The sequence below is a fragment of the Budorcas taxicolor genome, chromosome 2 (assembly GCF_023091745.1).
Source record: "Budorcas taxicolor isolate Tak-1 chromosome 2, Takin1.1, whole genome shotgun sequence".
NCBI lineage: Eukaryota > Metazoa > Chordata > Mammalia > Artiodactyla > Bovidae > Budorcas > Budorcas taxicolor.
The window spans coordinates 170,047,093-170,182,141 of NC_068911.1; the positions used below are offsets into that span (position 1 = coordinate 170,047,093).

The 135,049-nt window shown below is 55.2% G+C and overlaps 2 protein-coding genes across 6 annotated transcripts; both read left to right on the forward strand.

Annotated features, from left to right (window-relative positions):
* The first annotated feature begins 11,829 nt into the window (after positions 1 to 11,829).
* FGR (FGR proto-oncogene, Src family tyrosine kinase) lies at positions 11,830 to 30,937 on the forward strand. The gene is made up of 13 exons (XM_052656584.1): positions 11,830 to 11,892; positions 19,530 to 19,599; positions 20,596 to 20,825; positions 21,297 to 21,399; positions 22,169 to 22,267; positions 25,934 to 26,037; positions 26,478 to 26,627; positions 27,309 to 27,464; positions 27,591 to 27,770; positions 28,532 to 28,608; positions 28,843 to 28,996; positions 29,769 to 29,900; positions 30,009 to 30,937. Exons 3-13 carry the CDS (start codon positions 20,606 to 20,608, stop codon positions 30,215 to 30,217), a joined length of 1,584 nt encoding a protein of 527 aa, XP_052512544.1. The 5' UTR covers positions 11,830 to 11,892; positions 19,530 to 19,599; positions 20,596 to 20,605; the 3' UTR covers positions 30,218 to 30,937.
* An 8,163-nt stretch (positions 30,938 to 39,100) lies between these two features.
* Positions 39,101 to 114,243, forward strand: AHDC1 (AT-hook DNA binding motif containing 1). Of its 5 annotated transcripts, XM_052657017.1 has the most exons (8): positions 39,101 to 39,119; positions 39,419 to 39,558; positions 39,803 to 39,900; positions 83,449 to 83,626; positions 88,952 to 89,063; positions 89,195 to 89,232; positions 89,612 to 94,522; positions 104,323 to 104,908. In XM_052657017.1, the coding sequence occupies exon 7, from the start codon at positions 89,686 to 89,688 to the stop codon at positions 94,477 to 94,479; it is 4,794 nt and encodes a 1,597-aa protein (XP_052512977.1). In that variant the 5' UTR covers positions 39,101 to 39,119; positions 39,419 to 39,558; positions 39,803 to 39,900; positions 83,449 to 83,626; positions 88,952 to 89,063; positions 89,195 to 89,232; positions 89,612 to 89,685; the 3' UTR covers positions 94,480 to 94,522; positions 104,323 to 104,908. The 5 variants fall into 5 exon arrangements, with proteins under 5 accessions (XP_052512977.1, XP_052512979.1, XP_052512978.1 ...); XM_052657019.1 differs by lacking the exons at positions 39,101 to 39,119; positions 104,323 to 104,908 and adding an exon at positions 114,176 to 114,243 and having other exon boundaries at positions 39,351 to 39,558; XM_052657018.1 differs by lacking the exon at positions 39,101 to 39,119 and having other exon boundaries at positions 39,351 to 39,558; positions 88,847 to 89,063.
* The last annotated feature ends 20,806 nt before the right edge of the window (positions 114,244 to 135,049 follow it).

Here is a 135,049-nt window from a genome sequence, read left to right on the forward strand (position 1 = left end):
GTCATCCCTACATTCAGTATGACTGGTATTCTTATAAGACGAAGAAAATTTGGACACAGAGGCAGGCACACAGATATGAAGACAGAGGCAGAGACTGGAGTGGTGCCTCTGCAAGCCACAGAATTCCGAGAATTGCTGGCAGCCACCTGAAACAAGGAGATGAGAGGCTTGGGACAGATTCTCCCCAGAGCCTCCAAGAAGGACTGAACCTTGCTGACCCCTCAGTTTTGGACTTTTAGCCTCCAGAATTGTGAAAGAATAGATTTCTATTGTTTTAAGCTACCCCGTTTTTGATAATTTCTTCTAGCAACCCTTGAAGCTGTAGTGGTAATACAGCTACTTAGAAGATGTGTCAACTTGGGCAATTTATTTAGCCAGCCTCTCTGTGCTCCAGTTTTCTCATTGGTTCTGGAACCAATCCCCCTAGATACCGAGGGACAACAGTCACCAAGTCTCTATATTCTTGGACAAGTAATTCAGCCTACCTGGGCCTCAGTTTCCCCATATGTAAAATAGGAACAATGAGATTGACCTTTCTGTACATTTACTGTGCACAGTAACCCAACAGGCACCTCACATGCATCATTTCACTTCATCACATAGCAGATTTTATTAATATACCCATTTTACAGATGAGGAGGTTTAAGGAGTTTAAGCAGCTTGTTCAAGGTCACATGGTCAGTAAATCAAGGAGTCAGGATTTGTCTAGAGGCCAGTGTCAGGGCTATGGAGAGAAGGCAAGTGTTAATCAGTTCAAGCAGACCCTGGGTCAGACCCCAGCTTGTTCACTCATTCACTAGTTGTGTGACCGTGGATAAGTCTCTGGAGCTTTTTGGCCTCCAACCTTATTAACTGGAAGAATGACTCTACTTTACAGGGAGATAATGCAGGTAGAATGTCTAGAAGAGGGCCTGGCACACAGTAGGTGCTCAATAAAAGAGGGTCCCTGCCCGCTTCCTTCTTTGCCTTCTCCCTTCCTTCTTCCCCTCGTCTGGTAGGGATTTCAGGCCTGTGGGCTAACCTGGCTGAATTGAGACACTGTTGGTGTTCCCTCCTCCCATACTGATGAAGATCGGAGGACTTCTGGGGGCATCCCCACTCCCAGGGTCTCTCCATTCCCAGGGAGCCTCAGCCTGCGGCCACCTGGGGGATGGCCTCCAGTCTGAGGTACACACAGCCCAAGCGGAAAGGGGCGATCCCAGCTCCAGGCCTGACACGGAAACCACAGCACTGTGCCACCTCATTGCACAGTGTGTGTGTGGCTGTGGTGTGCACACAGGAGATAGAAGCATTGGCACTCTAGCAGGGGGTGGGTGCGGGGAAGTGTCTGACCCTCTGCTCTATGTTGAGTGACCTGCTGGGGCCACAACCTGTTGGGAGGAGAGCACGTTGTGTGGACGTCTGTTGGCACGGTCCAGCTGGTACTTGTCAAAGTGACAGCCCAGTAGGTCGCTAAAGCTATGCGTGGTGGAGCAAACAGGAATTGTACCCCGAGGGCCTGAGTCACCCATACTGGCCCACTCTCTTCCGCCCACCACCCATTGACACTGCCTCAGTTAGCACCCTGGCCCCCAAGGGCCTTGGGTCTCACAGGCTACAGGAAATACCAGGGAGCACTGGGGCAGAGTAAGCTCCCCAACCCCAGCAGGGCTCCTATACTAAGGAAATAAGCAAGCCCCCCATAAAACAGGAGGGGCTGCAGGTAGACTGCAGAAACATCCTTGGAAGCAAGGGTCTGTACTCAGCAACGCTCCCCACTTCAACCGGGAGTCCCACACTTGAGAAAGGGTTGCTGAGGAAAGGAAAGGAGTCCTGCTCAGAGGCAGAGGGATGGCCAAGTTAACCTGACCCTTATCTGGAAGCTCCAGGGTGCCAATGGGATGCCACATCAGGACTGGCTTCTTCTTGGTGCCACTGACTTGGAGGCAACATTGGATATTGGACCCCAAGGCCCTGGCCACCAGCATCACCTTGGAGGCCATACTGAATGACTGTGTGTGGCTGAACTGGAGTTCGATAACCAGCCCTGAGGGGCGGGAGAGAGCGTGAGACTGGACTTCCAGGGACTCCAGAATCGCTGGGCTGCAGATCAGAGATGAAGGGGTTCTCGGGCAGCCTCCAAGGCCATACACCATTTCCACCACTACTCCCACTCACCTCTGAAATATCCCAGTCCACCCCATGAAGAGACTTCAGCTGCTTCTGAAGGACTCCTGATCCCTCTGAAAAAATCCAGCCTCCCCCAGAAGACTTCAACCTTCTCTCTAACATTCCAGCTTCTCTCCGAAATACTGTAGATCCTCCTCACTCCCCATAATACTCTAGCACAGAGGTCCCCGACCTTTTTGGCACCAGGAACTGGTTTCATGGAAGACGATTTTTCCACAGACCAGGGGTGGGAGGATGGTTTCACAGTGATTCAAGCACATTACACTTACTGTGCACTTTATTTCTATGATTATTTCTATAATTAGTTCATATTATTTCTATGACATTAGCTCAACCCTCAGATCATCAGGCATTAGATCCTAGAGGTTGGGGACCCCTGATCTAGCATCTTCTGAAATAACCTGGCCCTTGGTGAAGTCCTATAGCTCACCCACCCTGCATCAGACAATATTCCAGTCATCTCTGGAGTACTCCAGCCCTTGCTTTGATACTGCACTCCACTTTTAAACTGCAGCTCAACTTTAAATGTGTGCTCCAAGTTCAGCACTCTTGTTTTCTGTCTGCAACATGCCAACGTCCTTAATACTCCTCACCCAACTAGAGTACTCTAGTCCTCACTCTCATTATAATCTCCATCCCCAGTGAAGATCTTCCAGCCCCTTCAGTAACACTCCAAGCCCACTCTATAGCCCAAAACCTCTGGAATGTTCTGCCTGGCCCCAAAGATAGACTCCCAGGCCTGCCTAGGACACACTGCAAGGTAGTTCTTACCCTGGCACTCAGTCTGCTGGTTCCGATGCCCTCCTAGGCCTCATATAGCTGCTGGACGTCAGCATAGCGCACAGCGTCAGTATCCCTTCTGGGAGGAGGCCCCCACCAGCTTCCTCACAGTCCTCCAGCCAAACAGACTCTCCTTCTAGAAATCTTCCCCCAGCTCTGCCCAAGTTAAGAGCCCCACTGACCAAACATGATTGTAGTCCCCAAAGGTTAGGGGCACCCAGGGTCTGGGGGACAGTACACTGCTGACCTGCCTGGTTGACTGGTCAGGAGCTCCCTGCCTGGGTTAGCCACCCAGGGTAATCCTACAGGTTCATTCAGCCCCAGCACCTGGCCGGTTTCCCCCTTGCGCCGCTCTGAGACACCTGTCCTGTGGCTCTATAGGTCTAAGATAAGAAGGCAGTTAGGCTCAGGCCAAGTTGCCTCTGTTCAAAGAACACAGTGACCCACTATGGCCCCTGAGTTACCAGGGAGCAGAACTCGGCCCATGAGGAAGGTCTGGGGGGCCACCGGCCCTTTTCTGTGCTTATTTAAGTGTCACCCGCTGGGTCACCCTTATGTGAATGTAGCGAGAATCTAGCAAGCCCCTGACCACAAGGTGGCTCCATGGAAGGGGTATTAATTATGGGTTAGCAGATGGAAGGAATTAGGTTCCAAGCCCAGCTCTGTTGTGTTACTTTAGGTAAATCACTTACCTTCTCTGAGCTTCAGTGGCTTAGTGGAACAGGCAATAATCCCTTTAAAAAAAATATTTAGTTATTTGGCTGCGTTGGGTCTTAGTTGTGGCACTAGGGCTCAGTAGCTCCACGACATATGGGATATTAGTTCCCTGGCCAGGAATTAAACCGTGTCCTCTGCACTGAAAGGTAGATCCTTTTTTATTTTTTTAATATTTATTTATTTATTTGGTTGTGATGGGTCTTAGACCATGTGGGATCTATTCCCATGGCCAGGGATCAAACTCGGGCCCCCTGCATTGAAAGCACAGTCTTAGCCACTGGACCAACACAGAAGTCCCTGGAAGGCAGATTCTTAACCACTGGACTGCCAGGAGAGTCTCCAGATGATAACCCTTATCTTTCCCTGTACCAGTTTGCTTCAAGGCTCAAGTGAACTAGTATAGAATGAATCTTTCATTTAATAAACATTTATTGAGTGCCTACTATGTACCAGATCTGCATCAGACATAGACATAATATATTTATTATTTCTCCCTGCACCAACCAGTTTATGAGCATGAAGAAGGTAGAGTAAAGAGTGGTAGAGGAGAGATTCTAAAACTCCAGTTCAGACATCCCTCCCTGGCTCCTAACAGCTTGTTGTACGCCTGCTATGTACAAGGTACTTTCAAAGGCATCAAATCCTTTACTCCTCATCCTGGGAGATGAGGAGTTCTGGTTTTACTGATGTAAAACTAAAGCTTAGAGTTGTTAAGCCATGGTCTACGATAACATAGTAATTTATGGGGCCTAAACTTTGGGCCATCCTGCCTTTGACAAAGAAGAGGTCAGAGCAGCACCACACCCCGCTGCCCTCCATGAACCAGGTCTGTTCCTGGAGCCAGGACCACTTCTGTCCTCCGAGAGTCCCTGGTCCATACAAGACAAGAAGACTAGACTCCAAGCCAGACATCTGGAGGTTGAATAGCCCTCACAGGGCATCTTGTCCCACCCTGTCCTTGTACAGATCAGGAAACAGAGGCCCAGTGGTGGGTAGACACTTGTTCGAGGTCCCACAGCCCATGAGCGGCCCTGCCTCTTACCCCAGTGAAGACTTGCTGCATACTGGAGTGGGTTGCCATTGCCTTCTCCGCTGTAAAAGACAGAGCATGCCAATAGCCCTCCTTTCTAGGTGGTGCTTGTGGTAAAGAACCTGCCTGCCAATGCAGGAGACATAAGAGATATGGGTTTGATCCCTGGGTCAGGAAGATCCCCTGGAGGAGGGATGGCAACCCACTCCAGTATTCTTGCCTGGAGAATCCCATGAACAGAAGAGCCTGGCAGGCTTGGTAACCCACTCCAGGATCCTTGCCTGGGAAATCCCATGGACAGAGGAGCCTGGCTACAGTCCACAGGGTTGCAAAGAGTTGGATAGGACTGAAGCGACTTAGCACAGTACAGACCAGAAGTGATCAACAGCCAGAGAAAGGGGGGAAAAAAATGCTGCCTGCCTAGAAGACTGAGCCTGGACCAGAAAAGAGGAGAGAGAGGCTGCTGGTCAGGGGGACCGCTGGGCCAAGGGTTGGCAATCGGACTCATGTGCATCACCAGGGGGTCCATCCCCTGCCCATACACGAGGCCAGTCCACCAGGATGCCCTCTGTGGTCACCCTGGTGCCTCCTGAGACCAACCATTCTGCTGCTGAGCTATTCTGAGAACGTGGTTCTTCCTGTTCCTGAACTGAAACTCGGCCGCCCGAGGCTGCGCCCGCTGGTCAGTATTCTGTTGTCCGGGTCTCCAGAAGGAGCATCAACCCAGAGCCACTGGGGTAGGGGAGCGGCTCTATCAAAGTTCTTGCCAGTGAGCCATCTCCTACTTCTCCTTGAGAAACCATCAGACACTCCCTCCTCTGGGGAGTCATCCTTCTCCCTCAAGCAAGGCTCATTCCTTCCTTTATTCAACTTATTTTTATTGTTGGCTGTGCTGGGTCTTTGTTGCTTTGCCTAGATGCAGTAAGTGGGGTCTACTCTTCGTTGCAGTGTGCAGTGGCTTCTCCTGTTGCAGAGTATGGGCTTTAGGGCACATGGGCTTCAACAGTTGCAGCTACTAGCTCAGCAGTAGTTATGGTCCATGGGCTCTAGACCGAGAGTTCAACAGTTGTGGCACAGGGGCTTAGTACTCCAAGGCATGTGGGATCTTTCCAGACCAGGGATCAAACCTGTGTCTCCTGCATTAGCAGGCAGATTCCTATCCATTGCACCACCAGGGACATTCCTTTCATTCTTATTTTCAACCAACGTCTATCTACTGATGTGCTGGGAACTATTGATATGCTGGGAAGATCTAGGGACAAAACCCCTGCCCTAGTGGAGCCAAAAGCCTGAGAGGGAAAGAGGAAAACACGTTGACCAATACACACCATGATAGCTGTGTTTTTCCCAAGAACTCTCTAGCCAACTTTTATATGTTACATTTGGCAATGATGTTGTCTCTTTGGTCTCTTTTCATATAGCATAGTGACCCCCATCTTGCCTTTAAAAAAAAAAGACAACAAGTTTTTCAAATGACCAGGTCAGTGGTCTTCTAGAATGTTCCACATTATAGGTGAGTGTGAAGGTTCCCTCTAGTGTTGTTTATCTTCTTCCTCTAAATTCGGTATCGCTTGTAAGTGGAAGTTAGGTGGAGAGCACAGATTGGCAAACATTTTCTGTAAAGGAGCAGAAAGTAAATATTTGGGGCTTTGGAGCACATACAGTCTCTATTGCAAGCATTCAGCACCGCCATTGTAGCATGTACACAGCACACAAATGGAGCATGGCTACGTTCCAGTGCAACTTTATTTAAGGATGTTGAAACTGAAATTTAATGTAATTTTCATATGTCACGCAATATTATTCTTTGATTTGGGGGGAACCATTTAAAAATGTAAAAACTGGGACTTCCCTGGTAGTCCAGTGGTTAAGAATCTGCTTGCAATGCAGGGGACACCGGTTTGATCCCTGGTCCGGGAAGATCCCACAAGCTACAGGACAACTAAGCCCACATACCACAACTACTGAAGCCCCCACGCCTAAGAGCCTGTGCTCCTCAACAAGGGGCACCGCTGCAGTGAGAAGTCAGAGCACAGCAGTAAAGAGGAGCCCCGCTCGCCGCAACTAGAAAAAAGCTGGATGTAGCAACGAAGACCCAGCACAACCAAAAAAAAATTTTTTTTAATGTAAAAACCATTCACAGTTCATGGGCTACACAAAAACAGGCAGAGACCATCTTTGACCCATGGTTTGCTAAGCCCTAATTGGATTTAGGTTAAGCATCTGTAACAAGAATTCTTCATAGTGATGGTGATTATCTAACAGTTATCGAAAGAGGAGGCACAAGGGCCAACTTACACCAGTTATGGGTGAGTTACGGGATGTCCACTAAATCTCTCCATTGAAAAGAGAGAGCCTCTTTGCAAAAGCCCGGTCAGCTGTGCAGGACTCCTGCACCCTGTGAACACTGTATTCTTTACAACCTTTCACCTAGGGACTTCCCCGTGGTCAAGTGGTTAGAAATCTGCCTGGCAATGCAGGGGACACGGGTTCAATCCCTGGCTGGGGACGCTCCCACATGCTGCAGAGCAACTAAGCCCCGTGCACCACAACTCCTGAAGCCCACATAGCTTAGAACCTGTGCTCTAAGACAGGAGAAGCCACCACAACCAGATGCCCGAACACCGCCAGCTAGAGAGCAGACCTTACTCTCTCCAACTGCAGAAAGCCCACATGCAGCTATGAAGACCCAGCACAGCCAAAAAAAAAAAATTTTTTTTTAATTCATAAGAAATCCCTTTACCTAGTGTCTTTGGCACCTTCAATGCACTGAACTGTGGCCTCCGTTTAAATTCATAAGTCAAAGCCAGAACCCCAATGTAGCTATCTTTGAAGATAGGGCCCTTATGGAAATAATTAAGCTTAAATAAGCCATAAGGGGCTTCCCAGGTGGCAACCCACTTGCCAATGTAAGAGACACAGGAGACATGGGTTCGACCCCTGGGTTGGGAAGATCCCCTGGAGGAAGAAATGGCAACCCACTCCAGTATTCTTGCCTGGAGAATCCCATGGACAGAGAAACCTGGTGGGCTACAGTCCATGGGGTCGCAAAGAGTCATACACTGAGCATGCATTCATATACCCAAAGCTGTAAGGATGGGGCTGTAATCCAATGTGTATCCTTATAAGAAGAGACAGTGGAGAGTGCCTTTTCTCTCTGCCAGGTGAGGACACAGAGACGGTGGCCATCTGCAAGCCAGGAAGAGAGTTCTTACCTTGATCTGGAACTGCTAGCTTCCAGAACCATGACAAATAAATGCTTGCTGTTGGAGCCACACAATCTATGGCTTTGGTGTGGCAGACCGAGGTGACTAATGCAACATCATTGAGAGTTCTTGCCTAAATCGATTATCAGGTGAGGCTACAAGATGGAGTTTTTCTAGTTCTCACATTCCTTCTAGTATATTAGGTGACATTTTTCTACAAAGAAAAGCTTTCCTTCAAGTAGCAATGAACAGCAGCCTCTCCAAAGAAAGGCAGGATAAATGCTACATTTTCTAAGGGAAAGTTTTGAGGTTTTTGTGTTTTTTGAGGGAGTGGGAACTTCTAGAACCTGTTTGTATGCTGAGAGGTTAATTCTTTGGAGAGGGAGAGACATGGTGCAAGAGAGGAGGTCACAGAAGGTGTGAAGTCCTAAAAAGGTGGGAGGATGTGGAGTGCAAGTGGAGGAAGGAAGGGGAGGGCAGAAGAAACTATGTGAACTGGCCTTTTGGGTGGACGTACAGGGCCAGCTTACTAAGAAATGTGCCGGAGGATTGCTGGGCTTGGTTGCATGCATGCTAAGTCGCTTCAGTCATGTCTGACTCTATGCGATCCTGTGGACTGTAGCCCGCCAGGCCCCTCTGTCCAGAATTCAGAATTTCTCTGAATTCTCCAGGCAAGAATACTGGGGTGGGTTGTTATGCCCTCCTCCAGGAGATCTTCCTGACTCAAGGACTGACCCCACATCTCTTATGTCAGCAGCATGGGCCCGCAGGTTCTTTACCACGAGCACCACTCGGGAAGCCCGCTGGGCCTTGTTAGTGTTCTTGGAATCTGGGAGCTGTCACCCTGTCTGGCAGGTGCTTTTCTCTTCCACACCCAGAGAAGGTAGACAGTTAGATTGCTGCAGGTCTGGGGCTTTCCAGGCAAGCACCCTGGAGGGTGAGGGGTGTGGCACAGGGGCACCAGCACAACTGAGCACGGAATCCAATATGGCTGAAAACAGAAGTGAGAGCAAGAGTGATGGCTGGATGGGAAATGGATAGGAGTGCTCAGCTGCTTGCTGGCCCTTGGTGTTTAGTTTTGATTTCAGTTTTCAGAATTTATTTAAAGGAACATGCAAGCATGGGAACTGCAAGCACCGATGACAGTGGGAGAGGGTGTTCAACAGGCCCCTCCTATGGCCTCCTTGTCCTGCACCCATCGTGGGGAGCAAGGGCCACATGGAGGGCAAAGACTGGACCTGACTCCTGTTCGAGCCTCCACCACCCAGCCTGGCACAGGCTAGTGACAGGGAAAGTTGAGTTTGATTGACTGAATGAAAGAATGATAGCAAACACCTGATATAGCGCTTACTATGTACAGGTCACTAGTACATATGTACAAGTCACTTACTGTGTATGAGCACACTGATTTCTCCCAAGACTCCTGTAAGGTAGACTCCCCCATTTTACAGATGAAGACACAGAAGCACAGAAAGCTACAATAATTTGTCCAAAGTCATGGAGCTAGAAAGAGGCAGAGCTGATCTACAGACCAGGCAGTCTGGGCCCAGAGAGTCCGTATTCCTCATCACCAGGATATTCTGAATGGATGAATGAGAGTCCTAGAATCGGCTTATCTCTGTCCTGGGTGAAGCCAGGTATCTCTTGAGGTCAGAGCCCAGATCTGGTCAAGAGAGAGCCAAGTCAACCAACAATGAACTGAGAACTACTCTGTTCTAGATTGGGACACCTGCCATGAAGGAGACAAACTCAGCGCTAAGGGCAAGAATAAAGGGACCTCCTTAGCTGACGTGGTCAGGGAAGGCTTCTCTGAAGACGCGGCACTTAAGGTAAAGGACAGAAAGGAGCCAGTGCTGTGGAAAACAAGGGAAAGAGTGTTCTAGGAAGAGGAAACTGCATATGAGAAGATCTTGAGGCAAAAAGTTAATGTATTCTAGGAACTGAAAAAGATTGCAGTGTGGCTGAAGAGGAAGATGGCCCAAAAGGAACTTAAGAGGTGGGTAGGGGCCACGACTCTTCCGAAGCCACGAAAAGGGTTTGGATTTAGTTATTTTTCACTATTATTGAATTGTATTTTTGTTATTCCAAGCAGAATGGGAAGTAAGCCATTAGAGTTGGGTTTTTTAGGGTTTTTTTTTGTCATTAGCGTTTTAAGCAAGGAACTTATGTGGTCTGATCTGTATTTTAAAAGCAGAAACAGTTCTGTTCTTCCATTCATTTGGATAGTCAGTCATTGATTCTTGGATATTTTCATTCGTTCTTTAATTCTTACATCCATTTATTTTTTCACTGGACTTTCATCTGTTTGCCCGCTAGTTCCTTTGCTTCTTGATTGACTCATGCACTCCTGTACTCACAGAACCTGCCTCTCTGTGCCAAACCCTGCCCGGACTCCAGGGGCCTTGCCAACAGCCAGACACAGTCCTTGCCCTTGAGGAAAACATATTCCACACCCCACACCCCAGGAACCAGTGGTCACCAAGCAAATGATGCCGAGTGCTCTGCGGGAAATCAGAAGCCAGCCCTTGAAGGATGACAGAGCCGGATAGATTGGGGTGGGGGGTCCCCAGGGGCAGGGACCAGTGTCCTTCACGTCTGTGGTCCCTAAGCCTGACACCTGACCGGCAATGATAAATATCTGTTTGTTAATTGAACAGGTGGAACAATGGTCAGGCAGGAAGTACTTGATGGTGGGAGGTGATAGGGTCCAGCCAAGGTGAAGCCACCCTCCCCAAGTCCCTACACCTCCAGCTCCTCCCCTGTGCCTTCCTCTCCACTCTTCCTCCAATATGAAAGGCATTCTTACCTGTACCCGACTGTTCTCTGCAGCCCCGCAATCATATTGAGACAATTCACAGGCATCCCTGCTCACACACAGAAACACACATGCCTACATAATGCGTCCCTGTTGTTGATTCCAAAATTGCAGTCATCGTGTTCATTGCCTACAACCACACACTCACACATCTGTGCTTACGCCCCCTCCCGACCTCCCCACCATATCCCAACACATACACTTCTCCACCAAACAGCCCTCCCACACACATCTCATCCTCCCCTGACAAGAGAGATTCTGGTGGTCCTGGCTGAAGGCTGAAGAAGTAACAGTGGTGGAAACTGAACCCCAGGCTGAGGGGAGGGGCATCGAACCCTACTAGTTGGAAAGGCTAGAACTGTTGTGATAGAAATTGCTACACTTAGTTTTTCTAAAAGTTGGGGGTGGGGTGGGGGAGGCTGACACCTTCCTGCTTGCTCAGTGTAGCGGAATGACTGATTCCTCTGAAAAGCAGAGAAGGGTCTTCTGCGGCTCCTCGCTGTCCCAGAACCTTTCCAGTGCCCAGTCTCCAAGGATGGCAGAGCATGGTGACTGGAGACCAAGTGGCTCTGATAACAGCAGCCTTGGGTCAACTGGCTGTGAGAACTCGGGTTAAGGCCTGTCCCGGTGTGGTCCTCGAGTTTTCTCAGTTGCAAAGGCCAGAGAGCAGAGCAGTGGTGGAGAAATGCCCCCTCTTAACCTCAAATGCAATAATTCTAAATGAGCAGGTGCTTCTGGGTGTGAGGAATCTGCCCCTTTGAAGGGGGTCTCGGGGAAGTCTGTGCTAAGGGTTCAGATCTGGGGAGAGGAGCCGGGGTGGGGTCGGGGTTGCGGGGGGAGGCCTGGGAAAACCGAGCAGCGGTAACTCGGGGGAGGTGGGAAGCGGGGGCGGGAGGGCCTGGGATGTGAGGGCCCCTCCCCGCTGCCGCCGGGCAGCTGGCTTGGGGCTGGGGCGTGACTGCAAATTCTCCCCGTCGCCACCGCCACCGCGCGCCGCCGCGGCTGCAATAAGAGAAGTCCGAGGCGGCTTCCTCCTCCCTGACCAGAGGGGCCCGCGGTCAGAGGCGGGCAGCACCCCCGTTTGCTCGCCCCCACCCCTGTCGGCACTCGTGGCTGCTGGGAGCCCCGGCCGGCTAGCCCCGGGGTCAGTCAGAAGCGGTCTCGCCTGGGACCAGGTAGGAGCCGTCGGGGGAGCTGGAAGGGCCGGCGGTGCCCCGCCCCCAGTCCCTTCGTGGCTGGGAAGAAAGGGGGACGTGGGGTGCGGAGAGGAAGCCCTAAACCTGGGGAGGGGAGCTGAGGGCGTTGAAGGCCAAAGGGTCCTCACCCCGCAAAGGACATAAGAAGGAAAACGGAGGAACTCTGGAAAGTGAAAAACTGATACAGTCTGGGGAGAGGGCTGAGGGAAGGCCGGGAAAGTAGACTTAAAAGACGCTCCCAAAAAAGATCTGGTGGGAACCTGCAAAGACGAAGCTGGGAAGGGGCTGAGTCAGAAGAGGAAAACTGAGGGGATCCTCAAAAGGGTCTGGGTTGAGAAACTAAAAGAGACCTTGAAAGTGAGACTCTGGGGAGAAGCTGAGGGGTCTGGAAGAGAGGGACGACTTTTAGGTGGGCGGGGAGGGGGTCTGCCAAAAAGGAGTCAAGGAAAACCGTTTCTGGAGGACGCGGAATGTGGGTCGCAATCCCGAGGGTCCAGGAAGCCCCTCTATCCGAAATCGGCAGAAGTCGGAGGTGGGGTGAGGCCAGCGGCCGGGAGGGGAGGGGAGGCTGTCACAAGCGCCCCCCTAGACACTCCAGCCCCGCACAGGTGGGCGGGTCCGGGCTGGCGAGGGGACTCCTGCAACGCGCCGGAGGCGTGGGTCCTGGTTTCCTGGGGAAGTCCCCGCCCTCGGCAGGGATGGGCCTCTCTGGGTGCCCCCTCCCCTCCCGCAGCGGTGATCTCGGTCCACGTTCCTCTCGGGATCCGGGAATTGCTGGCCGCCCCGACGGAAATCCTGTCTTTGACCGCGATTGCCGGGAGGGGCTGTCTCCATGGTAACAAGAGGGCGGAGGGACCTAGCCCAGCGCTGGGCTGCCTCGGGGCTCAACGCCCGCGCTGCCCTCTGTGGTCTCCTCCCCGACCCCCATTTTGAGTCCTTAGTTCCGGGCGAGCTGCGGGGCCGAGGAGTAAGGCGAGGATGTGCAGGTGTTCAGGGATCGGGGCGGTGGGGGATCTGCAGTCTCAGGGTCTTAGCCAGACTGGAACCTGGATTGCTGTGTGACTTTAGGCAAATTATGGGGCCTCTCTGGGCCTTAATTTCCTCATTTGCATTGTGTAGGAAATTATCCCTGCCCCTACCCAGCTTCCATCCCCCAGCTTATCCCCAGTCGTGGGATTCGGGTGGACTAAGCTGTTTCCCCCACCCCCCACCCCACCCGGTGTCCTGGGGGTAGCCTCTTCAGTTTCTCATAAGCATAGAGCTGGACCAGAAAGCCTGACAGGGCCTCCAGGGACCAAAACACAGGTGACTTCTTATAAAATAAATATTTGTGGGTCTGTTGAGGCCCCATACTGGGAAAGTCAGCCAGTTTGAGACTGTCCTTGACCCTTCCCCTTATTTATTTTTATTTTTTTGGTGATTTGTGTGTGTGTGTGTTTATGATATAAACACTGGTTTGTCAGCAAGTTTTGCTCTTCTCAATTCCAAACAATGCAAAGTTCAAGAATATGGATTTTATTGAAACTTCATTTTCTTTTTTAAAATTGTTTTATTAAAAAAAAAAATGTTTGGTCATGCTGCGTGGCACATGGGATCTTAGTTCCCCAACCAAGGATCGAACCCATGCCTCCTGCATTGGAAGCGTGGAGTCTTAACCTCCAGACTGCCAGGGAAGTCCTGAAACTTCATTTTATTGAAACCAGTGATCTCTGAGTCTTTTGATATCCTCTCATCTGTGAGTGTGGTGGTGGGAGAGCGAGGCTCTGTTCCCACTTCTCAGATGGGAAGATGGAGGCTCGGGAGTGAATAACTGACAGGTCAGCAGTAGGGACCCAGAAGCCGGGCATCCTGTCCCTGATGTGGTGAAGGATGTAGACAGAACTGAAACCTACATTCCCTCCTCATCCCTACCAAATTCCGTTGCCCTCTGGAGAGGAGAGGGAAGCCGGGTTGGTGGCGGCGGTGGCGGGGGCGGTGGTCAGTGGTGAAAGAACATATGGGTTTTCTAGGCTGTGTGGCTGGTTCTTGCTTTCCAGTGGGTGTGAAGCTGTGAGTGAGGGTGGAGAGTGTTTGTGAGTATGGTTTGGGCTTTGAGTGAATGAGCTTGAGCATGTGAGCATGTGTGTGGGTGTTTGGGTGTTCTCTGCAGCCACCTGGGGCTGATGTGGCAAAGGAAGTGGCCAGACCTTGGGAGGATGGGTAGGGGGACCCCAGGGCTGGGAAAGAGGACTCAGAGCCCTTCCTGCACAGAGTCAACCAGGATGGCTTCTGACTGAACCTGGGGAAGGGGACTTCCTGTCTGGGCGCGCTGTGAAATTCAGACTCCTACTCCTTCAGTTCCCCCTGGACCAGCTCATGGCTTTCCATCCCCCAAGAATCTCAAGTCTCTCAAGATCTCTGTTTTAGAGGCTAGCGGGTAGGTTTTCAGCAACCGATGAGAAAACACTTATACCCACAAGAAGTGGAGAAAATTCAGCTGACACGGTGAGGACCCTGTGGAGGGGAAAGCTAGTGTGGCCCCTCCCTCACCCCCACACACTGGCTTTACCAAAGTGATAGAATCAGAGCTGGCTATGTCTTCTTAGCCCCTGGGTGTTAGGGGTGGGGGTGATAGGCCTGAGTGATGTGAGATGGTTGGAGGTTCTATGAGAGATGAAGGCCTCAGTGAGGGAGATGGAGGCTCAGGAAGGGCACTGGAGCCAAGGAGGGGTGGAAGGTCTCAGTGAGGAATGGAAGCCTTCATCAGAGGGTCAGGCCTTGGTGAGGGATGGGGTGCGGCGAGCCTGAGACTCGGGCCTGCCCACTGGGCCAGCCTGAAGCCCTGAGGAGAAGCCGGAACTCTTGCTGGATGGTGGTTTCCTGCCCCTGTTCAGTCCCAGTTCCCTTTTGGTGAAATCCCCCAGGCGGCTGGGCTGGCTCAGCCCTCCCACCTCACCCTGAGCACTTCTCTTTCTTCTCTGCCTCGTCACTTCTCCTCCCTCGGCCTTGGAGGGGGCTTCCTGAAGGGAAGGGGCCAGAAGTGAAAGTTCACCTAGCAACTACAGTTGCCCCGGGTGCTCTCGGGGGCTTGACCACAATTGAGGCTCAGGAGCAACCCCAGGAGGCAGGGATTGAGATTCCTATTTTTTAGGCGAAGAAACTGCAGCTCAGCGAGAAGTGAAGTGACCTGCCCAGTGGCTCAAGTCAGTTAGAATTTGAGCCGAAATCAGTCTCCAGATCCCACAGATACTTGGCAGAAATCAGGGGGAAACAGGACATCCTGTGTCTACATCAAAGCCCTGATGTGGTGTTGGCAAGTATAGACCGAAGAAAGGATGGGTGCATCTGGGGCTCCTGTGTCCAGGAGGAGGGGTGGGAGGCGGGCAGTTTCTCCACTTTATGGCCAGCTGCCATATATATGGCAGGGGTGGTATGAGCAGTTGTCCGGGGACTGGGTAGGAAATATGACATTCACCAATCAGGGAGAACATGACCCCCCTGCTCAGGCTTTGGAGAGCACAGCTGGGAACAGAACTCTGTACTTGAATTAATAGTCCTGGCTTTGAATCCCAGGTCTGGCTGTTTGACCTCCAGCAACTCACTTCCCCTCTCCACACAAGAGAGAGGTAGACTGATAAATCATCCCTGGGGGCCTTTCTAGCTTTGCTGCTTGTGATTCTCAGCCTCCCTTAACCACAGTGGCCAAGAGCCTTCCGAACAACTGCACGGAAGATACAGATGCAAAAACAGATGCTCAGAAGGCTGATGTCATTCAATCAAGGCCCCAAAACTTGGGAGGGCCACACAGAGGGAGAGATGCTGAAGGTGGGAACACCGTGGTCCAGGATTGGACCTCAGTTCTGACATCCACAACCTGATCTTGACCCAGATCAGACTTTGGAAGCCAACTCCTGTCAACCAGATGTCCAAGAGGCCTGTTTATTAACAGACTCAAGTCCCTGCAGTGACCAGAACACTTGTGGCGGGTCTCTGAGCCACTTCCTTTGTAAGCAGGCAACCTATATCAGCCCTGAGAAAAGAGAGAGACTTGGATTCAGATTCTAAGGGCTATTGAAAATCGGTGGTTGCTGAGAGACCCTGGGCAGGTCACTTCCCCCTCACTGGGCTGTAAGGAGGATTCAGGGTGTGTAGCACAGGGCTTGGCACTCTGGGGGGGCTCGTGAAGGTACATAACTGTATTGCTTTCACAAGGACTTCAAAATAAGCAGTGCTTAAGATGGACTTTGGAGCCAAATTGCTTGGGGTTGTGTTTTAGCTTCCCCTTATTCACTGTGTAGATAATCTTTGGGAAGTTATTTAACACTTTTGTGACTCGGTTTCCTTATCTGTAAAATAGGGGTAATAATAAAACCTACCTCATAGGGTCACTAAATGAGATCAATCATGGGATTTGCTTGGCACTGTGCCAGGCACAGAGTGACGTGAAGTGAAGAGAACTGAAAGTTGCTCAGTCGTGTCTGACTCTTTACAGTCCCATGGACTGTATCCTGCCAGGCTCCTCTGTCCATGGAATTGTCCAGGCCAGAATACTGTAGTGGGTGGCCATTCCCTTCTCCAGAGGAATCTTCCCAACCCAGGGATGGAACCCAGGTCTCTCGAATTGCAGGTCTTTACTGTCTGAGCCACCAGGGAAGCCCCAGGCACAGAGTAGGTGTTTAATACTTTAACGTTTTAAAACTAATAGTTATTTGCCTTCCCACCCGCTTCCCCAGACTTCTGGAAGTCAAATTATGCTCCTAGGCATTGGTGGCTTGTAGCTGAGTTGAGAGCTAGTGGAAGACAAAGATTCCTGGGGGCTGTTTCCATGCAGATGCTGAGCAGAGAGGCCCCTCCGTGTTCCCTTTCTCTTTTGTCTGTCTTTGCCTCTTTTAGTTCTCTCTGTCTCGACCCCTCTCTTTCTCAGTCTCTGTCTGTCTCTGTCTCGCTGCCTCTCATTTCAGTCTCTGTTTGTCTCTTTGTTTCTTTCCGGCAGCGGTATGCTGGAGCCAGCTACCTAGTACTGGCCCTGGGGAGCTGATTCTGCAAATCTTTTTCCAGCGCAGCGTTCAGCAAGTCACTTCAGTAACTTGAAATCGGCCATGGTGGGAATATTTACACCATGGAAATCAGCAAATGCTACAAATCTGGGCCTTTTTATTCCCCCGTTTCTTTTAAGAGTCAGTGTACCAGCATACCCTCACCCCTGCCCCCCCCCGCCCACACCATCAACCTTGCCAGGGCTCTCCCTCTGCCTCCTTCTTGGAGGGTCTCTGAACCCCCTCCCCATTCCAGGCTTGCAGAATTAGGGGATCCCCTTAGGCTGACTTTTAAAGATGGGGGTAACAGGTACCTGCGTATTGTTGGAAGTGGCAGCATCATGTCTAAGTGGGAACTCAAGAGATCGTATAAGTTTGAAACTTATCGAGAGGAGCTCTGTGTGGATCTGTGACTGGGCTAGGGGAGGACTACATATATCTCTGGGTTTCCCGGTGGAGGCTCAGTATACCAGTGTGTGCTTGAAGGAATGGCTGGAAGCCTCTGTGTCTGTGACCAGGCAATGGAGAGAAGTGGTTCAGATTCTGGAACCAAGTGCCAGGATACCTCATCTGTGTGGCCTTGGGCAAGTTTCTAAACCACTCTGTGCCTTGGGTGCCTTAGCATTAATCATAATCCTTAACCTTGTAGAGTTGTCGTGAGGATAAAATGAGGTAATATGTGTAAAGTGTTTAATGCAGTGGCTGACACAGAGGAAGGCTATAATGGCAGAGGCTCTGTGTGTGTGTGTAGATGGATGAAGGCTGAAGGTGTGTGTCTATTCATAGATGTCTATGTCTGTGAATCTGTACAGAGGAGCTCAGAGAGAGAGTCCATGTGAGGCACTGTTGTGTAGCTGAGGGGACGGGGTGTCAGTGTGCTGGGAGGGCTGTGTGCCATCTGAGATGTGTGTGTGTCTTCCTGTGAGAAGACCTCCATTCTCACCCTGTAGGTTGTGTTTTCCTCTTACCCCCATCTGTCCCCTGGGTGCCTGAAATCCCCTCCCTTGGCTCAAGATGCCCCTCCTCCACCTCTGCGTCTGTTCTCTCCCTGAGCCTAACCAGCCCTGTAGCCCTTGTAGCCCTTCAGACAGTGGCTTCACCCCAGGGGAGGGGTCCTAAGGTCCTGAGGTGAAGATCTCGGCAATGGCTTGGTGAACAGGGGCTATTTTGGAGCTCAAACCACAGCCCGCCTCATAATTCACCACATGGGTGTCACCCCCTACACATACACGGGAGAATGGTTGCAGCGGAGCATGAGACAGGCTGGTGGGTCTAAAGCGGGGATCACAAGGCACTGGTGTGACAGAGCCATCAGCCAAGCAGCTAGATCCAGTGATCCAGGAAGGTTTCCCAGAAGAGGTAGGTGGTGCAGGCTGGACAGGTGGGCAGGACCCATAGAGAGGAGAAGGGAACCAGACTCAGGAGTCGAGAAAGGCGAGGCGGGACACCTGTCCTGAGGGTCCTCTGGGAGAAATGAAGGCACACCGGATTGGCCCCACCCTAGAGCTCACATCCGGAGAAGGCAATGGCACCCCACTCCAGTACCCTTGCCTGGAAAATCCCATGGACGGAGGAGCCTGGTAGGCTGCAGTCCGTGGTGTCGCTAAGAGTCGGACACGACTGAGCGACTTCACTTTCACTTTTCACTTTCATGCATTGGAGAAGGACATGGCAACCCACTCCAGTGTTCTTGCCTGGAGAATCCCAGCCTGGTGGGCTGCCGAGTCAGACACAACTGAAGTGACTTAGCAGCAGCAGCAGCAGAGCTCACATCTGAGGAAGTCGAGCCCTTTCCCCAGCAGTTCCTCTCTGAGTGTTGCAATGGCAGAGTTTCTGGCAGGGTGTGGAGAGCCCTTGCTCAATGACCTGCCTGCCTTGTCACTCAGAAGACACAGCTACCGGGAAAGCCTTGGCTCCCTTGGGGGCTTCCCAAGGGACCTGGTGGTCCTGACTTCTGACCTGGGCCTTTCCGTGGTGTGGAACAAGCTCTGGAGGTAGGTGTCCATCTTCCCTCGACTATTCAATGTAGTCCTGGGGCTGCTGGGGTTTACCCAGACCAGGGAGGGGTGCCAAGGCAGAGCTCAGAGGGAGGGCTTGGGTTTAGGAGACAGTGACCAGAGGCCTAGAGGGAACTGAACAGGGCTGATAGAAATCCTGTTAGAGACCTGGGTCTAACCCAGAGATGTGCTTACATGAGTGTACGAGTCTGTGAGCCTGAGTGGGCAACCTGTGTGCACGTGCGTGTGCGCACGTTGCCGTGACGCGAGCTTGGGCTCGTGTGAGTTGGTTGTGTCGCTGTGTGCTGGTGCTGCTGAGCCCGCTCGGCAGGGGTGTGCTGTGAGTGTCGAGGGTGACTGTGCCGCTGTGTGTGCTGCTCGTGTGCTGATGTGTCAGGTGGAGATGAGTGTGAGAGGGCTGGTGTGGGTGGTGGGCCTTGTGTGAGGGTGGATGATTAAGTGAGCCATGGAGGCCAGGAGGAAAAGGAAGGAGGAGTCCTGTCGGGGCAGAGCCCAGGCCCCTGGCTTCCCTGGAGAGGACACGTGTGGGCATCTGGCCGCCAGAAGCCTGGCAGGGACTTCATCTTCTGTGTCCTCTGTCCAGCCCTCAGGTCTCCGGCCCCTCCCAAGGACCATGCCGCAGCCCTACTGACGCAGGAGTAGGGGCCTGAGGGGTGAGTGGGGGCTGAGGGCTCCCCGGGTCAGGAAATGGGGTGGCGGTGGCCTTTCTGGGCCCCACAATTCCTCACAGCCCCTTCCTCCTACAAGGGCCCTGTTGCTAGGTAACAGATGGGGGAGCGAGAGTGAGACAGCTTGAAAGGCCAGAGGCTGGACCCACGACAGGAAATGGCCTTGATCCCCCTCTGCAGGGACTCTCCAGGTGCAGGCACACAGGCCTCACACACACTCACACACAAACACGCATCGGCACACAGACATGCGCACATGCACAGACATGCACATACCCACACGGACTGACGCAGACCTGCACACACAGATACATGCAGGCAGGCAGGCACAAATACTCCCACACAGGGCTACATGCACGGTCATGACACGCAGACGCACTCACTCACACACACCTGCAAACACAGAGACACACACATACATGCTGACACAGAAACGCATACATATGGACACATTCCAGCAGATGAGCACACAGAGACGTTTCATACAAGAACACACTCACATACACACAGACATAGACATTCACAAAGAGCTGCCTAGATACACACAAAGACAAGCACCCATGAGCAAAGTCACAAATACTAAGAGACACATGAAAGACACACACACACACGCAAGCACTCTGAGGGGGGTCATCACACACACACACACATGCAAGCACTCTGAGGGGGATCATAGAAACCCAACACACTGAAGCAATAGGAGGCAAAAACATGTACATAAACACAGAAATATCTTGAAACAGAAAACCAGTCCTGTGGCGGAGATATATACTCTCCAGAAACACTAATGCAGCTGTGGGGGAGGACAAAATGGAGACCCTGCCCCCCTTTATCCCTCACTTAGGGAGAACTCCCCCCGCCAGGCCTGAGTGAGGCAGCTGCACGCCTCTGCACACTATATGTCAGTGTGCATGCAGGTGTGCCTAGGGTGGCATGTCTCACGTGGACCCCTGAGTGAACCATGCCCCCCTTCTGTAGCAGGGCACCTGGCATGGGCTGTGTGTTCTGCAAGAAGTTGGAGCCGGGGGCCAAAGAGGATGATGGTCTGGAAGGGGACTTCAAGAACTATGGGGCTGCAGACCGCTACGGCCCCGACCCCACTCAGAGCCGGCCTGCATCTTCCTTTTCCCACATCCCCAACTACAACAGCTTCTCCCCTCAGCCCGCCAGCCCCGCCTTCCTCGATGCGGGCACCATCCGGGGCATCTCAGGTGAGGCCAGGGGGCTGGAGGCAAGCACTGACTGGACCCTCACAGGACCTCAGGGGAGAAGAGACTTGGCCTTGTCCTTCAGAACCTCCAGGATGACTTGGGAGACACAGCCCTGCTTTTAGCGCAGTCTGAGGGAGCCCGTCCAGCCCTACCCTCAGAAACTCCCATCTGAGGGGCAGACAGAGCTCTGTTCCCCGTCTGACGAAAGGACCCTGAAGACAGTTACCAGTGGGATGTCTGCATGGTGGGGGAGAGCAGAAGGGACTCACAGGGAGCCCCCAGGGGAGGAGGGATGAGCTCGATGGTATCTGTCCTCAATCCATAGGGTCCAAATCAGAAATCCACTGGATTCCAAAGACCTTTGAGCTCCAGGGCACTGCCTCAGTGGAAAGGCAGAGAGCCTGTCTGAGGAACAGGACTCTGGGGGTGCAGCCTCAGGGAGCCCTCTGATGAGTAACCCTGACTCTGCAGGGATTGGGGTGACCATGTTCATCGCCCTTTATGACTATGAGGCCCGAACGGAGGATGATCTCACCTTCACCAAGGGCGAGAAGTTCCACATCCTGAACAACACGTAAGTGATCAGGCCCCCCCGGCTCAGGACCCAGAGAAGAATCTTACTGGTCCTTGTCCTCGGGAAATGCCAGTCTAACTGGAGAAAGAGACAGGACAATAACAATCTCTGGGTAACTGCTACTATGTAGGGGAAGCCTGAGGAACTATGCGCACGGAAAGAACACCAATCACGGCCTCTAGGGTAGTAGTGATCAGGGTAGGCTTTCTGGAGGAGATGATTTCTAAGCTGAGACCAGAAAAACGAAGAGACATTGAAAGAAGAGGTGACAAAAAAGGAAGAAAGTTAGAATGAAACTAAACGATGACTTCTGGAAACCACCAAGTGGTTCAGATTAGAAGGGTCATAAAGTCTGAAGTGCGGAACAGATCCTGGAGGACTGGGTGGGAACAGTGTCCGCAGGGCTTTTTAAGCCATCTTGAGGAGTCTGGATTTTATCAAGAAGGAAATGTAGCCATTGGAGGGGTTTTTAATGGGGAAGTGACCTAGTTAGCTGTTCACTGCCTGCCCAAACCCCAGCCCAGCTGAGGTGCCAGAAAAGAACGCCAGGAGGCCCAGATGTCCCCACACACACTCCTTCTGCAGGGAAGAGCTCCCAGGGCAGCTGCAGTGGCTGGGGGCAAAACAGGCAAAAGCCCTGGGGGTGGTATGTGCCGGGTGAGGGGTTGGCAGGGCCAGTGTTTGCCTGATCTTTGAATGTGACCCTGCCTGGCCCCATGGTGCCCCAGGGGCTAGGTTGCCAACGAAACCCTCTGTTCTGTGTCTCCAGCGAGGGTGACTGGTGGGAGGCTCGGTCCCTCAGCTCCGGACACACTGGCTACATTCCCAGCAACTACGTGGCCCCTGTGGACTCCATCCAGGCTGAAGAGTGAGTAAAGTAGGGGGACGCCTTAAGGGCAGGGCTCTGGAGTCCAGATTCAAGCCACTCTTGAGCAAGTCGCAGCTACACTTTGAGCCGGTCTCCTTATCTATAATCCAGTAAGGTCATCGTGAGGATACAAGAAGATAAGAGAGATGATACTAATAGTAGGTAATATTATCCAGCACGCACCATATTCTGAGCACTATTCAGAGTGCTTTCTGTGTACTAACAAAGTCGACTCTTTGTAGCCCACCAGGCTTATCCATCCATGGGATTCTCCGGGCAAGGATACTGGAGTGGGTTGCCATTTCCTTCTCCAGAGGATCTTTCCGACCCAGGGATTGAACCCGGGTCTCCCGCATTGCAGGCAGACACTTTAGCCTCTGAGCCACCAGAGAAGCCCAACTAATACTATACTGGTTTACAAATGAGGAAACTGAGGCAGAGAGAAATTAAATATCCTGCCCAAGTTCACATGGCTAGTAAGTACGTGGAGCTGGTATTTGAACCCAGCTAGTCTGGCTACATTTGCTAAGTGTTATATATTTATGAAAGTGAAAGTTAGTCACATAGTCATGTCCAACTCTTGGGCAATCCTGCGGACTGTAGCCTGCCCAGCTCCTCTGTCCATGGAATTCTCCAGGCAAGAGTACTGGAGTGGGTTGCCATTTCCTTCAACCCAGGGACTGAACTCGGGTCTCCTGCATTGCAGGCAGATTCTTTCCCAACTGAACCACTAAGGAAGCCATATATAGACATATATTCTCTCAGTGATAACAACTGTGTATGAGTTTTTAAAACACTGTGAAGTGCTAAACACATAGAAGGAGACATTACTTAGAATTAATTCTGTTAAGCAATCAGAGAAATATCATTTTTTAATACCCTGATGAAATTGAGATACTGTGACAGGTACTTTACATACCTTGATTCATTTAATTCTCTATGGATACTATTATTATCCCATTTTAAGGATGAGGAAACTGAGGCTCACAAACACTTTTTAATCTAGCTTCACATATACATCCATATATAGGAAAAGTAGAGATTGGAGAGACTGCAGAGTGGGAGTCACCAGGACTTGGTGACTGATTTGCTGCTGGGCTGTGGGAAGTGAGAAGGATCCAAAGTGACCCACAGGCTTCTTGTAGAGCCGAGTAGGTGCTGTTTACTAAAGTGGGGAACCCAGGAACAGGTACAGATACATGAGAAGGGGCTTGTGAGGTTGAATTCATGGAGAGGAACACCCACAATTAAGTCAGCAGTTAGATTAGGTGTGCTTTGCATGAGAGCTGCCCAGCCCATGCTAAGCCATGCGCCTGCATTAGCCCAGATGAAGGGGCATCCTTTTCTAACTAGTACTGAGATTCCTTAGTTTGTTGGCTGTGGCTCTTGCAGAGGTCACGCCTGGGCTGGGGTGGAAATTCAGGACTCTTCAGAGTAGAAAGAATCATCAGAGCTGCATAGAGGTGTGAAGGAAGAAAATGAAAGAGACTGGTCCTAGGACCCAACTCTGGAAAAAGCCGGGCATGAGGGAGCAGGAGCTGTTGGCAGACCAGGCCAGGCCAAGTCAGAACAACCAAGAAGGCAGAGGGAGGTTTCAGGAAACAAGAGAGGGAATGTCAGAAGCTGCCACGGGATTTGGCAACAGGGTTGACCTTGGTGAGACATCCCTCCACGTGAAGTGAGGGTGGAGGCCAGACAGCAGAGCCTGGGAGGGAGTGGGAGGTGAGGAAGCAGAGACCCAAGTGTGAAGGGCTTTTTCAAGTGAAGGAAGGTGAGAGATAGAGCAGAACGTTGGGGGTAAGATAGAACTTAGAATGGTTTCCTTTGGGGAAAGAAGAAGTGTGGCCCCATGTAGGGGCTGGTGGTGTGGAGAGGAGGCAGATGCAGGCTGGTCGGTGGGGGAGAGGTGTCCCTGAGCAGAGGCCAGTGGACAGGCTCCAGAGCTCAAATGGCAGGAGGCCTTCATCTGGAGAGGGTGATAGGAGGCTTCTTGGAGGAGAGGAGGTGATGAGGCAGGTGAGAGATGTGGGGGTCCACATCTCAGAGGCAGTGCTGTGAAGCTCTGAGAGGTGCTCCGTGCAGCGTCGTGGTTAAGAGCGCTGTCGTGGTTAAGAGTGCAGGCCCGAGACCAGACAGCTTGGGTTCCTATTCTGGCAGCACAGCTTAACAGCCGTGTAGCTGGGTAAGTTGCTTAACCACTAGGTATTTCAATTTCCTCATCTGTCTAATGGGGGTTAATAACAGTACTTATTTCACAATATTGTTATAAGAATGAAATGAATACACACATGTAAGACAGCAGAGCCTGACACAGAATAGGTGCTGTTATTGTTAAGTCAATAATTAAGGAAGTAGCTAATGTCAAGGTGTGAGGAGGGGGCAGAGCATTGAAAAAACTTGAGAATGTGATCTGTCTACACAGCTTCTCCTTTCCCCACTCTGCCTGCCCTCCTGGACACAACTCGCCAATGCCTTTCCTTGTTCCCCAGACTGTGCCTGGTAACCAGGTGTGGCTTGACGTCCCAGAGTTCACTGAGACTGCCACCTCCCTTAATTTGAAAACCGTGCTCCTTTTAATTCAGCCCAAGGTGATCACAAGCCAATTTAGTGATCGAATGACACCTGAGTCTTCTGTGGCACCTCTGGTCACTTTGGCTCTCCTCCCGCTGTAATCTCACCATTGGTTCAAGGCTACAGCTCAGTCCCAGGAAGTATATCCGAGAGACAGCAGGAATGCTTGAGGTCTGAGTTGAAGTTGAGACTTAGAACAACATCCAGGCTTTAGAGAGTGGAGGGAAAGAGGGAAAAGGGGACTTCCTGGTGGTCCAGTACTTAGGACTCAGCACTTTCACTGCCTTGGCCTGGGCTCAATCCTTGGGGCAGGGAACTAAGATCCTGCAAGTCATGCTCAATGGCCAAGGGGGTTAAAAAAAAGAAAGAAGAGTAGCAGAAAAGGGTGTTGTTCTGGATGCCAAATGAGGAAAGGGTTTGAGGAGTATGTGGAGAGAGGAATCTGAGTGACTGCGTGGGTTGGTGAGTAAAGAAGTAGGGTGGGAGGCAAAGGTTTTAGATAGAGCTCATCAGCTAGCCTTGTGGGCAGGTCAGTTCCCCTCTCTGAACCTCAAGTTCCTCATCTGTAAATGAGCCTATGGAAGGAGCTGTAGTGACTCCCTGATGAAGTCTAGCAATTTTAATTCAAGAGAAACTCAGAGAGGAGATTTCCCCAGTGGCCCAGTGATTAAGAATCCACTTTCCAATGCAGGGGACTGGGGTTCAACCCCTGGTCCAGGAGCTGAGATCCCACGTGCCACGGGGGCAACTAAGCCCATGCACGTAACTCTTGAGCCTGCCCTCTAGATTCTGTGAGCCCCAGCTAGGGAGAAGCCCTCCCAGCGAAAGGAAGATCCCTTGCCACCAAATAAATGAATAAGAGAGAAACCTGGAGAGTGAAGAGGAGAAAGCTAAGCTTCACTGGGCACCTCCTGTGTGCCAGGCATGCTCTGTGTCCCTGCTCTGGGATCCTCCTTGTCAGGCTGCAAAGCAGGTGTGTGACCCCCATTTCCTGGGTGAGGAAATCGAATCTTGGCTAGTGAGGTGACTTTTCCCGGGAGACTGAGTTGGGGGTTGAGCCAGGTGTATCTGATTCTTGCTGGCCTTTCCCAACAGGTGGTACTTCGGAAAGATCGGGAGGAAGGACGCTGAGAGGCAGCTGCTCTCCCCAGGGAACTCCCGCGGGGCCTTCCTCATTAGAGAGAGCGAGACCACCAAAGGTGAGGGCTCTGCCACTGCCCACCCAGTGGGGGCAGCCTAGCCATTTGGGTGGGGCTAGGAGCAGTGGTCTTCCCTTGTGGCTCAACTCGTGAGGAATCTGCCTGCAATTTGGGAGACCTGGGTTCGATCCCTGGGTTGGGAAGATCCCCCGGAGAAGGGAAAGGCTACCCACACCTGTATTCTAGCCTGGAGAATTCCTGTATAGTCCATGGGGTCGCAAAGAGTCGGACACGACTGAGCAACTTTCACTTTCCCTTCACTTTCAGGAGCACTGGGGTGGGGCTTGGGACAGGGTTGGAGGGACTGAGCTAAGATGGGGACTGGGTTCAAGGGGTGTGGCCATCCAACTTCAGAGTCCCCAGCCTTTTGGGCTTCCCCAGGCTTCCAGACTGGGGCTGGTGAGGAGGAAAGCAGACCCAAAGGTGACCCTTGCCCATAGGCGCCTACTCCCTGTCCATCCGGGATTGGGACCAGACCAGAGGCGATCATGTGAAGCATTACAAGATCCGCAAACTGGACACTGGTGGCTACTACATCACAACGAGGGCCCAGTTTGACTCCGTGCAGGAGCTGGTGCAGCACTACCTTGGTGAGGGCCGCCCTTCAGGCTGGCGTGCGTTTGAGATTCCTGAACCAATTGGCTGAGACTGAGGTGCCCAGGGAAGGGAAAGGGCTCCCAAAGCAATTGTGCCTGGACCAGAACTAGAACCCAAGTGTCTGGACGCCTGGCCCAGGATCCTGCTCTGTAAGTTTCCAGAGGAAACTGAGGCGTGAAGCTCTGCATGGCTGGAGAGCGCCCCCCTAATGTCTGAGCTGAGTAGGAGACTGAATGGACTTGACTCGGAGGATGGGCTCTAGGGTGGAGGAGAAGGTTAGCATCCAACCCTGGTTTTTGCTTTGGTTGGTTATGCTGAGCATAGCTGTGTGGAAGGGCGAAGGCTTCCTGTCCACACCTTTGTCTGGAATTCCCAAGTCCATTTCCACCTGTCAGAATCCCATCTTATCCTTGGAGGCCCAGCTGGAGGCCACCTCTTATGGGAAGGCCGTCAGTCCTTACAGGAATCATCTCTCCCTCCGGTGCCACCTCCTTCCCTGGGCACCAACATGTTCACCTACTCAGTGGGCTGGGTTGCCTTCTACCCTGGCCTGTGACCCTCAACTGTGCCCTAGTGCCTTTTAACTGGTCTTGGAGGCTGGGGTGGGGATGAGGAATATGTGGAGCATCCTGGCCAGCCTTTGACCTTCAACTTCCCAATGCCCCACTGCCCAGAGGTGAACGATGGGCTGTGCCATCTGCTCACGGCAGCCTGCACCACCATGAAGCCGCAGACGCTGGGCCTGGCCAAGGACGCCTGGGAAATCAGCCGCAGCTCCATCACGCTGGAGCGCCGACTGGGCACCGGCTGCTTTGGGGATGTGTGGCTGGGTACGGAGGTCCCGAGAGCGGGGGAGGGGCTGTGGGTGGGGTAGTGGTGTGGGGGATCGGCCCGAGGCCGGGGCTAGGGCTGGGGGCGGCGGGGAGCTGGTCCAGACAAGCCTTTCCACGCGACAGGCACGTGGAACGGCAGCACCAAGGTGGCGGTGAAGACGCTAAAGCCGGGCACCATGTCCCCGAAGGCCTTCCTGGCAGAGGCGCAGATCATGAAGCTGCTGCGCCACGACAAGCTGGTGCAGCTGTACGCGGTGGTGTCCGAGGAGCCCATCTACATCGTGACCGAGTTCATGTGCCACGGTGAGGAGCGGGGTCAAGGAGGCGGGGTCTGGGAAGGCGGGGTTTTCAGGGGGAGTCCCAGTTTAAGGTGGGTGCATCTGGGGGAGGAACCGGGGTGGCGATTTGTGAAGGGACGAGGAACGCTGGGCAGAGTCCGAGTGAGGGGCCCCGGAATGAGAACAAAAACACTGGAAGTTTGGGCGGGGGCCAAGTTAGACAGGGCGGGGTCTGTGCCCGGGGACGGAGCCTTGTGGGGCGGTCCAAGACATCTGGGCAGAATAAGGTTGTCGGTGGGAATACGGTCTGGCCGAAATCCGTGAGGGGTTGAGGCACCTGGCGGGATCCCGAGTGGGTGTGTGTTTGGGGTTGAGGGGACGCGGATCTAGGGTGAGAGGACTGGGAGCAGGGGGTGGGGCCAAGCGAGAGAAGGCGCGCCCAAGGCTGGGAGTAGGGTCTTAACTGCTGCTTTTCTTTTTTTTTTAATTAACTTATTTTATTTGGAGGATAATTACTTTACAATACTGCATTTTTGCCATGCATCAGTATGAATCGACCATAGGGATACATGTGTCCCCTCCACTCTGAAGGTCCCTCCAGCCTCCCTCCCCACCTGTATCCCTTCAGGTCGTTGCAGAGCACCAGCTTTGGGTGCCCTGCTTCCTGCATCAAACTCGCACTGGTTATCTCTTTTGCATATGGTAATACATATGTTTGGGTACTATTCTCTCAAATCATCCCACCCTCTGCTTCTTGCTGCTGATTTTCTGAGTTCTTCTCCCCAGGTAGCCTGCTGGAGTTCCTCAAGGACCGGCAGGGCCATGTTTTGAAGCTGCCCCACTTGGTGGACATGGCAGCACAGGTAAGCTGAGACAGCCGCCTTTATCTCTCAGAGCCCCTCTTATCGTCTTCCACAAACCCCTGGGTCCTCCAGCACCTAGCCTGCTCCTGGAAGTGCAGCCCCAACGCCTGGACCATCTGTGCGACCTGAGGCAGGACCCTGCCCCTCTCTTTGGGCCTCAGTCTGAAAAATAGGATTTTTCAAATGATCACTTACACAAATATGGTGTCCTCATCTCTGAACCTTTGCCCCCAGGTTGCTGAGGGCATGGCCTACATGGAGCGCATGAACTATATTCACCGTGACCTCAGGGCAGCCAACATCCTTGTCGGGGAGCGGCTGGTGTGCAAGATCGCTGACTTTGGGCTGGCCCGACTCATCGAGGATGACGAGTACAACCCCCAGCAAGGTGCCCTGCCTCACCCCTCCTTCCAAGAGCTCCCCAGTGCACCAAGGGGCTACCATGGGGCCCCGCCTCCTCCCAGACCATCCAGGACACTCCTACTCCGATATAATATAAAAGGCAACTCTGGGTTCAAACCCAGCTCCTCCACTTACCAGTCATGTGGCCTTGGGCAAGTCACTTAACCTCTCTGGGAGCTGTCTTTTCTCACAATGGGATTCTCAGTGAACAATCCCAATGAAAATACTCAAACAATAGATATTTATCAAGCACCTCCTATGTGCCAGGCACCTCTATAAATCTCAAGTGAAAGACCATAGAGTGTAATAGCAAAAACGCTGTAGCCAGAATGTCTGGGTCTGAATCTTAGCCACGTGGAAGTTGGTATGATTTGGGCAAGTTATTAACTACTTAGTGCCACCTTTTCTTCTTCTACACAACAAGGATAATAAAAAAAAATAGTAATAAAACTCACAGGGTTTTTTTTTCCTGAAGGTTAAAATGAGTTATTGCATGTAAATTGCTTAAAACAGTGCCTGGCACATGGTAGAGGCTATACAGGTGTTAGCTATAATTATGATGAGAATTATTACAATGTTTGCAAAGTGCCCAGCAGTATACTACACTCTTAGCAAGTTCTGGCTAGATACCAGGTCTTTCCTGTTATGCCCAGAGACCTCTGTGCTTAGGGTTACCGTTCCCAAAGATGCCATTCTCTTAATCTAGCTATTCCCAGGGATTTCCTCACTAACTTTCTCTTCTCCCTTAATCTCTCTAGGGACCAAGTTCCCCATCAAGTGGACAGCCCCTGAGGCTGCCCTCTTTTGCAGATTCACTATCAAGTCAGATGTGTGGTCCTTTGGGATTCTACTCACTGAACTCATCACCAAGGGCCGAGTCCCCTACCCAGGTTTGCTGGGGGATGGGGAGGTGGAATGGTGGTCATGGGAAGAGCTTCTTCCTAGTTGCTTCTTCAGGAGGGGCTAGGCCCTCTGACTGACAGAGCCCTACCTTCCAGGCATGAATAACCGCGAAGTGTTGGAACAAGTGGAGCATGGCTACCACATGCCGTGCCCCCCAGGCTGCCCAGCATCCCTGTACGAGGTCATGGAACAAACCTGGCGTCTGGACCCGGAGGAGAGACCCACCTTCGAGTACCTGCAGTCCTTCCTTGAGGACTATTTCACCTCCACAGAACCCCAGTACCAGCCTGGGGATGAGACATAGCCTGATTGGGCATCAACCACCTCTCTGGGGGTGCCCACCAACCCCTTCCTATTCCTAGGGCTCTGGTCCCAAAACCCCCAGGGCTAGAACCCTATAGAGTCCTAGCATGTCAGAGCAAGCAAGTTGCTTTGGGTTCATCTAGGGCAACCTGTTCATTTTAGAGATGGGACAAATCGAGTCTCAGAGATCATCCCTCAGCCACTCTGGCCCCAAGCTCTGTCTCTCCTCTTCCCACTTAAGCCCCTACATGCCTCTAGCTTTCCTGCCTGTGCTCCTTCCCCCCAAAAAAGAAATGCTGAGATTTTTTTCTAGTTATTTATAAAATTGTATATCCTCTCCCTCACTTATCACCTGTCCCTTCTTTCCTACCTGTCAACCCACCCTGGTCCAGACCCCCAGAATTCACCTGCTCAATTCTCTCATGTCTGTAAGTTACAAACACAGAGAAAGTCTCTGGCAGATCCCTTTCCCACTGGCTGGATGCTGTAGTACATGACCGGGGTCCAAGCCCAGGGCAAAGGAGAGGGTTGCTGAGGGCTCATCACCTCTCTGAATCATGTGTGTGTTTACTGATTTTGTAAATAAGAAGAGTGACCATATGAATCCTTGAGCCATGAAAATCTTTTCCTGTGGGAGGGACGGTGGTCAGTGGGAGGTGAATGGGCCCGTTTTAGCTGCTGGGAGGAGGAGGAGGTTAGAGAGAGCCCTAATGGCTGCTAATCACAGGGTACCCAAGGTGTGTTCTAGGACACCCCAAAGTCCTGAATCTCATCCTCATATGAGCTTAGGATGAACTGAGAGATGGATATAGAATCAAGTAACTGGAGATCAAAATATCCCCTTTATTACTGATGTGGCTTTCAGTCCGCATGCAGTGGTTTCACTAAGTCTTTACTTGATTTCAGCAGATTTACTGTTCATCACAGGCACCTCAGCAGAACCTCAGGCCTCCTCCACTGAGGCGGGGGGAGGACCACAGTGGATCCTCTGAAGCTCCCCAGAAGGGACAAGGGTAGGGCTGGGTGGGCAGAGGCCTGAGAGTCTAGCTCCTTGGATTTCACTTGGGACAACTCTGCCTCCAAGGGGCTTTTGGAGAGGTTTGGAGGCAGTTCTGTTAGTCACAGTGATGGGCCGGGAGTGGGGGTTGGGGGTGGGGGGAGAGGGGGGAGCAATGGACAGGAAGTGGGGTACTTAACATCCTGACATGTACCTGTGCAGTGAAGACTTGTCCTACCCCCTGGGTCCCCCTTTGAGAAACTCCTGCAGCTGATGTGACTCTGGGTGGAAACAAGAACAGGGAATAAGGATTCCCCCCTCTCCCATTAAGAAGTGTTGACCCTTAACTTACTAAAAGAATAGCCAGGGGAAAGAGTCTGGGAGCTGGGAATTACAGCTATGCTTGGCAAACAATGACTAAGTATTGGCTCTGTGAAGGGCCCTTTGCTAGGCAGGAGCCTGGGAACACAGACCTGAACAAGATCTGTCCCTGTCCTGAAGGAGTTCACAGTCAGGCTGGGGAGAAATAGTAGTAATAATAATAACTCATTTATTAAATGTCAGCTGAATGCCTGGTGTGTTTACGGTCATCTTTTCATTTAATAGAGTCCTGAATCTGGTTCTATGATTAGCACCCCCATTTACAGGTGAGGAAACTAAGGCCCAGGGATTACCTGATGCACCAAGTTCACATATATATATGAGACAGAGCTGGGATCTGAACCAAGGCCCCCTTGCTTCCTCTGGGTTTTGGGAAAGGATCCTGTCTGCCCCAGGGGATGCTTAGGGGATGCTACTGTCTCTAAATATTGGTAGAAGGATTCCCTGGAAACTCCCCAAATTGAGTGACTCCCCAAAGGAACAGGATGAGGTGGCCAGTGCAGATGGAGCTTTCCCTGCTCAGCCCTCTGCTAGGGATGGCTGAACCGGAGCAATAAGACGCAGAGAAGCCAAATGACTGCCTAGAGAAGTGGTCACAGCGCTGGGAGCCTTCGCTTTGCATACTCCAAGTCTCAGGGGCCAAGGCTTCCAGAAGGCCATGGTCTCTGGCCAACGAAATTCACAAGAACCTGATGTTTAAATCAGAGGCCCAGTGTTTCCACTTGCCGTGGAGTAAGCAAATAAGAGCACAGCTCTGGAACCGTCGTGTCATGTTGTGAATCCGGCCTCTACCACTTGCTGATTGTGTCATGTTGTGCAAGCTATTAATCGCTCCAAGCCTCAATTTCTTCTTCTGGGAAATGGCAATAAAATGCACAATACATGTTAGTTGTCGTTGTCGCTACCATTTACAGATCATTCACTCTGTGTGAGGCATCCTATACACGCATGCTGCCATTTAGTCCTCGGAAAGTCTTATGAGGAAATAGCTATTATATCTTCATTTTACCAATAAGAAGACTGAGGCAGAGTGAAGTAGTCTATAGGACATAAATGGCAGAGCAGGGGTCTGAACCAAGTCCTCTGACTCCAGAATCAGTGCTCTTAGTCTCTAGAGTCTTTTCTTGGGACCAGAATATTCCTGTCTGCCCCCAAGGGGCTCTGCCTGGTACCTGGATATCCATTTAGTTTAGAAGATGGCCCAGCAGGGCAGTGAGCCACCTGGAGTCCCCCAGGTCCCTGTGACTCCTCAGCGGAGACCAGAGCTGCCTGAGCCTGGAATCCCTCTGTCTACTGGTTCCCCGTCCCTCCCTCTGATGCAGCCGAATGAATTCTCCCTTGCACCCCCTTTTCTGTGCATCCTTCTGTTCCCGTCAGATAGAGCACAATGCAATTGATTAGGCCTCTGTTTTCTCAATTTCAATCACATCCTCACCCTGCCTCCCTGAGATTACAGGCGGGTCACCTTGATTGCGGTTTCCACCGTTCACAAAACTCTTCAGTCATTTACAAAACCATCTCTCGCCTCATTCACTCCCCCACCTGGCTCTTCTCCTCTGCGATGCATGATTTTACTGGCTTAAGACTCAGAGGGCAATTTTATTTCCAAGTTCATGGTGGGGGAGGAGGACACCTAATTGACTAATGCTGGGTGTTTCACATGCACCATCTAATTCCAGCCTCACCATGAGGCAGCGCAGAAGTAGGACTATTCTCGTTTTACCAAAGTGGAAACAAAGACTCTGAAAGGCCACAACGCTTGCTCAAGGTCACTCAGCTGGATGATAGAGTCAGGATTTGAAGCCAGATTTTTGTGACTTCAGAGTCTCGGGCATCCCTCTGTGTCTCATTCCCTTATTTGATGGAACAGCATGAGAAAGTGTGATACTAACCCAGAGTCAGGCCCAGGGAGGACATACTGCAGATTAGGGGTGGGGGTAGCCCCACATCTGCTGGACTGTTTTCATGAAAGAGCCGACTCATTTATTAATTTCACACATATCTACTGATGTCTCCTGTAGGCTGGTCCTGACCAGGAGGCAGAACAGTAAACAATTACAACACTTAGGGGCAAGGTCAGTCTGGAGGCCAAGGGAGACTTCTTGGAGGAAGTGACAGAAAAGTCTGCCTGGTGAAGCAGCCAGAGGGTGAGATCATCTCCCACTGAGGGAATAGCTTGTGCAAAGGTCCAGAGGTATTGTAGAGCAAGGTCAAGTCAGGCAAGTGCAAATAATTATATATGGGAGGGTTGAGGCAAAGGATGAGGTATGGAAGAAGGAGGCTGGAAGGCCGGAGACAAAAGATCCTGGAGGGTCAGGAAACCAAAGGTTATGGTCCCTGAGTTGAGAAACGTCAGAGAGAAAAAGTCTGGGTGGCTTAGGACATATTGGGATGAGTCTATTCTGGATTCATTCTATTCTGGATGAGCTGGGAGGACCCACTATCCACTCCAGGAGTTCTCTCCCAGGTACCATATCAAAGTCTCCCTCCCACTCCCAGAGATACACACCCCCACCCACCCACCCACCCCTGGATGGTCTTAAAGTGATGTCTGTACTCTCTCTAGTGGCCATTCTGGGCACTACATCCAATGCTGCAGGAAACTTTCTGGGATAGAAGAAACCTTCAGAACCATCCTGAGGATGGGAGAGACAGTCATTCAGTACAGTTCATGCTCTCAGAAAGCTCACAATTTACTGGTGGTGAGCATGAAGGGCACAGGCAAAGCAGATGTTGGAGATCAGGAGAGGGTCCTAACACAACTGGGAGGGGGACATCTTCTCACAGGAGGTGTTACCGGAGACTTGAAAAAGGAATAAGTTTGCTTGATAAAAGCAAGAGAGGGCCATCCAGACTTGATAGAATTAAGTAGCTCAGAGGCAGGAAATGGGACTGTGAAGAGAGTTAAAATTAAGTAGCTGTGATTGGAGTGATAATTCTGAGGGGGATCTGTGGCTAAAAATGAAGATGGCGAGGTCGGCAGGGGTTGTCTGCTGCGTACTCAAGCTAGGATTCCAAACCTTGGGTCACAGGAAGTCACTGAAGAGTTCTGAGCAGGGGAGTAAGAGAGTCAGATTCACTTTCCAAAAGGAACCCACTGGTGACCCACACGGAGGAAGGCCAGGCGGGGAAGAGGCGGGAGAACACCCTTCTTGGACACAAAGAATCACACCAGGTCACACTCATAGGACACAGAGCTCTGGGCAAGCCTGTGAACCAGACGTATCAGCACAGATGACGACACCTACAGACTCGTCAGTGGGACCCCAGGCTGAGCACCCGGACAAACACACACGTAATGACATACACGCAAACCCAGAACTCAGGACCTCGAACCAGAAGGAAGCCAAGGACACAGCTGACAGTGAGAACCGAGCACACTGATGGACACAGGAATTTACCCGCATGTACTGTGTGGCTGTCAAGGGCTCTATCCTGCCCCACCCCACCCCCACCCCCGGTCCCTCACCACCTCCGGCTGGAACAAAGCTGACCTTTGCCCCCTGGCCTCTGGCCTCTCCTCCCACACCCCCTGCCCAGAGGGAGGAGCTGTTTGAAGTCTGGGCTGCAGCTGGGGTTTCCTGTTGCCCGGAGGAATGTGGGAGGACTCTCAGGGAGGGGTGAGTGCGGGGAGGCCTGCACAGGAGGAGGGATAATGGGGACCTGGGGGCCTTGATTCCCACTGTACCACAGTGAAGGAGAGCTTCCTGCCTCCGTGGTCTCTGGGGCCCCAGCTCTGAGCTGTTCCCATCCAGAGGAGGGGAAAACCAAGGCTGTAATGGCTGCAGTCCAACGGGCCTCTTGTTCCCAGATCTGTAGCTCAGTGGTTCAGGACAGGCCCTCCACCTCTTTGGGCCTCAGTTTCTCCTTCTGGGGACTAGGTTGAACTCCTCTGAAACAATCCAGACCTTTCCTGGGGGTAGCTCCAAGAATGAGGCCAGCCCCAGAACTTCTGTAATCAGGGAGGGCAGTGCCCATTCCTACCCAAGGCTCACTTCACTCTGCCCTTTCCAGGAGCTCCAGGGACGTGGCTCCAGGCTGCTGTGACCTCTCAGTTACTGTTATTATTATTATTATATGGCTCAATAATCCCTCAGCATGCCTGTGCCAGTTTTTCAAACTGCTTTCATATCCATGTGTTCAGTAAATCTTCTCAACAGCCTTGCCTGTAATACAGAGAAGGGGTTACTCTTAGTTTTACACATGTGGAAATGGAGACTCGGAGAGTTAAGGACACGCAAGCAAAAGCAGAATCAGAACCAGGTCTGGAGAATTCCCTGGCTGTCCAGCGGTTAGAACTCCACGCTTCCAAGGCAGAGGGTCCAGGTTCAATCTTTGGGAAGGGAACCAAGATCCTGCAAACTGCTCAGCACAGCTGAAAAATAAAAAGAACCAGGTCTGCCTGCTTCCTATTCCACATGCCCTCCAAACCCTTAGGCCCCACAACTTTTAGCCCCTCTGGACTCTCACTTCTATTTCCTAGGTCTAGCTACATAACACCTTCTGCTTACATTGAGACAAAAGCGGTTGCAGTGAGCTGAACCTAGAAAGGGAAGATTTAGGTTCTTCCTCTCCTTCAAGTCTGCTCTCTCTGGGAGTTTATAGCTACCCTGCCCAGCCTGTGGCTACTCCAGATGCTGTTTTTAAAGACCAGGTAGCCCCCAGTCCATCCTAAAGGAAATCAGCCCTGGATATTCATTGAAAGGACTTATGCTGAGGCTGAAACTCCAATACTTTGGCCACCTGATGCAAAGAACTGACTCATTTGAAAAGACCCTGATGTTGGGAAAGATTGAAGGCAGGAGAAGGGGACAACAGAGGATGAGATGGTTGTATGGCATCACCGACTCAATAGACATGAGTTTGAGTAAACTCTGGGAGTAGGTGATGGACAGGGAAGCCTGGCGTGCTGCAGTCCTTGGGGTTGCATAGAGTCGGACATCGCTGAACGACTGAACTGAGACCCCTTCAGACTAGGCTGGTAAACAGATATAGCAGTTGGACACTAGGTGGCAGCAGCCACCCACAAGAAGACTTTGCTTGAGTTTGGGGAGGACTCCCCCCCCAACCCTCTCCAAAATACAATTTAAAGAGGCTCCAAGAGAAAGACCAGTCCCCAGATGACCGGGAAACCCTGTAGTGCTTGCTTTCCAGCAATGCCCAACACCTTGGGGGCTAAGAGCACTCAGCCTCCCTGGGAAGGTGGCTGCTCAAGCAGCCTGAGGTGGGAGGGATGTGCACGGACAATCCTACCTAACTTCTATTCCCCTCTCACTTACAGAGCCATGGGCCCTACTAATCTTGGCCCCTGTACCTCATCACCTAATCTCTCCTCTCCCTCATCCCACTCCACCTTGGGCTCCCTATCTCCCAGAAGCCATTCTGAATTGCCCCCCAGTTCCTGCCTCAAACTTGATTCAGCTTAGATGGGGTCTTTATGCCCTGGGGAAGAGCCTAATAGGTAAGGATGTTGTGAGGGTGTGAAAGAAAGGGGAACCTGGGCCTTTCCTAGCCTCCCCAGTGCTAAAGTCTCACCGGTGGGGGACCAGCTGGGGCAAGATGCCAAAGCCTCATCTATTTGTGTAACTTTAGGTCAGGCTGGGGCGCTGCAAAGGGCCCCTAACAACTTTAACTATTGCTTTCTTTCGTTAATATCTGATCTTACAATGGTTCCCATTCAACTGATAAATCCTTGAACCCAGGGCTTGCCTGCAAGGAGAAGCTACTCCCAAATGCGTGCCTCTGCGGCTGGTCAGCAGCCCGATGATGCCAGATCAATAGATGGAACTATTTAGAGTCCTAGACCTCTTCCATGGCTGTGGTGCCCCCACTCCCTGCAAAGGGCCAACAGAGTGTCCCCCAGATCCCCCCCACTTTTTTGTCTTAGAGGAGGGGCTTGCAGGTGGTGACAGGGAGCTGCTGTTGGCAAAACGACACCACCTGCCTTTTGTCACACGCTGGCCATCACCTCGTATCACCCTGCAGGGCCAAAGGAAGAGTCCAAAACGGGTGGGCCAAGGACAAAGGCACTGCTGAAGGGACTTCAGACACAGGGCAAGACAGAAAAAGCCAGCAGACATTGGACAAAGGAATGTCAGACACATAGATGAAGTGGGACTAGCACAGGAGCAGTCGGGGCTGGTGCTGGTAGACGCCGGGGACAGGACAGCCACCATGCATTATTCATCTCCGTGTCCCCTGTGAGCCCTGCACACCTCAGTTAACATTTGTCGAATTTAAGTGCCAAGGGAGGACACACAGACGCCGGGAGAGAAGGTCAGATGGAGAGCTTGGAAGTCGCAGCTCCCTGCTTGACCCAGAGGTTAAGCAGTGAGCTTTGGAATGGAACAGACCCTGGTCCAGCCGGGCTCTACCAACTTCTTCAGTAGGGGTCATGGGCCTCAGTGCGCTCATCTCTAAAATGGAAATGATAACAAAATCATTCTACCAGGTCTTTGCAGGACTCAAGAGCCCTGCGGTGTTCAGAAAGTGGCAGCAGGAGCAGTTCTCCTTCTTGCACTGTCCAAAGACCTCTCCTTGGTAACCAGGCCCTGGCAGTGCACAATCCCATCTGTGGGGATAGGCCAGGCAGGGGGCCGGAGCTAGGGGCTGGATAACAGATGTGACCTGCAGAGGAGGTAGGTGAAAGTGCTGACTGAGTCCAGCCCCCTGGGCCCAGCAGGAGCTCTGAACTGTTGAATCTGAATGCTGCTTCCTGACACCAGGAAGAAGCTCAGTCGAATTCAGGAAGGCAAGGTTGTGTGTGTGTGTGTGTGTGTGTGTGTGTGTGTGTGTGTGTGTGTGTGTGTGTGTGTGTGTGTGTGTGTGTGTGTGTGTGTGTGTGTGTGTGTGTGTGTGTGTGTGTGTGTGTCTGACAGAGAGAGAGATCTGTGGAGAATCCAGGACTTCATGCTCTTGTCTTCCTCGGACTTCTAGAAAAACTAGTCTTTGGTGGAGGTGGCTAAACCCAGAGCTCAGAACTTGAGATTTGGGGTCCCTGAGAGGAGGAGGAGGTGCGGGCGGGCTTTGAGTTTTCTGGAGCAGCCCTCTCTCCATCAACCCTTTCCTCAATAGGTAACCTTCTCATGAAGGGAGAACGCCTCCAGATTCAGGGAGCCGGCCGTCTCCTCTTACCGCTTCCTCTCTCATTTAATTGGGACGCCCCCAGAAAGTCTCAAGCCCTTTTAGCTAGTCCCTCGATTCCCCCATTCTACTCTTTCCATTCTCAGACCCCGCCCCTTCACTCCCACCCCCAACCTCTGCTCCGGCCAGAGACCCCCGCAGCGGGACGAGGAACGTGGGGAACGTTGGTGATCCTTAGGGAAGAACGCAATCCCCCTTTGGTAAAAGAGGACGCGCGCGAGGGCTCGGGCGCTGGGTGCCCCCGCGGGCTCCCGGCCGCGCCGTCGGAGCTGCCGGCGCCGCCCCGCCCGCCCCGCGCGCGGAGCGGCCGAGGCGGGGACTACAAGTCCCGGCGAGCCGCGCGCGCGCTCCCCCCTGGGGTTCCGGATGGTGAGCGGCGAAGGTAAGGCGAGCTCGCAGAGGCAGCGGCGGCGGCGGCGGAGACGGAGAGAGGCAGGCAGGCAGGGCGAGGGCGAGAGACGGCGAGGGGAGGGAGCGAGCGAGGCAGACCAGACAGACAGACAGGCGGGCGGGCGGGCAACGCGAGCCACCCGCCAGGCTGCGCTCAGCCCCGCTCGCCGCGGAGAGAGCAGAAGGCAGGAGGAGGGAGGGGAGGAGGGGGAGGGAGGGAGAGAGGGAATCCAGCTACCACCACCCAAAGCCAGCGTCTGCTTTCTGTCCTCATTTCCTTTTCCCACCCAGCTCTGAGAGCAGAGAAAGGCAGAGGGAGCGAGAGATTGAGACAGTCAGAGGGACAGACAGACAGCCAGAAGAGAGCGGGAGGGAGGAGGGCGGAGGAGGAGGAGCAGGAGGAGGACTACGCGGGGCGCGTTCCCTCCCAGGTTTGCAATTGGGGGGGGTGGGGGCGGGGGTGTCCAGGGCTGTGAGAGTGTGTGCGCGGTGGTGGTGGTGGGGGGAGCAAGGGGGCGCAGAGAGAGAACGAAGGAGTGATCGATGTGGGGGGCGCCGCGGGAGCTGGGGGGCCGGGTCCAGCGGAGTTAGCGGCGGAGAATGTGAGCCGAGGCGCGAGCCATGCTGTCAGCAACGGCGGGCGGCTCAGGGCTCCTCCACGACTCCTCTCCCCAGCTGCCGGGCTCCCGCGTCGCTGCCGCCGCCGGAAAACAGACGCCCCCCGAAGCCCCTCGCCTGGCTCGGACCCACGGAGCCGGCAGCCCAGCACTCCGGTGAGTGGCGCCTCCTCCCCAGCCCTAGACCCCCGCTGGGGACCGGCCGGCCGGGCTCTTTTGTGCAGCGCACCGGGGGGGCCCCGCGCCCCCTCCGCGCGCCCCGGTCCGGTCCGCCGGACCCCGTGGCTGCGGTGCCCGCGGTGCGATCGGTCTTTGTTTCCACCGGGGCCCGCGGCTCGGCTGGGCTCGGCTCGAAGCCTGGCAGGCAGCGCCGGGAAGGGGGAGGGGGAGGTGGACGAGAAGGGGGGGCGGGGAGGGGGGGTTCTCGGGTTTCCTGGCCGCCCCGCGGCTCCCCCGGCTCGGGGGCGAGGTGCGCGCCCAGCGCTGCCGCGCGCCCCCTCCTCCTTCCCCCTCCCTCCGTCTTTGGATTTAAAACTGCAATTTGCTCTCCAGCTTGCTGAGAATGTGGGGGGGGGGGGGTGGGTGAAGGGGGGGACCGTGGGAGCGGAGAACAAGGCTGGATTTTAGGAACGGCGCTGGGAAAGGGGGAGACTGCGGAGGGGAGGAGCCCCTCCCCTCCAACCCCCAAATCCCAAGGTTCCGCTTGTGCTCTGGGAGTTGAGGGGCGGGGACCTAATGACCCGGAGGGGGTGTGGGGCGGAGGAGGGATTTGGGGGCGGCCGGGGCCGGAGGGGTTGGGCCGCGTGCCCGGTTACCTGGCGAACAAAGTCGGCTCACTTTTGCATAAATAAATAAATAATCGCCCATCAATGCGTTTCCTCTGAGGCTCTGATTGAATCGGGGGCCCCCTCTTCCCCAGGGCTTGGGGTGGTGAGTGACAGCTGTCAGCCCCCTGGGCCAGTCGCTGGGGGGTGAATCGCTGAATCCCTCCGCTTTCTGGCTCCGGGCGCATTCCCCTGCTGGGTCTTGGTCCCCGGGCAGAGCCAGAGGGGCAGGGGGCTGGCTCCGAGTCTAGGAAATAACCTTGTTTCCTGTTCTACAGGAAAAGGGACGGCAACCCAGAGAGTTTGGGGGCTGGGGATGAAGACTGATGGGAGCCGGAGGGGTTCCCCAGCAGCCTGACCCCCCAGCCTCCTGCCAGGCGCAGGGGCCGGCCGAGGGAGGAAGGATGTGGGCCTTGCTGGCCCGAGGCGGGAGCTGGGGCTGTCCCCGAGGCGGGCAGCGGGCACCGAGCGGGAGGAGGGAGACGGAGAGCAGCGGGGGCGGGAATTCTCTACCGCAGACCCTGGGGGCCGGGGCCAGATGTGGAGGGGTGGGGAGTCCCCCCTCCCTGCTAGCTTGGGGGCCCCGGGGGCTGGGCTGGGAGGGGCTGAGCCTAGTGCCCTGGGTTCTGCACCAAGTGCCTGACTGGCAGGGCCAGCTGAATTTGGGCCCAGGCGTCACCCTGGGAGGCAGGGCCAGCCTGCACCAGCCTGGTCCCTGAGCACAAGGAGGGACCCTTGGGGGGCCTGTGCCTGTCTGGCTGGGCAGGCGTTTCCCGCCGGACCAGTTGGTGTCAGGCGGGACTTGGCCCCAGCTCCCTGGGCAGAGCTCAGGGTGTGAGGACAAGCTTTGCCTCTGGGTCAGGGTGGCCACATTTTGTCCGCTGCTGCTGCTGCTGCCGCCGCCGCCGCCGCCGCCGCCGCCAGCGGGGCGGGGGCATGTGCCCGGGCCTGGGCAGAGTCCTGCCAGGAGCATTTGGGGTGTTTCTATTGTTGGCTTGTTCCTGTTCCGTGTGGCCCGGTGTGTGTAGCTGTGTGAGCTGGGGCTGTAAGTGAAAGATTACCAGTCAGTCCACACCCCCAACCCACACCCCCACCCCCACCCCACCCCCTGCCTGTTGGGGGCAGGCTGGGTTGTGGTGGTTAGCTGTGGAAGACCCCCCTAGGTGGCATGTGCCTGCAGCTTGCCATCTCTCTCCTTTGAACAGATGTATATTTATTTTTATAGTAATGGAAAATCAAACTGGATAGTAAGTTGAATTCTTTTTTTTTTTCTCTTCTGCTGTGTCAATAGTTGGAATAACCCCCAGAGACAAATGAACTTCTTGCCCCAAAGCTCCTACCCTCCAGAGGTTGCAGAGATCAGTGAGGGCATGAGTTTTGGGGGGCCAGTGGGTACCAGTTCAAATTGGTGATTCTTGTCCCTCTCTGTCTGGGATTGGGGCAGGTGCCCAGGTGGGCAGGCACTGCCCCCTCCCCAGGCATCCCCCCCCCCCCCCACTCCCCCTAATCTGTCCTTTCAGCCACCTCCTTGGTCAGCGCCAAAGCTGTGCCCAAGCCCTCAGGGGATGTTCTCCTGGTGGGCTCTCTCCCCCTTCCTGGGCTCCTGGCCCACGTGCTGATATTTATTTTCTGTAGTAAAATCCATTTTTAATGCCGTTACTTTTGAAATAATATAGAGAGAAACAAATGTGATGTGTTTAAGTTGCCCTCTGTGAGTTTTTAATGTGATCTATGGCTGAGGTAGTGATGGAAGGAGCTGTTGGGCTTGGAGGAATTTGGTGTCATAAAGAAAAAGAGCTTGCTGTTTATTATGTTTGCTGGGCTGTGGGGTCTGGAACAGGGTCGTGGGGGCCCGGAGCCCCAGCACCCCCAGGTGCCGTGATGGACAGCAGTGCTTCTCAGTTTGGAGGTGTGTGGTTTCCAAGACTGTTGCCTTGCTCTCCAGCCTTCGATGGGGCCTTTGGTGAGGGGGCTTGGGAGCTGGGGGATTTGTTCCCCCCTCCACATTCCACCTGGTTAGATTTTGGCTGGGAGGCTTCTGGAACCCCCTGCTGAGCTAAGTGAAGGTGTGCTGTAGAGAGGATGGATTTGGACTCTCAAGGAGATTAAGAGATGGGATCTTGACCTGCTTGGTGTGCCTGTGCTGGAGGCTTGAGGGGCAGGACCCTTTTTCAAGGGAGGGGGGGATTTGCTGCTACGGACCCTGGCAGAGCCCCCAAGGGACATTGCTGGTTTTCAGGTCAGCCTGGAGCATTGGCTGGAGCCACTGCCTCCTGTCGCTTCTGTTCCTCATTGGACAGGGGCTTCCTCCAGGCAAACCTGATCCCCTCCACTTCCCCTCTTCTCCACTCTGCCCCACCCCAGGTCAACTTCTTTTTTTTTTTTTTGGTTTGTGGAATACAGAGCTCTGTGTCTCATGCCAGCCACCCAAGACCACAGGGTGCCCTGCCTTCTTCGTACCAGATGCCCAGGCGCTTCTGGTCTGATTCGTGAGGTCAAGTGGACTCGGTATTATGGGATGGAGCCCAGCTCAGTTGCTGGGTCCCCTGGGTCTCTTGGGACAGAGCCGGAGAGGGGGAAGCCAGGATGGGGTGGAGCTGGGAACTGAAGGAGGCGGGAAAGCAAGGGCAACATTGTTGCTAATGTCAGCAGATGGGCCCCCCAGGGAGAGAGCTGGGGTAGGGGGAGGTGGGGAGGAAAGAGACCCAGACAGTCACGCGAGGTGGAGAGAGGGAAAGATGGTGATGGGGGGAGCACGGAGAGGGGGAGCAGAGAAAACAGGAAGAGCCAGGATCAAACCCCAGGAGACGGGGCGTCCAGGGTACCTAGAAGGCCTAGGCGTGTGCCACTCCCCACCTCAAAGCCCGAAATGAGCGGGCACTTGAGAGCCTCTCGCCCAAGATCAAATGCTGCTAGGATTGTGTTTGGAGGCGAGACAAGCAAATGTCTCAGGGAAGAGGGAGGAGGACAGACAGGTGGGAGGGGGAGAAGGGAGGACTCCCACAGGAGGAGGGAGAATGGGGAGACCGGGGGATTCCAAGGGTCACTAGACTGAGGCTGCTGCCCCACAGGGCAGGGTCTCCCCCACTGCTTTGCCCAGATGTCTGCGGCTGGAGCCTGGCTCTTTTTTGGACCTGGGGGCGGGGCCGGAGGCAGGTACAGTGCCCCACAGATTGTGGGCGCTCTGCACCTGGAGGCATTAGGATTTTAAAAGCGGGGAACATCAGGAGCATTAGAGGCACCAGGGTCCCATGCAACTGCATCCCCCACCCCTTGTTTGACGGGAGGAAACCCAGTCTAGAGAGCATCCCCCAGCCCCTGCTTGCCAGGGGTCAGAGGCGGCAGAGCCAGATCTGGGACCTAGGCTCTTTCCCTCCACCTCTCTGTAGTTAGAGAGTTGGAACAGCTGCAGGGGGGCCTCCTGGGTGCGCGGGGGTGGGGGCCAGAGCCTGGGGAGAGGAGCAGGCGGGCACCCTTGTGGCCAGAGCCCCCCCAGGGGAGGGGGAGGCGCCGCTGCCTGCCGGGAGAGAGAGAGAGAGGGAGGGGAGAGAGGAGGGAAACAGTGAGTCAGGCTTCCAAGAGCTGAGGATGAGAGAGCCAGAGCTGGGAGGGAGAGGGCAGGGAGGGCTGCTCTGAAGCGAGGAGAGGGAGGGGGCCCAGCCAGGGGCAAGGAGAGCTCTGGAGGGAGGGAGCCAGCCCCTGGCCCCAGCCCAGCGGCAGGGCTGCGCAGGGCTGTGCGCCCTGCGGAGGGTGCAGCCAACATGGACTCTGCCCACGGCGGGTCAGGAAGGAGCCAGGTCCTGCCCCTGCAGGTCCCTCTTGGCATCTGTGGCCCCACCCCAGGGTCTCAGGAGCTCCTGACTGTGTCGTCCCCTTCCCTTCCTCAGTTTGCCCATCTAGCATGAGATCGGGAGCGAGCTCTTCTCAGAGAGGGAGTAGGGGGAACAGAGCCTCCTGAGAGGGGTCTGAGGGCTGCCTCCTGCAGCTGCTGGCTCCCTGCCTGGAGACCCTGTTGGAGGCCGCTGCCAGTCGGGGTAGGGGGCAAGTCTCTGGGGTTGGGTTCCTATTCAGCCCTCTTGAGTCGCTGGGCCACAGAGTGGGGGCATTGGGCTGTGAGTGCTGGGGGGGGCAGTGTGTGTATATGTGGGTGTGAGGTGCTGGGCTGGCCGTGGTAGGTGGACTGCCTGTGGTCTCTCAGGATGGCCAGTGCCTCGACAGGGCAATGATCTCTACGTGTCCAGAACCAACCTCCATTTGGGGAAGCGGGGAGACATTCGAGTGATTTCCACCCACCCACCCCCAACTCTGCCTGCCATATCCCTGTGGGTCAGAGGCTCTAGGGCAGCAGGGAGGTGGGAATGGCCCCTGTGGAGCTGATGAGAACTGCTTGTGCAGCCCCTCGTGTCGTGTCTGGAGCTGGGACCAGGACTGGAGGGGTCCCCAGGGACTCCCTGGAAGGGAGGCAAGGCGGGGAGGAGCCTCCCTCCCACCCAGCTGATAGGAAGCTGCGGCTCCAGCCCCTCCTTTAGCCAAGGCCTGGCATTCCCCCAACCCTTCCCTCCTGTATCCCCTAGTGTCTCTTGCATGGGTGAGGGCATGAGGAAGGTGGGCATAGAAGCTTCCTCTTCTCCAGGGCCTGGCTTTGGGGGGGAAATGGTGAAATGAGGGCAAAGTGAGGCCCCCTGCCTCCTGTACACACACACACACACACACACACACAGACACACACACACACACACACTCTCTCTCTCTCTCTCTCTCTCTCTCTCTCTCTCTCTCTCTCAGCTGCAAAAGGCCCTGCTTTCTCTCCTCTCTGCTCTGGGGTCCTTGGCTTGGGAGCCCAGGGGAGGGACCGCTTCTGCAGCTGGCTGGCCCCGAACTCCCAGCTCAGCCCAGCTGCTCCTGAAGCTTCCAGAAGCTGCAGCTCTGCACCCCCCTCCTCACCCTCTGAGCCAGGAGAGGCCTTTGCTGACCTGGGGGAGGGTGCCTTGGTGAGCGAGCGGGTACCCTCCGAAGGACTTGCACAGACAACCAGACAGATGGGTGGCGGAGCAGATGGACACAGACACCCACGCACAGGCAGGCAGAGAGAGACGGACAGATGGACCAGGACAGGGAGACGGACAGACAGAGGTGCTGGCAGAGAGAGGAGTCAGAAGCATGGAAGGGTCTGGGGAGAGAGAAACAGACAAGAGACTTGGAGACGGAGATCCAAGGAAGGAGACAAGGTGACTGAGATGGGAGAAGGAGAGATACGGGGAGAGAGAGGCAGGAAGAGATAAAGAGAGAGAGGGAAGCCCAGACTGAGAGAAAGAGGCTGGAGGCTGCAAACCACAAACAAGGATTTGATGAGAATCTGGAAGGTGTTTTCTCCTGCTTCCCTCCCCAAACCCCCAGGCCAGCCAAGTCTCCATTCCTTCCACCCCCAGCTCAGTTTCCAGCTGCTAAAGAGGTCAGGAAGGGAGAGAGAGGAAGAGAGAAAGAAACACACACACACACACACACACACACACACACACTCGCCAGATCCGAGACCCTCCCTGTTGATCTCTTTGTGGGGGCAGGGAGTCTCAGAGGGCACCTCTCCTGGCCCTGACCCCTATTCACAGATGTACATACCTCTTGTCTCAGGAAATATTCCAGAATCCTCCCCACTCACTGGGTGTGTGTCTTTTCATATAGTGCACCCCCCGCCCCATACTCATACCTGTCCACACAGGCCTGGCCTCACACACACTCACAAACACACGTTTTGTGGCTCTCGCACTCCTCTTGAATCTCACAGACAGAACCCGGTGGACTTGTCCCTGGGCTTTTTACCCACATGGGCAGTGACACCCAGGACTCATCGTGGGTTCTCAGGACCTGTTCCTACCCCCATACACAGTCACACTCACACAACAGCAGCAGTCACCCCACAGCAGAGAGAGGACACTTTCTGGAGGGGAAGATCAGGGTTCCCAGGGAGCCATGGTGTTGTGGGCACCGGGGAGGGGGTTTACCCCCTACTCTGACTTGGCTGAGTGGAGTGGAGCCCCTCTGAGCTGGTGGGAGCCCTCCTGGGAAGTGACAAGGCCTGTCCTGAACACTGATCAGCTGGCTGGTGTGAAAGAGCTGAGAGTTGGTGAGAGTGTGTGTGCATGCATGTGTGCACATGTGTAAACCTGGGCACATACATGCAGGTGTAAGGGATGGCGAGTGTATGAGAGACTGAATGCATGTGAGATGGGCTATGGGTGTGACAGGGAGATCCGAGGTGTGTGGCGTGTGGGTGTGGGTGTGATCGCTACTTGTCAGGTATATATGTGTGTAGGCATGTATATGTGACAGGTGTGTGTGGTCGTACCTGGCTTTGCAGCGTGGGGTGGGGTGTGATGGGCACGCGTATGCAAGGACTGGGACCCTGGGGTGCAGGTACACGTGTGCCAGGGTGCACTGTTCTGCAGATGTGAAGGTGTGGGGGCCGTGTGTGCGGGAGTGTAGGCAGGGTGCATGTGTAAGGGGTAGCTGCCTGTGTGAACCTGTGAGTATGGAGCCTGGCTTGGAGGGAGGGCTGTTTTCCAAGGCAAGGCTGCCGCCATGAACACATGCGAAGAAGGGGCTCCAAGGCGCAGTCAGGCGCTGACCCACACAGACGCCCAAGGACAGACAGACCCTCCCCTGCTCTCCCTCCTGGCGTCGGTGGTTTTCAGAGGAGCCTCCATGAAGGCTGTTTCTTCTGCAGAACCCCAGCCCCCAGCCTGTGTCTCTTCAAACACAGTGATGCCCTCCAGGCAGCTTTGTGGAGGCTCCTGCCTCGACCATCTGAAGGCAGATGGGTGGGCTGGGATCCGCTGCTGCCCACCCCCCACCCCGGGGAGCGAGGAGGCGGCTCTGCTCCTCCGGCCTGGCCGGGCACAGGCTGAGACAGATGGACAGCTGGTCTCAACACCCCCACACGGGGGTCTGAGGGCGGGCAGGCACCCCCCTGCCCCAGCAGAGGAGTTCCAGCAGCAGGCAGCCCCCAGGTGGGTCCCTGAGCAAAGGCCAGGACTCTGCCCTTCACCTCCTCAGAGGGGTATCCCACTTCACCCTGCAGCCCCCCCACCTGTCGGGGCAGCCGGATGGGACCCAACTGCAGCCCCCTCACATCTCCTGAGTATACAGCTACTTCCCCACTCACAGCGGCAACACCCCCAAACACACAGCCCCAGCTTCTCCACAAACACACAACCTCTCCACATTCCAACACCTTCCTCATATCTGCTGCTCTGTGCATTCTCAGCCTCAACACACCACCACCACACGCCTACCCCCCCCCACACACACATAGTCACAGCTCTAGTACTGAAAACCCAGATTTTTATGAACCCCAATATATCCCCAAACACCCCAACACACACACACATGGCTTCTACCACATCCTGAAACATATCAACTCCCCTCTCTAACCCCAGCACCTCCCCAGATAAACCCAGGGCCCTACTCCAGCCCTAATACCTCCCACACACCCAGACTCTCAGAGCCCCAATACCTAACAAGATAACCATGGACTCTCCCTACAGCCCTGATGTTTCCCCCAGCTGGAGCCCAGCATGTCCATAGACACCCCAGTACGCCTCCCTACACCTTTCCGAACTCACAGCTCCCCCTCCTCACACAGACACAGACACGCACACTGCCTCATGCAGGCTGCCGCAACAACCACTCAAACGGCAACGCCTCCTGTGGCCACACCATTCACCCCAGACACACAAATATGGCTTCAGTTCTACTGTATCTTTAAACAGGCAATGTCCCCCCAGCTTCTCATACCTTCCTGGGCATGCATGTGCAACACACACACCCCAGGTCCACAACATCTCAAACAAGCGGTCCTCTGTAAATCCCCAACAAGCTCCAGCTCCAGCACCTTGCTCTGCCATCCAAGGGTCCAGGGACAGCCTCCAGCTCTCTCCAAAGACCAGTCCTGCACTCGTACACACACACACACACACACACACACACACACACACACACACACTCCAGCTCTCTCCAAAGACCAGTCCTGCACTCGTACACACACAGACACACACACACACAGACACACACACACACGGGTCCACACACACAGACACACACACACAGACACAGACACACACACACACCCAGCTCCGTCACAGCCCTGCACCCATTCACCCCTCAGAGCAGCTCTGCCCTGCACCGCCACCTCAGCCTGCAGGCCTTACTCCCACTGGCGCACATTCCAGCACAGCTTCCCTTGTTCTTCCCAACTCCCCCCTCCCCCCCCACCCCCTCCACCCCCTGCCCACCAAACCCCCTCTGGATAGCCTCAGCCTTGCACACACACACACACACACACACACACACACACACACACTGGCCCACTCTGATGGCCTCAGCCTTGCACACACACACACACACACACACACACTGGCCCACTCTGATGGCCTCAGCCTTGCACACACACACACACACACACACACACACACACACACTGGCCCACTCTGATGGCCTCAGCCTTGCACACACACACACACACACACACACACTGGCCCACTCTGATGGCCTCAGCCTTGCACACACACACACACACACACACACACACACTGGCCCACTCTGATGGCCTCAGCCTTGCACACACACACACACACACACACACACACACACAGGCCCACTCTGATGGCCTCAGCCTTGCACACACACACACACACACACACACACACACTGGCCCACTCTGATGGCCTCAGCCTTGCACACACACACACACACACACACACACACACACACTGGCCCACTCTGATGGCCTCAGCCTTGCACACACACACACACACACACACACACAGGCCCACTCTGATGGCCTCAGCCTTGCACACACACACACACACACACACACACACACACTGGCCCACTCTGATGGCCTCAGCCTTGCACACACACACACACACACACACACACACACACACACACGCCCACTCTTCTGTGCTGTCTCTCTTTCTCTGCTGCCCGGTCCTCCCCCACTTCCCAGTGCCTCCTCTGCCTGGGGAGGCATCTCCACCCCGCCTCATTGCCCCAGGCCTTTCATTCCTGGACAGTGAGGCTGTAACATCTGGTTCAAAGCTGCCCCACCCAAGACCCTGTGCTCTGGGCACCCTGGCCTGGGCTTTGGGGGTTTGAGGCCTCTTTGGGGGCTCTTGGCACCTGGTCATCCTGGTCTCTCAGCCAAGAACTCTGAGTACCCAGCCCTGCCCTGCCTTTGGCATGTATGGTGGTGAGGGGGAGCGGGGCGCGGGGCTGGGCAGGGGGATTTACCCCCCAGCCTGCACTTTGTCAGGTGCTTGCCAAATCCCCCTCCTCCCTGGCTCACCTGAAGGGGGACATCAGGCCTGGGACTTCAGGGAAAAAGATGGGGAAGGTGCTGGCTTAACCTGATACCCCCTCCCCAAACACCGCCCCCCCCACCAGATCCGGGCTTGGGGCTCGGTCTCCCTGGGAGTCAGTTCCGACAGTGAAGGTTACTTTACTAGATGCATGATTTTAAACGGAATCTCCACCATCTGTTCCACCCCCTAATTACAGATGCACAGAATCCGCCTCAGAGGGCAGCGTGAGGGAAGTGATTTAGAGGCTGAGCTGCTTCTGCCTGCATTAGGGCTGAGGAGATTGGGGTGGGGGGGTTCTGGGTATTGCTCACAGCCCCCCAACCCCACCTCTTCCCCAGGGGCCCCTCGTGCCTCCTCTCTTGCTGGGGGAAGGCTCCTGGCAAGGTGCTCTGACCCTGTAGACCTAAAAGAGGAAGCAACTGCAGTGCCGAGGGAGGGGTCCCTGAGACATCGCCTGTGTCCCAGGCCCCAAGTCTTGGGATGCAGGCTCCATTAGAGCCTTAAAAAATTCAGTGGATCGATCTCCTGCCTGCCTCTTAAGCCCTGGGGAGACACAGGCACTGGCCTGGCCCAGCTGTCTGCCCACCCCAGGGGTAGCAAGGAATTGGTGAGGTAGGGAGGGGGCGGTTAGAACAGAGGTGGGGACATTGGGGTTTTTGGCAGCAGAGGACGAGAGCAGGCACGTCAAAACCCACCAGGTGTGTTTGCGCATATGTTCCTGCCCTGGCGCCACTGGCAGGCCCGACCCCAGCTTGAGCCGCGCCCTATGGGGCTGGAGGGGCACCAGGGGCCAGAGGGTATGGGCCAGGGCCTGGGTCTCAGAGGCTCCTAGGGGACACAGGGCTACACCCCAAGGATGGGTCCAGGGACCTGGGCCTCCAGCAGGCTCGGCGGTGGTGGCCGCGGGCACACTGCAGTAGGAGCTGGAACCTTCACCGTGGGGAGAAAGGGAGCAAGGCCAGGCTGGAGGAATTTTAAAGATTGCTGCAGGCAGGAGGGTCTCAGGAACCCTGTGGAGCAGGCAGTCATGCAGAAGTAATCCTATCGCCGCCTGCCTGGAGGAGAGGAGGGGGCAGGGAGGGAAAGAACGGGCTGATGCCCCCTTCCCACCTCAGCCCCTGCCCTGGCCAGTGGTGGAGGGAGCCTGGGATCCCAGGGCGCCCCTCTCCTGGGGGAGGCACCACCCTTCCCTTCCGCTGCGGCCTGTGCCCCTTGGAGGGGCAGCACTGCAGCTGTTGCTGGGCCTGGAGCGCTGGGTTTTATAAATAAAGCAGCTTGGAGGTGGGGGCCAACTCAGCACCCTCCCCATCACCTTGGGTCACCCCCTGGGGGCATCGGCTCCAGCTGGCGGTCCTCTCCCTTGCAGCTTGCTCCTCTTCTTTGGCTGTGTGAGCTTGGGCCAGAGGTCTAGCCTCTCTGGACTGGACCAGGGGCCAAGGCATGTGGAAGAACCTAGAATCCCCTGTCCTCTTGTACCCCGCCCACCTCCCCCCCAGGCTTCACAGGTTGACTGGCCACTGGCTCAGCACATCCAGGCTGGGAAGGAGTGACTGGCCATCCAGGAACCTCCCCCGTCCCCAGCCCCTCCATTTTGCAGATGGAGTAACCGAGTCCAGGGAGGGCAGGATGGCCAAGGCCAGCCAGCCGATGAGCGCCTCCTTCCTGCCCCGTTCTGCTGTCACTCAAGACTTCTCAGCCTCAGCTCATCTAAGAGCAGGGCCTGGGGGGGGGGGGTGTGTGTGGGGTGGGGGATGTTTGGGAAAGTGGTTGCGGCTGAGAGGTTGCCATGGTGATGCTGCAGGATGCCGAGCTGAAGTGGGGGTCCTACAGGGTCTCTGGGGCCCCCAGCTCCACACCCCTGTGGTCTTCTCCTCCCCATCTCCTGTCCCCCCACCCAGATGCCTGTCAGGCAGCTCCAGTGACAGGCGGGGCGGGTGACAGGTGGTGCAGGTGATGGGCTGGGTGGGTGACGAGCTGGGTGGGTGACAGGTGGTGCGGGTACGAGGCAGGCAGGTGACAAGCTGGGTGGTGACGGGCCCTGCTGATGACAGGCAGGGGGTGTGGTTGGCGGGGATGCTGCCTCCTGGCTGGTGGCCTGTTGCTGCCCCCCACTCGCACGCGTGTGCACATGCAGACTCTGGGCTCAGAGCTTGGGGCTAAGATACTAATGAGGCTTATTACGTGTGGAGGGGCAGGTGCCCAGGCTCACTAATGAGAGGCCTTTAACGAATAGGGGAGACAGCTGGGGGGCTTCGAGGAATTTGGCTGGCCCTCCTGGGCCGGAGGATGAGCCAGGTTGGGACCCCTCCTTCTCTTCCCCACTGGCCACTTGGCTTTGCGTTAATACTACCCACAGTCAGGATAGCTACCATTGTCGAAGCATTTGCTACACTGGCTGAGCCCATTACATGCATCTTTTCTCATTTCAACTCAACAGCCCATAGGAGGGAGGCACTATTGCCCATTTTACAGATGAGGGATCTGAGGCTGAGAAGGCAAGGGACTTCACACAGCAAGTGTTTGCTGCAGCTGGCATTTTAATCTAAGTCTTTGTGATCCCGGAGCACATGCTCTTAACCATCCCACCAGTAAAGCTCAGGTCTTGGTGCAGACCCCAAGCCTCTCTCAGGGCCTCAGTTTCACTCTTCTGGAAAACAGACGCATGGTTGAGTGGGGGGAATCACCAGGCTCTTCAGCTCTGAGTTGGGTGCCTTCAGGGACTCCTCCAGGTAACCACGAGGCCTCACCCCATCTGGCCCAGATTCTTGGTGACAGCCCTGGACTAGAGAGAGGTCAAGTCTTAGCACTGAGGAGCAGAGCTAAAGTGGGGACACCTGGGATCTGAACCACTTCCTGCGTCATGTGGTGGGGAGGCTGAGGTCTGGAGAGGACCAGCAACTGCCCAAGGTCACACACCCTGTGAACTATAGGGCCCCCCGCTGGATCCCAGGTCTCCTGGCCTGTTGGAAGGGCAGGGCTGGGTGTGGTGCCAGGGCTGGGAGGTCACCTCCTCCTGGGCCCCACCCTCCAGCCTAACTTCTTCCCTGGAAGTTGTGAGCCCTTACCTCTTGGAAGGGTGCAGGGGGCTGTTGGCTGCTTCTTTAGGGCCTTGCCCCATCCCCATCAATCTGGGCCCTGCATGTCAGTTGAGCCCCCTCCTTTTGGGACCTGTTGGGGTGGAAACTCCCTGGCAACAGCTGATGGATGGTTTAGGGCCTTGACATTGGCCTGGGGCCATAGCATGACCCTGGAGGGACCAGGCTAGGGCTGGGGGGCTTGGAGGGGAATTTAAGGGAGAAGAATTAGGCTCATAAATCTTAGAGCGTCTCGGTTCTCTTCTCCTCGACCTTAATCTCTTACCAAACCTGCTCTCCGGCTGCTCGTCCAAGTCTGGGGGTTGAGGGAGTCCACCTGGCTCATTCATTCCCTTCTGCCTCCAACAGATGCTTCCCCCATCCTGCAAATGCATCCCCTATGGGGAAGAATGAGCTGCCACCACTGTTGTTGGGCAGAATTAAGAACTTGTGTGTCTTAGACTCCTGGATGTGGCCTCTGCTTCATGATGACAAGCAGGGCAGAAGGCTCCACTGCCTCAGTTTCCCAAGCCTTGGGTCTGAAACCTTCGCCTAGTGCTTGACTGCTCAGTGAGGAAGGGATGCTAAGATCAAGCAGGACGTCACAGCTGCGGGACACATAGCCCTGTCCTTAGGAGCCCCAATGAGGTCAGCAGCATAGTCCTGGCCTTGGGAGCCCTCAGACCCCAGAGGTGAGGTCTTCAACCCAGGCTGGCCGTGTGCAGAGGCTCAGGCAGGGAGTGGATGGTGCTGGGTGGCTGGTCCGCAAAGGCCCTCTGAAGCAAAGGCTACAGCTGGGGAGACGCCAGGAGAAGGGTGGCGCTGTGCCTCGGGGGCTGGGGAGCCGTCGCTGATGGTTGGGGTTGGAGCCCGGAAGGGTCTGGCTTTCCCATAGGTCTGGACAGCTGTAGCCTCAAGTTCTGGGGCCCTCCTAGCTCCCCAGGGAACCCGCTGCTGCCTGGCCCTAGGGACCCAGGCGTCCTGGCGGGTGAGGGCGGGTCTCCAGCAGGCGCCCTGCCAAGCCCCGCAGCCTGCTCACCAGGAATCTTGTTGCTGAGAGATGGAAAATCCCGGCCGGGCCTGCAGCTCATCCCTCCCCTCCGGGAGGAGGAGGGGCCCAGAGATTCCTTCCTGCACCCCCCCCTTCCATCTGGGGCAGGGCCCTCCTCAGCAGTGGGTGGGGCTGGGGGGGCCCAGGACAGGCCTCTAAGGCTCCATCACATGTCCTGGAGCCTAGCCCAGCCCGCAGTGGGCACCAGGGCACTCTGGAGGCAGAATGGGCCTGGCGTGGCAGAGGAGAGGTGGGAGTGGGGTTCTGAGGCCACAAGGGGGTCTGGACGGGGGCCTAAGCCTGGCCCTGGCCCCACGGGCTCCCCCAGGGCGGAGGGTGAAGAGTTGGTTCTCTCCTTGGACAGGAAGACGAATGATCCCATTATGGGAGCGTGATTTTATTCCACGTGTCACGGAGTCTGAGATTAACTTGCTCACCAGTCTGTGACAAACCCCTCACACCCTCACATCCACCACACGCATCCACACACAGAGGCACACACACAGATCCTTGGTCTCACAAACACACATCCCACAGGCACACAGGAGCATTTCCACACTACCACGCGTGGCGAGAGTCTCACGAACGGAAACACAAGCACACACTCACACTGCGGTACCCCGCGGTCTAGACCCACAGCCTCAAAAGCACAACAGTTCTCTCACTAACACCAAGGCCACCCATCAGAGACGCAAACAGGCGGTCCAGGGCATGCTGGCAGCCCTCCTGAGACATGCACAGCTCAAGGACACACAGCGCTCCACGGACACAGATACACCTAGACGCACACACCACCCCAGAGACAGTCCTGTGGGCAGGCCTAGACCAACAGCCACACACACCGAGACAAAGGCCCAGATACAGACAGAGACAAAGACAGACAGCGACACACAGCCAGCAGCACGCGCACAAGCACAGGCGTGCACACCCAGACACAGACAAAGACAAATACATGCCCAGAGGTTTAGCTGTGGACACATGTGAGGCGCACACACATGGCTGGGCCTCCTGCTCGACCTGCCTGCCTGGGGACGTGGTCAGCTGGCGCCTGTGGCTCGGGGGAGAACTCTGAGGAATCTTCTGCTCAGTCAGAGCCCCCCCGCCCACCCTGGGCCCAGGGCCAGCCCCCACCTCTGGCGCCAGGCCCGTGGCCGAGGCCGTGGCAGCCACACCCTCAGCAGAGCCTGACGTCCCTTACCTCATTGTGCACGCTCTCAGGCGCACCGGCTCCTCTGCACACGCTCACACGCCCTCCACGCCCACACGCTGACAGTTCCTCACTCACACCCCCTCAGGTGTCCCCCATCCTGGTTGTCTTCCCCAGTCACTGCCCCCCGCCCCCGCAGGCACGCACAGCCCCCAGCACCACAGCCTTCATGGCCCACACCCTCGCCCCTCACACAGACCCCCATCACAAGGATAACGCACGGGCTCTCCTTCCCAGACCCACGAGCCACGTCCGTGCGCCCCTGCACAACCTTCCTCGCCGCTGCTCACAGGCTGATTCACAAATGCAGCGCGCGCGCACACACACTCCCCCGCACACATCCCCACCACTTTCTCACATGCATGCGTGCACACACACACATACTTTCAGAGCCTCCCTCACACCATCACTTTCCTTCCTCTGTCTCTCACAAACACTCCCTCTGCCAAGAGGGTGGCTCTGCCGCAGAGCAGCCCCTGAAGTGTTTGTCACTGCTCTCCGTCACGTCCTCCCTGGCCTCAGGCTCTTCCCTTCCACCTCCAGACCCGCATACTGGGGCCTTGCGCTCTTCGGTCATTTCTCTGTTTAGTCAACAGTAATACACGGAGTGTCCATTTAATTCATTCAGTATATGAATGAATTGATGGAGCACTGATCGGGGGTTCAGCTTTGGGGCTACTGTGGAGATGGGCTTCCCTGGTGGCTCAGCGATCAAGAATCTGCTGGCAGTGCAGGAGACGCGGGTTTGATCCCTGGGTCGGGAAGATCCTCTTGGAGGAGGGCAGGGCAACCCACTCCAGTATTCTTGCCTGGAGAATCCCATGGACTGCGGAGCCTAGCGGGCTGCAGTCCATAGGGTCGCAAAGAGTCAGACACGACTGAGCGGCTTGAGCACACACACGCACACACTGTGGGGACAGAGGTCCTTCCCTCGTCGAGCTCTCGGTTTTGTGGCCAGTTTGTTGGCTGCTTGTCTCATCTGACTCGATTGTTAAGGTAACCCTTGATCTTCGATGTGGAGACATGAGTAGGGATTCACAGGAGGAGAAACAGGGCGGGTGTTCTAGGCAGAAGGAACAGCATATGCCAGACCTACCAGTGAATCAGGGTATGGTAGGCTGGAAACCAAGGTGATGTTCAGAGACTGGAGGAACCGCTGCCAAGAGGGCAGGAGCCAGATGTCACAGAGCTCAGAGGCCATGCTCAAGGGGTTGGATTTTGTCCAGTGGCCCCACGGAGTCACGGGAAGTCTTCAGTGACAGGACACGGTGCGGAGATGACGGTGGTCTGACCTAGAGGAGGTGAGTGGGAAGGAAAGGAGACTCATCTAGGAGCAAGGCCCCGTGGTAGGGGTCCAGCTTCAGAGCTGTGATCTCGGGGAAGTCCCACAGCCTCTGTGTCCTGGGTCCATCATGGGAGGATGGGACAGGACAGGGGCTGGGCTTGTAGTAGATGCTCAATAAACGATAGTTAGCAGCAGGACATGGCAGGGCGTCAGATGAAGAGGAGACTGCACATGTGCTGAGTGCTGAGTACCGTGCCAAGTGCTGGGGCCCAGAGGCGAAGTGGCCTGCGGCTTCAAGAAGCTTACACGCCACAACCATAGCTCACGTGGACAGCAGAGAGGGGGGAGTGGGGTGGGGGTGGAGCACCTTGGAAGGTTAAGGGAGAAGGAGGGCTCTGGGGGCTCCCGGAGGAGCTGGCACTGAGCCGGACCCTAAAGAGGCTGGGTTGAACTTGGGCAGGCAGAGGTGGGAGAAGGAGCTTCAGCGAGGAGGAGCCATGTGAACCACAGCCCAAGGGCAAGGAGTCTAACCCAGCTGTTGTGTGGGACACAGGAAAGGGGGGTCGTGGGATGGGATTATGGAGGCGAGACCGTGGTGGCCAGGCTAAGAGGGAGGTCAGCACAGGACTGAGCTGCACTCTAGAGATGCCATGTTTTGGCGGTGACGTGGAATGTGTCCATTAGAGACTCAGCTCCAGGCTCTGCCAGGAAGCCATGGGGTGATGGAGAACAGATGCCTTGCCCTCTCTGACCTCGGTTTCCCCATCTGTGTGATGAAGTGTTTAGTCTTGTTTAGGAGGCAGTTCCAGTATCATGTCCTGGGATTGGTCCAGCCGGCTTTGCTGGACATGGGATTCTGGGCCTCAGCAGTGCTTCCTTCCTGAGCATTCTCTGCCAAAGAAAGGAGCAAAATGAGGGGTTCCCCGGAGGAGGTTCTGGGCACTCCAAATGAGGGGCCAGGAGCCCCGCACAGGAGGGAGAAGTCTCTACCAGGACCCACCTCCAGTCCCAGAGGGAGCCTGGAAGAGAAAGCCAAGGTCCCTCTTCCCTCCTGCCCTGACCCGTATGGCGGCAGATGTGGGCCATGTGCCCAGGAGGGCACAGTGCCCAGTCCGTGGCCCAGAGGGCATCAGGACCCTTTTTGCCCACTGACAGAGGAGCAGGGCTTGGGTTCAGGAATGTGGCCCAGGGCTTAGAGTCCCTTGAGATTCAGGAGCCAAGAGGCCAATCTCAGGGTGGCGGAGCCAGTAAACGCCCACAGTGGCTGGGTTCATGGATACTTGGTGTTGCCTGGAGTTGTGGTCTAAGGCAAGTCCTGGTGACCCCCCCAGCCGCCCGGATCCTGGCTGCAAGGGGCTCTTTAAGAATCTCACCTGTGAGGTGGGGCTGGCAGAGAATTAATTTCCTGTGCTATTTTAATTTTGCTGTATTTAATTTGCTGTTTATTTTAATTAATTAACGGCGGGTAATGGTCTATCGTAACTTGCTGCCTGCCGCTGGCTCCTCTTCCTTTTCGGAAGGGTGGAAGGCCAGGCCAGGCAACTGCCAAGCTGGCAGTGGGGGCGCTGGACGGCCTTGGGGGCCTGCCCCTCTGCCCCTCTATCCCTCACTCCAGGGGTCTTATCCGTTCTCCCCAGTTCTCCAAAGGAGTGCCCTCGCCTTCCCCCTCACTCCTAGCCCCTCCTACTTCTTCCTCCTCTCCCCTCAGACCTGCCTCAGGGCCTCAGATGCCGTAACTTCATGAAGAGAGGCCAACATGAAGCCCCTGCCTGTCCCCCCAAAACTGTGTTTTTATGTCATAGGTCCTGGACTAAAGGACAGGGCAGTCGGCTTGCAACCAAAGTGGTGCTTACGGGCCATCGGGGAGACTTGTATAAAGTGTGGGTCAGTTTTAAATGGCAGCTCCCTTCCCCACCCTGGTGCCAAACAGCTCGCCCATCCCGTGTGGTCAGGCCTGTGAGACACTCACATGTTCTGATACCTGTGAACACATCCACGGGTGTGATGTCAGTTATCAGTTAATCTCTAGGACAGACTTCCAGGGGAGGATTCTTATCCCCTGTAGAGAGGAGGAAGTGAGTTGTCCAAGGCTAAGTGACTTGTCCAAGGTCACACGGCAAAGGGAAAGCAGGGCCTGGACTCTATCTATAATCAATCTGGCTGCACAGAAAGAGTTGATAGGTAGAGGGAAGGGAGGGGAAGTGGCTTGGGGCTTAGGGTAGAGGGGGTTAGGTCCTGAAGACTGAAGAGGCCAGGAAATGGGGTCCTCTGGCTCTTGAGGATGTGGGGAGAGGAGGAGAGTGGGTCCCTGCCGTAAGGGGCTTCCCAAGGCGTGAGGTCTCTGCCACCTGTTTCCATTTCCCTCAGTGTCTTCGGTTATCTGTTTGGAACTGGGGCTTGCTTTGTCACTTGCACTGTACTTTACCAGGGTGACCCTCCCATGGCTAGATGGAAGTCTACTTTTATTTCTTTAACAAACACATAGCACTTAACTGTGTCCCAGATACTCTTTTATTTTATAAATAGATATTCATTTAGTCATCATGGTAGCTGCATTATCATCTTTATTTCACGTATCAGAGAAGTAAGGCTCAGAAAGGTAAAGTAACTTGTCCAAGGTCACACAGCCAGTACCTGGTGGAGCAGCCTTAGAACTTGCAACACTGGGATCCATTAGTCCTTGTTCTGAGCCACCCTAACCATCCCACCCCCTTGATGCTCTACATGGGAGCCCTGAATTCCCAGGAGATGTGGCATCTTCGGGGAGCCTCTAGTCTCAGTTTAAGGGAGATCCAGCCCTGTGCTCACCAAGCCCAAATCTCATAGAGCAGAGAGAGCCCACAAATCAACAGCTGCTTTGTGGTGGAAGCTGGCAGAGTGTCCAAGTGGGCCTGGCTGGGAGGCGCAGGTCAGCAGTCAGGAAGCCTCTGTAGAGCGTGGGCCTGCAGCCACAGTGCTGGCCTCGGTAGCGGGTGGGGGACACGGAGACATTGAAGAAAGCGCTGGCTTCAAACTGAGCCCTCAGAGAGCTTGCCGTCTGACTGACTGGAAAAACAAGGCAGGCATGTGTGACCAGTTAGCAACAGTTGTGTAAGAAAGTGGGAGAGAAACAGCATAAAATCCGAGGCAGTTGAAACAGTTTGGGCTTGGAATCCTGTGTGGCCTTAGCTATTTGACCTCCGCTCTCAGTCTCCTCACCTGTCATGGGGAAATAATGATGGCACTGACTCCATAGCATTGTGTGAGGCTCAAATGAGACGAAATGTGAAGGGTTTTAGCTCTGCATCTGGAGCCCAGTGAGCACCCATCTAGATGTGAAGGCTCACCACCTAGAGAAAGAAAGGGACCTGCCCTTGGGGCTGGCCTTGGAGCAGATCAAGATGGGAATAGTGAAGATGAGGAGGCCAGGGAGGGTCTCGGCTCTGAAGTCAGGCTGCTTAGGTGTAAATCCCAACCATGATGAGTCACTTACCCTCTCTGGGCCTTGATTTCCTTGTCTGTAAAATGGGTATAATAATAGTGCCCTCCTCAAAGGGTATTCTGAGGATTAAACTAGTTAACTCATTTATTCAATAAGCAATATTGAGGGGACTTCCCTGGTGATCCAGTGGCTAAGACTCCGCACTCCCAGTGCGGGGGCCCTGGGTTTGATACCTTATCCGCGAACTATATCGCCCATGTGGCAACTAGAGGTCCCGCATGCCGCAACAAAGATCGAAGATCCGGTGTGCCGCAACTAAGACCCGGTGCAGCCAGATAAACAAATAAACAAATAATAAGCAATATTGAGCACCTGCTGGGTGCCAGACATATCTCTATTCACTGCAAATAATAAACAGTCGATACATGTTAGTGATCTTATTATCTTCATCAGTCATTTTCAGAGGGTGGGGGACTGTTCAGGGAGGAGAAAAAGAGGAGGCTGAGGGTTTTCGGGGTCTTTGCCTAAATAGGGAGGCAGGACATCCTGATCACAGGTTGATAGGTGATGAGTACTTACTATGTGCTGGGCAGGTCAGCTCACGAGACAGGGGATCACGTCATCCCCTTTTACAGGTAGCAAACAGCTCCAGAGAGGTGCAGTGACCTGCCCAAAGAAACACAGCTAGTGGAGGTGGAGCTGGGATTTGAGAGACTCAAAGGCCAGGCTCTTGATTTACAAAGCTTTAAACTTGATTGAGAGATGGCATGGGGTGGGGGCCGTGATCCAGGAGAGGAAGGAGGGAGAGACCTGGCCAGGAAAGGGACAGACGTGGGCACAGCCTCTAGGTTGGGCAGATAGTGAGGAATGGACCAAGTCAGCATCTGCCTCTCTGGTGGGTTTTCCCAGCAGTAAACAACTGAGGGAAGACAGTGAGGGAAGATTAGCTGCCAGGCTTCTCAGAAGAGGTGGGTCTTAAGAAACAGGCCAAGTTGAAAGAGATGGCAAGCCAGTGCCTTCCTGGCAGAGCGCACAACATCAGCAAAGGCCCTGAGGTCAGCACGCAGCATGGCATAGTGCTGAGAAGCTGCAGGAGATGGCTGAGGGAGGTCAGAAAGAAGATTGGGAGGGCTGGAGGCCTCAGGGGCACAGGAAGAGTGACAGCCCCAGGGAGATAGGGAGGGTGACAGATTCAAGAGGCCTAGCTAATGTAGAAATAGAAATAACCTCCCATCTGGACAGGAAATAGAGCACAGTGATCAAGAGGGCAGGTCCTGGACATTCTAGTCAGGCTACTTCCTACCGTGTAGTCAGAGCAAGCTGCTTGATGTCTCCTTCTCAAAATAAGGTACCTCTCCCCTAAGACAAGACCATCTGTGAGGGGAGCTTCGTGCAGTGCCGGGCATGTAGAAAGCACTTGATTCATTCATTTATTCCCCAGCTACCAAGTGCACTCTTAGGCACACAGCAGAAAACAAAGTAGATAAAAATCGCTGGCCTCAAAGAGCTTATATTCAGAGGGTAACAACACGAAAACCAGTGAAATACATGGCTTGCCGGATGGTGATATGTGCCGAGGAGAAAAATAAAACATGGAAAGGGCTTGGGGACTGCCCGGGTTATGGCGTGGTTGCAGTTTTAAGTAAACTTACAAATGGAGGCTATTGTGTAGAATTATTGTATGGCTATATTATAACATTATTTACAGAACAGGTTGTAGCAGAAAAAAGTGCCTTCCAGTTTATGAGGTGTTTATCCTTCATTAGAATCACTCGAGGTGTAGGTATTGCAGTTCCCATTTTATAGATGAGGACGTTGAGGCTCAGAGAAAAGAATCTGACCTTGGAATCATGACTCTGAGGACAGGCTGCAGCGCCTGACTCCTAATGACTCCCTGTGACAAGAAGAGTGTTGTTCCTAAAAGTCTAGAGGAGAGAGAGGTTAATCAGGGCAGCGGTGGGGCAGGGCGGGGTGGGGGGAAGACGGGGGGGGGTGGGGGGTGGGGGTGGATATAGACAGGGGCCAAGGTGGGTCAGCATCTCGGGGTGGGGCTGAGCTGGAGAGAGGGGGCAGAGGCCTCCTTCCAGGGCTGGAGCTGTGGTCAGCATACCTCAGCGTGGCCTGATCAGAGTGAGTGCGAAGTGGCCGGACCCAGGGGCAACCCTGAGGGCAGAGCGGGGGCAGCAGCAGGCTGGCCCTGAGACACTGCATGATTGAACAGAGGGGCAGAAGCTGTCCAGAACTGAGTGAGTGTGGGGGTGGTATGGAGAATATGGGGGAGGGGGAAGGGCTGACCAGACAAGAGAGAACAGTGAGGAGGTTGCAGGGCCAGAGCTGGCCATCCAGCTCTTGAATAGCAGGATAGAGACCTCGGCCTTGATGTCCTCAGCGGTGGGGAGCTCTTAAAAGTTTTTGGAGCAGGGACACGGATGTCATGAGAATGAGATTTGAGGAAGAAGAATCTAGCACTTAGGTGGAGCAGATTCAGGGGAGGCATTTGGAAGTGAGGAGCCCTCTGGGGGACTGCCATAGCTGACTGGGCAAGAAGTGATGAGGAAGTCAGACCAGAAAGACCGCTTGGACTAATGGACAGAGTGGGGCCTGGGAGACCCTGCTTCTAGGTGCTAGCCTTGGGTCTGCCTCGCTTTTTTTTTTTTTTTTCCCCTTGGACTTGCCGCGTGCTGCTTGAGGGATCTTAGTTTCCCTACCGGGGATCAAACCCAGACCCTCAGCAGTGAAAACACTGAGTCCACCAGGGTACTCCTTGCTTCTCATTTTCTGAGGGAACCAGGGCTGGTCCTTTTCCCTCTGTACCTGTTTCCTTATTTGGATTGAACTAAAGCCACCCACCCCCCTTTTTTTTTAACCCTGTGGGCTAAGAATCCATTTTGAGAAGATGATGGACCTCTTCAGAAAAAATACTAAAGCACATTTTGGTTAAAATTTGCTTGAGGTTCACAAACTTGTCAAGCACCATTCACAGAAACAAACTAGATCAATAATAGAAAAAACAGCAGCTAGCATTACATGCTCTTTTTTGGGGTGGGGGCATGCCACGGCATGTGAGATCTTAGTTCCCCGACCAGGAATCGAACCTGTGCTCCCTGCAGTGAGCACATGAAGGCATGAAATCCTAACCACTGGACTGCCAGGGAAGTCCCTAGCATTACATGCTTATTATGGGCCAGGTGCTGGGCAAAGTGCTATATACATCATAATCCCGTTAAGTCAGCTCAGCAACCCTATGAGGCAGGTACCATTGTTTTATTGTTAACAGATGAGGAAGCTGAGGAGGCCTAGAGAGGAGGAGTGGTCAGAGCTGGAATCGAAGCTTGGCTGTGTCAGCTCTAGAGCTTGAGATCTTAGCTCCTTTGGTTAAAGGCTAGGATTTTTGGATGGAGGAAGGAAAAATGGCAAGAGGAGAGTAGATGTGGAAGGATTTTCAAAGAAAGCCGTGGAGAAGCAGTGCAAGAGTAAAACCATGGAGTCCTGGGATGATGGGCACAGGTGGTTGTAGGGGAAGAGTCCATTTGGAGGTGCCTTGCCTAGCTTCCAGGGGGTTGGTAGCTGTCCCACATGACCCCCAGCTCTGGAGCCTGCTGGGAAGGGGAGGGGCTATTCTGTGTTCTTGGCTTGATTATGTCCTGCCCCCTTGGCAGGAAGAGCTTACCCCTGACTCTTTGACTCAGCCTCCAGTGCTGTCTCTGGAATCTACCCTCCTTCCCCCTTCCCAAGGCCATTGACAAGGGCCAATGAGCCTTGATCTCTCTAGGAAAGTTCGGAAGTGGGAACACCCTTTCCAGCCCAGAAAAGAGTACTGAGGCCCATCTCCTGAGATCAGAGTGGAATCTGGAACCCAAACAGCATGGGTGCGTGTTAGGTTCTGGTTTAGATCCAAAATCAGCAGTACCATCTAGGGGGAGGTTTTCTGGATTAGACCAGGCCATCATCTCAGGCTGGAATCTAGATTTATGGTGGGTGGGACTTGTTGGTCATCTAGAATAGGGATTGGAAACTTTCTGTAAATAGTTTGATAGTAAAAGTTTTAGGCTCTATAGACCACTGGGTCTCTGTCATGACTACTCAGGTCTGCCACTGTACCTTGAAAGCATTCATAGTGCATAAAATGAATGAGCATGGCTCTGAACCAATCAAATTTGAATCCTAAAAACAAACAGCAAGCTAGATTTGGCCCTTGGGCCATAGTTGCCAACCCCTGGTCTACAACCTGATTCTTCCTGTAGATGGCTAGATCTCAAATATGACTAGACAGTAATCTAAGCAAACAAGACTGGGTGATCTAGAGCCACTCTCTTGCTGGATCTAGATATTGAGAACTCGTGATCAAGAAATGTACTAGACCATGCTTTCAAGCAGACGAAGGCATAATCTCTGGCTGAGCCAGATTCACAGAATGCTGGGAAGGGCTGGTGTGGGGTGGTAAGATTTAGACCCACACATGAGGCTGTGGTCTGAACATGGGGAAGTGGATGAGCTAAAGCCACACAGATATTGATCTAGAGCAAGCAAAGTCTTTGTCCAAAGCCAGAACACCATATGATCTAGGACAGGACTGTCCAATAGAAATGTAATAGGGGACACATATGAATCTAAATTTTCTAGTAGCCACATTAAATAAGGTAAAAAGAAAGAAGTGAATTAATGTTAATCATATATCTTATGTAACCCAATATATCAAAAATATAATCATTCAACATAAAACCATTGTAAAAATCATTGCGCTATTTTATATTTTTTTTCATATTTAGACTTCAAAAGCTAGTGTATATTTTATACTTACAGTACATCCCAGTTCCAACTAGCCACATTCCCAGTGCCCAGTAGTTAGTTTCTACCACATTGGGTGCATATTCTTCCAGCTTTGGGCAGTTTGGAAGCAGGCCTTTCTTTGGGACCAGGGTCCAGAGGAGTGATGAGCCAGAATGACCTGGAGTAAATAGAGCTGATCACACCGGAGGTTATATTCTTAGCAGACCTGAACTGGGTATAGACTGGCTTATCCTGGGAGAGCATCTAGGCTCTGGATTGGGAGGAGGAGGTGGTGGTGCTGGTGGTGGTGGTGGTGTCCCTCCCTTGGTCCAGCTCCTCCCCGCTTCCTCCCAGCGTCACCTCTGACTCTGGAGTCCGGTCTGGTCTGGCAGGTGGGGGTGGGGTAGGGTAGCAGCTGGACCCTTGAGGGAGCAGGAGCTCCACCCCTCCAAGCCAGCTGCTGCCAGCCTTCCTGGACTGACTCTGTGGAAACAGGGGGCCCAGAGACAGAAATAAACTGCCAGGTTTCCGGGGCGGAGTAGGGGGCCTGCCAACCTTTGTGCTTCCTTGCTAAGGGGTAGTGGAGGGGGACAGGAAGCAACTCCAGGCCCTCTCCCAGGCTGTTACCCCTGCATGTCATCTCTCCTCACCCCCACGTGTCCTCACCCTCATGGGAAGGCTGGGCTAAGTCTAGGATTTGGTGGATTAGTAAATCCTGGGGGCCTGGGAGTCTGGGCCTGACCCTTGGGAGCAGAGCGTGATCCCTCAGGGCGCTGGACACAGATCTGTGCCCATTGCTAGATCCCATCTTAGGGCCCCACTCACTACCCCAGGGCAGGAACTGAACAGCTTCAGAATGCTGAACAGCTTCAGAGTGCTGCACAGGGCATTAGACTAGGAGTTGGAAATCTGTGTTAGATGCTCAGCTTGGCCACTAACTGGCCAAAGGCAACTTGGGGCAGATCGCTTTGAGCCTCAGTTTACCCTTCGATGAAAAGGGGACAGTGTTTGTCCTGCTTGTCTCAGGGCACTCTAATTCAGTGGTTACTCAGACTCTGGAGCCAGAGCTTATCTGATTCTGCCCCTGCCACTGTGTGACTTTTGGCGGGTCACTTAACTTACCTGAGCCTCAGTTTCCTCATCAGCAAAAACGGAACATTACCTTCTTTATGGGAACTCTTTAATTAAATGAGTTTACTGCATGCAAATTATACAGGACAAGTGCCCAGTATTGGTTCTTGCCCCTGGGTAGTCCATGAGCTCAAGTGGGTTGTAGTGAAAATGCATTATTCAAATATAAGGGATTCTTCCTCTGTTAAGAGTCCTTTCGGACTCCCTCATTTTATGAACGAGAAAACTGAGGTTCCCAAAAGAGAAGGCGTTTTGGCCAAGGAGAGGCAAACGGCGAGCAAAACCTTTATTTCCGTAACCCCCCTTGTAAAGCCAGGTAAGACTCATCCCCAATTTCCAGGTAAGGAAATCGAGGCCAGTGATTGGCCACTGGTGCGTAGCAGCGCCATCCAGTAGGGCCTGAGTCCGTCGCTGGGGAGGGAGTGCCCTGGCCACCCGTGTTCACCGGAGGAGGGGCGTGCAGGTAGCGGGCGCCGTGGAGCCGCAGCCGCAGCCGGAGCCAGGCGCGCTATTAATAATCCCGCCGCTCGGCCTCGGCCGAGAAGCGCAGGTCCGCACCGCCGCCGGGCGCCTCCCGGGCCTGGGCCGGGGCCCGAGCCCCAAGCCGGATCGCGGCGGCCCTCCCTTTCCACCAACCTCCCCCCGCCACGTGACCCCCCTCTCCACTGCGCGGGCAGCCGAGGGCCCGGGCTGGCGGGCCGGGGGCCAGGAAAAAGCCAAAAAACACCGAGGCCGGGCCGCTCCCCTTCCCGCTGAAAATAGCCCCCGGCCGGGGCTGCCACGCATTCCGTTGGGCCCGGGGCGCGGGAAGGGGCGGCCGGCCGGGCCCCCCGCCCGGCCCGACGTGGCTGCCGGGCCGGGTTGGAGGCGGCTTGGGGCGGGGGTTGGCGGGGGGAGCTGAGGGCGGGCCGCGCGGCCGGCCGGCATGTGGCTCTCCTTCGGGGAGCCTTGGCAGCCCGGGCTGCGCGCTGCGCCGGGATGATGGAGAGCTTCTGGAATTTCCTGCAGCTGGAGAGCGCGGCCGGCCGGGGGAGCGGGCTGAGCGCGCGGCTCGGGAAGGGGCGCCTTGCAGCCCGACCCTAGGGGGCGCCCCCGCGGCGAGGGTAATAGGGGGTGGGGTGGGGAGGGTAAGAGATCTCCCGCCCCGCCCCGGCACGGCTCACCAGTTGAGGCGAGCCGCACACACCGCCTCCGAGTCCGGCCGCGCTTTTTCGGGGGGTCTGGCTGGGGTCCAGTCCCGCCCCCTCCCGGCCGGGGCGGCCTAGAGGGACCAGGTGCAGGCGGCGCCCCTCCCCCAGCCGCCTGGTTTCCCTCTCGGCCCGTCATCTCCTCCAGGAGTCAGTAGCTCTAAGGCCTCATCTGGGAGGGGTGGGGGGCGGGGGTGGCAAGGCTTGGGGGCCGCGCAGGCCTGCCAGGTAGTCGGAGAGGCGGCGGCGGGAAAAGACGCGGACCGTTCGGCCCGAGAACCGATGGGGCTGCAGACCAGAGCCTCCTGCTCAAGCTCATGGACCCACAAGGGCTTCTAGGAGGGAGGTGAGGCAGCCAGCTTACAAGAACCCCCACCCCCCACCCCCATTCCTCGCAGTTGAGGACCCGGTGGGGGTCGGATGTGCCAGAAAAATCCTGGATAGTTTTTTCGACGGCGGCGGCAGCTTTCTTTGGGGGGCCGGCTCTGCACCTTGCAGGTCTGGGAGTCCAGAAAAGGGCTCCCGGGAGGGCTTCCTTTTACAAGGAGCCCTGAGATCCAGGGGAATAGGTAAGTGACCCCTTAGGGCTCACTCTTGGCACGCTGGCTTGCGGGAGGGAAAGAGGTCTACCTTGCCCTTTGTGGGGGAGGGGAAGGGATGCTTTCCCACCACCTCGCTAGTTCCAGTACCATTTGGCGCTCTGCAAACCGGGGAACCGTTTGGCAACTCAGCAGGCACCTCCCCCTCCTGGGTTGGACCCCGCCCCCGCCCCCGCCCTTGCCAGTGGTCCCTGTTCAACTTCATGTCCTGCCCCAACCCAGCAAACCCTCACCGCGTGAAAGAAGCCGAGGGGATCGAAGGTACAGTTCTGATATCTTCTCTGCCGCTCCCTGGCTGAGTGACCTTGAGCAAGCCCCCTCACTCCTTAGTCCCTTGGCTCATTTGAAATGGATGGTAGAAGGTAGGCCTCAACAAAGATAAACAAAACAAAAACGAATTAGAAGGTAGTCCGCGGCCTTGTGGTGGGGCTTAAAGTTGCACAATATTTAAAGCAATTCCCATAGTGTCTGCATACAGTCAGGACAGGAAATAAAGGGCACCTGTGTATGAGACAGCCAGCCCCATTCAGAGCCTTCAAAAGTGTTTGAATCTCTTCTCCAAAAGCCCTGAGAAATTTGGCCTTGCAAGGTAAGTAGCACCTCTCAGTTGGGCTGGGAAAGATGGAAGGAGGTTGGTTCTAGTGAGTGTTCATTTATTCACTGAACACACATTTATGGTGATTCTCAGCTCCAGTCTGGCGGAGAGATTTACACATTTGCTCTGGAGACTGAGAAATCAGGATGGTCACCACATTGTTAAAGCTGGAAGGGCCCTTAGAAATCCTGCTAGGCTTTCTTTTTTTTTCACCTGGGAATTCCCTGGTAGCTCAGTTGGTAAAGAATCTGCCTGCAATGCAGGAGACTCGGGTTCAATCCCTGGGTGGGGAAGATCCCCTGGAGAAGAAATGGCAACCCACTCCAGGATTCTTGCCTGGAAAATCCCATGGAAAGAGGAGTCTGGCAGGCTATAGTCCATGGTATTGCAAGAGTCGGACACGGCTTAGCGACAAAACCACCACAGGCTAGCTTAGTACAGATGGAGAAACTGAGGCCCAGGGCAGGGGTGGGGTCTCCTCACTCTTTCTACTGTTGGGATGGGGGCGGGGGCAGGGGCTGGCAGAGAGCTCTGGGCCTGAGAAGTTGGGGCAGCCCCTGGCCCAGCTCCCTGGGGTATGGTCCAGGCTGGCTGGGAAGCCGATGGAATTCTGCTTTTCTCTCCCTCTCATCTTCTTGCTGACCTTTCACTCCACCTCAGCTAGAGTGGGTGGGGGTGGAACCCAGATACCCAGATTCAAATTCAAATGCTTGTTGGCTCCCCCTCAGCCCAGGATGTTGGGCCTGGGCCTGTGTCAACTCCCACCCTTCCCTCTCCTCCTTCCCCTCCTCCCCCCAGTTCTCCCTGTTTCCTGTTGGATGGGCCTTCCCTGTGTACTGGAAGGAACTCAAGGCTCCATTTGTTGTCTGTGTGAACTTGAGCAAACTACACCACCTTTGTGAACCTCATTTTGCTTTTCTGCAAAGTGGAGTTGAAATAAAAATTACCTTGCAGAAAATCTCTTTCGCAGCATCCCAAAGGCTCCCTGGCAGAGATCTATTTGAATAACAAAAGGCAGGGACTTCCTGGTGGTCCAGTGCTCTGGACTGTGCCCTTCCACTGCAGGGGGCGCAAGTTCCATCCTGGTCTGGGAACTAAGCTCGCCTGTGCCACTGCCAAAAAATAGTAATAATAATAAAAAGGTGGGGATTCCCTAGACATTCTAGGCTAGGGATAGGGAACAGAGCAGCCTCCTTTCACCTTTGGTTTGGGGAGGGAACTCTCTGGACCCCTGGAATAGAAAGTGGGTTTGGGGTGAATGTGTACCAGATCATTTTGGCAAAGTACAAATTCGAGCAAATCTATGTGGACACCAGATTCCAGGGCTGCCTGGGGCCCGTGTATCTGAAGACACCGCAGGGCAGTTCTCATAAACTCTCCAGGACTACAGACTCTCCCTCTCCCAGCTAATCCAGTTCCATCTCACTCTAGCCTGAGTGTCCTCTACACCCCATCCCCATTATCACAGAGAACTCTCAGAGACTAGAAAAGAAGGGCTGTGTGGCTTTGGGCAGGCCGCTTCCCTTCTCTGGGCCTCGGTTTCCTCCTGCATAGAGGAGGAGGCTGGATTAGTGACTCCCTAAGGCACCTTCCAGCTCTGACAGGCTCGGAGCCTGTGTTGACTGATGTATCCTAGGAGATAGGAGCACACAGAACCGAGTCAGCTGGGAGATTCCTGTTGAGGTATATTCCACCCACCCACCCCGCCCCGCCCCCCCGCAGAAAGCTGGAGTGCCTCCCTTCCCAAGACACACCCTCCAAGGATACTGGCTGAGATTGTGGTGGGTAGAGGAGGGCATATCACCCAAGTGGTGCTACTGATTCCCTGTCAATAGAGAGGCCTGTGCCTAAGAACAAGAGCTGGTGTCAGGCGGGGCTGTGAGACTCCTTGCTTCTAGGGGAAGGGAATGTGTGTGTCAGTGACCAGTCAGCCTCCAGGGAATAGGGGGTGCGGTGCATGAGGCAGCTAGCTTGTGGGATGGTGTGTCCAGAAGAGTGGTCACAGGGCCAGTTTACTGGTGTGTGTAAGACAAGGAAGCTGACAATGGGAGGGAGGAAAAAAAAACCCAGATGAACCACAGAGCCAGGCTTTAGGTTAGGGCAGGCTGTTGGGGAGGCACTAGCCTCACGGGGAAGTGTTGGCATATTCAACAGTCTGACACAGTTTTGCCTGTGCCTAGGATTGTCAGCTTGTTTATAGGTGCTCTGCTGAACCGCACTGTTGGGAATTGCTGTTGTCACATTCTGATGTGGGGGTATCTGTGTAAGGGTGTTGTCAAGGTTTACTCATCAACAAGAGTCTGGCTGTTTGCAGAGAGTATCTGTACAGGATGGCATTATAAGGCAGTTAGGCAGCTTTTGTCCATTTGGGGTGCTATCAGATTGTATGAGGGGCGTCGGGTCTGGCTGCTAGGAAGCCTTGAGCCATCTTGGGGACATTGCCAGGCTGTTAGGGAGGGTGTTCTCAGGCTGTGGGAGCATCCTGGCCATGCTTTAGGTGCCTCTTCCTCCTCCATCTCTTACACACTGTGAGAGAGGTCTGTCTTCATCAGTCCCTCCGCAGGTAGGCTAGCAGGCAGTCACAACCCGCTCACACTCGCAGTAATTTTACCACGGTGCCTAAATCAGGAACAGGCGTGAATTGACCTTTTAACCCCTTCCCCGCCAGGGGATTAGACTCTGTTTCCTGTTCAATCTCCTCCAGAGCCAGTTCCATCTCTCCTGGGGGGGGGCCCCCCCAAGGAGCGGATAGGCAGCCCCCAACATCTCTTTTCTCCCCCTCCTCTGTGGAGCCTTGGGGGTGGGGTGCGGGGTGGATGCTGAGGTCCAGGCTGGTGCAGGGCCTGGCAGGAGCTGAGGGCCCAGGCGGGAGTGATAAATATTGAAGAGGAGGGATTTCAGTGTGGGCTGGAGCAGCTGCAGTGGTTCGAGTGTCACACTATCTCTCCCCAGGTTTACTGACCCATTTCCATTCACGCGGCTGCTGGTTTCCTAGCAACGGCAACAGTCCCCCCAGAACAGGCGGAGTGTGTGTCTGCCATTAGCGACTGCCGCAACTGTGTCAAGGTTACCCCGCTCCCTGCAAACCCACCCCGGCGGGTTTGTTTTCTGCCAGTGCCTGGCACACACCGTGCCAGCCAGGGAAGGGGAGGGAGGGACCCGGGGGCCAGCCCAGGGGCTTGGGTGGGGGTGGGGGGCCGAGGAGGAGCTGTAGTTCCCGGTCCAGTGAGAGCCAACTTGGACTCAGGCCGAAGCAGGCGCGCGCCCCCCCCCCCGCCCCAACCCTTGGCTGGTGGAATTCCTGAGCCCGAGGGGAGCAGGGGGCGGGGTTGTCCCTCAGCCCTGACCCCCGAGATTCCAGAGCCTAGGGGGAGGGGTGTGGGCCGAGGGGCCTCCGGGAAGCCTGCCCGATCTGACCCCACCTGGCTTGTTCTGCTCCTGCCCTGGCTTCCTCCCACTTAGGCATAGCTCCGTGCTTTTCTCTCCTCTCAGCTCTTTGTCCCAGCCTATGTGCCTGGTCTCCCCCCTCAGACTCCCCAGGGCGAGGTTGTATTTCTCCCATCAGACTAGGAGCTCCTGAGGTTGGGGTTCATGATACCTCCTTTCCTTCTCTTCCCTCAGCTCCAGTTCGTGACTGTTTTTCTAAATGTCATGGGAGATGAGACTAAACACTTGGGGTAGCAAAGGATAAGTTTCCTTAACAGAGGCTCGCAGGGCAAATACCCCCATTCCACCTCCTGGGTGAAGTAGGTTCTGCCTGCACTGCCCAGGCTGGCAGCACTTGTAGGGGAGGGGCCACTGGAAATAGAGGAGGACCCTTCTTTTCACCCTGAAAGCCTGGCTGCAAAGGGTTAAAGCAGTTCTTCCCCCCACCTTGGTATGTAAGCTCCCCCCAGGCTGGGGAGATGGGAGGAAGGGGGGAGAATCCATCGCCTTATAGCCACTCATGTGGTCAACTCAGACCTGACCAGTCACATTCCTGCCCAGGAGGATGGGGCTTGAGGTGGAGAGGTAGGGACCTGGAGGGGGTGGGGTGTATAGGATTTGGAGGGTTGGGGTACCAAGAAGGTGGGGCACATGGCTGCTGGGAACTTGGAAGGATTGTGCAATGTAAACCTCTGGAAGCCTGAATCAGCCTCCTGTCCCTCTGGAATTGTCTCCCTGTCTTTCCTCCTAGTTTGCACCCCCAGAACATTCCCGTGGTCCCCATCACTGACACAGGTTCAGATGCAGTCCCAACTCTAAACAAAGAAAAGTGTGTTGCGGAAGCAGTTTCCCACATGTAGGATGGCGCAGAGATTTATGGGTAGTCTCCACTGTGACTTTCTGGTGCTTGGAGGAGTTTGGCTGGATTTCTGGCTGGGTCAGAGGCTCTAAGATCTAGGGTACAGAGCAGGCTGTGCTTGACAGTAGAAAGAGACCTGGGCGGGGACCCAGGCAGCCTGGTTCTCTGCCCAGCCTTGTGCCTGACTCCTCGTGGGCTCAGTCTCACCATCTGAGGGGCTTAGGCCAGTGGTCTCTAACAGCCCTCCTGTCCTGTTGGTCAGTGGTTCTGGGTGAGGGATGAGGAAGTGAGGGGCAGTGGTCTGGAGGGACTGTAGGAAGCTGCCAGCTCCAGGGGGAGTTTGCAATGTGATCCCAGAGCGAAAATAGCCCAGGTCATTTTCAGCTGCTTGGGCGGAGGTATCTGATCCCGCCAGGGCAGGGCAGCTTGGGCAGGGGGCAGGGAAGAGCATTCTGTAAAGCTCTCTGGGAAACCAGACCCCAGGATGGGAGGGTGGAGAAAGGTTGGCATGCCCGGCTGGACTTCCTGAGGACCCCCCCCATCCCCACCCCTTGGGGGCTCTGGAATTTTAAGATGAAGAATGCAGGGGGTTAACAGGAGGTGAGGGCTGGACTCCAGCCCCCTTTGGGTCCTGGTCTGGATGAGGTGAAAGGTCAGCCCCAAGGAGTCCAGGCACAGCTGGGGAAGGAGTAACCTGATCCTTCTCCCTAGCCCTGCTCAGGGGATCACAGAGCTGCCTCCCCCAGGAAAGGTGCTTTGACATCCCCAGGAAGAGTTTGTTTCTACTTGTTCTCAGCAGGCAATGAGGGGTAGGGGAGGGTCCTGGCCCAAGGGGTCAGGGAGAGCTCCAGGCCTAGAGCCCCAGCCAGTCTGGCAGGGCTTTGTCATCCTAAGGTCAGGGGAGGTGTAGGTGAGCTTGCTGGAAAGGTTAGAGGTAGCGTGTTATGGCCCTGCTCCCATTCTGTGTCCCATTTATGACTCTGATGGCCAACACTGAGGACTGAGGAAGCTTAAAGTTAGGAGACTACCTGCCCTCAACACACACACTAATGAGTGAGAGAACCTGCCTGCTACTAGACAGTGACATTGGGATGTGTTTGGGGTGGTGTCTCTGAGATGGCTTTGCTGTGTGTGATGGGGTCGTTATAGAGTATAGGATGGTGTGATGGGAAGGCAGAGATAATACACGGAAGAACATGGATTCTGAAGTCAAGCCTGACCTGGGTTCAAATCCTTGCCTCTGTCTCCGACTTTTTAACTAAGCCTCAGTTTCCCCAACTACAAAATGGGACTGATGGAGGATAAAGGGCAATCGTGAGGGTTGGGAGAGAACAAGTGCTCAGTAAAAAGTAACCCTTAATGGGCCTGGCCTCATTGTGTCCCAAGGCTCCAGAGGAGTTGGTGAGCTACAACTGGTCTGAGGAAGAGGAGAGTTAGGAGACTGTGACGGGGTCAGTGTCCCAAGGGCTCTGCGTGAGGCTGTGGGAGTATCCAGGTCACTTGGGGTTGGATGGGGTGAGGTAAATGATGTTTAGTCTGTAGCAAGGGGTGGTTGGGGCAAGGTTCTTTTTAACAGCCGACCTCTGAGGCTGGCGACAGCCCCTCTGCTGCCTACCCCGGCGGGTTTGTGCAGCCATGTGTGGGTGTAGCCTGTCCCCGGAGTGTGGCTGTAGGTATGTTTGAGAAGGCGCAGGCATCCCAAGAAAGAACAAGTTGCCTTTTGTACAAGCCCAACCCCAGGGCGGGTTGGGCCCTCTCTGGGGGATCCCCTGTTTCTGCGCCCGGCTCTCAGCCCACGGGACAGCGCCCCAGCCGCGCCCGCCACCTGAGGGGGCTGCGAGGCTGCTAGAGCGCCCCCTCCCGGGGGACCCACGCTTGGGCCTGGAGCTGGGGGTGCGGGGGGCGGGGAGTGGTCTGGGGCAGGGGGCGTGCCCAGAGCCCTGGCCCGCCCATGTGACGTCACCCCAGGTGCTACCAATCTCCGGGAGCTGTGCCCACGGGCCCCTTCCAGGCTCCGCGCTCTGAGATCTGGAGGCGCCGTGGGTGGAGGAGGCGGCAGCGCCGGCCCACGGGGCGGGGAGACCGTTGAAAGGCCTCGCCCTTCCTGCCTTGGGCTGGGCTGAGCACACGACCCTGAGAGCTAACCGAGCTGCTCTCTTTGAAGAACCTAACAAGACCTCCTCTCTTCCTGGAGCACTCAACCTTCTTGCCCACCTGTCCAAATCCTACCAGGTACCAGTTTCTGCAGGAAGCCTTCTAGAACCGACCTCTCCCCCACCCCCCACCAATCTTTTTTCTTACTACCTACACCCTTTTAGCGACCCTCAGTCATACCAGTACTGACTGCTACTAACACCAGCAGCTGTCCACTGAACCATTTACTGTGTACCAGGCCGTTACAGGTCTTTCATGGACTATCTTACCTGATAGATCTCTGATTGCTTTCCACCTTGTATTATGAGCCTTTCTCACCCACTGGATTGGAAGTTCCTCTGGGAAGTGGTCCCAGACATGGCATGGCTCAGAATAGCACTACTGAATGTTTAGGATGGATAATAAATGAAGAGACATGCTCATGGAGGGAAAATATCCTGGCAGAATTCCCACAGCAAATAGGTAGAAGAATCAAAGCTAGAAATGAGGTATCCAGGCTCCATTCAGGCCTTTAGTTCTGGTGTGTGACTAAGAGTAGGGAGTTGCAAAGAAGGATGGCATAATCCTCCTCTCTCCCCCCTTCCCCCTACCAAAGATCAGAGGAACCCGAAATCTGTTTTCCTCTGCAATTCACACACCTTGAACCAGAATCTCTGGCTCTTGAGAGGATGAGGAAAAAGCAGTGATGGAGGAGCTGGGAGGGCTTTTGTAGGCCAAAGCGTTAACTCTGGGCTGTAAGGAGTAGAGTGGTTCCAGTAATTGGGGGTACTGGTTCTGGGGACATAAGGCATTTAGTTTGCAGGTGGGAGGTTCCAAGTTGAGCCACAAGGAGGGTTGAGAGCCAAGGTATGTAGGGATTCAGTGCAGGGGAGGCAAGGTTTGTGCTGGGCCAGCGCTCCCCCCCCCCCACCACCACCAGGCTGGCCTGGTGGAATGCTGGGAGGCCCGGGGGATGGGGCCAGGCAGCCAAGGTGTCTCTGGTGGTAGAGAAGCAGTTAAGAGCTGCCTCAGCCCGTTCCTTCAGACAATTAGTGACATCTCGCTTGACAACACCACACTGAGCCGATGCAGACCTCAGCCCCCCTCCCGGCCCCCCCACGGCCGCTTCAGCTGTTTATTCTTGGGCTTTAACAATTGGGATTCTGACTTGGAGGAGCGGGCGCCCCGCGCTGCCCTCTGACCCTCCGTCGCCTTGGCAACTGGAGCCCGGTAGGCCTGGGCTCTGCGTTAGGATTACAGATCCTGAATTCACAATCTTGCTGCTCCCCTGCAAGCAGAAGCAGCAGCGGCAGCATGTGGGATCTTCAGCTAGACTGGAGGGGACAAGAAAGAGGATCCCCAAGGGCCAGCCCGAGGCACAGGTGGGAACCAGGCATGCCCACAGGCAACCCAGAGCATGGTGTGCCCCCCATGGAGTGGAGCAGGGCTCAGAGCTTTCCTCCGTTCCCAACATCTCCCATCCTCTGGAAACTTTCTTCCCGGTAGAGCCCCCAGGGCAGGGGCCAGGCTTCTTCATCACCACCCCCCTGTTTTTCCCCCCAGTCAGCCCCCTACCATGCCCAGACCTCCAAGTGCCAGCAAACTGTGCCCCTGCCGTGCCTGCAGCCATGGCAACAGGCTCCCCTACCTTGTGCGCTCTCCTCCTCCCCCCCCACCATCCCCCCCACCCCAGCAACCAACTGCCCCAGCTGAAACCGGAGCCGACGCATCTGTGAGCCTCATGCCCAGACTCACATTCCATTTCTGTCCGCTGTCCCCCCCCCCCGCCCCCCCCCCGGCTCTGGCGACGACATCCCCCCCTCCTCCTCTTCACACCCCCTCCCTCCTTGCCTCTCTACTCCTGCTGCCCCCACCCCACCCCCCACACACACTTTATCACTTAGTGTCTCCCCCTTCCTCCCCAGTCTCTGCCTGCCTCTGCCCCGCTGCCTCTGTGTCTGGTGGTCTTTGGGTGTGTCGGTCAGCCCCTCTGTCTCCAGCTCCCTGTGGTGTCTTCAGTCCCCTGTGCCTTGCCCCGTCTGTGGCAGCGCCGTCTCCATCTCCGTCCCCTCTGCAGGTGTCTTGCTCACTCTCTCTGTCTTTGTCTCTGCCTTGTTCTGCTTGTCTCTCTGTCTCTTTGTCTTTTTCTTCCTCCTCTATCCCTCTCTCCCTGAAGGGAAGACTTCTGTCTCTTTCTGGCTCTTTTCCTTCCTCGAGCTTTTCTCTCTTTTTCTCCCCGATCTCTGTCTTCTTAACCTCATTCTCTTGCCCGCCCCCCCCCCCACATGCTTCCTCTTTCCGCCTCTCTCTTCCTGAATCCGATTCTCTGCCTTGGTTTCTCCTTCGTCTCTCTTCTTCAGACTCTCTCCTTCTAAGTACATAGATTTCTTTCCAGTCTTCTTTCTCTGTTTTCTAGTTGGTCATTCCCTTCATGGCCCCTGGGATGGAACTGGGATGCGGGGGGGCCCTCTGGAGTCACCCCAAAGGAGTCCTCTTTCAAGGACTGAAAGAGGTGTAGTTGAACCTGAGATGAGATGGGGAGGTTCTAAGGGCAAAGAGTCGGCAGGGGGTGGGGCAAAAGAACCAAGATTCCCAGGCCTCTCTTTCTTCAGAGGACGGGCTCCATCTAGTTTACCTTCACCCAGCCTAGGTAAGTAAAGGCAGAGGGTAGTTCTTAGGGGCTGAATTGGCCCAAGAAGCCCCCTGGCTCTAAGAACTCCATGAAAAGCATGTTTAGGCCTCCTTCCCTGATTCCTGGGATTTGTTCCTCCCCCTCATACAACAATGGCTGCCTCAGACTGTGCCTCAGTTTCCCCTCTGGTGCAGAGGGTATACTCGCCTTGCTCTATCTCTGACTCCTCTAAAGTGCTATGAGTTCTTGGAGCAAAATCAGGGTTATAAAGAACAAGTGAAGGGTGGAGTGACTTCCGCCGCCCTTGCTCACCAATACTTCTGTGCTGGAGGGGGACTTCAGCACAGAAGAATTGGTTTGGCTCAGGGCTGGGGTGGAATAAGGGTCCTGTCTCCTTAAGTGTCTGGTGGAGGACAATGCCCCCGCTCCCCCCCGACCCACGACTGGCAGCCCTTGCTGTCAGGCCCTCCTCCTCACACCCCCTCTTTGGAATGAGCTCGGAGTCATGGGAAACAGACCCTGGGATGGCGGTGCCAGGCCTCCAGGGCCTAGCCTTTGCCTCTAGGGTGTGATGAGACCTGGGTGGGCAGACAGTTCTAGGACCCCTGGGTCTGGGCACTACTCACCAAGGGGCCAGGCGGGGGAGTAGGGGTGCCTGGGGGAGGCGGGTTGCACGCAAGGCATGCTGGGCCCCCTCGGCGGGTGGGTGGGGGGAACAAAGCTGGCATCGAGGCCTCAGCTAAAATTAGCCGCTTCCCTGCGCGGGAGCGAGCATGCCTGCCAGCCGCCCAGATCGCCGCTGCCTCGGCAGGCCATCTGTCGCCACGTTTTGCTCAGTCCCTCAGGGCCCCCCAGCTCCAGCCACCCCAGGGGCTAGAGAACTCTGCTCTGAGGCTGTCCCTGACCAGGACACTGGACACTGCTGCTGTCGTGCTGTGTGACCTCAGTCTAGGCCTGTCCCTCTCTGGGCTCCTGTACAATAACAGGGCCCCAGACGCTGACATCCCAAGACCCCCCCAGTCCTTTCAAGCACCAGGTACTGGCGCCACTCATGGGGGCTGGGGTGCAAGCTGCTTTCCTGCCTTAGAGCTAGCTTTCTGGTCTGAACTCTGAAGGTGGACCACGTGGGTTTTAGGGTAAAGGTTGGGCTATATGACAAACTCCTGTCCATTTTCTTGATCTTCACTGGACAGGAGGGCAGCTCTGCAAGCAACAGCACCCTGACACCCACATACACACTCACTCTGTCTCTCCTACAGAAACAGCTTCAGGCGGGGAACCTGGAGGCAGAGGCTGGATTCAGCTGATACTAACTTGCCCTGTGGCTTGGGCAAGCCTCCTGCCCTTTTCTAGTCTTATCTTCCCCTCTTCAATAAGAAGCTCCCATTTCGGGACTTCCCTGGAGAGCCAGTGGCTAAGACTGCACTTCTAACGCAGGGGGCGTGCGTTCGATCCCTGGTCAGGGAAACCTCTCTGCTCTCCAGTTGAGGCAACTGAGCTCCAGAAAGCAGAGGTTCCTGGTGAGGAAGCAAGCAGTGGGCCAGGGGGGGTGAGCCGCCATGTCCTTCCTCCTCAGCGCCTCCCGGGTTGCTGCCTCTTCCCCCTCCCCAGAGCCAAAGAGACTGAGCCTCTGCTCCAAGGTCACTCCGCTTGCCCTGGGAGGAGCTCAGACTTGAACCCAGGCCTCTTGGCTCCTGTCCTCCTCACTTTCTGGCCAGCAGGCTGGGCCTGTTCCCTGGGTGAGTCATGCCCCTGGACTTTGGCCTCCTTGTCAGGCTCTGTAGCCTGAATTGGAGAGGGGGCCTTGGTAAGAAAGAGGGGCTCCTCTGGCCGCAGCGGGCGTCTGAAGCGATCATCCCACCCTGCCTGTCCTGGGCCCCCGAGGGTGTGGTGACAGCCACCCCTACCCCGCCTGAGTCCACAGCCTCCGAGAAGTCCTGTTAGGACTTGCTCCTCAGGCCTTAGGGCCAGGACAACCTCATTGCCCTCTGCATTCTGTTCCCCCCAAAGCAACTACGTTCTATTAGAAATGGGGCGGGGGGGGGGGGGGCGCTGCTTGGGAAGGTGGCATTTTCAGGTTGTCCGCGCCTAGGCGGCCGGCCTTCTTCCCGGCACTCATCTTCCTGGCCCCGGGTTACCCAGGAGAGAGGCCACGGCACCGCCCCTCCTGGTGTCCAGGGACCAAGGTCACGCCCAGAGCCCTGTGCGCCTCCACCTCCTGGGGCCAGCGGTGTTTGTCACTGGGGCAACGTGTGGCTGTGCCCGGCGCTGGCAGTGCTGGGGTGACATTCATGCCCTGTGAGCTGTGACGCCTCTGCAGGCAGAGGACAGCACCACCAGGCTGGCAGTGATGGGGGAGGGGCCGGTGGGCTGTCACCTGTCCAGAGCAGCCCGGGGTGATGTGTCCTTTACCTATCCTGCAGTCTGGAGGGGGAGGACTCACAGGGAAGGTTGTGTCCCCGGCTTACACACGATGTGTTGTGGGGAGGGGTCTGTACCTTTGTCACACCTGGAAAGTGAGGCACGCGCATGTGTGTGGGCCTGGGGAGAGAGAGGTTCTCTGCATTTCACACCCTGCTGGGGTCCTGATTGTATGTCGGTCCCACCCTCTGGAGGGTAACAGCTGTGTTTCTGTCTCAGACTGTCTGGAGTTATCAGGTGTGCCCATCTCAGGCTTTGGAGGAAGTGACAGGTTCTGTGCTTAGCCCATCCTGTTAGGAGAGTAGTCACCCACTCGTCCGCCTGTCTCTCTGACTGTTGGGTATGTGTTTGTGATGTCACCATATGCCCATCTCATGCCAGTGTGGGGAGTGACGTGTGATTATCTCATGCTGGTGGGGGGCTGTCAGGAACTTGGGAGCTTGTCTCTTGACCCTAAGGAGATGACATGTTGCCCAGTGGCATGGGGCTGTCAGTTGGCAGGGCCTCAAAAAGAAGGCCAGAGCCAGCACGCAGGCCATGGGTACAGGAACAAGCTGGGATTGGGGCAGGGGTGCAGGGCAGAAGGGTCTGGGCTCCCCAAGACCCAACTTGTGACCCAGGTGCCAGCCCTTGGGACCATTCCCGGGGAGGAAGGAATATGCTGTTTTTCAGATGATGTGAACCGGGGCCTCTGGGCTGGGGCAGGTGCGACTGGGTAGGCAGGGCACCAGGCAGGGCTGGCATGGAGGGGCTTGTGTCCCCAGGAGTCTGGGGGACCCTGTGCCTCGCCTCTCCTGCCCCTGAAACTGTTAAACTAATTAAGGCTGTGGAGCCGCAGGATTAATCGGGGCAGCTCGGCGCGGGCCGGGAGCTCAGGTAGTCGATTAGTGCGCCGCGGAGGATATTGGATTTCTGAACCGCAAGTCAGCACTATTCGGGCCTGTTATCTCTCCCAGGCTCCAGGGTCAGGAGGCGGGAGGCTCCAGGGCTCGCTGGCCACCCCCGCCCGGCTGCTCCAGGGCGGCCACTCCCCCTGCCCACCCATTGCCTCTGCCCTCCCTGACCCTGCATCAGGTTCCCCCTGAGTCTCCCTTTCATCAGGCTTGCAGCCCCAGCGCCCCCCACCCCGCCCTCTCCCCTTGGGTCCTTCCAGGCCTGACTAGCACCCTGCGCCTCCTCGCTGACATGCTCCTCAGCCCCTGACCAGCCTCTCTCCACCCTGGTCTCCTTACCAGTCGCTGGCCCTGTCCCCCACTTTCAGCCTCGCCCAGCATCGCCCAGTCCTGTCTCTCTGCTTCGGGGTTTGTGTGTCCTTGTCTCTGCTTCTCCTGTCTCTCTCCCTGTGCATCTCTGTTGAGTCTTTCTCTTTCTCCCTGTGTCTTTTCCTCTCTCTCTCTGCCTTTTCCTCTCTCTCTCTCTCTTTTCCTCTCTCTCTCTTGTGTGGTCTCGCCTGGTGTCTGCAACCAGAACAAATCTCCCCCAGCCAACACCCCCTGAACAAGGAGGCCAGAGCAGCTAATGGGAAACATGTGATGCTGCCTTGCGCCTGGAGCACCGTGAAGGGAGCCTTAGTCCCAGCTCAGCCCCTGCTCCCACCCCCCCGCCTTGCCGCATTCCCCCCACCATCCTGTCCCCTGCCTTCCAGCCCGTGTGGGCACAGTCACAAGTTCCCCAGTCATTTCCATCTCAAGGGGCGGGGGAGCTGGCCGTTATCAGTTGGGGAATATCAGATTGGGGAGGGGCTGGGAGCAGCTTCACTTCTCAGGTCGCCCCAGCCCCCAGGGCCAGGCAGACCTCATGCAGACTCCCCCCCAACCACCAGCACCATATGTAGGAGAACAGGGCCAAGATGAGCTGAACTCCAGGGGCCTGGATGGGGGGCCGCCAAGCCACCCCCACTGGAGGGCTCTGGGGCCACCCAGATTTCCATCTTTTCCACCCTCCTGGGCCTCTGGGGAGCTGCAGAGGTGGGGGCTCCCCGAGGGCTTGGGAGCTGCCGGGCTGCATTTCTGTGCCCACCCAACCATGGGGGGAGGGGGCATGGATCAGAGGAGGGAGGCTCTGGCAGGTTGAAATTCTCCTTCTCTGCCTGTGGATAAATTGTCCCTAATCCAGGCTTGGGGAGTTGTCTGGCTCCTACAGAGAGAGCTCGAGCAGGAGATAGGGAGGGAGGAGGGAAGCAGGCATACAAACAACGGTGACACAGACACACTATCACAGAGTCCCACATGCACGTGCACACATACGTGCACTGACAAGCTACATGAAGGTATCACACGAACACTGAAGCACCACTGTGCTGACAGGCGCACCCTGGCACACAGACTCACACATGTTGACACTGACGCAGACATACAGTGACATGGCACAAGGTCCCACTGATGTACACAGGTGCACAGTGATGAGGGCTTACACACGCACGCGCAGGGTCACAGCCAAGCACACACTGGCCCACGGTGAAACAGACCCACAGGGATACTGTGACCAACCGCACCGTGAGCCTGAAAACCCAGAGAAAGGCAGAGGGAAGGGGGGAGACGCCACTGATGCAGTGATGCCAGTGCCCCCAGTCACTGGCCTTGAGATGGGAAACCTGTGGGGACAGCAGAGGGTCCACTCCCCTCCCCACCCCAATGCACACACATCCAGAGATGGGCAGAAGTCAGTTCAGCTCCTGACAGGGCCAGATGCAGATTGTGTACACATGGGCACACATGCCCCAATCACAGCTGGTTACACCTGGTCACACATTAGGCACATATACCTGTGTGTCCCCATAGGTGTGCGAACATAGGCTCAGCTGGACACACACAGAGAACTGAACAGACCCAGATACACACACCCACATGTATAAGTGAAGACACCAGCTCTAGTAAATAGCAGCGCTCACACACACACACACACACACACACACAGTCCTATACATGGGCACTCTTAAACACACATATACTTGCATAGACATACAAAAATACACAGAGAAACATACAGAAGGCTAAGTAGACACAGGAAGCCACACACAGATGCATTTGCCCAGACAGCTGAATGCTCACAGACATGCAGGATCTCTTTAACACACATGTACACACACATTCCCAGGCAACCAAAACTTATAAGCAGTCCATGAGGCCTGGTTCCCAGACCCCTCAGGGTTCAAGTACAAACCTCAGGGAGGTAGACAAATGGGCAGGAAGCAGAGTGGGTGAGGAGGGCCCTAGTTATTAAAGAAAACGAGAGAGAACCAATCTCAGATGGAGAAGGGTAAATGCCAGCTGCGTATACACCCCTCATGAAAATCTGCAGTCACCATCACTTTGAACAGTAACTCTCACACCTGCATTGTAAGTGAGCTCTTAACATTTATAGTTTCCCTAGAGCACTTCTTCCCGCTCATAAACTCTCCCTATTTTATAGATTAGGAAACAGAGCCAGAGAGGTTAACTGACTTGCCTGAGATCACACAGGTGATGAAAGTTGAGCCAAGGACCATTCTGACTCCCAAGACCAGGTTCTTTTCACCATAGTGTATGTGTTCTTGTTCATGCATACATATCTGCCCATGCAGAGATACTGCCTGGGGTTTCAAGACATAGTTCATAGTCCCCAGTGAAGTGAGGTTGGAGCCAATTTCTGTGCAAGACTAGACCCACCTAGGATGGCCTCCTGGTCCCCCTGTCTGGTTCATCTTGTATCCGTGCTTATGTCTGGGGTGCTGTTTTTGTTTTCACAGATGGGAGCTTGCCTGCCTGTCTACCTATTGGCCTGGACCCCAGAGCCTGCCCAGCTAAGTGCATGCAGAGGGCCCTGGGTTCGGGGTGATTCTCAGGCTGCCGAAGAGACCACCCTGGAATCACTGGCGAAGACAGGCCTTTGCTGCTGAGCTGGGCCTATCTGCACAGCTTGCTCAGGTAACAGTGTACAGAGAAGCTGGGTCTGCTGGCCATCCCAGGAAGTGGGGATCAGGGATACTTCCTTCTCAATCCTATCAGGGATCCCTCCCCTCCCAGCTTAGGCCAAAAAGAGGCTCTTTAGTATCAAAATACTGTGACCACACTTACTCAGACTCCCCGTTATCCAGAAAGGCAAGGTCCATGGATATACAGCCAGTTCCCCCAAGTCCTGCCTCCTAGTTGGAGGACCTGCACCCGGATGACCTGAGAGAACTGGGCAGCGAAAGGGGTTGTCCCAGTTACCAGAACCCAGGGCAGAGGTAGAAACCAGAATGCCTGCTGTGTGATGCTGACCCCACAGGACCCCTCTCTCCTAGAGTCTGTGGAAGTTGAGAGGACCTGGGGAGTTGAGGTACGCTGGGCTGCCCTCCTGGGATGAGATGGGGCAAGGCCGGGGGCAAGAACCATCTCCCTAGCCTGGGCCCAGATGAGCCCACCCAAGCAGGCTAGAGAGCTGCAGAGGCCAGGTGGAGCGGCCCTGCCCTGCAGAGGCAACTCCCCGAACTGACACATGAAGCCTCAGGCTCCAGGAAGCTCCCTAGAGCCCAGCCTGCCTGGGGACCCCACCCAGCTTCCAAAAGAGCATTCCTGGGGCCTGAGGTCTGGGGGGGTGGAGTCTCCCGGGATTGTCAGGGTGGGGATGTCAGAGCTGGGTGTACCCAATTGTAAATGTACAGGGCATCTAGTGTGCAAGTACTCCAGCTTGTGTGCAAGCAGGTGTGTGTAGGATTCTGTCCTGAGGTGTGCAGGGTGCTGTACATAGAAGTCTAGGTGGACTGGGCTGGGAGACATTCACAGGCTGCATACATGGTACATGAAAGTGAGTGTGCAGGACTCAGGGTGTGTCCTGTGCAGGTGTGGGGAGGCTAGAGTGTTGTGTGTGCCGTGCTGGGTGGTGTTCCTGGGCAGGGTGCTAGTGTACACTGGAGAGGTGTGCAGACAAGACTCTGAATACACCCGGGTGATACACGGGTACACACTGGGTGGGGTGGATCATGTACACAGAGGTTCTTCCACGTGTCACCAGGGAAGCGTGTGTTCAGGGTTCTGGCTGCACACACTGGGGGATGTGTGTGCACGTGGCTCCATTTGTGCTTTGGAGGTGGGCTGGGCAAGGCTTCAGCTGAGCTGGGCTCAGCAGTGCCCAGCCTTGTGGCCAAACTGCTGAAGTCACTTCCTTTCCAGCAGCAACTTTCCAGGAGGAGGAGTTTTTCAGACCTGGGCGGGGAGGGGTGGGGGGCGGAACAAGGAGCTCTCAGGGGAAGGAGGTGGGCGGTGGTGAGGCTGTGGGGAGGGCCTGGTGGGGCTGGAGGAGGGGTGTCCTCCGGGAGACAGAAGGAAAGACAAGGACAGAAGTCTGGAAGGGCCAAGGGCAGGAGGGGATGGGGGCGGAGCAGGCGGGAAGCACAGTCCCTGGGTGACCTCGGAGAGAGGAAGGGAGGGCCACCCAGCAGGGTGACCCTCGGGTTCAGCCAGAGCTGGCAGTGGTGCCCACACACCTGGCACCCAGGGCAGGGGGCTGGCAGGGGGCGGGTCTAGGGCAGACCTGCTTGCCAGGTGCCCTGCTCCGGGCAGGAAGGGGGTGGGCAAGGGCTTCACAAAGGAGCTCTGTGTGGCTGGGGGTAGGGTGGGGTGGGGTGTGCTGTGCTATTGGGGGGGTGGCCCTGATGATTCCAGGGGGTGGGGCGGGGCTTGCTCCCCTTGGGGGCATCAGTGGCTCTAAGGGGACACCTAGTGGCGAGGGAGGGTAGTGCATTGAATGACCTAGGTGGGAGGGGTGAAGAAACTGAGAGGAGGGGGTGAATTTAGAAGTCAAAAATTAGAACTGGTCGTTGGGATCAGGACAGTTCAAGGAAGCTGCGGGGGAGGGGGCTGACTCTCTGGACAGTGGGGAAGTTTGGTTCAGAGGAGCTCAGCAAACCCAAGTGCAGACGGTCTTCCCTGTCATGGCTGTTTGTCCTTAAGGGCTTTGCTTAACCTCTCTGAGCCTCCATTTACATGCCAAATAAGTGACAGCTGCCCGTTATTATTTTCATCATTGTTATTTTTTTGGTAACGATTCTGGTTCGGAGTCAGGTTGGAAGGAGATCTTCAGGGGTGGGTGGGAGGGGGCTGAAGAGAAGGAAATTGAGAAGAGGGGGTGATGCATAGTTCCTGAGTAGGGGGGAGGCCAGATCCTGGGAAATAAAGGTCCCCCCCTAAGGGAGCTGATTGGGGGGAGGTTTCACTGCAGCAGTGATAGCCCCCTTTGAGGCCAAGTTTTCCATTTGAGGACATCCCTGGGCCTTCAGTCTGGGCTGGGAGGGAAATGGTGTGTGCGGGGTGGGGGGGGTGGGGGTAGGGAGGAGGCTGGAGAGAGGGTCATGAGGCCGGAAGTGAGAGCTGGGGCTGGCAGCCTGGCTCCCCTGGGGAGGCTGCGGGTGGGGGAGGGGGAGGCTGGCTGGGGAAGGGGTGGGGTGGTCAGAGCCGCAGCGGGGGAGGGTGGGGCTGGGGACTCAAGGATGTGGGCTGGCCCTTCCCGGCACTGTGCGCAGCAGGTTGGGGCCCCCAGCCCCCCTCCCAGCCGGCGGGTGTCCCCACAGGCAGGCTCAAGACACACTGACCCAGAAGCAGACAGACGACAGGCAGTGGACCCTTTGCGACTTTGTTCACAGACATGGGGATAGGTGGTACCCTTGGGAGGGGGTCCAAGAAAACGTCTGCCTGGGTGTGGTGGGGAGGGGAGCCAGTTGCTTCCCTCAGATCCTGGAGGCCGCGGACAGTCAGGAGGTCTGGCAGGACGGCGCGCCCAGAGGTCTTCACGGGTGGGTGGAACAGAAGCAGCCGCTGGAGAGGCGGTTTGTCTCTTCTGCCAAGGTCACACCCTCAGGCCCCCAGTGGGAGGTCTCCAGAGTAGGGAGGGTTGGTGAGCCCCACCCTCATCGAGAGAGGGGCAGTGGCTTGTGGTAGGCATCTCCAAGAGGGCAGTGGGAGCCTCGGGTCAGCTGGGCTGTTGGAAATAGGACCTGGAGATTCCAGAGTCTGAGCCCCTTCCCTCCTTCGTGAGTGTCTTACTCACAGTTCTTCCCACAAGAGCAGCGGTGAGATTCTTGAAGTAGAGAGGGCCTGGCCTAGAAGGGGCCCGACCACAGTCTGCAGGCGGGCATGAGAGAGAACAGAACCCGAAGCGATCTAGTAAATGGGACAGTGAGGAGCAGCTGCGGCCTGGGACCTGAAGAGACACGGGGGTTTTCTGCTTGGATGAGCAACACGCTGGGGCCCCCTCTGCCCCATGCTATCTTGTGGTCTTGGGCAAAGTCTGTTTCCCTCTTCCGGTCTTAGTTTCCTTGTCTGAAAAATGGGAGGGGCACGAGGTGACACTGGAACAGTGTACCCACTGGAACAGTGTACCCACTGGGAGGAGCTGATTAAAAATGCAGATTCCCAGGGCTTTCCCTGGTGAAGTGAAGTGAAATGAAAGTCGCTCAGTCGTGTCTGACTCTGCAGCCCTATGGATGTAGTCCATGGAATTCTCTAGGCCAGAATACTGGATTGGGTAGCCTTCCCCTTCTCCAGGGTGGTCCAGTGGTTAAGACTCCATGCTTCCACCACAGAGGGCACAAGTTCGATCCCTAGTTGGGGAGCCAAGATCCCACAGGCTGCCCAGTGCAGCCAAAAAAAAACCTACCAAATTCCCAGATGTCCCTTCAGATTTGTGAATCAGACTCCCTGGACTAGGGTCTGGATATCTGAAAGGTTACACAGCTCCCCAGGCCCAGGGTTTAGAAGCCCAAGGGTTAGGTGATTTTAAGGTTCCTCCCAGCCTTAATTTAGACCGCAGCTCTAGAAGAAGCACTTTCAGGAGTGGCCAGAGGAGCATTGCAAGAGCTGGGAGTGGAAGGAGGCTTTGGACTTGGCAGAATTAGAAATCTTGCCACTTACCAGCTATGTGACTTCAGGCAAGTTATACAACTGCTCTGAACCTGCTTCCTCTGTAACATGGAGGTAATAATCCATGTCTCCCCGGTTCACTGAAGATGCAGTGGGTCATATATGTTGAGGTGCTTTGTAGATGGCATGTTGCTGCCCACCAGAGGGTCGTGGACAAGTGGCCCCGCCCACACCACTGTCCCCAAATCAGCTCTGCTGTTTTCCTGTGGAGTATAAAGTGATCCTCCCAGTGATCAGGGCCCATTCAGCTTCCTGCTCCCCCAAACCAGCTCCTGGGGATCAGCCAGGGCCCTGAGTCCCCGGGCTCCTTCGGGAATCAGACTTGCCTGGATCCAAATCCCAACTCAGCCCGACCAGCTCAGGGAGTTGCTCAGGAAATGTTTACGTAGCATCCATAGCCCAGGCCCTGGGGCCAGGGGATATAACGGTAGACAAGACAAACTTGGTCCTTGACCCTGAGAGCCCACACTCCGGGAGAAGACACACTGAACAGCCAGTCACACAAGTAATTGACTGCAGTCCTGATAAATACTGTGTAAGTGAAATAAAGGGGGCTCTGAAAGTATGTGGCAGGGCCGAGCCAAGGCTAGAGGTGGCAGGGGAGCAGAGAATGTCCCTTTTCACATTCTTAATCTCCCTCCCTCCTTCCACATCCTACCTGGGTCCCACTTTGGGGTCTGGAGAAGAATGAGAGAGAGCCTTATGGAGAAAGGCTGATTGTTCTGTGTGCCTCATTCATCGTTTGTTCGGTAGATATTTTTTGAAGCACATTTCTGGGCCGTGGTGTTGGGGTATACACTGGACAGCAGGGCGGAAATCCTTGCCCTCATGGTGCTTACCACCTTCCAGTGGATGGTTTCCTCGACTGTAAAAGTGAGGGTGGTAATTGTATTGATTTCAGGTTTGCAGGGGGGGTTAGGTAAGATGATCCATATAATGCACTTAGTCCAATGTTTGGCAACAGAGAAAAGGCCCCCAGGACATGAACTTTAATTGTTGTTGACTCCTGGTGTGATTGTTGAACCTCGGACCTCAGGCACTCTTCGGTTTTCTCTGCTGCTCATATCCCACTAATAATCACGTCACTTATGATTGTCTCATCAGTGTTTGTCTACCCAGTGTTTGTGCACAGTAGACACTTCACAAATACTGAGTATATGAATGAATGAGTGAATGAATGTTACTTCATCTCTGAGCCTCCGTTTCCTCATCTGCAAAATGGGGTCATTAATAGCCCCTACCTCACAGGATTGATATGAAGAATTAAATGAAACGATGCCTGGACAGCTTCCAGCCCAGTGCCTGGCGCCCAGTAGGTGCTCACTAAACCTGAGCTGCGATGGTCCTTTCCAGGCGCTGTCCACGCCCCGAGGCCTGGGCTCAGGCCAAAGTTGCTTCACAACACCCCCAGCTGACAGCCAGCGACTGGCAGAGCCCCCAGGCACGGGGGCCCTCTCTCTTCCAGGTCAGCCAGAGTTCCTGGGGAGCTGGGCTTGGGGTGGGGGTGGAGATGGGGCCCTGTGGGCAGGTGGGCAGTGGTTGGGCTATGGCTCCCAGACCACTGAGATGGCCTCTTGTCTGTCTTGTTACCCACAGAGATCTCCAGTGTGACAGCCCAGGCGGCAGAGCCGAGGGTGAGTGCCCAGGGTTCTCTTGGGGGACGGGGCAAGAAGGAAGAGGCCATGTCCTTGACAGGACCTCCAGGCCCTAAAATTTGATCTGGAGTGGTTGCTCCACCCTGTTCATGAGCGTCCCTCTCAAAAGCAGGTGAATTATTCTCCCCTAGTCCTTAGCCAGGGTCTAGACAAAAGTGGAGGCACTATCAGGAAGTGGAACTGGGGCCCATGGGGGTTCACGGTGCATGTGCTGACTTAGGAAATGCTGAAGGTCACCAGAGGTATTGGGCTTCAGGAGGGGACTCAGGAGAGGGGTGCAGGGGGCCACAGGGGATATGGGAAGCTAATGGGGGCTTGGGTGTTCAAGGAGGGACCTGCTGCCTGTCCCGCCCAGCAGGTCCTGGTCCCGGCTTCTCGCACCCTCATGTCAGTCCCGGCCCCGCCCGGCGGCCCTCGGAGGACAAGGTCAGGATGCGTGTGAAGCCCCAGGGCCTGGTGGTGACTTCCAGTGCCGTGTGCAGCTCTCCTGACTACCTCCGGGAGCCCAAGTACTACCCCGGCGGCCCCCCCACCCCCCGGCCCTTGCTTCCTGCCCGGCCCCCTGCCAGCCCACCTGACAAGGCCTTCGCCCACACTTTCTCCGAGAACCCGCGCCCACCCCCACGCCGGGACCCCAGCACCCGGCGCCCACCAGTCCTTGCCAAGGGGGACGACCCACTGCCCCCGAGGGCAGCCCGTCCTGTCTCCCAGGCCCGCTGCCCCACACCCGCGGGAGACAGCAGCAGCAGCTCCCGAAGGCGCTGGGACAACGGGCGGGCGACCCTGCGTCCAGTGGTCCAGCTGATCGACATCATGAAGGACCTGACCCGGCTCTCCCAGGACCTGCAGCACAGCGGCGTGCACCTGGACTGTGGTGGTCTCCGTCTCAGCCGCCCCCCCGCCCCGCCCCCCGGGGACCTGCAGTACAGCTTCTTCTCCTCACCTAGCCTGGCCAACAGCATCCGAAGCCCGGAGGAGCGGGCCACCCCCCACGCCAAGTCCGAGAGGCCCAGCCACCCCCTGTACGAGCCTGAGCCTGAGCCTCGGGATAGCCCCCAGCCTGGCCAAGGCCACAGTCCCGGAGCCACGGCCGCGGCCACGGGTCTGCCACCAGAGCCTGAGCCCGACGGGCCCGATTACTCAGAACTTGCTGATGCCGACATCCTTAGTGAGCTGGCCTCCCTCACTTGCCCCGAGGCCCAGCTGCTGGAGGCCCAGGCCCTCGAGCCACCGTCGCCTGAGCCTGAGCCTCAGCTCTTGGACCCCCAACCCCGCTTCTTGGACCCGCAGGCTCTAGAGCCACTCGGGGAAGCTTTGGAGCTGCCGCCCCTGCAGCCCCTGGCTGATCCTCTGGGGTTGCCAAGCCTGGCGCTACAGGCTCTGGACACCCTGCCCGACTCCCTGGAGTCGCAGCTGCTTGACCCGCAGGCACTTGACCCCCTGCCCAAGTTGCTTGACGTCCCCAGCCGCCGCTTGGAGCCCCAGCAGCCCCTGGGACCCTGCCCACTGGCCGAGCCCTTGCGCCTGGACTTGTGCTCACCCCATGGCCCTCCGGGGCCTGAGGGTCACCCCAAATACGCCTTGCGGCGCACTGATAGGCCAAAGATCCTGTGTCGCCGACGGAAAGCCGGACGGGGACGCAAGGCAGACGCCGGCCCCGAGGGCCGCCTGCTGCCCCTGCCTATGCCCACAGGGCTGGCTGCTGCCCTGGTGGAGCCGCCCCCACCGCCTCCGCCTCCGCCTCCTGCCCTGCCCGGGCCAGTCCCCATCCCGGAGCTGGAGCCCGAAGCCTCCCAGACCCCGGTGGTCCCTCCCCGCAAAAGCAAGTGCCGGGGTGTCCGGCGCATGGTGGTGAAGATGGCCAAGATCCCCGTGTCCCTGGGACGGCGAAACAAGACCACATACAAGGTGTCGTCTCTGAGCAGCAGCCTGAGCGTGGAGGGCAAGGAGCTGGGCCTGCGCGTGTCCGCGGAGCCCACCCCACTGCTGAAGATGAAGAACAACGGCCGCAACGTGGTAGTGGTCTTCCCGCCCGGCGAGATGCCCATCATTCTCAAGCGGAAGCGCGGCCGCCCTCCCAAGAACCTGCTGCTGGGCCCCGGCAAGCCCAAGGAGCCGGTGGTGGTGGCAGCCGAGGCGGCCACCGTGGCAGCGGCCAGCATGGCCATGCCAGAGGTGAAGAAGCGCCGGCGGCGGAAGCAGAAGCTGGCGTCCCCCCAGCCGTCCTACGCGGCGGACGCCAACGACAGCAAGGCCGAGTACTCAGACGTCCTCGCCAAGCTGGCCTTCCTGAACCGCCAGAGCCAGTGCGCTGGGCGGTGCTCCCCACCCCGCTGCTGGACGCCCAGCGAACCCGAGTCCGTGCACCAGGCGCCCGACACCCAGAGCATCTCCCACTTCCTGCATCGAGTGCAGGGCTTTCGCCGGCGAGGTGGCAAAGCGGGCGGCTTTGGTGGCCGGGGAGGGGGCCATGCAGCCAAGGCTGCCCGGTGCTCCTTCAGTGACTTCTTTGAGGGCATTGGCAAGAAGAAGAAGGTGGTGGCCGTGGCAGCTGCGGGGGTCGGGGGCCCCGGCCTCACTGAGCTGGGGCACCCGCGCAAGCGAGGCCGGGGGGAGGTGGATGCCGTGACTGGGAAGCCGAAACGCAAGAGGCGGTCCCGGAAGAACGGGACTCTGTTCCCAGAGCAGGTGCCCAGCGGCCCCGGCTTTGGGGAGGCAGGCACTGAGTGGGCTGGGGACAAGGGTGGCGGCTGGGCCCCTCACCATGGGCACCCAGGCGGGCAGGCTGGCCGAAACTGTGGGTTCCAGGGGACCGAGGCCCGGGCCTTTGCCTCCACTGGGCTAGAGAGCGGGGCTTCAGGCCGTGGCAGCTACTACAGCGCGGCCGCGCCCACGGGCCAGGCGGAGCTCAGCCAGGAGCGCCAAAACCTCTTCACCGGCTATTTCCGCTCCCTGCTCGATTCTGACGACTCCTCCGACCTCTTGGACTTTGCCCTCTCCGCCTCTCGGCCCGAGTCCCGGAAGACATCAGGCACCTACGCAGGGCCTCCCACCAGTGCCCTGCCTGCCCAGCGGGGCCTGGCCACCTTCCCCAGCCGGGGAGCCAAGGCCAGCCCAGTGGCCGTGGGCAGCGGCGGGGCTGGGGCTGAGCCCTCCTTCCAGCCGGTGCTGCCCGCTCGCCAGACTTTCCCACCCGGCCGGGCAGCGAGCTATGGGCTCACCCCGGCTACTTCAGACTGCCGGGCTGCAGAGACCTTCCCCAAGCTGGTACCCCCACCTTCCGCTGTGGCCCGCTCACCTACCACCCACCCGCCCACCAACACCTACCCCCCACAGTACGGCGGCTATGGGGCCGGACAAAGCGTATTTGCCCCGGCTAAGCCCTTCACTGGCCAGGACTGCGCTAACAGCAAGGACTGCAGCTTTGCCTACGGCAGCGGCAACAGCCTACCTGCCTCACCCAGCAGCGCCCACAGCGCCGGCTACGCCCCACCGCCCACTGGTGGCCCCTGCCTGCCACCAAGCAAGGCCTCCTTCTTCAACAGCTCCGAGGGGGCCCCCTTCTCTGGTTCAGCCCCCACACCTCTGCGCTGTGACAGCCGGGCCAGCACAGTCTCGCCCGGTGGCTACATGGTGCCCAAGGGCACCACGGCCTCTGCCACCTCCGCCGCCTCCTCGTCGTCCTCGTCCTTCCAGCCCTCGCCTGAGAACTGTCGGCAGTTTGCGGGGGCTTCTCAGTGGCCTTTCCGGCAGGGCTACGGAGGCCTGGACTGGGCTTCGGAGGCCTTCAGTCAGCTCTACAATCCTGGCTTCGACTGCCACGTCAGCGAGCCCAACGTGATCCTGGACATCTCCAACTACACCCCGCAGAAGGTGAAGCAGCAGACAGCCGTGTCCGAGACCTTCTCCGAGTCCTCCTCTGACAGCACCCAATTCAATCAGCCGGTCGGCGGCGGTTTCCGGCGTGCCAACAGCGAGGCCTCGAGCAGCGAGGGCCAGTCGAGCCTGTCCAGCCTGGAGAAACTGATGATGGACTGGAACGAGGCCTCGTCCGCCCCCGGTTACAACTGGAACCAGAGTGTCCTCTTCCAGAGCAGCTCCAAGCCGGGCCGTGGACGGCGGAAGAAGGTGGACCTGTTTGAGGCCTCGCATCTGGGCTTCCCGTCGTCTGCCTCGGCCACTGCCTCAGGCTACCCGTCCAAACGGAGCACCGGGCCCCGGCAGCCTCGGGGTGGCCGGGGAGGTGGCGCCTGCTCGGCCAAGAAGGAGCGGGGTGGGGCGGCGGCCAAAGCCAAGTTCATCCCCAAGCCGCAGCCCGTCAACCCCCTGTTCCAGGACAGCCCGGACCTCGGCCTGGACTACTACAGCGGGGACAGCAGCATGTCCCCGCTGCCCTCCCAGTCGAGGGCCTTCAGTGTGGGCGAGCGCGACCCCTGTGACTTCATGGGACCCTACTCCATGAACCCATCCACGCCGTCCGACGGCACGTTCAGCCAAGGCTTCCACTGCGACTCACCTAGCCTGGGGCCCCCTGAGCTGGATGGCAAGCATTTCCCGCCGCTGGCCCATCCACCCACGGTGTTTGACGCAGGCCTGCAGAAGGCGTACTCGCCTACCTGCTCACCCACCCTGGGCTTCAAGGAAGAGCTGCGGCCGCCGCCCACAAAGCTGGCTGCCTGTGAGCCCCTCAAGCATGGGCTTCAGGGGGCCAGCCTGGGCCACGCGGCTGCAGCTCAGGCCCACCTGAGCTGCCGGGACCTGCCGCTGGGCCAGCCTCACTATGACTCCCCCAGCTGCAAGGGTACGGCGTATTGGTACCCGCCAGGCTCAGCTGCCCGCAGCCCACCCTACGAAGGCAAGGTGGGTTCGGGGCTGCTGGCTGACTTCCTGGGCAGGACGGAGGCTGCGTGCCTCAGTGCCCCACACCTGGCTAGCCCACCGGCCACACCCAAGGCCGACAAGGAGCCGCTGGAGATGGCCCGGCCGCCCGGCCCACCCCGTGGCCCTGCTGCAGCTGCTGCTGCCTATGGCTGCCCACTTCTTAGTGACTTGACCCTGTCCCCCGTGCCGAGGGACTCGCTGCTGCCCCTGCAGGATACCGCCTACAGGTATCCAGGCTTTATGCCGCAGGCGCATCCCGGCCTGGGTGGGGGCCCCAAGAGCGGCTTCCTGGGGCCCATGGCGGAGCCTCACCCTGAGGACACATTCACCGTCACCTCCCTGTAGTGCCAACTGAAGTGCCGACTGGACCTCGAGGTTTTGTTCCTGGGTGAGTCTGAGGATGTGGGTGCAGTGGGCAGAAGAAGCCTGGGGGCTGGGGCTGGGGAGGTGTGAAGACATTAGAGCTTGGGCAGGGGGCAGAAGGATGGCCACGAGCCAGAAGGACTTGAGGGCAAGACTAGGGACCCAACAACAGAGCAGGGAGTTGGGATTCAGGGGGTCTGGCATTAGCTGTTGGAAACAGTCTTAGGGAGGAGGTGAGTGCTTGGGTGGGGAACCCAGCCTGGGGCTTAGACATTCAGGGGTCCCATTTTTTAAATGGCTGGAGGACCGTAGACTGGGTAGGGCAGTCTGGTTTGGTTCATCAGGTGTCCATTCCCCTTAGCCATGCTCGGTCCTGAGCAGGGACCACCTGAGTCCCAGCACACACTCATCACTTGACCTCTTGTAAGGGAGGGTGTTTGCATCACTGCATAAGACAGATGAAGGAAGAAGCAGGTTGGATAATTACCTACAAAGGCCCATCCAGGATACTGATCCTGCCCGCTTCCTTGTCTCCCTGGGAACTTCATTTAAATCAAGATGCAGTCTGACAAAGGCCAGGCTGAGGGTGTGGCTAGGATGTCCTTTTCTGGCCTCGCAGGGTACCCCAAAGGCTATTATTCCACAGGGGTACTTGGGATTTCAGTGTCTGGGAACCTCCAGCCGATGGGTCTGTCCCCAGGTAGGATGTTGTCTACCTGAAAAATCCCAGGCTCTTTCCTGAAACCAAATTCATTCCTTAAGAATTCAGTTAAGTATTGTTAGGTATTTCGATACTGTCACTTCGTACTGTCACTTCCTTCAGTATTCTTTAAGATCTCGTGTTCAAGAAAAGGAAAATAAAAGAGGGGGAAATGCCCCCAAAATGGTCTAAGGGGACAGAGTTGAAGGAATCATTTTCAAGATGAACAGCCTGCTCCAGAAATGCAGCCATTAGTGGCCCTTCATTTCCCCCTCTTGGTACAGACCTGTCGCAGAATTGACCTGGACATGGTGGATAGTGATGGAATGGGCTGGGGGTCTGTCTGAGCCTCTCACCCCGCCCCACACCTCTGTGACTGCTGCCGCCTCCTGGGAATGTCTTTTCCTGGAGAAGGAATGACAGGGCTTCTGGAAAGCCCCATCCCTGCTCTCGGAAGGCCATTCAAGGCCAAGGTGACTCAGGGTCCTGAAGTCATGTCAGTGGAAACTTAATACCCCCTCTCCTCCTGATCTCAGTTCCCTTGGTGCATGGAGATAGCAAAGGGCAGCGCGTGGGAGTCAGGAGGCCTGGGGAAAGACCATTCCTCAATTGGCCAACTTGCTATGTGCCACTGACAAAGCTTCTGCCCTTCCCTTCTCCCCATCCCCCCAACCTCTGTTTCCCCATCTGTTGAAGGAAATTGACTTTGGTAATCTCTTGGGTTCTTGAAATTCTCCATGGCATAGAGAATGGACCAGACTTTCTTGGGGGCAGCATATTTTTCCTCGTAATGAAGCCAAACTGAGATTAAAATGGCCTTCCATTCCCCATGCACCTCACTGCAAGCAGCAGAGCCACAGATCTGAAGCAGGCCAGGGAGAAGCTGCTTAGGGTGTAAAATGTCAAACTCTTGATCCTTCTCACTGGAGGGAAGATGTCTCGTGGATAATCCAGAAAATGTGAAGTAATCTGAAAACCTTTCCTCACGGGCTCTGGGTGGGAAAATAAACCGGTGTGGGGGCTGGGTGTTTGGGCAGGTCACGGCTCAGTGAGATACATAATGGAACCACCCAGCGAGGCCTGAACGCAGGAGGAACTGGGACACCATCCAGCCCCACGTTCTGGCCCGCTCCCCACTCAGAGCTGGGAGTTGACAGCACTAGTCCTCAGACCAAGGCACTCAGTTGTTCCAGAGACATCCATCCAACACCCACTGCCTGCCAGGCGTTGGGGACACAGCAGTGAACACCACAGTGAGCCCCTGGTCCTCAGGGGGCTTCCAGTTTAAAGGGAAAGACAGGAAACAAGAACACAAAGCATTTGGTAATTACAGTCATAGGAAGGACCATGCAAGAGAAGAAAAGGTCGGAGGCCGCAAAGGTCTGCAGCAGCCTGGCCAGGTGCTGAGGCTGATGTCTGAAAGATGAGGGTGCGTCAGCTAGATAGGGAGGGGGGCAGAGGGAACGGCAGTGGGTAAAGCCTGGAGGCCAAAAGCAGCTCAGCTTTGATGACCTGATGGGAAGACAGTAACACTAATGACGGGGTGAGGAGGCAGGGCCAGATCATGCAGCCATTGGAAGGATTCTGAAGTTTGTTCCAAGACAAATGGGAAACCATTGAAGGGTTCTGAGCTGGGGTACCGCGCGGCGGTGGACCAGGCAGGTGTTGAAGGAGGGAGACCAGCTGCGGTAGCTCAGGCGAGCAATGGTGCTGGCTTGGACCGTGATGGCAGGAAGGCTGTCCCCCCTTCATCCAGGATGGCACATAAGCCCTCATCTTGGGCAGCCCCCACTCCCAGTGCCAAGGACTGATTAAAAGCATGTGGGGAGTGAGGAAGTGTTGGGGATGCAGGGAAGGAGAATGGTAAGGAAGAAGAGTTAACAGAGGGAGTGGTGCTTGTTAACAGTGGGAGTGTCACTGTCAACAGAGGGCTTAAACAAGGAGGACAGTGACGCACTCATTCACCAGCAGGGCAGCGAGCCCTTTTGACCCAGAGCTGGGTGCGGGAGCAGTCACTGAGCTCAACCTCGCATCTTGAGCATCACCCCCATCTACCCTCTGATGCCTGTCCCAATGCCAGGCACGGCCCCTGTCCTCAAGGGCCCATGGAAGCTAACCCAAGCTCACAAAGAGCCTCAGGCGTCTGGGCCTGAGATGGTAGGGAAAAGCAAGCCTCGTGCACCAGGAGGTGGGCCATGGCCCCGAAGTCACCTCTCTGTCCCTTGGTAAGAAAAGGGACATGTATTCGTGCTGGGCCGTTTGTACAACACAGCCTCACTGGCCCTTCACAGCAGCCTGAGGGGTCGGGGTACTTGCCTCTTCCATCAGCGATTCAAATCTCTCGGAATGCAGGTGCAGCTCCAAAGGTTGCCCAGGGAATCCACGGGTAGGAAACAGCAGAGTCAGAATTTGAACCCAGCGCCCCACCCTCATGGATCTTGGATGCTCTGCCTTGCTGGTCCCCTGCACCCCTGATCCCCCACCCGCAAGATGATGGAGTGGTTGGATGCTCCCCACAGCTCTGTCTGGGTCTGACATTTTAAATGGATTTTGAGGTTCTGTGAAAGGAGCTGCATCTGAGCTCAACCTTGAAGGATAGGCAGGATGTGGACACACAGGAGACTGGGGGAAGGGCGGTTCCAGGCAGAGGGAGCTGTGGGCAGGGGCAGGTCACATCCCAGTGTGAGTGAGAAGAAGAAAGCTGGGAGGAACCGAGCGGGGAATGTGGGCCCTGACTGTCTGGGAGCTGAGCTGACAGGGGGAGGGGGGCGGGGGGCGCCCGGGCCGGCAAACATCTTCTCTAGTCCCTTAGATGGAACGCAGAGCCAGACAGACTGGCTCCGCCTTGGGCCCTCACAGCTGAAGATCAGCCCCTTCTAGACCCTGGGGACAGGCTGTGAGGGTGGCAAGGGCCCCTCCAAGGTGTTCAGGGATCTCGAATCCCCCCCTCCTCCCCATTCCCTCTTGGGTCTGGACCTGAGGCCAAGAGAAATGTCACAGGTCCTCCAAGGTTATACCAGCTGGGGCAGGAAGCAGCTTCCAAGGCCACCAGTCAGCCAGGGTCAGCAGGCATGCCCGGACCTGGGCCAGGCCTTGGCTGCTCTGGGCTTTGTCTCTCCCTGTCTTGAAACCTCAAGAGGTCACCTGATCTTGCCTCTGGCCCTGAGCAAGAGGCCCACACCTCAGGGGTCAGGCAGGCTTGCCCGGACTCCTCTCCCTGCTGGTGCTGTCCTCTCTCCTGGCCTATCTCTCGCTTCTCCTGCAGCCATTTTCAGGCCTTCTTGTTCTGAGCCCTTATTTCCTGGAAATGTAACCTCTGTGAGCATGCCCTCTCAGGCCCCTCCTCTCCCATCTCCCCGCATCCCTGCGGACCCGGAAGAACCCAGGGAGGCTGCAGGGTGGTGGCTGGGAACAGGCCTGTGGGTGCAGACAGGCCTCTGTGCAGAGCCCGATTCCATCCCTTCCCAGCCATGTGACCTGGTGAGTCATGTCACCTCACTGTGTCTCTTGTGAGAATTAAATGAGATTACCCGTGAAGCACTTAGCCCAGTCCCTGGCACGCAGGAAGCACGTAATCAGTGGTTGGTAGATGAGTGAATAACATACCTCCTCGCAGTCTGCATGAGTCACACACCTCTGACCCTTTTCTCCAAGCTCAGGACTCTTGTAGCCAGCCCTCCTTCACCTGCTTTCCCCACATCCCTCCTGGGAAGGAGCTTATATTCTAGTGTAGGTTTGGGGCCTTTGGGTTTGGGAAACTGTGAAATTCCACCTGGTTACATGCCTTAACAGTGGGGCTGAGTCCTCCCTGGGGGGGTCCAGAGTCAAGGTGAGTCACAGGTCCCACCCCAGCGGACCTAAAGCCTGATGGGCAATAGGACCCAGACTGCTGCGTGATCCAGGTCGGCTGGAAACTCTCCACATAGTTACCCACACCAGTTCTGTCTCAGTCCAGATCATCTGAAAAAGATTTCCTGTCACTTTGTCATCTATCTTTGGCTACCATAGTGCCCTCAGTTGGTGCCGGAGGGCAGGAGAAAGTAGGTTAATTCTGGGTTCAACCCACACAAATGAACCACCTAGCCTGAGCCAGGCATTGCATGTGGTACTAAAGGAGCCACTGAACAAGATGAGCAGCGTCCTGCCCTCATGGAGTTTGCAGCCTTTAAGCAGGTGTTCATTACAAGCATCCATGTGGGCATCACTCACCAAGGGAGGGACTGAGATGCTCCCACCAGACATACCAGAGACCACCCTCTTGAACCAGGGGCAGGACTGGCAGGAAGAGCTTCCAGTGAGGGGCGGGGCAGCAAAATGAGTCTTGAACAAACTCGAGGCTTCAGAAGCTATAACCTTGGGTCAGCCCAGGCAGCACCTGGCAGGTCTCTGCCCCAATATCTGTCCTCCCCTGGAGCCCATACCCCCGGCTGTGGCTGCCAAATATCCTTCAGGTTTGTGGGATGCTGTGTCTGGACAGCTCCCCACTCCCGAATATTTACTGGATGAATTGATTCAGACATATCTGCTCTTGTGGCTTCATTGCGTAACACCTTCTGATTGCCGCCTCAGCCCTTCAGCCTCCTATCCTGGTGTTCTAGGCATTCGAGGCCGCTTCTTCAGCCCCGACTTCCTGCTCACACATCCTCCCTTCCCAGCCCTAGACTGGAGTCTGGAGAGCTTTCCAGGCCCCTCCCCAGCGTGCCTGCACCTTTGCATTGGCTGTTCCCTGGCCTGGGGTGCCCTTTCCTAGCCATCATCCATCTCCCACCTGTCAGGTCCTATCTTTCACTCAGACACCACCTCCTCCAAGAAGCTTTCCAGGATCCTTCCCAGGCACAGTTAATCTGCAGCCCTTTATGCAGCTGTGACAGCTCTTCCTGGGAATGACTTCCTCACTGCGCCATCAGCTCCGTTAGGCGGGTTACTCATTTCTGTGCACTGTCCCCTCGGTGTCTCATCGTGCCTGGGACACTTCAGGGGTCAGAGTCCCCCCCCCCACCCCGACCTTGAGTCAAAGAAGGGCATGTAGACCAGGGACAAACTGAGAGAGAACGGGTTAGGCCTCGGGGAACGGGCATGAGCTGGTTTCTCTCAACCCCGCCGTTACCAGATATGCTCCCAAGGATCAAGCAAGGGTGGGGTGTGTAAATGAACCAGTTCCAACTCTCGAGGCTCCTGGAGTTCTCCAAGTGCAGCCCCTCCAAGTTTGTAGAGAGGAAGAGGGACTCGCCCAGCCACCCAAGCAGGAAATCACAAAACAAAGAGCCAGAAAGGACCCTTGGGGTCACCCAGGTCCATGTTCTTGCCACTTCTCAGCTTCCATTCAGTTGCATGCCCAACACATTACCTGTGGGTGACACCTGACCTGGCACAGGCTTCTCCCTTTGGAAAGAGAGAGAGGGGTGTTAGGGGAACACGTATAGCCTCCTCTCAGGGGTAAGGAGGTAAGGAGTGTGAGGCTCCGAGAGGTGAGAGATACACACAAGGTCACACAAGCTGGGTGGGCAGCCATGGGTGTAAACCCCGCTTGGTCTCACTAGCATCCCTCCACGTGCCCAGTAGTGGAGGGAAGCAAGGGAGGGTCCCCAAAGAGGGAATGACTGGCAGAACTAGAGTTTAAGGAATGCCTCTGGTCACTTGTGGGTGGATTTTGAAAAAAACTGGGGCAGGGAGAGCCCCACCCACCCACGCCACAGCCTGCCCACCCCCAGTTGGAAGCTTCATCCCTCATAGATGTCTGTCTGGGTCCCGCCTACCTGAGAGTATCCGCGTCTGCCAGGTGTGTTCTGGGTCTCAGGTTAGCAGTATCCTCTCCACATTTAAGGGACTCGCAGGCCTGACTTTGCCTGAAAAACCTCAAGGGATGGATCACCTTTGGGTAGCTGTGGTTTGTCTCTGACCCCTTGTCTTTGGCACATTATCTCACTGCCTAAAGATCTTCCCCCATACCCTATTCAACCCCCTTATTTTGCATAGAAACTGAAGCCCAGAGAGGGCAAGGACTTAACCTAGGTCACACAGCAGATCGGTCTCTCAAATTCTCACACACTCTTTGCCTTCTGTTCCACTGTCGTATAAGATGTTGAAACCCCCCCTTTCTGGAGGGTAGAGACTTGAAGCTGGGGCTATATTTTAGACTACCTCTCCGCTGGTTTGCTTGAGTGAATGCACAAACATGCTCCTTTTGCTGGGGAGAGCAGGTCTCTTTGGACAACCTGGTTTATCCATGGTCTTCAGCATTTTAAATTCCTGCTCAACTCAGCTCTCTCTTGGTGCCCCCAGTGCCAGCCTCCACTGACAGGCAGAGGCCACTGAGAGACCTGGCCCCACAGACTAGGTAAAACTGCTGGAGCACTAGGCTCCGTGGCATATAGCTCTGCAGCCCTTCCTTATGGAGGTACTAAAAGGTTAAGTCTCGTGAACAACGGCCCATGTCCTGGGGCGCTAGCCACGTGCTGGCATCGGGGATGCCCAGGAGGAGCTCGGAAGGGAATGACAAGTGCCCCAGTAGCTATGGTAACAGGGTGGTCTGAGGAGGCGTCTGGAGGTGTGCAAGACCTGAGCTGGACCTTGACTTCCCCATCGGACGTAGACCGGTCACAGCTATGTCACTCAGTCCCTATATACCATTGACCCCAGCGTGTGCTGGGCGCCGTGCTCAGCAGTGAGTTGGAAGAGTCAGTCTTTCCCACCAAAGCTGGGTGAAGTGTGTTTCCTGAGCCCCCGAGGGGTTCTCTTGCCGTACCCCCATCTCCATGCCTTGTGATCCCCTGGTTTGGGGGTCTGCTTTGCTTCCTTCTCTGCTCTGTGAGCCCCTCCTGAGCAGGAACCAGATCCGTCTTCCTCTCTGCTTTGTGCCCAGTGCCCAGCACTGGGCCGCCTGGCCCAGCAGCATTGGTTCTGGGCTGGGGTGAGTTGCACCTAGTGAGGTCAGGGTTCTACACAGCCATAGCACTCTGCCTTCCTGGCTCAGGAGCCTCTGGTTTTGATTCTCTCCCCATCCCCCACCCCCCACCATCCCCCAGATTCTGGCCAAGTCATGAAAGCTGGGGAGGGTGGTGGGAGGAGGAAGGTGAGACAGCGGTGGCTTAGCAGAGGGTGAGAAAGCCTCCCCGCTGCCTGGCCGCCGGCACCACGGGAATGGTTCTGGCAGGAGCTGCCTGCTGGGCTGAGATCACCATGGAGACCTGGCTTGGAGAGGGTCACTGGCAGTGGCTAAGGGTTGGAGGGGGGTGGGGGCGACAGGGATTTGTGCAGAGGCTCCCAGCCTGCCCTGGGGCCCTTAGGGGAAGCAGGGGAGGCTGGGGTTCAGTACAGTTTGCTTGTTAAGTGGTTTGGAGCTGCTCGTCCTGAATCTCCCCCTCACTTGTCACCCCAGTACACCATATCTGTCACCCCAACGGCCATTCCTTAGCTTGGCAGCTGTTCTTCAACTGCAGTAAAGCTGTCTTACAGATAGATGCCCCCAGCCCTCCAGCAGAACCTGTGCCCCCCGACCCGTTTATCACTCCCCTAACTGGAGAACTGGCACCCACCCCAACTGCACCCCAGGTCCCCACCTCCCCAGTTGTGATACAGCTGTCACCCTAACAATCACACCTCTTACCCCTATGGCTAATTTTCCATCCTTGTCTCACCAGCAGGAGACCTGGCAGCCTAACAGAGATACAGCTCCTGCCCTCCCACTCACGCCTCTGCAAGCCACCTGGGCGGATGCACCAGGATGGGACTCTGTTCCCCTCCCAGGGGTCCACCTGGCTCCCCTGGCCCTTGAGGGGAGTCCTGGCAAGTCCAGCCTCAGGACAAAAGTCTTCCCCGGGGCTGACTGCCCAGCAGACAGCAGTCAGGGCTGAGCAGAATTTAAATGTGGCCCCACTGGAAAGGGAAGCCAAGAAAGAGGACAAGAGAGGAAAGGCTTTCAGTGGTTGCTGGTTCTACGGGAGGGGGGTGGCGGGGAGGAGGGTGGATGGCTCCCTGAGGATTCTCAGAAGGTGGTTCTAGCACCTCCCATGCCTGCCCATTAATTTCAGTGGCATGGCCACTCACCAAGTATAGGAGACGTGAATTTTAGGGCTCTGAGAAGACGGAGCCTCAAAAGAGCCAGGATAGTAACTAGAGATCTTGAGAATATCACCTCTTTTCCACTGGACATCTTCCTGCTCACCCGAGCAAAGCTCAGGGTCTGGATAGGAAATCAGGTCCCCAGAGCCCTGTAAACGTAATTAGGACCATCTAGGGAAGTGGGTGACTTGATATCTCTAGTGTTTGATGATTGTAGGGACTGGGGGAGTTTCTGAGCTTCCGGAAGGCAGGGGCTGCAGACAACACAGATGCTATTGTGTTGTCTTCTGTTTTCCTTTATTCCGACAGACTTCCTCATCACCTCACCTCTGTAAGGAACAGAATGGCAATGGTAGGGAATGGGGAGAAGGTTGGATTTAGAAGAAATTAAAGCCGCAGTTCACACCTGTGCTGTGTTAGGGCCTTGTCTTCCCATTATGTCATTCCTCAGAACAGCATCAGTAGGAGGAATTGCTAAACTTACTGTTACATTAGGAAATGGAGACTTGGAGAGCCTAGCTGGCCCAAGCCCCAAGAGGATAATGACTCCTGCTAATTAGTGTCACTTAATGATGCATTTATGGACTGGCCGTAATCTGCCTCGAACCACTGAATCTTCCCAGCAAATACATAGTTCTGTTATCCCCTTTTTACAGATGAGTAAACTGAGGCCCACAGAGATCCACTGACTTGCCCAAGGTCATAGAGCTATGAAATGGAGGTGCTAGCATTTGAGCTCAGCTGTGTCTGACTCAGGAGCTCAAGTTCTTAGCAGGTTGCTCTGCCTGAAACTCCACCTTCTCATCCAGCCCATCCTTTTTCCCTCAGTGGTGTGGGCCTTGGGCACACACCTATTTTACCAGTGGGGAAATTGAGCTCAGAGCAGGCCAGAAGCAGGCCAGTTTCATGAGCGGGGCCGTTTGGAATTTTCTGGGAGGAGGAACAAGGCAGTTCACTTCTGGGTGAATTGGGTGGGGGGGTCCTGCTCTTAGACTCCCTGTTCCTAGAGCTCAGGGTCTCACCCTGCCACTGAGTTTTGCCTCTTCTCTTGTGTTTCTTTGCAGCTTTCAGAAAACCAACGCCAAGACCCCTCCCAGCGTCCACATCATCCTCCTCTGCCTGCCCCTCTGCCTCCTGCTGCCCCCCCACCCCGCACCCCCTGCAGCCCTGCCCCCTGCTCCCACCCCTCCCTGCCCATCTCCTCCACGCAGAAGCCGAAGGTGAGCCCTTTCTGCACAAAACCAGCAATTGTAAATACTTTTTAAAAATGTACAAAACTTAAAAAAACAAAACACAGTTTTAGAAAAAGACAAAAAAAAGAGAGAGAGAGCGCGCGCGAGTGTGCAAGAGGTTGCGAGCGGGGCCTCACGGTGTCCAGAGCCCCTGCAAGTATGCACTGAGAAATTTATCTACAGGTCGTTTGACAAAAATGAACAATATCCTATTTATTGTATATACTGTTTTATTATAAATCGTGGATTGTATATTGCATTCTGTAAACCTGCTGTGGTCCCGTGGTGTGCAAATTCGCATGGTGGGGGGGAGGGAGAAGAACCTCTTGCGGGAGCTTTTTTTTTTTTTCTTTTTTTCTTTCTTATTTTTCACTCTTTTGGGTTTTCTCTTCTGTTGTTGTTGTTTTCTGTTGGCAGGACACACCCAAAGATCCAAGTTTGTATTAAAAAGAAATGAAAAAAAGCAAAAAAAAAAAAAACAAAAAAAAAAAAACAAAAAAACAACCTCGTGTCTTGTGAAAGGGGATGAATGAGGGTGGACAGAATGGAAGGGGTGACAGCTGCGGGTCATCACCATCCACCGGGTCCCTGGAGAAGTTGAAATGTCTCCGCCACGTTCCCTCCCTCAGAGTTCTTCCTTCTGCCTGAGATCAGTGTCACTTTTGCATCTGGGCCCCTCTCTTTGCACACCAGGCCTTGGGTCTCCCCTGCCTCTGGGCTCCTTGGTCTTAGCCCCAAAGTTTTCTAGGCCCTGCTGCATTCTGACCCAGGTCCAGGGAGTCTGCCTTTTAGAGCTTCATTTTGATTTAGGTCCTGGGTCTCCCCTGATTCTGAGACCCCTCTTCTCCCCCAAGCCCTAGGTTTCCTCTCCCTGAGGATCCCCCATTATAAATCAGGTCTTGGGTGCCCCCCTGCTTCCCGACCCCCTCACTCCATCCTCAGCCCTGGGTCTCTGACTCTAGCCCCTTCATTTGTCCTGTGTCCCCCCAGCCTTTGGGCCCCACAGTTATATTCCAGTTAGGATACTTGTCTTTGAGATACTCAGTCCATCCTAAGGGCAAGAACCCTTGTGGTTCACCCCCTTTTCCCACAAGTACTGGAGTATCCCGTTTATGTGTCTCCTGTTTACCCCAGGGCCTGGGTCTTCTTTGTCTCCAGCACCCGCCCTTCCCCACTTTTTTGCCCCAACACACCTTCACCTGCCTATGCAAACTGCAAGATTTGACTAGGCCAGTGACCTCAATTCTTCTGCCTTCCCCTGTCTTTCCACCCTGAACCCCAAATGCCAGGTCTGAATTTCCTCCCAGCTTCTGTAAACTTTGGAAAAAGAAAACTAATTCTGAGCCTATTTCTGGTGGACCTGGCAGGGCGAGCTGTGTCCCACCCCCTGACCTTGACGAGCTCTTGGCTGCCCTTGACCAAATAATGCCCACACTGGGCTGCCTGGTCCTGAGCAGGCAGCTTTTCCCATAGCCCCAGTTTATGTCTGTTGAGACTCAAGGTGACCCCCAAGGGACAGCTCCGTACCACCTGCCCCCCTCCCCACCCAAGCAGCATGGCCCAGGCATTGGGAGAGTCAGAGGAACCCTCGATCTGGGAGAAGAAGATAAACTCCCCCAACTTCTGGGCATCCCTATCTGAAAGAAGACACCGGAGGGTTCAGACAGGGGGAAGTAACAGCCCCTAAAACCTCAGTCTCGTGGTGGATGTGAAGGTTCATTCTCCCACCAAGCCTTCCTCCTTTGCAGTCCCAAGACTCCCCCTCCTGCAGTGAGGGCCCAGGCATCAGGCTGCAGTGGGGTGGGACTGGCAGGGGTGGTAAGACCTGGCGAGGGTTTCGTGGAGGCCGAGACCAGGGTGTGAGGCCGAAGAACCCAGGGAGTTCCCAATGGAGGAAAGAGCCAGGGGATGGAAGCTGCAAGTGGTTAGATCCAGGTGGAGTAGACACTTGTCTGTTTGGGGAGGAAAGACGGCTTTCACGAAGTCACCCCAGGGCTGGGGGCCGGTGGGGGGGCAGGCTGGTTGGAAGGGGTGGGTGGCCTCAAAGGGACCAGCGGGGGAAGCCTTGAGATGTTTGTTTTCAGCCCCAAGAGTCGCCTGCAGGGAGAAAATGAGTATGTTCATCATTCTGCTGCTGAGGAAGCAGAGGAGACCTAGGGAGGCTGTCCAGGTGGGGCAGGCTGGGTAGAGGGTGGGGCCCTGGTGAGGAGGGCTGAGGGCCGGGGGTGGGTGGGGGTGCCCTGGGGGAAGGGGGTAACAGGATTATTCTGTGGAAGGCATTGTTGGGGCTCTGAGAGAGGAAGGACAGAAGTGGTGTGCCTAGGAATTGGGGTGGGGGTGGGGGAGGGGTGACCCAGGAAGGAAATGGGAGTTGAGGGAGGTAATTATAGCCCAGCAAGGGGGCTCTGTAACTCGAAGAGGGCTCTGTAGGAGGGGTGAGGTTTCACTGAAAAGAGAGGGGCGCCCAGAGAGGGATGGAACCCAGAGAAGGCCTTGTGGTTTCCGGGATGGGTGGGAGGCTGGGTGAGGAGGACAGGGGCTCCTTGAAAGGTGAAAAGGAGGCTCCTGGAGCTCAGGAAGGGGAAGGGTCTCAGTCTAGGGTCTGTGGCTTAGTCCTGGCTGAGGGGGGCGGGACCCAAGGTGTGTTTGGAGAGCAGACTCGGGGAGCTGCCAGGGCCAAGGGCACAGCCCTTGGGATGGAAGGTTCTCTTGGCCCTTGGGCCCTCGGGCTTCTGAAGGAAGGGGAGCAGAGACCCTGTTCAGAAGTTTGGCCCTTCACAGCCACCGTCCCACACCTGATCCCACAATACATCAAGGCAACTTGGCTCCTAGGTATTTGGATTTTGCCACTGTTCATTAAGCCCCTCCCTGAGGTTTTTTACTCCTCAGGACAATCTTTGAGGTAGGAAAAAATACTCAGCTCATTTACAGATGGGAAGACAGTTTCAGAGAAACAGTAACCTGTCCCAAGATCCCACAGGAGGTGGCAGAAGTAGGTTGACCGAGAGTCTGACTTTTTCATAACAAAGGGGAAAAAGTCTTGCTTATAAAATTCATCCCCAAATTCATCCATTCTGTGATTAAAATTTTAAATGATAGAAGTAAGATCAAGAAATAATTACATAACATTATATACTAGTTACTGTTCTAAACTAGATCTATAAAATCATTTTGTCTCCATGACAATCCCATGAGGCTTTATTGTAGTGATTATCAGCCCCATTTTACAGACAAGAAACTCAGGTGCAGAGAGGTCATTTACAAAGACATCTCAATGAGGACACCAGGAAACCCAAGCAATCTCCTTCAGGAGTCTGCTTCACTATACTGTTCAAAGTGAAAACCCACACTACCCCCATTCTTGGTAATAATCCTTACGTCAACATTTTCGAGTCCATTCATCTAGATCAGTGGTTCTCACCCCACAGAGATTTTATCTGTTGGCCTGGGTGGGGCCTGGGCATGGGGATTTTTAAAAGCTCCCCAGGTGGTTCTAATGTGCAGCCAAAGTTGAGAACATTGAATCTCGCTATTGTGCTGAATGTTTGCACACAAGCAGCCACCTGTGTGCACACACCTATATTTAACGTGTGGTCCTAGGTGTGCATAAAATGCTTTGTGTGTACACTAGGATACCCATCTGTTTTTCACTGAATGACTGGTTGTAAATTACCATGGGTTCTCTCAGTGACTGTTAGAAACACCATGTGAACACATTCATTCAACCAATATTTCTCACGCATCTACAAGATTCCAGGCACTGTCCCAGGCACCTGGGGCTACAACAGGTGGGGTTCCTGCCCTTGTGTGTATGGTCTGATGGAATTGACAAATTTGTTCTTAGGTCTTTCCCTGTGGGTGACGGGTTGGGAACCCCTCAGGGGTTGCTGAAGGGCGAATGGCAGGCTGGGGGAACTCAAGAAGGTGAGACTTGCTGTATGCATGGTGGATCTTCTGGCCCTGTGTATAGATGTGTAGAGAGAGGGAGACTGAGGGCATGTTTCCGGGTGTAAATGAGTGTGTGGCTGTGTGGCATGTGTATAAGGTGTACATGATCTGGGCCAGTGAAAATGTGGACAACTGTGTGTGTGTGAGGGGGGAGGTGTGTGTGTGCCTGTGCCCTTGTGTATCTGTTTCAGCGTGTGGTTGTGTCTGCCCTCTTTGTGCCTGTGCGCCTGTATGTTCCTTAAGGGTGTGTGTGTGTATTTGTGTCCGTGTGTATGCCCATGGCCCTGGGAGGGCCGAGTGCAATTGTAGGCACCGGCCAAGAATAGCACACAGATGGTAGCACATGCACACTGGAGCACTCGCTTGCATGTGCACACGCACACACGCACACACACACACACACACACACACACACAGCCAGCTGCTGCAAGGAGGAGGCTGGCTTCCAGTCCTAGGGCACAAACTCCCAGGGCCAAGAGAATTCTGCTTTGGGTGTGTGGAGGAGGCACAGCTGGGGCTGGAAACGCTAGAGTGGGAGGAAGGGAGGGAGAGAGGGAGGGAGGCTGGGGAGCCACATCCTTGATCTCTGGTCTGTTTCAGCAGTTCCGGACTTGGTGCTCTGGGTCTCTGTGTGACTCTGGGTCTCTCTCTTGGATCTCTGTTTCTCTCTTCTGGGTTTTGGGCTCTGAGGCTGATCATATGACTCTAGGTCACCACCTCTGCAGCCTGCTTGGCTCTCTGTGTCCTCTTCCAAGTCTCTCTGTCTCTGTGTCTGCCTCTGTCTCCGTGTCCTTCCTTGTCCTTGCCAGGTGGGAGGAGGGGGCCCAGTGCTCAGGGAGCAGGTGTTGGCTCATTCAGGCAGCAGGGAGTGAAGTTGAGAAGGGCACAGAGCCAGGAGCTCCTGGACACACAGTCACACTCCAGGACACAAACTCAGGGCACTTACAGGAACACACAATGACATACATGGAGAAGTAGGTTCTGGAGGACATACACACAGGTACACAGTTCAACACACAGCTGTGCCCCACCACACACAAGGATGCCAAACACCGAGAGTCACGTGCAAAGAAATCACACGTACACACGTACTCATCTAGGCACACCCGGATATACAGTCACAGGCACATGGCATTCTTCCAGAGGAAAACCCAGGGCCATGGGCATACACATGGACATAAACACACGCACACACACCCCCCGTAAGGAACATTCAGGTGTACAGGCACAAAGAGGGCAGACACAACCACACGCTGAAACACAGATACACAAAGGCACAGGCACACACTCAGTTACGCTGGGGCAGCCACACTCAGAGCCACAGACAATCAGGAGTAAGAAGGCAAATGAGCACAGACAGGCAGATACCCTCAAGGACAACCAGACACAGAGGCACAACAGGCGCGCTGAGGGACACACCCAGGCACAAGCAGATCATCCTCAGGTACACTCCCCCCCCCACTCCGGGCTCACTCTGGAGCACCTGGGGACACGCCCACAGGCGGCGGGCGCGGGGACCCGGCGGCCCAGCGCACCTGGCGCCCACGGCTCGCCCCCGGGAGCCCCCAGGCGCCCTGAGTGTGCGTGCCCGCGCGAGCGTGCCCGGCCCGCGCGCGCGGCCACCTGTGGGAGGAGAGGTGCGCGCTGCGCCCCGGGCAGCCTGGCCGGCGCGGCGCGGGGGGAGCGGTTGCCATGGCGCACAGAGCGCGACCGCATACTAATGGGGCGGCCACGGGGCTGCCCCCTGCCCGCCGCCCGCTCCCTCCGCCCACTCCTTCCTCCGGCTCAGCCAGAGTCGCCCCTGCCCTGCGGCTAGGCCCGCGCACCCCAATCCGAGAGCCAACGCACCCGCCGGCCTGGGGCCTGGGGCGGTCGGGAGGCCCGGGGATGGGAGAGGGGCGCTGCGGGACCCCCCAGAGGAGGCCCTGGCCGGGTGAAAGGCGGCGCGCGGGGCGAGGGCCTGGGGCGCTGCGGGGGCTGCCTGGCCTGGGCACCGGCACCAAACGGGCATTGGCAGCTGGGAGCGCAGGTGCTGTCTTGGAAACGGGGGTGGGGGGTAGCTAGGAGGGGGTGGCTATCCTGGGAGAGGGGGGAAATAAAGGGAGAATTTAACCCTTTCGTTGCCAGAGGGTCCTCCAGCCAGTCTTCCCCAGGCTTGACGGGGAGGGGGAGGGGACTTGACCAATCGCTAATACGGTCTGCACCCCTCACTTTCCATCTGCTTCCAGCATCTCTCCAGTTCTGGCAGGGGGCATCAGTTACCTTCCCTCCAGTCCTGCCCTTGTCTGACGGGTGAGGAGGGAGGGAGCGTGGAGGAGTGTGCTGAGGACTGGGGGCCAGAGAACGACGGCACCAGAAGGGTTACACCTCCCCACACCTTAATCCCAGTCCCAGAGACCCCCTTTCACGCAGCCTTGACCCCCTACCCTCTCAACCCCGCTGTTTTAATTGGCATGGAGGGGGCGTGGCCGTATCCCGGGGTGGGGGGAGCCGGCAGAGGGTTTGCAGGTAGAGGCAGTGGGAGGTGGGGGCTTAATAGAGGGGGGGGAGCCAGGCGGTTGCCTAGCAACCCCACAGCTGTCTGTTGACCTAGAAGAAGCTGCGCTGTCTTGACACAGCTGGTGTTTACATGTAACCGAGGCTCTGGCTTACCGCTTGCTTGGAGGAAAGCTGAGGCAGTGCCCTGGTGGCAGCCTGGCCTCGGCTCCCGGCTGCGGTGGGCTCCGTGCCTGGCTCCTGCCTGCCCTCCTTACTTCAGCTCCCACCTCAAGTCCAACGGGAGAGAGAGTGGGAGGGCAGATCTCAGAGCTGGAGGCACTGGGGCTGGGGACAACTGATAGACACACACACACACATACACATGGCACAAAACCCGAGGCCTTCAACACAGAAACGGTGGAAGACTGAAAAAGGACTGAGGGACAGAGGTGCTCAGTTTGTGCACAGATTTCAACCCTCACAGACAACTCCATCATTTGCAGGAACACATGGACACACAGACCCACGAAATCAAGCTGACAGCAGGCACACACACCGGCACAGAGGTGCCTGTTGACAAAATGACGTCCAGGCAGACACACGGAAACAGAGTCATCAGATGGCGGACATCCCAACATGCAGACACACTCGCGAATCTCTTGGTACAGAGGACAAACAGACACCAACCATCTGATAGAGACACACACTCCAGCACACTGCCACGCCGAATTCTCCATGTGGTAACACCGGCAGCTATCACACCACCACAGTCCATTCCAGCCTCAGGTTTGCAGGTCTGCATTATGAAAGAAACCCAGCCTCACATACAGAGGAACATTCTCACAGGGGATCACCCAACTCCCCAAACTTTCATTGATTGCCCACAAGGTTTAAGGCAGGCAGCTGCTGACAGCACGGACATAAGCAAAGACACACCCAGGAGCCTAACATGTGATGGGACACAGGTCCCTGAAGCACCACGGGCCCTGACATGTCCCGCCCGCACCCACACAAACACATGCCGGCCTAGGGTGTGAGCCGAGCTGAGACTCCTCCCTGCCCACAAGCCCTGAGTAGCAGCAGATGTGCCTTGGGGTCAGAGGGCCCTAGTGGCTCCAGGACCAGCTCCAGATGAACCCACACTGCCTGGGCTGTACCCTTGACCCTCAGCACTAGGGAGGAAACAGCATCAGCTTCCCTGGGAGCCCCCTACCCAGGCTGAGGGGGAAAGATATAGCCCATCCCCAGAACCCCTGGTTGGAAGCCCTGTCCTCCCAAGTCCCCGCCTGGACTGACAGAGGAGACATGGTCCTGCCCACAGCAGCCCTGATCAGATGGAGGCTGTATCTCCCTCCCAGGCAGCTCTGGACGCTACAGACACAGACACACACACACCCTAGCATGTGGCAGCTCCCAGGAGGTTCTGGAGGGCTTCCTGACAGAGGTGAGCCTGGGGCCTGGTTTGGGAGTCCAAGAGGGAAGAAGGAGGGGGTGTGCTGAGGAGGGCCTCCTTATCTCACCCCACACCCGCCCCTCGCCCAGCGGTTCCTCCTCCCCCCAGGGCCCGAGGGGCCTGCTGGGGCCCCACAGCCCCATCAGCCGAAGCAGTGAGCAGGAGGAGGAGAATGGATATTTTTAGCTTCTCTGCCACTGACATTTCGCAGCAGGCGACCTGGGGTGAAGCTGAGTGAGTGCTGAAGGCTGGGAGAAGCCGCCAGCGCCTTCCCGCCCCCGTGCACATGCACACACAACTGTGCACGCACACAGACACATCCCCCAACACTCACTGAAGGGACACAGCTTCAGGTACACAAGTTATGTGTGGATCTAGACACACACACGCACGCGCACACCTGCACACACACTCGGTTCACAAGCCACTTTAGCCTAAAACTGCACACACTTGGACGACACCAAAATGTACCCGTTCACACACCCAGATACATGCACACACAGTTCAGAGATAAAACTCACCTCCCACACATAGCCGAGCATGCGCCCATTCGCTCATCATTTAGAAGAGAAATAGGATTTAATGCCTACTGTGTGTTAGGCACTATTCTAAACACAAAAGGTACCATGAAGAAAACAGACCAAAATTCCAGCCTCACAGAGTTTACATTCTGGTGGGGGAATGTTTGACCATAAATAGACAAAGTACCATTTCAAGAACCACACACTGAACCCAATCCCCCGAAATGTACAACCACATATGTGAACAGCTCCCTCACATTCATTGTCCCACAAATACACATAACTGCACACTCCACCCTTAGTCAAGACTCACACACACCACTCCACCTTGTACCTCAAAACAATCACAGATGTGTACACAGCTGCACTCATATACAATTATACACTTCACATATAAATACGCAAACACGATACACACAAATCCAGCCACACTCACACAGCGCATAGCCATATAATTTACTTACCTGCATACACACAATACAGCCTCCACAACAGCATGTAAATGCAAGGTCACACAGCCTCCTCCACATACCCGAATGTACTTACACACACATGCACACAACCTCAGGGTAAAATTCCTCTTCCTGCCTAGAGCACACACACACATGTACACATTCCCACAATCCTTCCCCTACCCAGGGAAGTCCAAGCCTGTGTGCCTATGTTCACAGGTGTACATACAGTGTCTTATCACACTCACAATGTCACATACACACCTAACTCCCAAGCTCCAAAGAGGCCACACACCCAGGTTCACACCCACCCCATTTTCTCTTAAGGTGAGTCTAGTCACAGCACACTACATGTGCGCCTGGAATTCTGCCCCCAAGATTCCAACCCTACTGACCCCAGGGTTTAGAGGGCTGAGTCCAGGCCTTAGAGAAACCCAGCAAGGGGCAGGACTCCCTCAGAGCTCAGAGTCTGCCCTTGGTGCCCAGGCTGGAGGTGGAGCCAGGAAAGTTTAAGCTTCTGAGATCTGCCACCAGGCCCCTCCCCACTTTGCTCTCCTCCACACCTCCCTCACTTCCTCCTTTAAAAAAAATATATGTATATATATATATATATTTATTTATTTATTTGGTTGCATCAGCTCCTAGGGCATGTGGGATCTAGTTCCCTGACCAAGGATCGAACCCAGGACCCCTGCATTGAAAGCACAGAGCCTTAGCCAGTGGACCACCAGGGAAGTCCCCTCCATCTCTTCTGAGTTCCTTTCCTTCTCTTTCTCCATCTCCCCATCCCAGTAGCCCTTGGCCCAGAACCAAACTCTCCTTTTCTCTTCCAGGTTCTGCTGCCCCAGAGGGTATTGGCGCCCTTGTGATAAACAGACGGACTATCAAGCGGACAGACACATCACTTGGGACAAAAAAACCAAAGCAAAAGCCAGAGGTCGTTGTCGTATCCTGAAGAACTAGGAGGGAGAAACAGCTCAGTGGGAAGGCTAGGATAGGATGGACTGGCCCCTGGGCCAGCGCGCACAGCAGACACACTAGGCAGAGGGGCAGCTGTGGGTTCCAGTTCTGACTCTGCTGTGTTACCCTGGATCCATTGCTACCCCTCTCTGGGTCGCTCTTCTGCTTCTAACAAAGAGAAAGCTGCCGTTGGTGATTTCTGAGGCAACCAAAATTCTCAAAGACTCTGCAGCAGTTGTATAACAGGGAGGGGGCCCAGGAGCCTTGGGAGTCTGATTAGAGTAATAAGAGGCCCCTCCTCAGGGGCTGCCCCACCCCTGCAGCCTCCTCCCCCTTCTAGGCCTGGGCTCTCCCCTCGGTTGAAGCACCTGAAGCCAACAGCACCCCCTGCCCCCTAGTGCCTATAAACACATGTGCTCCTCTAAGCCTGAGCCATGTGTTTCACCCTCTCTGGACCTTAGGCTTTCCAGGCTTGTGTATTTAGGGGCTCACATTTGGGCTCTGTGCCGGTGAGCCAGTCTATGTGTGCACTGTCTGTCTGTCTGTCCAGCTGCCAGCAGCCTTCAGGCGCCAGGAGGAGAGGTGGGGGCGGGGAGGGAGGTAGCGTTGACAAGTTCCAATGTCTGGCTTTCCCTCCTGGAAACCCCGAGCTGGGGCTGGCCCCCCCTTCCCTTCCTGTCTCTCTCGCTCAAGCACGTCCCTTCTAAGAGCCCCTCTCTGCAGACACCCCCAGTGGAACCAAGCCCAGATTCGCTGCCAAGAAGGCCGACATTTCTTCAACTTGCCACGTTAAAGGGGCCTGCACAGGCACGCACTCAAACCATCCCCCCCATGTCCTCCTCCTGTGCACATTCAGACGACCCGAAACACACAAAGACACGGTTGGACACAGCGGCCACCTGTGCACACAGGAGGTAGCACATGGAGCGCATCTGACCCCGGGCTCACAGACAAGTACAAACACAGCCATGTGCTCCCCCTTCCTACGCCCAGCTTATCACAGACCCCCGAAGCACGCCGTTTCCAGCACGCGGTGCTCACAGACACGCATAAACACAGTCATACACAGGGCCTTGCCGAGCAGAGAAACAAGTGCAAACCCGTAGCGCATTGTCTCCCTGCACCGCACAGCCGCCACACCACCACGGCTGCTGCGGCCCCTGCGGATGCAACCCCAGGAACACAACACCCAGGCCGCCCGTTCTCTGCACACACAGCCCAGCAGTCGACAATCACACACGGTCATCCTCTGCGTGACCAGAGATAACCATGCTTACAAAGCCTGCCGGGCACAGAGAGACACTCCGTGCCCACGCCCTAGACATTTGGGCCAGCCTTCTCTGTTCCACAGTGTCTTCCTGGGACCTGCCTCAAATCCCAGCTGCAAGCATCCCTCTGGTGTGCACACAATCACTGTCCCCTGGGCAAACACAGAGGAGCTCAGACTCACGGTATCATCGTTATCCTCTTGGACACGATAACGAATTCACAGGGGGCCAACACACCCAGACACTAGGTGAGTACACAGACTCAGACACGCGTGCTGAGCCTTCTATCCACACACCAATTCCTTGTCACTAACAGTTGTCATCTTGTTGTCTTCCCTCGTGCAAACAACGCAGTGGTACCCCCCGCCCCGTGTCTCACAAACCAGCACAAACTCACCACACACAGCATCGCCTGTGCACACTGAGGCAAACATAGACTCACACCAATCTCCCCCAACATCCCCCCCCCCATGCTTGCACATACAAGCATGCACGCAGCCACGGAGAGACCCAGCTATCTGAAGCTCACACACAGACACACCAGCCCCAGGCCTGCAGCCCCAATCGCCTGGCCTCCCTGTCTTGGCTGGTGAGGGTGGGGAAGGACTGGGAAGGTTGGGGGCTGGCTCAGCCCTTGTTCCCTCCCTCCGCCGGCTGGCTCGCTCCTTCCTGTCTGGCAGAGTCAGCCAGCCGAGCCCCAGCTCCAGCAGCCCTGGCTGTTCTGGGCAAACTCTCTCGGCGGGCTGGTCTCGGCTGATGCCGTAGCAGCAGCAGCAGCAGGGGCGAGAAGGCTGCGGGCGGCTGCCAACGTGGCAGACGGCGGGCAGGGCGGCAGGAAGGAAGCTGGGCCCATTCTGCGCCCACTCACTGGGGGAGACAAAAGCCAAGGGGGCTGGATGAGTAGGCAAGGCAGCTGGGCAGGGGGACTTCGTGCCCAGCCCGGGCTCTGGGCCTACATTGGCCCCAAACTCACTGGGTGACCTTGGAGAACTTGCTCCCCCTCTCTGATCCTGTTTCCTCCTCCTTCAGTGAGTGAACAGTCTGCTCTGGATGCTTCTTCCAGCTCCCAAACCTTGTATCCAGTGCAGGGCCGAGAACTCAGGGGAGGGAGAGGTGGCTTCACTCTGTGGCCTCGGGCTAGTCCCTTCCCCTTTCAGACACTTAGCTTTTCAGTCCAGCAGTTAAAAATCCCTCCCCTCTGTACTGCTGACACCATTGACAGTACGTTTTCATTCTACAAAGGTAGCAGCATTTTCCAGATAAGAAGACTAAGGTTCAGGGAGGTCAAATGATGCACCCTGAATATGGCAGGACTGGGACAGCAGCTCAAGGCTTCTGATTTAGTCTCTAAAATCGATGTTGCCTCCTTTATCTTCCAGACATCCCACACCCTCCCTGGTATCCTGGCTGCCCCTCTGAGGCCCTCCCACCCATCGTCTTACCCTTCCAACGGGGCCCTGAGCACCGCCCCCCAACCTCCCAGAGCCACCTGGTTCTGCCCTGGGGAGTCAGGGTGCAAAGGCCAGACAGGCCTCCCACCAGCATTCCAGCTGCCACTGGGAACACAGCTGTCAGCAGGGCCAAGAGAGCCAAAAGTCACCTCCCAACCAGGCCCACATAATTGGTACATTGTCAGCTCAGTAACAGAGCTTCTCTGGGCTCTTGGGCAAGCCCTGGTCCTCTCTGGGCCTTGGTTTCTTCATCTGGCTGCAGTGCATTGGACTAGATGATTTCCAAGGGCCCTCTCAGCTTGGAATGTTGCCTGGGGAGTGACTGGGGGCGGCAGCTGTGGCAAGGTCCAGGCAGCTGTGGGTGGGCCTCAGGTATCTGACCCAAGGAATCTGGCCTCTGCCTCACCTGCTTGCTGGGTCACAGCTGGGCCCTCTCCCACATCTTTGCAGGATGGCTGGGTGGACAGACAGATGGACAAAGGTATGAAGGAGAGCGGCAGGGGAGGAAGGGGGAAGGAGACCCTCAAGCAGTGCTCCAGGGGCTGAGCACCCCCTGTAGAGGGAGGAGGACAAAAGGTGGAGGGAGCCCCGCCCCCAGCCCTCCTGGCCTCCTTTGTTTACTGGACAAACTCCTGCTGCTTACTCTGCCCAACAGGGCAATCTGTGGGGAAGACAAAGGTTGGACACACGCTTACCTGCGTGGGGTGAATGCTGTGGTATCAGTCCTGGGGCCAGGGAGGAGACACCCAGCTCAGCTGTGGGAGTGAAGAAAGGCCTCTAGGAGTTGGAGGGTTCACAGGTACTGTGATCAGCCTCCCAGGACACATCAGAGTAAGCCCAGAGATGTGTGTGCCTTTCAATGTGAGTCTATGTGGGGTGCAATTACTATCCCATTTTACAGATGGGGAGGTCAATGCTCAGAGATGGCAAGACGGAGCCAGGCCTTACATCCTGGCCTGCCTGACTGCAAAGCCAGAGTTGTTTTTGTTTGTGTGTGTGTGTGTGTGTGTGTGTGTGTGTGTGCGCGCGCGCGCGCTATGCCACACAGCCTCCCAAAGGAGTGAATTGCTAATGGTGGCATTTCAGATTTCAGATGTAGTGACAGCAAACTAGAGAAGAGGTTCTGGACAGATGGTTCCCAATCGGGTCCCTGCCTCGGGCTAGCAGAGCAAAGGTTTGTCAGGGCAGGCGAAGTGCCCTGTCTGTTCCTCTCCTGTGTGGGATGTAGGCCGGTCCCCCCAACATACTCCCTTCACCATCCCCCTGCAGCCCTTTGGCCCTGCCTGGGTGACCTGCATGAGCTCAGCTTCCCAGCAGCTCAGCGGAGGAGGCAGCCAGGGCAGAAGGCTTCCTCTGCCCTCTCCCTGCTTGGCAGTGCCAAGGGAGGTGGGGCAGTGGAGGGTGGAGGGGGTGCCTCCCAGCCACCAGACCTCCAGTCTTGTCCCCCAACTCGGGTGCCCCTGTGGTGTGCTGCGGCGGACCAGGCTGGGACAGGTGGTGCCGGGGCTGGGGCATGCTGGTCAGGCCCGTCCCCGTTGCTGCAGCCTTGTTGAGCTGCCATTAACAAGTGGCCGGAGGTTGCCTTGTCTCCATGGAGACCAGACAGTCAGTGCGGCTCTGGGGTGAGGGCCGTGATTAGTGAGTGTCAGCTTTGCCAGCCCTGCTCTTCCCACCACCCGCCTGCCGCTGGGCTCAGAGACAACAGGCCTGGACGGGGGTGGGGAAGGATGGGGAGGGGGCTCTGGGGCCCCCACAGGCATGGGGGCTTCCAAGCCTGGCCCTAGGTACTGTCTTTGTCTCAATTCCTCCCCCTTCCCTCCCCAATCCCTCTTCCACACTGCCCCCAGGGCGAGCTTCCTAAAACAAGCCGAATCCTGACACTGCCTCCCTTAAGAACTGTCTATGGCTCCCCATTTCTTGGAGGCCAAGAGTCAAATTCCTTATCATGGCATTCAAGGCCTACCTTCCTTCTTTCCTTCACTTATTCCTACCAAAAAAACATCTTGTTTTGAGCACCTAATGTGTTTCAGGAAGCCTGCCAGGTACAACGTGGTCCACGCAATAAGGTGACAGAGGAACTTCCCATCTATTGAGAAAAACGCACTACAAACAAAATACAAATCAATAGGTACCTGATGACAGTTCTGCGGAGGGCTGGAAGGGCATGGAGTGGGTATGCTGGTAGACAGTAATCTATAGGGGGCCAGCCTGCTTAGGGGGGCTCACAGTGGCCTTTCTGAGGAGGCAACGTTTTGACCAAGTCAGAGACATTGATGGAGACCCAGCAGTGGGGAGGGAGCAGCCAGCCCTGGGGGCCCATCTTCCGCCCTGGCCCGCCCCTCCTCTCCTGCTTCTAACCCCACCCATGTTTCCTCTCTTGGTGAAAGGCAGCAGGCTATCAGAGGGAGAAACCTCTGAGTTATCGCCAACTCTTTCTTTTTCACCCTGTGCTCACTTCTCATCAATCGTGCGTCTTGTCAATGCTTCTCGGCCCACACTGCACTGCAGGCCCCATCATTTTCACTTGACTCTCACACCTGCCCCCTAACGGGCTTGTCCCTTCACTCACAGGTTCCGTCTTTCCTCTGCTCAGGGTTGAGCGCCCCCTATGTGCCGGGCCTGGTGGTCCCTGAGTAGGTGGTTGCTCAGCCAGAGTTTAGTCCCCAAGAGAAGACCTAATCTAGGCCTGGCCGGGGGTTGCCCAGGAGGGCTTCCAGGAGGAAGCGTGGCTAGACAGAGACCAGAGGGAGGACAAGGAATTAGCCCACGAAGGGAGAGGGGAAGACATTCCACGCAGAGGAGGGGGCCTGGGGGCAGTCAGGAAGGAAGAAGTCAGGGCCTGATCTGCAGGCTGCTGGGGAACCCCTGGGGGACTTTAGCCCCCGGGGCACACGCTCAGATCCGCTCCCCGACATCCAGTCTCTCCCCTTCCGGTTCATGCTCCATCCACACTACAGTTAGAATCATCTTCCTAAAATAGGCACAATCATGTCCCTTCCCAGCTCTTAAAGGCCTGCTCTGTCCCCAGCCCTTTAAAGTCCAAACTCGGGCAGCAAGGCACTGGAGGCCCTTGAAACCGCCTTTCCAGCCTCATTTCCAATCACTCCTCCCAGCTGACTCTGCCCAGCCACACCCAAACAGGTCATATCCTCCTGGTCTCTGGGGCCTTGTCCCTGGCATGCCTTCCCCCACTTCTCCAGGTGAAGTCATCCTTCAGAGCCCAACTCAGATGTCCCCACCTCCAAGAAGCCTCTCCTGATTCCTGTTGCCCAACAAAAATAGATTTCTCCTCTCCGCCCCCATTTCACTTAATTACAGACAGCTAATAGTCATCGGATGCTTCTTTCTATATGCTAAAGTGAAAGTTACTCAGTGGTGTCCGACTCTTTGTGACCCCAGGGACTATACAGTCCATGAAATTGTCCAGGTCAGAATACTGGAGTGGGGAGCCATTCCCTTCTCCAGGGGATCTTCCCAAACTAGGGATCGAACCCAGGTCTCCCACACTGCAGGCATATTCTTTACCAGCTGAGCCATCAGGGAAATCCTTCTAAATGCTAGACTTTATATATGTAAGCATTTCATGTTCATGATATTATTTCATCCTCATGGACATCTTAAAAAAAATATCATCATCTCCATTTTACACACATGAAACTGAGGCTTGGAAAAGTTAGGTGACTTGCCCCATTTCTGAAGGTAATAAGAGAGAGAGCTGAGGCTCAAACCCAGAAAGCTGGGGGCCGCAGTTCAGTGTTTACTCTTTAGTCCACCTTGCCCTAGTTAGGTTTCTAGCCATGCCTCTGTCTTCCCTTGGAGACTAGGGACCTTGAGACCCTGATTCATCCAGGGTCCCCAGGGCCGACCATATGGCTCTACGTATGGAAGAGGTGTGCAAATGTCTGTAGACGGAATAAATAATTTCAGTAGGAAAGCTACTACTGGGTCTTTCCTGGTGGTCCAGTGGTTAAGAACCACCTTGCAATGCAGTGGACCTGGGTTTGATCCCTAGTCGGGGAACTGAGGTACCACATGCTGCGGGATATGCCACAGCTAGAGACTGGGCACAGCGGAAGAGTACCCCGTGTGGCAACAAAAGATCCCACGCGCTGCAACTAAGACCCAACGTGCCAAAAAAAAAAAAAGAATGCTACTAGAGGGCGGTGAGTGGGCTCACAGGCAGGTTTCTGAGGGTAAATCAAACTGTTTTATCCTGAGTGGATCTGGTCATCATTCTGGGGCCACACCATGCCCAGTCTAAATCTGGCCCCTGGTCCAGCCCCAGCTGGTCACCAAGGTGCTGGTGACCTTGGGATTCCTATCCTTTGGCTGGCAGCCCCTTTGGAATCAGACAGATCTAGCTTTGAATCTCCGCTGTGCCCCTAGATATAGCTCTGTGATCCCCAGGTAAGTGACTTTACCTCTCTGAGCCTCAGTTTCTTCATCTTCAAAATGGGCTCAATAGTGCCTGCTGTTCAGGGCTGTTGTGAAGATAATGGATAGCAGGGATTCTTACTATTTTCCAAGGGACTACTACAGGCTTTGTCATTTCTTCTTAATTAGTTTGATCTTTAGGCCCAGGCAACCAGGGAAGTAGGAACCCCCACATTTCAGAGGGTCTACTTTTAGCCTCCTCTACTGGCTCCTTCCCTCACCAAGTAAGGAGTCAGAGAGAGAGGTCAAGAGGCCATGCCCACCTGAAGCCCACCTCCACCCCCTCTAGACTACCTCTGGGTACCCAGATCCTAGAAGCCTTTGAACTAGGTCCCAGAGCCTGAATGGTCCTAGCCTAGACCAAACCCCACTGCCAGGGTAGATTCCTAGGCCTTTGAGCTGGCCACGGAGCAGCTGTTTGCTGGGGACCTATGAACAGAGCTTGAACAGGCTAATGGTGAGGCAGGGAGGGGATGTGAGACAAAGGTTTCCAGTGTACTCTCTTCTTAGGGGTCAGCTCGTCCTGACTAATATTCACATATGACCTGAAAGGCAGGCATTATTAGCACCATTTTAGAGATAAAAAAACTGAGGCTTGGGCTAGAGGAACGACTTCCAAGTCTGTTTGTTTTGCTGCCTCGGAGGTGGCAGTGATTTATATCTAAATGCTTTATACCCACTGCCTCATTTAATCCTCACAACAACCCTATGCTTTAAGTAATATGATCATTCCACTTTACAGGTGAGGAAGCCGAGGCACGGAAGGGTTAAGGGATTTGCCTCAGGTCGCACAGCCCACAAGCGGCAGAGCTGGGAGCTGAACCCTGGCAATCAAGCTCTCAACTCTAGGCTCTGCTGCCTATTGCCATTTGCAGAGGGAGAACTCAGTGCCTTAACTTGGCTCCCGATCACCCTGCCTCAGTCATCTGTCTGAGGAACGGGCTTCGGGGAAGATGCTCTGAGTGCCCCCTGGTTGTAAAGCCAGGAAGAGGCAGAAATGAGATCCAAGCTGAAGGGAGGGTCCTGTGGAAGGAGCTGGACTCTGCTTTTTATGCAGCTCCAGGATAGCTGGGCAGGGCTCTGGGAGACGGCTCCAAAAGACACCCCTCTAGCCTGAGCTCACAGCCATGCCCTCCTTTGCAGCCTGAGGGAGGCCTGAGAAGATGGCGCTTTCCCAGGACTGAGGCAGAGGCAACAGCCCCCCAGCCCCGCCCCCGCCTTCCCCTTCAGGACTCAGCTGTGGGGCGGCTGCCCAAGCTCCCGCCTCGCCCACTCCCTGGCCAAGCTGCTGCTCTGTGGTCACCTGGACCCAATTTCCTCCTTCCTGCCTCCTCCCATCTTTGGGAAGCACCCTGGGCTGCCCTGCCAATTTCCAAAGGCTTCTCCCCAAAGAAGCCATCTCTGTCTTCCCGTACTGCCACTCCCAGGTCTCCTACCCCTACTGGGAACACTCCAACTCCTCCCCTCCAGCCCCACACGTAGAGAGAATCACTTGGACCATCAGCCCATTTTCCATTTGGTTCCTGGCTGAACACTGGGTCCCCCGGCCGGATTGCGCGTTCCCTTCGCTAGGGTGGTTATCATATTGTGTGCTTTCCGCTCCCGCCATGGTGCCTGGCAAGGGAGGAGCCCGGAGCCAGTTTCCTGTGCCCCAGGACCTGAAACTTGGTGCTCAGAGGCCTGGAGCCAGCATCACCATTTGTCAAGCTTTGGAGACCAACCGACTCTTCATTTTAAGTGAAGAAAGCAAGGAGACCCAGGGACGGGAAGGAATTGCCCTGGGTCACCCAGAGGCCAGGCTGGGACTCAGACCTAGCTCTTCTGAATCTTAGGCCCAGGCTCCTGATGCTCCATCTGGATCAAGTTTCTAATCCTTCCAGGCCCTCATTTTAAGGCATGAGACCAAATTCAATCGTCCCTGACAATATATTGTCAGAACCTGAGGGGTGCTTCTGCCTCAAATGCTGTATCTGGAAAAGTCCCAAAGGGATTATTATCCAACCTCCTTCCATCCCCTCAACCCACCCATTTTATAAACAAGCAAACTGAGACCCAGAAAGCAGAAGGACCTCCTCAAGGTCACAATGAACTGGAGCTAGAGCTGAGATCGGGTTCCATGTCTAATTCTTCGCAGGAGAATTAACCATCACCAACTAATTCATTCATTCAAAAATTTTGAGAGGTTAATAATGCCAAGCTCTGTGCTGAGTACTAAGAATATAAGGGTGAAAAAAGACAGCCATAGCTGGATGAGACATGCGGGGACTCCTGGGTACAGAAAATGTTTAGCATCATGGTGGTCTGGGTACCGGTTACATGGTGTGTTCCATTTGTGAAAATTTATCAAGCTGCATATTTCGATACGCGTGGTTTTCGGAATGTCTATTTCAATGCAAAGTTTTTAAAGAAGACCTTCATAGGCACTGAGTTCAGAGAGCTACAGTATGCAAGAGGAGATGAGATGTTAAACAACTAATTACACAAATAATTGTTTAATTATGATTGTGACAACTGCTACAATAAAATAGAGGGTGCTCTGGGTTATGGAGTGGGAGGAACTTACCTAGTCTTGGAGCAGTCAAAGAAGTCTTCTCAGAGGAGGTGAGGGATAAGCTGAACTGTCAAAAATGAGCAGGAGAAACTTCCCTGGTGTTCCAGCGGTTAAGAATTTGCCTTCCAGTGCAGGGTACATGGGTTCAATCTCTGGTCAGGGAACTAAGATCCCGCATGCCATGGGGTAATTAAGTCCACACCCCACAACAAGAAAAGCCCAGGCGTTGCAGGGAGAAGCCCTGTAGCACAGCTAGAGAAAGCCTGCATGCTGCAACGAAAGACCCCGCGTACCACAATAAAGATCCAGTGCAGCCAAAAGACTAAAAAAAAAAATGAGTAGGAATTAGAGCAGGAATGAGTCTCAGCCCCTACTTGACAACACACCACGATGAATCAGGGACCTAAATGTGAAAGCTAACACTATAAACCCCTGCTGCTGCTGCTGCTAAGTTGCTTCAATCATGTCCGACTCTGTGCGACCCCATAGATGGCAGCCCACCAGGCTCCCCCGTCCCTGGGATTCTCCAGGCAAGAACACTGGAGGGGGTTGCCATTTCCTTCTCCAATGCTAGAAAGTGAAAAGTGAAAGTGAAGTGGCTCAGTCGTGTCCGACTCTTAGCGACCCCATGGACTGCAGCCCACCAGGCTCCTCCGTCCATGGGATTTTCCAGGCAAGAGTACTGGAGTGCGGTGCCATTGCCTTCTCTGCTATAAACTCCTAGAAGAAAATAAATGGGCGTACCTTCAGGATCTTGGGATAGGCAAAGATTTCTTAGGCATCAAAAGCACTCAACATAAAACAGAATTATCAGGGGATAGGGAAAAGCATTCAAGACAGAGAAAACAGTATGTGTGAAGGCCCAGAGGAAGGAAGGGGCAAGGTATGCTGGAAAGGCCAGAAGACATGGAGGCAGTGAGCAAAAGTGCAAGAAGAGGCGGAAGCCAGACTACCCAGGACTTTATGGCTTGGGTTTGGAGTTGGGACTTAATCCTGAGGGTGCTAGGCCCTGAGAGGAGGGTTCTGAATAGGGGGAGTGGCAGGAGAAGCAATTGAAGCAACAGTTGGGGGATAACTTGACCTTAACCTGGGTTTGCAAAGAATGCTACCTCCTTTGATGTGTCTGGGATTGCAAGGGGTTGCCTACACAAAAAGAGAATAAAAGGGAACACTCCCCTTCTTCCCTGCTCAGCAACTAGACAAGGCCAGGCTTACATTCTGCTTCCTTGCAGATCAAGATGTAGTTTTACAACCTGAAAAGTCACTTCATGCAGGTGCCAGGATAAGGCGGGGCATGGCAGGCGGGGACTTGGGCTGTGAGGCTCTGTCTTGCCGGGCCCAGCCCTGGTCTTGGAGCAGCTGGAGTCTGCCAGCTCCCACTCACGTCCCAGCTCTGGCTATAGCCCCACCTCACCCCTGCTCAGCACCTGTGCCTCCTCCCATCTCGTCCTCCCTCAGAGGACTGCAGAGGCCCGGCGGGAGGAAAGAGCGCAGAGGTCAGGGGTTTCTTCTGCCCACTTCCACTCCCACCCACATACCAACATACCTGTGCCAGAGCTGGAGTGGGACTCGGGCAGCCAGGTCCCAGCATCACTCAGGCCTCCTGCCTGCAAGGCGCTCAAGAAAGGCACTGAGGGACTTCCCTGGTGGCGCAGTGTGTAAGAATCCACCTGCCAGTGCAGGGGACGCAAGTTCGAATCCTGGCCTGGGCAGATTCCATGAGCTGCAGAGCAACTAAACACATGCTCCATGCTCCTAGAGGTGCAACTACTGAAACCCCCACGTGCCTAGAGCCTGTGCTCTGCAACAAGAGAGTAGTGGGTGCGAGGAGAACCCTGCGTACCCCAAAGAAGAGTAGCACCCACTCTCTGCAAATAGAGAAAGCCCACACAAAAGCAACGAAGACCCAGCACAACCTAAAAAAAAAAGAGAGAGAGAAAGGCGCTGAAAGTAGTGCCTCCATTCAATATTACCTGCTCTCCAGGAACTCTTGGGGTAATGGGGGAAAGGGTGCAACAATATTACAAGTGCTTTACAGAGGTGCAAAGTGCAAGTGAGCCTGGAAAGTCAGGCTGATTTCACTTGGGGAACAGAGTGTGAATATCAAGCAAGATCTCCTCCAAGAGGTGACATTTGAGCTGGGTCATAAAGAATTGTAAAACTGACAGTAGGAAATGGTCTTTGTAGCAGAGGGTAAGAATTACTGGAACTACTGGGAGTGTTGGGTGCTGTGCTCAGCACCCTATGTATTCATTTAATCCTTATGATGAATCTATGAAGAAGTATTATAATTATGCCCATTTTCCCAGATGTGGTAACTGAGGCTTAGAGAAGGGAACTGATTTGTTTACAAACTTTCACATCTAGTAAATGGCAAAATTCAGACTTGAACCTAGGTCTTCCACGCTCTTAACTTCTCCTACATAGAGTGGTTTGGGCAAAGGACATGTGGAGAATGGTAGGAGGTGAGACTGGGGGGTGGGGAGACTGCTGGGGGGAGGCAGAGGTTTGGGTGGTAGAAGCCTTGGTGAGAAGTATAGCCTTTATCCAGAGAGCAGCGGGGAGCCATGCAAGGTTCATTAGTGAGGGAGGGAGTAAAGAGGGACGGGACACACAACTAGCTCTCTGGTTTTATTTATTACCACTTTTAAGTGACTTCCCTGGTGGCTCAGTTGGTGAAGCGTCTGCCTACAATGCCAGAGACCCGGATTAGATGCCTGGGTTGGGAAGATCCTCTGGAGAAGGAAATGGCAACTCACACCAGTACTCTTGCCTGGAAAATCCCGTGGATGGAGGAGCGTGGTAGGCTACAGTCCATGGGGTTGCAAAGAGTCCAAAACGACTGAGCGACTTCACTTTTACCACTTTTAAACTTTTTATTTATTTTTGGCTACACTGGGTCTTCATTGCGGTTCATGGGCTTCTCACTGAGGTGCCATCTCTTGTCGCGAAGCACAGGCTCCAGGGTGTGACGGCTTCAGTAGCTGTGGCACGTGGGCTTGGTTACCACATGGCATGTGGGATCTTCCTGGACCAAGGATAGAACCTGTGTCTCCTGTAGTGGCAAGTAGATTCCTAACCACTGGACCACTAGGGAAGTCCCCAGCTCAAAGGAGAAGAAATTAGAGAACCCTGTGTAAGAGTTGCTACAAAAATCCAAGGAAAAGATGGGGGTTGAAGGACGGAGAAGATGGGGTGCACTGGGAGATGGCAAGCAGAACCTGGGGGCTAAATGGCTCTGGCAGATGAAGTGGAAGGAGGAATCACAGATGATGTCCCAGGTTTGGGGCCTGTTATGTTCCAGAAAGAAGCTTAATAACAGGTCTTTAACAATACATTGGGTACCGCCTCCCTTAATCAGGGCTTCGCTCCACACATGGCACCTGCAAAACTCATCCCTGGATGGTGCTCAGTTGTTGTTCAGTCGCTTAGTCTTGTCTGACTCTTTGTGACCCCACGGACTGTAGCATGCCAGGCTCCCCTGTCCTTAACCACCCTTGCTCAAACTCGTCCATTGAGTCAGTGATACCAACCAACCATCTCGTTCTCTGTCGTCCCCTTCTCCTCCCGCCTTCAATCTTTCCCAGCATCAGGGTCTTTTCTAATGAGTCAGCTCTTCACATCAGGTGGCCAAAGTATTGGAGCTTCAGCTTGAGCATCAGTCCTTTCAATGAACACCCAGGACTGATTTTCCTTTAGGATTGACTGGTTTGATCTTCTTGCACTCCAAGGGACTCTCAAGAGTCTTCTCCAACACCACTTAGTCTTCTCCAAATACCCAAATGCATTCATTGCTTGCTTTTGTCCTTGGTCACCCGATACATATGGAGCACTTACTGAATGCCAGATATTCTGGAGCTAGGATGGACAAGGAACAAACTGAACTAGCCTCATTAGTGGCTTACTGATTGCAGCTTGGGGTCTGCATCTGAATCCTTGTTCTGCTACTTCTTGGACTGAGTCCTGGCTCAGTTTCCAGCTTGCTTGTGACTTCAGGTACATGACTCTATCTTTCCTTTTCTCAGTTTCCTCATCTGTAAAATGGGAAAACTAACCGTACCCGGCACAGGGATTAAATGGGTTAATGCATGGAAAGTCGCTGGCACTGGGTAAGCATTTTGTGTCAGCTATTATTATTATTACAGAGTTCACCTTTTAGTGGGGAGACAGATCCAATTACACAATTAATTATTTAATTACAACGGGGATAAATACCTTGAAGGAGCAGCACAGTCTGGAGGTGAGAGAGGGCTCCCCAAAGTGAGGGATGGTCCCCGCTGAGCGCTGGGGCTGGCCGGTTTAAGGGTGAGGGAGAGGGGTCTCAGAGGCGGCCGACCCTCAGGCAGAAGGAGGTGCTGAGAGGTTTGTATTTCTGTTAACTCTCCCTCTTTGAAACCTCAACATGGTGCTGAGAAGTAGGTCAGGCAGATACTCTGCCCCCATTTTCCAGAAAGGGCACTAAGACCTAGAGAGAAACAGGGACTTAGCTGGTCAGTGACAGAGCCTCCTGGTTGTTGCTCTGAGCCAGGGGGCTGGAGGGGACAGGCTGAGAAGAGGCCTTTGTCCCTCTGTCTGCTGGGGCGGGAGCAGCAGGAACTGAGGCCGCAGCTGGCCACCGTTCCTTCCCCTGCCAGCAGAGCAAGTCCAGGCTCATGGCAGGGGCTGGGAACGTTCCTTTCGTCTTTTTTTTTTTTTTTTTTTTAAGGCACTTTAATCAACATTAAGCTGTGACTTCAAACAGACCCAGCTCCCAACTGTCCTCCCTAACCCTGGGTCTCTCCAACTCCCCAGGGTAAGCCCCCCCAGGCAGCCAAGTTTCCAGGAAAGGGAATAAGGCCTGGCTTCGGAATCCAAAGACTTTGTGGTGAGTCCTGGCTCAGCCTCCAACTTGCTGTGTGACCTCGGGCAGGTCACCAGCCCTCTCTGGGCTCCGAGTGTCCTCTGCAAAACAGGGAAGGGAGGGTTGAAGGACATCAGGTGGTGGGGGAGGGTGGTGGCGGTGGTGGTAGTGGTGGTGGGGGGAGCCCAGTAACCGGGTTCAGCCAGCTGCAGCCGCTTTGCTGCCCTTCAAGTTGGAGGCACTGGGGCCTCGGGGGTCCGGAAGCCGGGGACAGGCAGCCTTTCATCTCTGCTGGCCCAGGGTCGCTGCAGGTTGGCAGGCCCCACATCCCGAGATCGCGTTTCAGGCTGGAAGGGGCCTTCCTGTGACCTCAGCCGGCCAGCCCGGCCCCTGCCCCCTCCTCCCCATTCTCACCAGAGGGAAGCAGGCAGCAGCCCGCCCAAGGTCACTGGCCAGCAAGTGGCTGTCCTTCGGCCTGCCCTTCCCTCCCACCCGAGCCAGCCCCCACCGGCCTCCCACTGTAAAGCCTCAGGTCTCCTGGGCCATTAGGAATCTGCCAAGCGAGGCGTGGTCTTTTTCCTCTCTCTTGTTTCTTGGCTTGTTTTCCCGGTTCTCCAACAGCCGCCTCCTGCAAAAGCCTCCGGGTGCGTGTACAGGAACATTTTTCTTTAAAAAAAAAAAAAAAGAGAGAGAGAGAGAGAAATGCAGCCACAATTTGGGTAAAAAAGCAACCAACTCCTTAATCCTTCCCTGTAACCTCTGGCTCCTCAGCAGGGTTGGCTCCAGCCGCTGGGAAGGAAGGCCCTGCTGGGGTGAGAGGCCTGGGCTTGTTTCCCACCCACCCCCTCCTCACCCGCCTCTGCTCTCCTTCAGGGTTTCGTCTGACTTCTGGAGCCAGGAGGAGGGCTCAGCAGAGCTCAGGAAGCATGGGGGCTGATGGCGTTGGCCAGGGCCTCTGCCCTCTGCCCGTTTGGCCACTTTCTAGGGAGGTTACACGGAGCAGGGGTTTTCACCCCTAACCCACTGCCTCTACTCCCGCTTTCATTCCTTTTTTCTCCTCTCCTAGACATTGTAGTCTCTCCACTACAAGTCCCCTGCAAGTTCCCTGAGCGCCATCTCCCATCTCACTGCTTCGTCATCCAGCACCAGGGCTTGGCTTTCTTTTTGTGAAAGCCATACACTTCCACACTCCAAGCCTCTATCCACTCAGACTCCTCCGTAGCGGGGCACTCAATGTCCCCGCCAGGTCTTGCTCTGTCTGCGGAACCCTTAATTAATTATCTGTTGCAGCCTCAGGACCTGGGTCAGTGCTTGAAACATCCTGGGTACTTGGTGTCTCTTGCATGAATGATTATTTCAAACCATCAAAAGGTCTCTAGCAATATTCAGGGTGATCCTGCAAAAGGAACATTTGATCACATCACATCCCAGTTAAAACCCTTCCGTGCCTCCCCAGCACCCTTAGAATCCAGTCCAATTCTCCATCCCCCACCTCTTTCCATTTGCCGGATCGCATCAAAGGATTTCCTTTTTCTCCCAACACGCCATCTTTCTCTTGCCTCTGGGCCTTTGTACTTACAAGAAATTCCCCCCTGCCTGCCACACCCTTCCTCAGCTCTCACCTGGCTGACTCCCTCTGGCCAGTTACCTTGTCAGATTACCCAACAAGCAGAGGAACGTGTATTCAGGACACCAGCAAAGCAGGGACACCAAAAACAATTTTTAAAAATAATCTGATGTTTGATAATTTAAAAAACATTTAAATAGTATTCATGGCAAACATCTGAAGTTTATTGGAGTTCCTTACATTTACAGTTAGTTTCGTTTTTTATGTTGAATTTACATATGGGCTGGGTGGTGGTAGGTTGACATAATCTGGCTCTGATTTTTCCTTTTTTTATTTAAAAAAATATTTATTGGAAACTTACATTACCATATGTAAAACAGATAGCCAAGGGGGAATTTGCTGTGTGGCTAAGAAATTCAAACAGGGGCTCTGTATCAACCTAGAGGGGGGATGGGGAGGGAGATGGGAGGGAAGTTCAAAAGGGAAGGGATATATATATATATATATATATATATACACCTATGGCTGATTCAGGTTGAGGTTTGACAGAAAACAACAAAATTCTGTAAAGCAATTATCCTTCAATAAAAAAATTAAAAAGTTATTCATTTGGTTGTACTGGGTCTTAGTTGTGGCACACAGGATCTTCCATCTTCTTTGCGGCATGCGGAATTTTAGTTATGGCATGTGAATTCTTAGTTGTGGCTTCTGGGATCAAATTCCCTGACCAGGGATCAAACCCGAGCTCCCTGCATTGGGAGTGCCAAGTCTCAGCCACTGAACCACCAGGACAGTTCCTTGGCCCTGATCTTTAAATCTCAGCCTAGATATCAACTGGCTTCCCAGGCAGTGCTAGTGACCGCAGGAGACATAAGAGACGCAGGTTTGATCCCTGGGTTGGGAAGATCCCCTGGAGGAGGGCATGGCAACCCACTCCAGTACTGCTTGGAGAATCCCATGGAAAGGTGAGCCCGATGGGCTACAGTCCACAGGGTCACAAAGAGTTGGACACCATTGAGGTGACTTAGCACAGGCATCAGCTACTCCTCCAGGAAGCCTTCACTGACCCCTTGACAGGTCTAGGTCTCTCTTTCTTGGTAGTCCCAAAGCCTCTCTGGATTTTCTTTAATACTGCTGTTTTTGCTTTACTTATTGCTTTCTGTTCCCTGATTCCAAGTCTGTAAACTCCCTGGGGGCATTTCTTTCACCTCTTTATCTGCAGTGCCCAGAAGACCTAGCATAGAACTTACCCCAGCATGTTAGTTCAGTTCAGTTCAGTTCAGTCGCTCAGTCGTGTCCGACTCTTTGCGACCCCATGAATCGCAGCACGCCAGGCCTCCCTGTCCATCACCATCTCCCAGAGTTCACTCAGACTCATGTCCATTGAGTCCATGATGCCATCCAGCCATCTCATCCAGCATGTTAGTGTCTAGCCTTTATAGATTCAGTCTCCTTTGCAGCGTTTGCACTGTACATCATATTCTATGTCTCTATATTATAACTTTGTTTGAGGAACTCCTATCTGCCTTTCAAGACCCTACTCAAATGATCCCTCTTTTGGTAAGCCTGCCCCAATCCTCCAGTTAAGTTCTATGCTTCTGTGGGCTCCCAGCTCCTGCTGCAATCGGTGTTCCTCTCTTTCTTTCAAATAATGTATGTGGTTTTTTTTTTTTTTTAATTCTTGTACTTTTCCTTTTGCTGTTAGAGAGTTTTATTTTTTAAAAAATATTTATTTACATATTTATTTGGCTTCACCAGGTCTTAGTTGTGGCACTTGGCCTCTTTCAGTTGCAGCATGTGGGATCTTTAGTTGTGGTCTGTGGGATCCAGTTCCCTGATCAGGGATAGAACTGGAGCTCAGAACTGGGAGCTCAGAGTCTTAGCCACTGGACTACCTGGGAAGTCCTATGTATGTGTAGCTTTTATGTATGTGTTTTTCTCCCTCACTAGATTGGGAGTCACTCGAGGGCAGAGACTGGGTGGATGGATCCCTGGATTGCCAGTGCCCTGCACAGGTCTGGCAAGAGCCGTCAGCAGTAGAGGCTCACTAGATGAATAGACTAGAAGACGCTACAAAGGAGAGAAAATTCAGGCAGGATTTTGAAGGTGGGAGGGGAAAAAAAGAATAATATGCACTTACTGAGGGCATAGAGTCAGTACAGATAACAGCAAATAAAACAACCACCACTGAGAGCACCAGGGTGCAAAGGGTAAGAACAGAGCTAAGCTCTGCCTCTTGTGGGCTGTGTGGCCTTGCGCAGATTATAGAACCTCTCTGTGCCTCAGTGTCCTCATCTGTAAAATGAGGGATGGTAATGAGGGACCCCTTCCAGGGCCCAAAACTGGGCTCTTGTCTAACTCTCAGAAATGACTTGTCCAAGGAGACACATATGATGACAAAGGAAGAGATTTTATTGGGAAAGGGCGCCCGGGCTGAGGGCAGTAGGGTAAGGGAAGCCAGGACAACTGCTCTGCCATGTGGCTCTCAGTCTCGGGTTTTATGGTGATGGGATTAGTTTCCGGGTTGTCTTTAGGCAATCATTCTGACTCAGAGTCCTTCCTGGTGGGGCATGCCTTGTCCAGCCAAATGGATGCCAGAGAGAAGGATTCTGGGAGGTGGTCGGACATGTGGTATTTCCCTTTGACCTTTCCTGAACTCTTCCGGTTGGTGGTGGCTTATTAGGTCCGTGTTCCTTATCAGGACCTCCTGTCATAAAACAGCTCATGCAAATGGTTACTATGGTGCCTGGCCAGGGTGGACGTTGCAGTCAGTAATCCCTCACAGTAATGGGATCCACCTCACCAGGAATCAAGTAGACTAATATTTGCCAGGTGCTGAGAGCTGTGCCAGGCACACGTGGGCACTGGGTGTGTTGCCATCACTGTTACCAACTCCATTGCTGAGCGCTTTGGTTGTGCTGGGCACTTTCATCTGGCTTCCCTGTTTAGTCCTCACAGCGGCCTGAGAAGGGATTGTTGTCTCCTTTAATCAAGAAATGAGGTGTAAGCAGGCCAAACAGCTTGCGGAGGCCACTCCCTGGGTAAGCAGCAGGAATGGGATTTGAACTCAAGGCTTTCTGGCCTGCCCGCCCACCCGTGTTCCTTGACTATGTGGCACCTGCCTGCAGGAGGAGGGGGGAGGGAGAGAAGATGGCACAGTGGGAAGGCAGGGGGAGGCTTCGCCGAGCTGGGGCCTCAGAAGCAGAGCGGCAGGCATTTTTCTAGAGCTTTCATTTCCGTCTGCCTCTTCTGAGCAGGTGAAAAACCCCACAGAGGGCCCTTCACTTGAGTCCTCCCCCTCCTCCTCCCCCTCCCAGCGCTGTCTCATCCCCCATGCTGGGAGGGGGGGAGGTCAGGCTTGCCGTGGGGGTTGCAGGCAAGGGGAGTGAGGTGGTGGGGGAGCATCATTCCAGATCCTTCCCCTCCAGCACCGCCCCCCCTCCCCCCTCCCCCCACCTTCCCCCATCAAAGTCGCTCCGGGGAGGAGAGAGCATTCCAGGTGGAAGGAATGGCAAATGCAAAGGCTGTGGATTCAGGATGTGGAGGCGGGGAAAGCCTGCAAGCTTGGCTGGAACCGAGGTTCGGGGGCCCCCTGGGATTGCTCAGTGGAGAAGAACTTGTTTGACGAGAGGGAGGGAGGGAGAGAGAGAGATGCAGTGGACCCAGCCTGAGCTAAGGATGCCAGAGGCAGGGCAGTGGCTTGGAGACCATTCTGCCTCTGAGCACAGTCCTCTCCACCCTCTTGCCTTCAGGCAGGGGTTGTGTGGAGGGGTCAGGATGATTCTCTGTGGTCCCTCTGCCCTGAATCCCTGTGCTCTGGCAGTTCTGTAACAGGCATGGGTTCATGGCGTTTGGTGCCTTCTTTCACTGTGCTTGTGCTCCCTCCAGCCCTACAAGATCAGTACGATTCACTCCATTTTATAGATGAGAAGACTGAGGCTGACTGCCCCAAGGTCACACAGGAGTAAGAGGCAGATCTGGGACTCGAATCCAGGACTGTTTCCAGAGATGGCAATCTGCCTGGTATGCGCTATACTGGCTGTGACTGCTTTTCTGGAGTGCTTGCCATCCCCATAGCAACAAGGAGAGGAAGCCTTGTGCTGAAGAGTACTTTATAGTTCATGCAGGACTTGTTTTTTCTGCTCCTCACAACAGCCCTAGGAGGCAGAGCTATTATCATCCCTATTTTATAGACAAGGAAACTGAGGCTCAAAGACGGGGTGTGACTTGGCTAGGACAGAACCATTAAGTGGCACAGCTGGGACTCAAACCAGTTCTGGTGACTTGATGTCTTCCTGCTTCCCCTTGTAGAGGGAGAAGTTATGTTCCCTGATCTTATCAGCCATCGAGGACAGAGAACAGGCAAGGGTTATTTTCTAGAACTGGTGGGAAAGGAACAGCGTTTGGTCTTCAGAACCTGGGACTTAGCAGCAATGATTATTTCATCGTTCCAGGTGAGAACTCCTTGGGTACTAGAGAGAGGGCTTGCCTCTCAAAAGCACCAAGCCCTCTCAAGTTCCAAGGTTGGGTTTAAATTGCAGTCATATTGTTTCTTTTTTTAAATTAATTTATTTAATTGGAGGCTAATTACTTTACAATATTGTAGTGGTTTTTGCCATACATTGACATGAATCGG

Bases quoted from the DNA above. Each gene is read 5' to 3' on its own strand.
- FGR (XM_052656584.1), top strand. From the start codon at position 20,606: ATGGGCTGTGTGTTCTGCAAGAAGTTGGAGCCGGGGGCCAAAGAGGAT. The intron at 27,465-27,590 runs GTACGGAGGTCC...TCCACGCGACAG, and splicing joins CTTTGGGGATGTGTGGCTGG to GCACGTGGAACGGCAGCACC. The intron at 29,901-30,008 runs GTTTGCTGGGGG...CCTACCTTCCAG, and splicing joins GGGCCGAGTCCCCTACCCAG to GCATGAATAACCGCGAAGTG.
- AHDC1 (XM_052657017.1), top strand. From the start codon at position 89,686: ATGCGTGTGAAGCCCCAGGGCCTGGTGGTGACTTCCAGTGCCGTGTGC.